Raw genomic sequence first — 135,539 nt, 5'->3', positions numbered from 1 at the left:
TTATAACCAACTTTTAAACAACTTTTAACTTGTGATAAATTTAAAATCTGTTAAACCTGTTTCTAAACAGCACCTCTTTTGCACGATCTTCTTTTACTACCGCATTTTTAAAAACTCACACTGAAAAAAAATTATTTAAAAAAAAAAAGAATTCCCTGGCTGCCCAGTGGTTCGGACTCTGAGCTTTTGTTGCCTGCGCAGGATTCCATCCCTGGTGGGGGAACTAAGATCCAGCAAGCCGAAAGCCGTAAGGCGCGGCCAAAATATATATATATATTAAATAAAAAAAAAAAAACTTAGACTGTACTAGGCAAATCTATCCAGGCAGAAAGCACAGTTACCTGCTGCTAGGTGTGGAAGCCAGGGGGTTGAATGCAATGGACTTGAGGGAATTTTCGGAGGTGATAGAAATGTTCTAAAACTGAATTGTGGTATACACCGGCACATAATATTGTACATCAACTGTAGTGAATTAAAATAAATAAATAGGGCTTCCCTGGTGGTGCAGTGGTTAAGAATCCGCCTGCCAATGCAGGGAACACGGGTTCGAGCCCTGGTCCGGGAAGATCCCACATGCCATGGAACAACTAAACCTGTGCACCACAACTACTGAGCCTGATCTCTAGAGCCTGTGAGCCACAACTACTGAGCCCTCGTGCCACAACTACTGAAGCCCGTGCACCTAGAGCCCGTGCTCCGCAACAAGAGAAGCGACCGCAATGAGAAGCCTGCGCACCACAATGAAGAGTAGCCCCTGCTCGCTGCAACTAGAGAAAGCCCACGCACAGCAACAAAGACCCAACGCAGCCAAAAAATAAATAAATAAAATATTTAAAAAAATAATAAGTGAAAATGAAACTAGATTGTGGTGATGGTTGCACAACTGTATAAATTTACTAAAAAGTCCTTGAAGCATACACTTCCAATGGATGAATTTTTTTAAATTTTATTGACGTATAGTTGATTTACAATGTTGTGTTAGTTTCTGCTGTAGAGCAAAGTGACTCAGTTATACATATATATGTTCTTTTTAAAAAGATATTTATTGACTTATTTAATTATTTGCGCCCGGTTTTAGTTGCGGCATGCGGGATCTTCGTTGCCTCATGCGGGATCTTCATTACCGCATGCAGGATCTAGTTTCCTGGCCAGGGATCCAACTTGGGCCACCTGCATTGGGAGCACTGTCTTAACCACTGGACCACCAGGGAAGTCCCTGTATGTTCTTTTTCATATTCTTTTCCATTATGGTTTATCACAGGATATTAAATATAGTTCCCAGGGCTATACTGTAGGACCGTGTTGTTTATTTTATACATAGTAGTGTGTATATGTGAATCCCAAACTCCTAATTTATCCCTCTCCCCCCCTTCCCCTTTGGCAACCATAAGTTTGTTTTCTAAGTCTGTGAGTCTGTTTCTGTTTTGGGGGTTTTTTTTGCCGTACGCGGGCCTCTCACTGCTGTCGCCTCTCCCGTTGCGGAGCACAGGCTCCGGACGCGCAGGCTCAGCGGCCATGGCTCACGGGCCCAGCCGCTCCGCGGCATGTGGGATCTTCCCGGACCGGGGCACGAACCCGTGTCCCCTGCATCGGCAGGCGGACTCTCAACCACCACCTGCCATCCATTTACTTAATCATCATTTCCAGTATACATGTATAGTGGTTATAGTATTGTTAACCCATACACCCATGGAAAACAACTTTATCAGTTAGAGTACACAACTTATACACAGGTCTTTTGCCTTTAGTCATATAGATTATTTCCAGACTTACTTAGGTCAGCACCCTTTTCCCCCACCCACTTCAAAGAGGTTGTTTCATACAGTTATATTCTTTTGCCACCATCTGCATTCTATATGAAATCCCCTGACTTCCTAAATGATTTTTTCAAATTATATACATTAAGGTTCATTCTTTTGAATGTAAAGTTCTGTGAGTTTTGGCAAATGCATAGTGTCATGCACTGCTGGAGTCCAGCTCCAGCGAGTCCAGGGATACCCGAGGGATGGATAGCGTCGGCGAAGGAAATAATTCTATTACTTCAGCATTGCATGTTTCTTTCTCTCATGTCTTTATTCTTGATTCTTCTTCTTCATTCTTCCTCTATTGTTTACAATCACAGGTTTATATATTGTAGTTGATTACATTACCAGGTACGTGGCCAAACAATCTTAGCACAATCAAACCTCAAAATATTCTATAAAGATTTTTTAAAACAAATATCCCCTAGTTTCTAGATATCCTATTAAAATATTTCCCCAAGTTCCCATTAATCACAGGTTGTTTCTTAGTAACCAAGTCAAGCAGTTATATGATTATTTCAATTGTAAAAGTTAAAGCTACTTGTTCCTATTTTTCTTCTTGCATGAGCAACCTTTTACAATGGTCCCATGAAAATATTTATAGTGTACCTGCATGCTCTTTCTCGTTGTTTCCTTCAACTGAGACAGTGTTTTCTCCCTATCCTGGCAACGAATTCTGCTCTAGTCATTTGTTTTTCTATAATTAATCTTCCTTTATAATAGAACCATAAATTTCCTATGTCGTCATCAGGAACTCCGGCCCATGGTCATAACTCCATACTAGAGGGTGTTTTTCATAAAAACATCCCCTTGGTTCCAGGCTCTTAATTCTTTACCTGTTTCCCTGGGGCTTTAGTGGGTACTTCACATTCTATGGTAGTTTCAGGAGGGGGAGTCCTAGAGGAATTTTTCTTTCACGTGGAGCAACATACCCCCAAAATTACCCCTGTATGTAAATTTATTATCATAAAACATAACAACGGAGCTGTAGTCCACCTTCCTGGCATGGCGCTGCCTTGCAGTTTCGCCTTCCGTTGTTCATGACTTTGTCTTGGTGCAATGGCTCCAGGATGGCTTCTGACAATGCACAGTATCACAGAGAATAGTTTCATCACCCTGAACAAATCCCCCATTCTTTACCTATTCAACCCTCCCCCACGCCTGCATCTTGCTGTTTTATTTAACAATATATCATGGACATCACTCCATAGCAGTATAAACATATAGTCCTCCTTCCTCTTTTCAGATGTATATTACTCCACTGTGCTGATGTACCATTTTTTATTGAACCAGTCCCTTATTGATATATGGTTGTGTTCTTTTCAGTCTTTCGCAATCACAAATAGCCCTGCAATGAATTAGTAGGTACTTTTCAGTACTTATTACAAAATTTTCATATATTATCTTACTTGATTCTCACACCATCCTGCATCCATTTACCTGTGAGGAACCTGAGACTACTGAGTTGCCCAAGGTCTCATTACCATGAGCTTCTTGAGGGTTATGTCTTGTTTTCCATTGCATTCCTGGTATTTTTACTGAATGAATGAATGAAACTCTATAGTAAATGGCAGCACAGGGAACTGAAGCCAGGGCTGGAGACCAGATCTTTCTAGCCCCAAAGTTGCATTCATTACTGTCTGGCAGTGGTCTCTAAGGTGGAATGGCCATATCCCAGGGAGTGCACAAGGTGGCCCATTTGCTTGTGGAAAGAATATATCAGGTTGTCTAATTAGGATTTTATCCTGTTCTTTTTAAAATGTCCAGTTTTGTGAATATTTTTTACTTACATAAAAGAACATAGAGAATATGTATAGACTTTTTATGAATAAATAAATATTCATATATCAGGCTGTATGCTCAGACTTTATTTTGATGCCAAGAGTGCATGATGAAAACAGTTTGGAGTTACTGCCTTCTAAGGTTTGGGGATTTTATTAACTCCACCTCCCCTGTATCTTCCCTTCCAACAGTGATTCCCAACCGGGGGTGATTTTTGAGCCCCAGAGGACATTTGGCAAAGTCGGGGGACATTTTTGATTGTCATGACAGGGACAGGTGTGCTACTGGCATTTAGTGAGTAAAAGCCAGGGATGTTGCAAAACATCCTACAAATCACAAGACAGGCCGCACAGCGAGAATTATCCAGTCCCAAATGTCAGTAGTGGTAAGGTTGAGAGATTTTGCTTTATACCCATCTCAAGAGGGAAGAATGGAGGCACAAGAAAGAGCAGGGTGCAGAAAAGGAAGTAGGTTGTTATCTATATCTGTAGATCTAACATTTGTCTCATTACATATGCCCAATTAATGTTAATTGAAAAGAGCCGAGGAATGTTAGAGTTGGCAAAGGAGAGGCTTGGGGAATGGGAAAGGAAAATGGCAAGCAGAAAAGGAAGCACAGGGCAGGAAGAAGAAAGGGAAAAGGAGAAGAACAATATGGGGAAAGTGCAGCAGATCGTTTTCCAAGATGATTGCAACAAGATCGCCCATGCCACATGCTCTCACAGTGTGACACTGACATTCCTCACATTGCAAGATGGCATCTGTATTTCCTTCCCTTGAACCTGGGTGGGTATATGACTCCAGCAGAAGTGATGCTATGACATAAAAGGTGATACAGCTTCCACATGGCTTTTCTGGGATACTCTTAGAGCCCAGTCAACCATGACGAAGTGGAGAGGTCACATGAAGAGGCCACATGTACATGTTCTGGTCAATAGTCTGAGGTCTCAAATAACATGGCAGACTTATGAATGAAGGTACCCCTAGAGGATACCAGCCTTTGAGTCATTCTGCTGAGGCCCCAGACATCGTGGAGTAGATCTAAACCATTCCTGCTGTGCCCCATTTGAGTTCCTTACCCATAGAGTTTGTGAGCATAATACAATGGTTATGTTAAGCCATTTGGTTTGGGGATGGTTTGTTACACAGCGATTAAGAAATGGAACAGGAAGGGTGTGTGTGGGGGGACACTTGGAGAGTTGTTGGTTGTCTGCTTTATATACTAGTTAGGGTAGTGCTAGCTGCTGTAACATACAAACACCAAATTTCAGTGGCTTAACACAATAGAAGTTTATTTCTTACTCACATAATTATTCAGAGCAGTGTTCCTGGTTGGTGGACAGCCTTCCATTAAGTCACTCAGGAACTCCGACTACTATCATTCTGTGGCTCCTCTATTCCCCAGGGCTTGGAGTCCTCTGCATCCAGAAAGCAAAACAGGGGATGAGAGAATGGAGAAGGCACACCTGCTTCTTAACTGTCTTGTCTCAAAAGTGATATATATTTTATTAGAGAGAACTAGTCACACGACACCACCTAGATCCAAGCAAGTTTGGGAAATGTAGTCCCCGGTTAATCAGCCAATTCCCAGAAACCATTGTATACTATGGAAAGGGAAGCATGGATTTTGGTAGATAGCTGTCTCTGCAGACTTTAGAACTGAAGTTAATGAATTAAAATGATGATCATGACAAAGCTTTCTCTTTCCCTCTCTCCCATTTCCTTTCTTTTTATCTCCCTGGAATAGAGGTGGCATAAGGGGATGGAGTACAAATGATCACATTTTGCTCACTCTGGTTTTTGTGGGACCAGCCCTTACTCAATTCAGTGGTAAACCAGAGGCTACTGCAGCATGGTAGTGAGGTGTGTGGAGTTGGAGCTAAGTTGTCTGGGTTCAAATCTGAGCTCTGCTACTTATGATATGAGATCATGAGCAAATTACTTGACCTCTCCAAGCCTGTTTCCCCATTTATAAGATAAGGGTAATGATAAGGATAGCATTTAACTTATAGGATTGTTGTGAAAATTGATTTGGTTAATTCCTGTAAGATAGTTATGCTTGGTACATGGTAAGTACCCAATAATTGCTAGCTACTGTTGACGAATGGAGTGTCAGCTTCTGCAGAAGCTACCTCCTGCAGGTATAAACTCTATCTCCCTATGCCTCTTCTATGCTTCCTTGTCCAGGCATGAAAACAAGATGTTTTCTTCTCTTTAAATTGGTGAAGTTATAAAGTAGAAATCCCTTCAATCAATTTTAAACTTTTATTACCCGTCTCCAAGCAAGATGGGTTTTTAAAATGTCTAAACGAGAGAGCTCTTTCTGTGAGCAAGGGTTGATTCAATCGGGGGCACATCTCTGCCAATTGATTTGAAGCATGGTTCCTCTTTGTGAGGTACAGTAAAGGTGAGGTGGGACTTTTTCATTGTGTTTTTTTGAAAGATAGAGCAGAGAAGAAAGGGGTCTTGATGTAGCATCTCAGGTGAGGTCCTGTGTTTCTCCTTAAGTACTCTCTAACCTTGAGATCACAGGCCAATTTTTCAATAGACTGCTACAATTGGGGGTGGGGTGGGCAGTGAGTGCACAGATGGGTCTCTTAGACTGGGAGGAATTCAGGGTAACTGAAGGGAGGTAAAATCCCAGAAGGGGTGATCCAGCCTTTGCGTCTGGGGGTGGGGGTCACAGGTGGAGAGTTGAGGCTGACGCTCCACATTCTTGTTCATTCTACCCTTTTTCTTACTCATTTATCCTCCCACCTTCTCTCCTCTGCCCATCTCCAAAATGGAAGACTCTATGCTGAAAGAATCAAGGAAAGATGTCTTTTATTTTTGAAAGAGAACTGTTTTAGAAAACAGGAAGTAGGTGAGGAGGAAAAAAGGGACCAACTGCTTTGAACAGCTTGTTTATTAAGTGCTATTTTATGTAAACATAGGGTTTCAAGTATAGAGTCGTAAGATATTTCTGATACCTTTAATTAAGTTTATTATATTTTGGAAGTACTTATAAGTCATCGAATTTATTATATTCTGGAGTATCTGTAGTCAGTAATTAAGGTGGATGGTTTGGAGGTACTTGAAATTAGTACTGTAGGAAGCTACCTTCTTCCTTTTTTGTTGGGGCCCTGGCTGTTTCTTTCTTTTTTTTTTTAAACATCTTTACTAGAGTATAATTGCTTTACAATGGTGTGTTAGTTTCTGCTTTATAACAAAGTGAATCAGTTATACATATACATATGTTCCCATATCTCTTCCCTCTTGCATCTCCCTCCCTCCCACCCTCCCTATCCCACCCCTCTAGGTGATAACAAACCACCGAGCTGATCTCCCTGTGCTATGCGGCTGCACCTGGCTGTTTCTTTAAGCATCTATATTCTTTAACTTGCCAAGGATCAGTATCCGGTTTAAATATTTATTACCCATCTGGTTTTATTAAAGGGGGTGCGGGGTGAGGAGGTAGGCAGGAGGGAGGGAAAGAAGACGGTGGGAATCAGGTATCAATAATTACTGCCTTGTTTTCCTCTCATTGCAGACTTGGCTTCAGACTGTTTATTTTACAAGTAATACATGGTATCAAGCACCTAATATAAAATCAGGCTTGGGGTGACTTACAGTTGAATCATATCACTCTGAATTGGCTACTTTGGGACTACAAAAATCACAAAGATCCCCAACTCAATTCACTTTCATCTGGGGTTGGGGAAAGGGGAGACAGTGGGGCTATTTCTCACTTGGAGAACCTTGAGTTCTACAATCCAAGGTAATAACGCAATTTTCATCACATTTTTTGACTCATAAATTCATTGCACTATCAGCTTTAGTATTTGTTATTCAGGACTTGTTGAAATGTGCTTACACTTATTACAGCTAGTAGAAGCCTTCTCTCTCTCATTTCCGTAATAATGTTTGGAGCTGTGTTTTTCAAACTCAGGTTAACGGTAATGAGCCTTGACCAGCATTTTTGAAAAATGGAATACAATAGAACAGGTCAGAGCCCATCACGCATAGGGAGGGTGGGCACTGTTTGTGAAACGTTGCTCATATTTGTGTGTGTGTCTGTACTGGGTCTCAGTGTAAAATGTGTTTTTTTTACTGTAGGTTGTGATCAAAACGTTTGAAGGGTTTTTGGTTCTGGACAAGATGAAATAAGCCCATTGCAGTCTCTCTGCCAACAGTTACAACTAAGTATTCTCAACAAAATACAACTACCTGAGAACTCTGCAAAGTAAACAAGCAGGTAAATTAGGGAGCTTGGAGAAGCTATCTGTATTGGGTAAGTTACTCAAATTTTTTCCTTTTTTTCCTCTCAGCTTTGACCGGAGAGTAGGCCCCAGTGGGGAGCTTCACAGTAGCAAAGTCAGCAAAAAACGAGAGAAACCTAAAAGAAAACAACTCTTGTTTCTTCTACTCTACTCACAACTCCACTTCTGACACCAAAAGTGTGTGGGTTTTTTCCACACCAACCAATTCTCTTAACTCTTCAGACACCAACCGTGTGTCCTACAGCTCAATTCTTCTTTTTTTTTTTTTTTTTTTTTTTGCGGTACGCGGGCCTCTCACTGCTGTGGCCTCTCCCGTTGCGGAGCACAGGCTCCGGACGCGCAGGCTCAGCGGCCATGGCTCACGGGCCCAGCCGCTCCGCGGTATGTGGGCTCTTCCCAGACCGGGACACGAACCCGTGTCCCCTGCATCGGCAGGCGGACTCTCAACCACTGCGCCACCAGGGAAGCCCCTACAGCTCAATTCTGACGTTAACTACCTGAAGTTAGTGCAGACCTCAGAGGTTAAGGGCAGGCTTCCCTGGTGGCGCAGTGGTTAAGAATCTGCCTGCTAATGCAGGGGACACAGGTTCAAGCCCTGGTCCACGAAGATCCCACATGCCGCAGAGCAACTCAGCCCGCGTGCCGCAACTACTGAAGCCCGTGCGCCTAGAGCCTGTGCTCTGCAACAAGAGAAGCCACCGCAATGAGAAGCCAGTGCACCGCAACGAAGAGTAACCGCCGATCTCCAAAACTAGAGAAAGCCCCGTGCACGGCAATGAAGAGCCAACGCAGCCAAAAATAAATACAATTTATTTAAAAAAAAAAGGTTAAGGGCTCAGTCCCGCAAGATTGCCCGTTTCAGATGCCAGTCACAAGTCCCAGGTTGTCACCTATATTCTGACCAACTAGCTACAAATTGGGGGTTCCCATAACCTACCTCTTCCTCAGGTTCAATAATTTGCGATATCAGCTCACAGAACTCAAGGAAACACTTACATTTACCGGTTTATTATAAAGGAAGATGAAGAGGTACATTAGGGGAGGTCTGGAAGGGTCCCTGTGAAGTTGGGGAGCACCACTCTCCTGGCACATGGATGTGTTCACCAACTGGACTCTCTCTGAATCTCTTTGGTAAGGGTTTTTTTATGAAGGCTTCATCATGTAGGCATAATTGATTATTAATTCAATCCCCAACCTTCCTCCCCTCCCCAGAAGATGGGAGGTGGGGCTGAAAATTCAAAGCTTCTAATCATGGCTTGGTCTTTCTGGTGACCAGCATCCCAATCCTGAAGCCACCCAGGAGCCCACCAAGAGTCACCTCATTAGAACAAAAGATGCTCCTACCACTCAGGAAATTCCAAGGGATTTAGGAGATCTATGTCAGAAACCGGGTTGGGGTGGGGGTGGCAAAGACCAAATGCTAGAAAAAAAGATACTCCTAACACCCCTATCCCTCAAAAAATTACAAGGGTTTTAGGAGCTCTGTGTCAGGAACTGGAGACAGAGACCAAATATATATATTTATTATGTCACAAACCCCATCTCTCTGACCAGAGGACTTGGGAAAAGGGTTCTTCCAAGTCAGAATTCTCATTAAAACTGTTTCTCGGGGCTTCCCTGGTGGCGCAGTGGTTGAGAGTCCGCCTGCCGATGCAGGGGACGCGGGTTCATGCCCCGGTTCGGGAAGATCCCACATGCCGCGGAGCGGCTGGGCCTGTGAGCCATGGCCACTGAGCCTGCGTGTCCAGAGCCTGTGCTCCGCAACGGGAGAGGCCACAGCAGTGAGAGGCCCGCGTACCGCAAAAAAATAAAAAAAAAAATTAAAAAAAATAAAAACTGTTTCTCTCTCTCCCAGACCTGTCCCAAGGGCGGCCCTCAATTGTGGGGCAGTGGTGGCAGCAGTATAGGCAGCTAAAATTTCAAGAGAAACACTGTCATTCTGGTTAATTGACTAGGAAATGAGCCCTGGTGAACCAGAGAGTACAGGGAGAATCCCAGAGAGGAGCCAGCTAGAAAGGGAATCCCATAATTCTGTGTATGAACTAGGACAAGTTTTACATGGTCAAAACAAACCCTAAGCAGCATAGCAAAGCCTCTGAAAAACTGAAATGACATCAGAACTACAGCTCATAGAAGATGGGACAGAACTTGCAGTTTGAACCTAACTGGATTGCCTGATAAAACAAAACAAAATCAACGTTCTCTACAGCAGGGGTCAGCAAGCTTTTTCCATAAGGGAACAGATATTACATAGTTTGGGCTTTGTGGGCCATACAGTCTATCACAACTATTCAACTTTGCTGTTGTAATGCCAAAGCAGCCATAGACAATATGTAAACAAACAGGCAGGGCTGTGTTCCAACAAAACTTTACTTATAAAAACAGGAGGGAATTCCCTGGCGGTCCAGTGGTTAGGACTCTGTGCTTTCACTGCCGAGGGCCTGGGTTCAATCCCTGATCAGGGAACTAAGATCCTGCAAGCCATGTAGCGTGGCTAAAACAAAACAAAACAAAACAACAGGAAGAGAGCTGGATTTCAATAAGTCCCAGAGTCTCACACACAGTATTCAAAATGTCCAGGATACAATCCAAAATTGCTCAACGTAGAAGACTTAGGAAACGTTAGAACCGAAAACCACAATATCCAAAATTAAAATTCACTGTATGGGTTTAATAGCAGAATGGAGATGACAGAAAAGGAGTCAATGAACTTGAAGATAGATTAAGATAGATCTGAAGAACAGAAAGGAGAAAAAAAGATTAAACAAACAAATGAACAAGAGTCTTAGAGACTGTGGGTCCAACATTCCTATAATCAGAGTCCCACAGGAGGAGTAAGAGATTGGTGCAGGAAAAAAAACAAATTTGAAGACATAGCTGAAAGATTCTCAATTTTGGTGAAAGACATAAAATTACAGATTCAAGAAATTCAGTGAACCCCAAACAGGATAAATGCCAAAACAAACCAACCTTCCAAAAACCAAAGAAACAAAACAACCTACACTCAGACGCATAAACTCAAAGAAAAAGAAAAAAAATCTTAAAAGCACTCTGAGAAACAATATGGTGGTTCCTCAGAAAATTAAAAATAGAATTACCATATGATCTGTCAATTCCACTTCTGGGTATATACCCCAAAGAACTGAAAGCAGGGTCTCAGAGAGATATTTATATACTCATGCTCATAGCGGAATGTTCACGATAGCCCAAAAATGGAAGCAAGCCAACTGACAGATGAATGGGAAAACAAAATATGGTATATACATACAATGGACTACTTAGCCTTAAAAAAGAAAATCTGACATATGCTACAACATAGATGAACCTTGAGGACATTATGCTAAGTGAAATAAGCCAGTCACAAAAAGACAAATACTGTGTGATTCCACTTATATGAGGTACCTAGAGTGGCAAATTCATAGAGACAGAAACTATAAGAGAATGGTGGTTGCTAGGGGCTGGGGGGAGGGGAAAATACGGAGCTATTAATGGGTATAGAATTTGTTTTGCAAGATGAAAAGAGTTCTCGAGATGGATGGTGGTGATGGCTGTACAACAATGTGAATGTATTTAACACTACTGGACTGTACTCCCAAAAACGATTAAGATGGCAAATTTTATATATAAAATTTGCAGCTTGCAGGATCTTAGTTCCCCGACCAGGGATTGAACCTGGGCCCTGGCAGTGAAAGCGCCAAGTCCTAACCATTAGACTTCCAGGTCATCCTTCCAAAAATGCTCAAGATGGCAAATTTTATATTATGTACATGTACATATTGTTACAATTTTTTTTTAAAAGCAGTCTGATAAAAATGATTAATTAGATATAGAACAATGATTTCAATGGCTGTGGATTTCTCATTAGAAACTGTGGAAGCAAGAAGACAGTGGGACATCTTTAAAGTGTTGAAAGAAAATAACTATATCCAGAGAGAATAAATTCAGGAATGAAGACAAAATGAAGACAATTCTCAGATGAAGGAAAACTAAGAGAATTAATTAGCATACTTGCTCTAAGAGAAGTGCTCAAGGAAGTTTTTCAGGCTGAAGGGAAATAAGAGCAGAGGGAAACTTGGAACTTAAGGAATTAAGGAAGAACATACATTGTAAGTATCTCCTCTTAAGTTCTTTAAATTATGTATAACTATTGAGAGCAAAAATTATAACAGTATATGGTAAGGTTTTCAATGTACCTTGACATAATTTATACAAGTACAGCATAACATAAAAGGGGGAGGGTAAAAGGATCTATATAGTTGTGAGGCATCTACATTTTACTTGAAGTGATAAAATATTAACTGTAAGTAGTTAGATATGTATATTATAATCCTGAGAGCAACCTCTTTAAAAGTATAGAGATATAACCAAAAGTCAATAGATATATTAAAATGAAATACTAAAAAATATTCAAATAATCCAAAAAGTGGCAGGAAAGGGGACAGGAACAGAAAACAAATAAAATCGTAGACCTAAATCCAACCACATCCATATCATTCGTAAAAAGTCTATTTTTTAATTTTTTTGGCCGCACCATGTGGCACGCAGGACCTTAGTTCCCCAACCAGGGATGGAACCTGTGCCCCCTGGAGTGGAAGTGCGGAGTCCTAACCACTGGACCGCCAGGGAATTCCCTGTAAATGGTCTAAATGCAAAAATCAAAAAAAAAGAGAAATTATCAGACTGGATTGGAGAATAAGACCCAACTATATCCTGTCTCTAAGAATCCTACATTAAATATAAAGACATAGGTTAAAGGGATGGAGAAAAATTTTGAAGACCAGTGGCTTGAAGAGAAGGTCTGGGTTTTCCTCTCTCAGTTAGCTGGGTGGGGTAGGACAGGTGTGTTTTGGTCACTACAGAGACAAGCATGGTATCCCAACAGCAAAAGCAGTGAGTCCCCCAAGTCTGGCTCCCAGACTCCCCACCTCAGCTATCAGTTCAAGCAGGGACTTTCACATTCATCACCCAGAAGCCACAGTTCACAAACCACCTGCTGAATCAAACTCAACAGGGATTCTCCTTGCTTCCAATAATTCTAATGCAGTCTTTGCCAAAATAAAGGCATGCTCTGATCGGCTGTAGCTGTGGCTATCCTGGCAAGCTGGCACAGGTTCCAAAGAGTCTGGTCTTGTACAATGTGCTTTATGTTCTCTGATCCTCTGTGAATCTCATCTTTTCCATCGTGAGTCTAATAAATCAAAACTGTCTCCAACTGGTAAGGGAATATTGGAAGTCCTGAGGAGACGAATGAAGAGCTCAGTTACTGGGCCTTAGGTTCTGACTCCAATCCTTGAAGCTTTACAAAGCTGTTTGACATGGAAAGTCCAATCCAAGACAAGCCAAAAGCTCAAAATGAGATTCATGCCTCTAGGAGCAAATGAGGTCACTATTCGAAGAATCTGTGCCGCTGTCCCCTCACAGATGAATAAAAACAGAGGTAAGGCCTACTTAAGTAGAACCGTAGAGGTTTTGATCGCAGAAAGAATAGATAAACTACAGGTCAAAGTACGCCAGGATTATTTTGAAAGTTTTCACCAATTTCCTAATTATGATCAAACATATTTCAGAAAATGATTAACTTCCTACATAAATGAAAAACAGAACTTTTGAATGAAGGCTAGTCCAGGTCAGTTATTTTCTCTACCAGCCTCAGGAACAATTAATGGTCTTGGTCCAAATAACACCAAGTAGAAATACTGTCCATGTTTTGTTTCGTTTTGTTAATTTTTATTTATTTATTTATTGGCTGTATTGGGTCTTCATTGCTGCGCACGGGCTTTCTCTAGTTGCGGCGAGCGGGGGCTACTCTTCATTGTGGTGCGTGGGCTTCTCATTGCTGTGGCTTCTCTTGTTGCAGAGCACGAGCTCTAGGAGCACAGGCTCAGTAGTCATGGCCCATGGGCTTAGCTGCTCTGTGGCATGTGGGATCTTCCCGGACCAGAGCTCAAACCCGTGTCCCCTGCATTGGCAGGCGGATTCTTAACCACTGTGCCACCCGGGAAGTCCCAACTGTCCATGTTTTATGAAAAAGGTTAAATTCTAAGGTTAATCGTGAACAATCACTTGAATTTCAGTCAGATCTACACCCCACTCCCATATGCTTATGGGAAAGTCTGGTCTCCATTTTCAACTTATTTTCGTAAGTTCTTATTGTACAGATTGCTACCTGAATCCTAGTATCTGTTCTCCCCTTCCTCCATGGTATAGAATCCTGATTCTGAGTCAGGCAAAAGGTGGCCTGGAATAGACTAATCCCCCAACCTCCCTTGCAACTAGGTGTGACCTACCATGGGACTAAGTCCTAGCCTGTGAGTTGTAAGAGGAGATATTATGGAGCAGCCTTCAGGAACCTTCTATAGAACACTGCTCACACATTTCCTGCACTCTTCTTTGTCTCCTTTATTTAATCCATCTAGTTGCTTGGAAAGTGGATGTAGTAGCTGGAGTGCTAGCTGCCACCTTGACCATGAAGACCTGGAGGAGTCCAGGTTCCTAAAGACTTTGTGAAACAGACTCATCACACCAGCCCTGGGTTGCCTACTTTTGGACTTTCATGGTAGGGAGAAGTAAATTCCCATGTTGTGTAAACCCTGCTGTTATTTTTGGTTTGTGTTACATGTAGCTGAATCTAATCCTAATATAGCTCCTAATGACTGAAACCAAGAAACACTCTCCAGGGATCCCCAGGAAGACGTTCTAGGTGGAGAAACCACCATTCCAATCTATTCTTTGTAGAAGAAAAGTGCAGTCAACTGCCTTTCTTGAGACATTTCACAGTAAGGTTACCAAGAGAAAAACCAACCAACCAACGAAACAAAACAAAACAAAACACAAACAAACAAAAACAACCAACAACCCCAAAACCAAAACCTTAATGAAAACCCTAAATGGAGGGCCAGTCTTTGAAAACATTTTAGTTCTGCATGATTTGGTGGGAAAAACACAGTGCAGGTAAGCTGGAAGGTCTGTCCTCTAGTTCTCATTCTGATGCTCCCTTCCTTGGCCTTGGGTTGGGTTTTCCTCTGCGAACAGTGAGGGTTGTTGAGCTAGATATCTCTAGGCTTTCATACAGCACTGAAATTCTAGTCCATTTTCTAACCTCCATTACATTATATACTCCTTTTTGGATAAATTAAATAATCCTCAAGTGTTTTTCACAGTGCTTGGCACACGGCAAGGCGCCCTATAAACATCAGCTAGGAGGGACCACGTTACTCATTGTTGTAGTTTCCACAGTGTCCTGCACAGAGGAGGTGCTCAGCAAGTGTTTGCCGCATCCTCCGAGGCTGCCTTATCTTCTGTTGGTCCCCTGCCTGCCCTACAGAAAGCTCTTCCCCCGTACTTACTGGCGTCAGCACGAAGAACCTGAGAAAAGGAGACGTTAGGTTCCAGGTTACACAAATCCATGGCAGAAAAATCAGCAGTGGAGGAGGAAATACACTGTTTATTTACAATTCTTTCACTTTATCCACAATTTCCCATACAAACATAAAAACTAAAAAAATAAAACCACCACTTGGGAACACAAGTGTCTTTCTTTAATTAGTCCATCGAGGGAGGGTCACAGCCCTCTCACTCTGTGAAGGAGACTATTGAGGCACACTGAAGGGGAAAAGGAAAGGGCTAGAAAGAATGCCTGAGAAACAGCTCCCGATGAGAAATGTAACATGCCAGCGTGGTGGGCTTCACTGGCAGACTCAGGGCCTTACCCACAGGGGAAAAACTGCCTGGCCTTCCAAGAGGGTGCCGGCTGCCTGCCACCTCTTCACTACCAAACACCCAACATCCAACACAGGTCACACATCTCATGAGCTGTGTGGGGTGTGATGGTGACAGTGGGGGACACCGAACACCTCTCTCTCTGGGAACAGCCCAAAACCCCAGGGACACACAGGAACCCCTCTCCTTGGCACTGACAGTCAGTCACAGCTTCTGTCTTGAATACAATGCTGACTTAAAAATGTAAAAACAAAAGCCCTCCCCAGCTTCCAGGGGAAAGGCAGGGGCTAAAACATGCAGAAGGGCTTCTGCCTCTGTAGTCCTCTCTCTGGGAGGCTGCTAGGGGAGAAGGATGGGGAGCTCTGACCGCTGAAGACGTGTAAGGGGCACGGCAGATGCTCCACAAAGGCCTGGGGCAGGGATTGAGGGGCGGGGGGTGGGGAGAGAAAATCTCTGAGACACTGATGCTTGGGTTGGCTGCCACCCGGTCTTCAAAGCAGCTCCATCTGCTTGACTGTGCTCACTCTAGCAGACTCCCATTCACTTCCCTCACAGGAGGGCACCCAGAAACCAACCTGGAGGTGCTGAAGCCACCTGCCTGGCAACTTCATTTGTGCTAGTGACCTAGATTGCTTTCACATGTTGATGCACATTATAAATATAAAATCATATCTGCTACAAAGAAGACATATATTTATACATCTTTACCCATATACATAGTAACACAATTTACACATAATATCTTGGAGTGGGTCATCATGGAAAAAGGGTCTGGAGAGGTAAAAAGCCCCTTCTCCCTCCCCTGCCCTGATCCTTCTCAAGGGATGCTTGTGTATGTGGTCACTGGGGCCCTTCCCAGCTGGTTGCAATGGGGATAGTCTGGACACAGACATTCAGACATGTAACTAAATGCTGATGGGTGTGTATACCCACATACACACACAGACGCAGGCACACATACAGATGGCTGGTGAGAAAAGGAAAAATGAAATTCCTAGCCCTTGGGTGTAGGCCTCTTCCCAGAGTTATAAGCATCAGTGCCTCCTCCATCTGAGAACAATGGTCTTAAAAAGCTGCCCGTCACTGGCTCAGACTTGGGCAGAAGGGGAAAGGCTAGGAATTGGGGGTAGAGGGGAGGGGCCAGGAGTCTTTTGAAAACATAAGGCGTTTTTGACCTGTGAGCAAATCAAACTATGTCACAAAAAAGCAACAGTATCAGTTGGAGCTGGGAGGCAAGAGACAGCCAGTCCAGGTAGGGCAATGTGACTGGAGACCCTGAGCCTTCCCCTTCCTCTGTCCAGTTTCTTTTAAAGGGGCAGACAACCCTGTACCTCCTTTTCTGTCCTCTCCCAGAGCTGGGCCCATCCACACGTCATGGAATACTGATAGTGGTCCAGGAGAGCCATCTGGAGACATGGAGTGGTGGACAGGCACGCCAAAAAGTTAAGACCTGGGTGGCGGATGTGAGCTTTTTACAGCAGGAGTGGTTCCTGGCCAGGGTCCACGGCTCGCACAGTGGCCACAGTGATCAGATTGCCATCAGAGATGGGGGCAGTCTGGGTCCCCGCGGGGAGACAGCACCTATCGGCGGTAGTGATTGGGGGCGTCGGCAAACATGTACTTGAGTCTATACGCCTCAGCGAGGAGCAGCCCAATCTCTTCGTTGCCCCAGTGTATCGTAGGTAGGTTTTGTAGCAGCATGAGGAGACCCTGGAATGCAAGAAAGGACTTTCATCATTTTGTCACTGACCAAGGGACCGGCAGGCCCTGGAATGGAGCCCCTTCTCCTGGGTCATGCATCCCAAGGGTCTGATCTCCCTCCTCCCAGGCGGCACACAGCTCTTGGCCCCTAGTTCACCTTCAGGAAGCCTTGAATAGCCTCTGCTGAGTCTCTGATCCACTAACACCTGCTTCTTTAATAATATTATAAATAGAGAATGACAACAATAAATAAGGATCTTTAAAAGAGAAAAATAAGCACTCATCATCCAAATATACCTCTCTTAATTTCAAAGTATTCCTTTTTAGTCTTTTTTCACACGCATATTTCTTTAAATAGTTGTAATAATAATTATGATTTTACATGTTTTTTTAAAAAAATTTTATTTATTTATTTTGGCTGTGTTGGGTCTTCGTTTCTGTGCGAGGGCTTTCTCCAGTTGTGGCAAGCAGGGGCCACTCTTCATCGCGGCGCGCGGGCCTCTCACTATCACGGCCTCTCTTGTTGCAGCACAGGCTCCAGACGCGCAGGCTCAGTAGTTGTGGCTCATGGGCCTAGTTGCTCCGCGGCATGTGGGATCCTCCCAGACCAGGGCTCGAACCCGCGTCCCCTGCATCAGCAGGCAGACTCTCAACCACTGCACCACCAGGGAAGCCCTACATGCTTTTTAACCATCCTTTTTTACTATAATTTTTGTGTTTTCCCATGCAGCCTTCAAAAATGATTATTCTCAATGTCAGTATTCTAGCATGTGGCTATACCTTAATTGACTCAACCCGTTTCCCTTTTTTCCTTTTTATTAGATATTTAATTTGTTTCCTTTAAGGAAACAAAACAAAACAAAACCTTTATTGATAAGGCTGCTATGTACCCTTTTGCATTTGACATCTTTCTCTGAATCCCAATGTTCACTTGTAATCACTTTATTTATCCTCTGCCCTGTTCTCCAAAGACTCTCCTCAACCAACCTGTCCAGCTGATTTCCCACTGTTCCCAACATATGAGCCTCATCCAGCCAGGTCCACTTCAGCCACATTTATCTGTGCCTCCAGGGTTTAATTTAGGTTGTTCCTTTCACTTGGAACACCTCCTCTTTTCTCCTTTCCCTATCTAAATCTTATGCAGTTTTCAAAGCCCAGGTCCCTCAAACAGCTCCATGGAGATAGCCTATTAAAGAAGATATTAGAGTAAAAGATGAATGTGAGGATTTCCTTGGTGGCACAGTGGTTAAGAATCCGCCTGCCAATGCAGGGGGCACGGGTTCGAACCCTGGTCCGGGAAGATCCCACATGCCGTGGAGCAACAAAGCCCATGAGTCACAGATACTGAGCCTGTGCTCTAGAGCCTGCAAGCCACAACTACTGAGCCCACGTGCCACAACTACTGAAGCCCGCACACCTAGAGCCCGTGCTCCGCCAACAAGAGAAGCCACCTCAATGAAAAACCCACCTGCCGCAACAAAGAGTAGCCCCCACTCGCCGCAACTAGAGACAGACCGCGCACAGCAATGAAGACCCAACGCAGGCAAAAATAAATAAATTAAATAAATAAATTTATAATAAATAAAGTAATTAAATAAATTTTAAAAAAATGAATGTGAGACTTTAGGTTATCTCTGTAATTTAGCTACCCATGCTTCTGCTGCTACTTTGTGTTCTTTCTCTGTCTTCTTTCTGAACTGGATATTCTTCTTATTTTTCTGATTATTAAAGAAATAGTAGCAAGACAAAACCCAGAGATAAAAAGAGACTGACAGATTTGATACAATTTTGAAACCTCAATATGTGGAGGCACAAAAACAAGGTTAAAATATAAGAAACTGACTGCAAGAAAATATAACACTTATAAAAGACAAAAGGTTAATAAATAACCACAATAAAAAAAAGGAGTACCTACAAATCAGCAAGAAAAAAAGGAAAACCACCAAATGGAAAAAACGGATGCGAATAGATATATACAAAATATCAACGGCCCACCAACATGCTAGAACCCTGCCTTTGGCTGATTTGCACCATCCAGCAATGCTTTGTAGTTTTCAGTGTAGAGGTCCTGCATATCTTTTATAAAATTTCTTCCTTTAGTAATAGAAATTTAGTGGGGCACAAAGCTGCCTCAGCACATCAAGGCTATGTATGGCCAGCATGATTAAGTTCTGGCCAATTTTGGAGACAGTGTAACTCCTGGGTTCTGCCCTAAGCTTACCCTTCTCTCCTTCCTAGAAAATGGCTATGAATGGAGGAGTGGAAGTGGTCATCTTAGACCGTAAGAATAAAGCTATGTGTTGAAGATGGCAGAGCAACATGAGAGAAGAAATCCGCATCCCTGCTACTCTGGAGCCCTGTTAGCCCTGGACTCTGACACTCAGACTGTTAGTTGAAGAGAAGTAAACAACTACCTTGTTTTATGCCACTATCATTCTCTGGTCTTGGTTTCAAGAGACAAGTTTATATCATCTTAACAAACACAGGCCACATCTATCAAAACCAGAAATGCAGGTAATTCCCTGGCGGTCCAGTGGTTAGGACTTGGAGCTTTCACTGCCGGGGCCCGGTTTCGATCCCTGGTCAGGGAACTAAGATCCCGCAAGTTGTGGCAGTGCGGCCAAAACAAACAAACAAACAAAAACAAAAACAAAACAAAAAACCAGAAATGCACATGGTCTCTGATCCAGCAACTCAACTTCTATGTACCTCTCCTCAGGAAATATTCGCACTCCTGTACAAGGGTCTACACTGCGTCACTGCTTCAAATAGTGGGGAAAAGGACACGAGGGAAGTGTCTTGTCAGTATGGGACACTTAGATAAACCAGTTATCCAAATCATGAAATACAAGGCATCACCTGTAAAATGAAGCAGGCCTACATATGCCAAGGTGCAAAGATATCAAAGACATTTTAGGGGGGCGGGGGAACAAGCAAGTTGCAGAAAAATACTCATAGTACGATCCCACTGAAGTAGAAGAAAAAACACAACTATATGGTTGTATATGTACATAGGTATATAAAATTTTTAGAAGGCTAGGTGGTAAACTGTTAACAGTGGTTACCTTTGGGGATGGGAGACTTTCACTTTTTCTCATCATACGTCCCCTTGTTTTCAATTATTACAATAAAGTCTTTGTATATTACCTACTTATAAAATTTTTTTTCGAGTAATACACATTCTCTGGAAGTTTAAAGTTTTGTTTACTTTGTAAAAAAGTAAAAAATCAAAAAATAAATTACCCTTAACTTTATAATCAAGAGGAAGCCACATTTAAACGTTTTGGCATATTTCCTTCTAGTCCTTTTTCTGCACATTTTACACAGTTGAAATACTTTCTCTAAATAATTTTGAATCTGTTTAGCATTTATCATAAGCATTTCCTCTAATATTAAAAACTCCTTTTAGACATTTTCAATGGCCAAAGAATTTTCCATGATGCAGATGTACCATAATTTACATCTTCCTGCTTTGAGCATTTAATCATTTCTAGTTTTTCACTATAATGAAATTATAATGAACAGCCTTGTGCAAAAAGCCATATTTTAGATGATTTCCTCAGGCTAAATTCCTAGGAATGCAATTACTGTATCAAAGGGCATGAACATTTTAAAGGTACTTAAAACTCATCCAGAAAAATGCTCATTTCCCTAGATCTCTACCAGCACTGAATACTCTCATTCAACAAACTTTGTTAATTGTAACTCCTGTCCCTGAGATTTCCAAGCCTGAGAACAGAACTCAAAGCCATAAGTCAAGGGAATTCCCTGGTGGTCCAGTGGTTAGGACTCTGCGCTTTCACTGCCACTTTCACTGCCAAGGGCCTGTGTGGCGCAGCGAAAAGAAAAAAGATAAATCTGTAAATTGGAAAACCCTGCACTCAAGTTATTATTTTAATGTTTTCACAGTTTTTGTACAAGCATGTACTCATGTAATGTGAAAAAAATACAAAAATGGGGGAAATCATATAGATCTATGCTTTCTGACATTATAGAACACCCACTATATTTTGTACAGTGATAAAAAGAGGTTACAAAAACAATGTATACAAAATGTTTCCATGAACAGTTATGTACATACAATATGTTTTTATTCATATGGATTTGCATGGCAAAATGTCTGGAAGGAGATATATCACTTTCGTGTGGTAAGATTTCAGGTAACTTTTTTTTTTTCTTTTTGCTTACTGGTATTTCTAATTTTTCTATAATGGTTACACACACTTGCATAATTGACAAGCAAAAATAACTAACAAAGGGGTGACCTCTCTAGAAGAGAATATTCTTTGATAGGAGAAGCTCTACCTGTAATTTCCAATTCTTCTAGTCTTGCTAGAAACCTCCCAGAAGCCTTGAAATATTTCTTCCCCTGACCAAAATCAACCTCCCACCTCTCCGAAGGGCAGGGAGGCTTAGGTGGAGGAACCATTCTGCCACCTGGTGGCCATGCCTAGGAACTGTACCGCCCACACAATGCTGTAACAATGGTAACCCTGCCCATGCATTAATAAATTAGGGATAAAGAAGTAGAAACCAAATTATCACGTGTGGGGAAAGAAGGTGTTAATCACAAATCAGGTGCTTTAATCAAGGGGTACAGAAGAGACACTGCTAGGGTGGGGAACAACTGAACATTTGTTACAAAGCCAGCTCATGGGAGCATTAAGCATAACATGCAGTCAGGTGAAACACTACAGTCGTGAGAAGACAGCTTGTGGGGCAAACAGCAGAGAGTGTTTCCACGTTGACAGAAGGGGGCAACGGCTTTCAGAAAAGAAAAGCTCAAAATGGCTGAAAAAGGTACCTTCTGAGAATCCACAGATTCCAAAGGAAACGGAATATTGCAGAGGAAGAATCTGAGCCATGTGTGAGGGGGTGGGGGGAAGACAACAATTAGACAAGGGGGCCAAAGGAGAAGGGATTGTAGGTAACAAGCAAAGAGGCCTTGGTAAGAAAAAAATGCAGGGGAAAGTCATTAGAGAATGTCCAACAGATGGAAGAACTGATGAGGAAGAGGGAGACCATGAAAGATAATAGTCTTCATAATGGTAATTATCACTTACTGAGCACTTACTACTCACCATATGGGGTTCTTCACACGTACTCTACTACCACATTTAATCCTCACATCAACTCTATGAGGCACTTATTATTACCTCCATCTTACCGATGAGGAGACTGGGGCACAGAAGTTAAGGAAGTTGCCTGGGGTCAGAGCATAATGCTAGGCTGGGATTTGAACCCAGGCAATCTGGTTCTAGAGCTTGTGCTCATAACCACTATACTATATGCTGCATGCCTGGAGTAAGAAAAGTGGGACATGATGGAGAAGGAATGAAAAGAAAAGAAGTCATAGAAGAGGCTGTTTGAAGGAAATCTGGAAGAGCTGATTAATTTTACTCGGTAATAAGGGCCAAGGACAACCAAAGAGGATGAGTAATAATTAACAGCAAAGAACTTACAGGTCACATTAAATATATACTATTAAATATGACACTGTGTACAGAATCACCTAGCAATACTAGAACATTCTTTGCAAACGTTAAGTGTATCCAGGCATGTAAAAATACTTTCCTAGTCAAATCAGTATTTTGAAACAAATCCCTCTTGTTTTGAGAACCAGTGAGGCAGCAAAACAATTCCCTTGGTCTCAATAAAAACTTTCAAAAACATGTCCTTGTATGTAAACTTTTTCAGTCAAGCGTATTCATAGGCTTCCCTGGTGTCAAAGCACCTAGCACAAGTTCCCCCACCAGAGAAAGCCGAGTCCCCCTCCAATGTTTGTTTTGTTTACATGTTGAGGAATCGTGCCCTTTCTCACACCAGCTTGTTCTTGGTGGAAGATCTTTAGGTCCCAGGGTTGTCTCTGAACCCTTCTTCTGGGCAGGATTCAAACTGGCAATTTACTGGATATCTGTGAAGATGGGGCCTGCATTTGGGCAATGTTTCACAATCCTACCCTTAAGTCCCTGCAGAAGTGGTGGGTGGATGCCATCTGGTTCAAGGGATTTATTTACATTTAGTTTGTTATTTAGGCCTGGAACATCCCACGGGCTTAGCACTATTTCATTTAATAACTCTGACCTATCTCCTACAGAAGTCACTTTCAGAGTGGGAATCTCTCCAAGGTTTTCTTCCATAAGATGAAAGCAAAGGATTCTAAGACCAGCTGCTACTCTGGTTTAGAGTCATCAGCTGGTCCCACAACTCCTCTGCCAGTTCCCTTTTTATGTATTTAAAGGAACTGTGGTTATTAGTCTTAGAGTTCCCTGCGTGGGGCTTCTCAACATCACTTCTGAGCCATCTGTGGGGTCCCATGCTCTCCTGGACTCTCAAAGATGCTGCTTTTCCCGAGGGGATGCTTTAGGCTGCAGGTGACCAGGCATTTGCTCAAGTGCCTGTTCTCTCTGACTTACATAAAATAATGTATCTAGGAAATTATTACCTCCATAATAATGGAGGAGGTGGAGGGGGACCACGTAAACCAAGCTCACGTGCCCCAGGAAGTGCCTGGCCAGGCCCTGAGGGAGAGGCATCAGAGCATAATCCATGCCTGGAGCACAGATTCCAGGTCTCTACACTTACTCCCTGGGTGATCTTGGCCTAGTCAATCTCTCTGTGACTCAGTTTCCCCATATGTGAAATGGGGGTAGTGATTACAACTTATCTTGTGGGACTGTTGCAATGAATTAACATAGAGAGACATTTAGGATAGTGCCTGGTACATTAAAAGTACTAAGAATTAGTTAGATTGAACCTTATTAAATTGCCAATACTTGATTGTTTTGACCTATAAAAATAATTTCATAAGATGCAACCTAACATTATCACCATTATTCTATTACGCCAGCCCAGGCTGAGGGCCAGAATTGCCGAGGCCCCCTCTACCATGAAAGAGCCTTGGTGCAGCTCTGCTGGAAGCTCTCATTTGAAGCAGCCTATGGCCCTGTCTGCCCCTACAGCACCTGTGCACGGACACGCCTGAGGTTCCCTTGCTCAGAGGTCTCAGGAAGGAAACTTCTTTTTTTTGTTGTTGCTGGCTGCGCTGCGATGTGGGATCCTAGTTCCCTGACTGGGGATCAAACCCGTACTCCCTGCAGTGGAAGTTTAGGGTCCCAACCACTGGACGACCAGGGAAGTCCCAGAAACCTCTTAAAGTGAGCCTCCTGTGTCAGTTTTTGGTCCCCTCCCAGGCAGACCCCAGACAATCGCCCAGCTAGGGAGAGGTAGATAGATGCCTTTCTTCTGGGCACTCTCAGCACAGCCGGGGCACCGCCCTTTGCCCCTGCACCCTCTGAACACCTCCTCTCCAGCCCCATTTGGTCATCCAGCTTGGTTTCACCCAGGATTAGCCTAGCACAGTTTACTCAGGTAAGTTTAAAACCACTTAGAGACTTGGGTTTCTAAAGCTGTCTTCACTTCACTGCTCCCCGGACTCAGAGAGTACATTGCAGGAAGTAATATTAGTGATAATAAGCTCACTGTTTTGAGGGTCATATGCAAAGTACACCAACAGCTTCACATGTAGTGATTTGTATAATACTCATAATACTCTCATCCCCATTTTACAGGTAAGAAAACTGAGGCATAGAGGGCCAATTTACTTGCTAAAGGTTGCACACCTAGAAAAATGGCAGAGCTAGGATTTGACCCCAGGCAGACCGGCCCCAGGGACCGTGGCTTAACCACTGTACTATTCTGCATAGTCCCCAACTTTAGAAGGAGGGTTGCTGCTTCACCCTATACCCTCAGCTGGCTCCCCTTCTCTGCTCTTTAAGGGTGATACATCGCCAGTCTGCTGAAACTGCCACAACTCTAACTTTTATATCTGCAGCTACTTCACCTGATTTCTCTTCGAGTCACTCAGCTTTTAGCCCTAAAAACTTCTCTCCCCCAGACTAGGCCTGTCTGGCTCTCTGGGATACCTGTATTCACTGACAGAGCTTCCTCTGCAGTGATTTCATTGCAGGCAGCCCTTTAGCAATTAGGATGTATGGGCCTTCTTTCTCTACAGAGGTCACAGAACAGCATCTCACAACCCCACACAACGCTCTTCTGCCCTTGTTCCTCACACCCGTGCCATGCTTCTGTCTCCTAAGGGACACCGCTCGTCTATCCTAACATAGCTAGGCGCAGTTTTTCTTTTATTATTCATAGAATTATAGAACTATGGAGTTAGAAGGAACTTTAATCACCCATTCTGTTTTGTCTAAAGGAAAGAGGGGAGACTCCTCTATGAGTAGGACTAGCTTAGGTGCTAATAAGCTGACAAAAAGTCCACTGTCATTCTGTGGGTTAGTGCAGAAAGACCTCAGGTCCATCAGATAATCGAATATGCTACCCAGCATAGAATACCTCCACGTCTACCAGAGTTTTAAAGTCACAGACTATTGTCCTGTACTCTATCGATATTGTGAATGGCTAAAAGCCATTCCAGGAATCACGTCCACCTCCCTGAGCTAATCTCAGAAGCGCTTTTATCACATATGACAAGGCCCTCTGAGCCTGGCTCATGATAACCAAACTAGACTTTGTGCTCTCGATATCCTGCTCCACCTCAACCACATTAACAAAACTGACAGCTCGCCCAGCACGTGGCCAGTCCAGGCCCTTGTTCTCATTTATCCTAGGGCGTCACACATGCTGCTGGTCGGCAGAAGCTGTGGAAGCTGTGGCTCTTTATCCACTGCCTGCAGCCTCGGCCCCATGGCTACCACCTACTCACAGAAGCCCGCTCTTTCCTTTTTTCTTCCAAAGCCCTTCCTTGGGCAAATTGGGTCCTGTCTTTCCATTTATCTGCTGAACAGGCTTCTGTGCTTTAACCACCTAACACCAATTATAGAGTGGGACTTCCCTGGGGGTCACTTGGAGATGCTGCTGTCCTTGAGAAGGCCTATGGTATCAGTTAGAACTTAGGAAAACATTCAACCTCCTCTGGCTTTTCCCCTCCTTTTTTTTTTTTTTTTTTTTTTTTCTTTTCGGTACGCGGGCCTCTCACTGCTGTGGCCTCTCCTGTTGCGGAGCACAGGCTCCGGACGCGCAGGCTCAGCGGCCATGGCTCACGGGCCCAGCCGCTCCGTGGCATGTGGGATCCTCCCAGACCGGGGCACGAACCCGCGTCCCCTGCATCGGCAGGCGGACTCTCAACCACTGCGCCACCAGGGAAGCCCCATTCCCCTCCCATTTTTAAAAGGAATATCTACCCATTAAAACAAAAGCAACCCCCAAACCCCTCAGTTCAGCAACAGACAAAGCAGAAAAACAAAAGCCCACTGCCACCCCCAGAGATTACGACCATGAACTGCCTTCAGGCCTCTCTCTCTGCAGATGGCAGAGCCTGGCAACCTGTCTCCTCAATCCCCACTCCCCGTCCCCCTGTCCTGGGTCCCCTGCAGCAGCTGCCTGGCTTCCACCACCTCTTCAGGCTTCTTCACATCCCCGCCTCGGGTTCCAGGATGCTGGGCTCCCACTGGTCACCCCCCTGCCTCCTTGCCTGTCTGCCTCGCCTCCCTGACCTCTTGCGTAGGAGGGTGCAGGGCTCAGGCCTGGCCTTCTTCTCTCCTCTGTCCACTCCCACCTCCTTTGGATCTCATGCAAGGCGCTGGCTTTAAAGACCATCTAGCCAAAGGCTCCTAAACATACATGTCCAGTCCAGATTGCTCTCTCTTTCGACTCCAGACCCCTAAGATTTATCTACCTTTTCTACCTCTCCATTCAGATGTCTAATGGCATTTAGAATTCAACATGCCCAAAGCTGAACTCCTGATCTTCCTCCATAAACGTGCTCCTCCTACAGCTTCTCACAAACTGTAAAGCCACCCTGACTCATCCCTTGTCACACTCGACACACAATTCCTCAGGAATTCCTGTTGGCTCTATATCCAAGCTCAGGCCGCTTGTCACACCTCCACTCCACCATCCAGGTCCAAGCCACTCTCGTGTGTTACCTGGAGGACTTACACTAGCCTCCTGGGTGGTGTCCCTGCTTCCAGCCTTGCCCACACCTGCAGTCCACACCAGAGTGAACCTCTGAAACCGTAAGTCAGATCATGTCCCTCCTCTGCTCAAGACCCTCTTCCACTCAGAGTAAAAGCCAAAGTTCTTACTCTGGCTACGAAGTCCTCCATGATCTGGGTCTCTTGTGACTTCTCTGGCCTCACTTCTTCCTACTCTTCCCTTGGGCCACTCTGCTCCAGGCCACACTGGCCACCATCATGGTTCCACCAACAGCCCAGGCATATTGCGACCCCATGGCCTCTGCAAGCCTGTTCCTCCTGCCTGGACGCTCTCCCCGCAGATCCCCAGATGTCCACATGGCTCGCCTCCTCACCTTCTCCCAGCCTTTGCTCAAATGTCACCTTCTCAGTGAGCCTATCCTGACTACTTTGAAATTGCAACCTGTCCCTCCCCTACCACCTAATAATCCCTTTATCCTGCTCTACCTTTAAAAAAATTATATTTCTTATCTCCTTCTAACATTCATTTTAATTTACTATTTACTAGGCTTTTGTTTACTTTAAGTCTCTCCCCAACTAGTATGTAAGCTCTACAAGAGCAGAGTTCTCTGTTCTACTTTCTGTATGTCCTAGTCCCTCAATGGTGCCTAGTATGTCGCAGGCATTCAACCAGTGCTGGTCAGCGAATGACTGAAAGGTCCCTTGGACCCGCCCAGCTGCTCTGCAGCCTTTCTGGCACTAAGACCCTTTCACACTGAAGAACTCTGGGCCCCAGTGCCTTCCTGCCAACTGGGAAGGGCACCCTCTTATGAGCATCCTTTCTCCTTTGCTCTTTCCAGCCAGGTACCTGCTGTGGTAGCTTCTATGCGCACAGCCCCACTAGAGGGATGACTCCCATTCCGACACTCATCCCCCATGCAGGCGGAGCTCCAGGTCACTCACCTGAAAGTCCTCCTCATCCAAGATCTCTTTCCTCCACTTGATCAAGAAGGCTGCACACACGTAGAGATGAAAGTGGGAGAACCCTTCTGGTTCAGACTGGGGAGGGAAAAAACCGTTAGGTCTCCGAGCCCTCTCAGAGCCAATCCTTCTGCAAGGTGGGAAAGTAGAACAGCACCCTTTTAATGGCTGGGTGAGCAGAGGCCTGAAAAGATTTAGCAGAGGCCCTGCCCATGAGGCTAAGGCAGACAGAGGTAGAAAGGAGGTGGTGGGAACTTCCGAGCAGCTATACTGCACACCCGGCAGGGAGCTGGGTGCCTCAGGGACAGGATGGCATGGAGCGGGCAGGGGTCTCCTCATACCTGGTATGTGTCCCACAGGCGGATGGTGCAGCGAAGGGGAAGCTCCCGCATAAGCAGGTTGTTCATCCAACGAAAGGCAAACTGTAGGTATTCGACCTCGTACCTCCTGAAGTGATTATGTACCTGCTCTGAAACAGGAAGTATCATTGGCCCCCTGAGAGTAACCTAGGGGACTGGACCCTGAAAGAGTCACATGAGCCAAAAAGGTGGTTTCCATTTCTTTTCAGCCACTCTCCCTGGAGAAGCCAGACACAGAGGGGCCAAACGGGCATCTGACCATCCTTTACGTTTGATTCCACCACCTCACAGCAACACTGCATGGTTACTACTCAGCCCTGCATGTAGTAGAACTATTTGAACACCCCATAGTGATATTCTAGGGACCTTTCTTCCTTCACACAGCTGCTCAAGCCATAGAGCAGGAGACATAAGGCTCACTTGGCTGCTTGACCTTGGTACTCATCAGAGAAGAACCCAGAATGGAAAAGAACGGTGCGGGTCACCTTGGCCATCCTCCCACCAGTGAGGATTCCTCTTCAGCATCCCTGACAGATGGCAGCCAGCAGGGACTTAAACCGCCAGTGAAAGAGGTTCACCGACTCCACTCAAGGGCAGCCTCACCCACTGATGATTAAGTGATTCACCAGAAAGTGCCTTGTCGACACTAGCAGACACTAGCTCCCTCCCCCTCCCACCCCTTGGTATTGGTGCAGTATTCTGGAGCAACCCAAACAAACCTGAGCCCTGTTCTACATGACAGCCCATCAAATACTGCTTGACAGGATTAAAAAAGAAATCACGATCCGCCTCAGTTTCCTAATCTATAAATGGAGATAATCGTCCATACCTCAAAGTTTGGGGGAGAATAAAGTGAGAAAATAAAAGTGCTTACAAGAGCACCTGCACGGGGCAAATACTTAATACAATTTTTGAAAAAGTAACTATCAATGATGGTTATTTCTGGGGAGTAGAATTTAAGGAAGGGGGAGGATTTTTACTTTTTATTCTGTGTTTTTCTCGAGTGTCTAAATTTTTGTAATGAGTAAGTATTACTTCTATAATTCAAAGCATAAAGATATATACATTTAAAAATCCACCATCCTAAAGTACTGTGCCTGTATTTTTCAGGTATTTTTGAGGGCTGGAAAAAGGAAAGAAAAAAAAAAAAAAAAGGACAGGCCAGGCAGTGGCAAAAACCACAGCTCAGACCCTCTGGAACCTGGCCCTTGTCAGACAGCTTAGCACAGGCCCTGTACCAGGATCCAAGTGAGGGATGCAAGAGAGTTGGATGTGGGCCCCATCAAGGAGCTAACAGCTGGGCCAGGGTAATAATGCAAAGAGGCTAAAAGTATCCCACATACGATGCACAGGATAAAAATAGTAAATAATCCAACATGCTGGGAAGACTGAAATCCTAAGTCATAAAAGGAAGCTGGGGGCTTCCCTGGTGGCGCAGTGGTTGAGAGTCCGCCTGCCTATGCAGGGGACACGAGTTCGTGCCCCGGCCCGGGAAGATCCCACATGACATGGGGCGGCTAGGCCCGTGAGCCATGGCCGCTGAGCCTGTGCGTCCGGAGCCTGTGCTCCGCAACGGGAGAGGCCACAACAGTGAGAGGCCCACATACCGCAAAAAAAAAAAAAAAAGGAAGCTGGAGTGAGTGGAACAAATCAGAGAAGGTTTTCATGGAAAGAGAACCTGGGAAAGGAGAAAGATACACAGTCTCTACACTGGGGAAGGGAATACTTTGGTGAAGCAGAAAAATCCATGATAGAAAACCAGACAATGGGACTTAACAGTTGTGTAGTAATTGGTGGAATTAATTGGTGCTAGAGATTCCTCTTAACAGAAGGCCTCGCTGTCAGACCTCTACGTGACACTAATTCTGACTTCTCTCCCTGGGCCTCAGTTTCCTCATCAGTCAACAGCAGGGCTTCCTGAGTTGCCTTCAGTTCTAACACTCCATGATTCCGTACCAGAGCCAAGGACTTACTGTAGGGCTCCTGTTCCTCAAAGACATTCTGCTTCAGGAAGCCACGACTCATATTCCCCACCCAGACAGGTCACAGGGAGCTATGGGACGTCCTGCTGGGGTATCAGCCAGACCCGGGGACCCGGCATGGAGCCCAGGAGTCCTGAGTCACATCACAGCATGAAGGACAAGGTCAGACTACAGACTTGATGCTAAAAGCAATGGAGAGCACAGGAGGTTTCAGAGCAAAAGAGGGACATGACCAGAACAGTGCTTTGGAAAGATGCAGGTGTGTGATAGATGGTGTGGAAGAGCAAAGAGTATGGAGAAGGCAAGTCCTTCTAGGAGGAAGTTGCAAAAATCCAAGCAAGGCTGGACCAGAGCTGTGACTATGGACATCGAGAAGAAAGAGTGAATTTGAGGAGAGATGCTGAAGGAGGACTGCCAGACCTCAGTGGCAGAAAACTAAGGAGAGAAAAGAACTTAACATAACAGCAGAGTTCTCACCTCACCTTCCAGTTGAGATGTGGAAGGATGCCAGTGCTGCCAACAGCATAGAGTGAATTGAAAAGGGTCGTGGCTAGGAAGGGGGCTGAGTTATGCCCACAAGCATAACTGGCTTGTGTCAGAATCACACTATGCTATTGCTAGAGAATTCTTCCTCTGAACCTACCATCAATCCGACTGACAAGCTCTTCTAGTGCCTTGACCTTCTTCTGGATCCCTGGTTGTGCAAAGGTGTAGTTATCCTGCAAACAACATAGGACTCAGGATGAACCAAACAGTCGTGCCACCATCCCTCATATTCACTGAAATACATTTATAAAACACAAGCTGTTTTTCCGAAGCTGGTGCCAGTGTTTTGGGGAACAAAGGAATCTCACAGAACAGCAGAGTGTGAGGAAAGCCTAAAAGAGCCCTGGGCTGTGGAGGCAAACCGCATGGCCCGGGAGCACAGAAGAAAGGAGGGGTATAGTCTGATGACAAAGGCAGGGCAACAATGGAAACCTCCTTAGGCTCCAGGGGACACTAGACCATTGCCTTTTGAAAGCTGTAAAGCTAATGAACGAGGTAAAGATGGATGGACCAAAAAGGGGGGGAGCCATGCTGGGTGGGGGGCCCTGTATGATACAGAAGAGCAACAAGGAACCCAAAGGGCTGCAGGGAGCCCCAACCCAGGTGTCCCACAAGGGCAGAACCACTCACCTGTATCCCATCCAGCAGTTTGCTCATGCACCAAAAGCTGTCGGCTTCTATGCTTCGCAGCATGTCCTGAGACAAATTGGTCACGTCAAAGTTCTCCACATCCTCTTCTGTAAAACAAAAGGTGAAGAAAGTCCGGAGGTCTTCTCCAAAAAATGGAGAGAGAAAGACAGAGTCTAGTATCTTCAACGGGGTCCTTAAGGCCAGGAGAGAGCCAGGCTAACGCGATGCCAAGGAACAGGGGCCTGCCCTCCCCGTCCCCTTGTCAGATGGGCAAATGTGTCCCAGGAAGGCTCTTGAGGATCTCCTTACAATGCTGAACAGGCCATTTCTCACACCAGTTTTGCTGGGTCCAACACATCTTCCTCTTCCACTGCATTTGTTCATTTAGTTTGAGGAAAAAAAATACTTCGGGCCTCCTGTTCATAGAGCTATATCCAGGGGCTTCCCTGGTGGCACAGTGGTTAAGAATCTGCCTGCTAACGCAGGGGACATGGGTTCGAGCCCTGGTCCGGGAAGATCCCACATGCCGTGGAGCAACTAAGCCCATGAGCCACAACTACTGAGCCTGTGCTCTAGAGCCCGTGAGCCACAACTACTGAGCCCGCGTGCCACAACTACTGAAGCCCGTGCACCTAGAGCCTGTGCTCCGCAACAAGAGAAGCCACTGCAATGAGAAGCCCGCGCACTGCAACGAAGAGTAGCCCCCGCTCGCCGCAACCAGAGAAAAGGCCACGCGCAGCAACAAAGACCCAACGCAGCCAAAAATAAAATAAATAAAATAAAAATAAATGAATTTTTAAAAAGAGCTATATCCAGCTCCCTGGAGATGGTCTGGAAAAATTCTTTGATTTCAGAAATTCACTGAACTGTCTAGCACACTCACACTTACAGGTAGTGAGAAAAGGTGGGATCAGGTAGCCCCAATAGTTCATTTTAAAGATGGGATCCCCCAGTTCTGACAAGGCAGACCCATGGCCTCACCGCTCAGAAGTGAAGATGAGTGTGTGAAGGAAGATGGCCCAAACCCGTGAAAGCTCCCAGGATTTAATCTCACCAATCTGGTAGTTATCAAGATGGGTTCTGCAAAACCTCAATCCTATAGGATACTCAAGAAAAAAGGTTCCACAGACAAATATGGTTGAGAAATGCTGCATTATATATCCTCGTCTTGGAGATTCACGAAGATCATAGCACACAAAAGGATTTGAGAAGTTATTAGACATTCTGCATTAAGTAAATCTCCTTAACCTTGCTTACCCAGCATTTCCCCAGCTTCTTTAGCCATGGGACCTCTTTTAAAGAGGATCGCCTATTAGCTTCTCATGGAAATCCCAGACTAAATGACAAGAGTGAGAGGTTGTCTATCTGGTCTGAGATACAAGCGGGGAGAATATAAGAGTCTTCTAGAAGAAGGAAGAGGTCATGTGATGTTTCCTTCCTGCCAGAGAGAGGTGGACAAGATGGGCCACCTCAACCTACAGGTCCCTGCATGCCTGTCAGAGACCACACATGGAAATGTTCAGGCCCTTGAGTTCTGTGCCAAACGCAGCTTATCTCCTTGGAGGCCTGTTTTGAAAACAGGGTGTTCACTGCAGTCCCTGGTGCTGCAGAGAGACACAGGCATGTGATGAAATGTATTCTCTTTCATTTATGAGAATTATTACTCTATTTAGACCTACATCTGAACCTTCTTGGGGAAATGTGTAAGAACTCTCAGATTCTCATCCTGTATAAACAGTGTTTTTCTAATGGACATCAAGGGCTGTAAAAACCCTTTTGGGGAGGGCGGGGTGCTTTGTCAGAAAAGCTATGACCCTGGGAATAGTGTAAAAGTCCATAGTTAATACAAGTAAAGTGTCAACAACAGTGCCTGGCACACAGTAGGCACAATATAGTTTATTTTAGATGAAGTTTACTAGGAATTTGTAATGAAATGGGAAAGCATGTCACAGCATTGAGGGAAAGGAATAAAGTACAAAATGATTTACGGTTTACTCTCAACTACTGCACATACAATATTTATGTGTTTATATAATCACAGAGGAAAGACAAAATATATCACAAAGGTTTACAGTGCTTATTCCCAAGGTGGTAGGGATAAAGAATTTTTATTTTATTTAAGCCTTACTATTCAAAAATTCTACAATAAGCATAATTTTTATAGTCAGGAAAAAATGCACATGATTTTAGAAAAAAGGGGCTACCACTGACTACATCTGCCTTTCACCACCAAAAAAGAACAAACAAGATTTTGTAAAACAACACTAAGCCTGAAGAAATGAAGACTTAAGATAATATATAAAGGTCTGTCTGAGAAACCACGCAAAAAAAAAATCCTTCCAAAAAATACCATCTTTGGGGGCTTCCCTGGTGGCGCAGTGGTTGAGAGTCCACCTGCCGATGCAGGGGACACGGGTTCGTGCCCCGGTCCGGGAGGATCCCACGTGCCACGGAGCGGCTGGGCCCGTGAGCCATGGCCGCTGGGCCTGCGCGTCCGGAGCCTGTGCTCTGCAACGGGGGAGGCCACAACAGTGAGAGGCCCACGTACTGGAAAAAAAAAAAAATCTTTCTATTTTTCTAACTTAAACACTTATTGTATAGTGGGGGCTTGTGTGTGGGGGGAGTGGCCATATATATACTATTAAGTTAATTAAGTGATACTGGGCTCTAAGACCCAGCTCATAAAATTTCCTTTTTCTTGTTGCTTCATCTTACATTTCTAAGATCCTTCCGTGTTGCTGTACAGACCTCTAGTTCACTGCCCCACACAGAGCACCACCCCTTTACATATCCGTTCCCCCCATGGATGGATATCCAGGTGCCTCCAACTCCCGCTACCATGAACAATAGCCAGAGGAACCATATGAGAACCACTCTGGGCCACAGGTTCAAGTGACCTAACCTCAGGTACCACCAGACCACTCTCCAGGACCAGACCCCCAGCAGTGTGCTAGGGAAGCGTGTGTTCTCCTTTTTAGTGAGCAAGACTGATCACACCAACCTTCCAAGGCAGTAGTTCCCTCTTTATGAAAATAGGGTTGTGGAACTTCCCTGGTGGTGCAGTGCTTAAGAATCCGCCTGCCAATGCAGGGGTCAGGGTCCGATCCTTGGTCTGGGAAGATTCCACATGCTGTGGAGCAACTAAGCCCATGCACCACAACTACTGAGCCTGCGCTCTAGAGCCTGTGAGCCACAACTACTGAGCCCATGAGCCACAACTACTGAGCCCGCATGCCACAACTACTGAAGCCCACGCGCCTAGAGCCCGTGCTCCACAACAAGAGAAGCCACTGCAATGAGAAGCCCGCGCACCGCCACGAAGAGTAGCCCCCGCTCGCCACAACTAGAGAAAGCCCGCATGTAGCAATGAAGACCCAACACAGCCAAAAATAAAAAAATAATAAATTTATTAAAGAAAAAGAAAATAGGGTTGTAAGAAAAAAATGAAAGCCACAAGGAAGGCTCAAGACAAAACCACTCCCACTATTCATACACGTTTCCCAAAAGAAAATCCAGAGTGCCACAATAATTTGAAGGGTCTTTTCCTACCTGGGCATTCTACCATTCCAGAACATTGCAGCGGGAATGTCACTGGGAATGGAAACCACACACAGCAGAGTAACAAGGGAGAAAGAGCCTGGGTCCCCAAGTAGACTGGGGAGCACAGCTGCCACATCAGCCCTGGTGACCTGTGGCTTTTCTGTCAGACAGAAGAGCACGTGGCTAACAGCACAGACTGGAGCCAGACTGTGTGGCTCAAATCCTGGCTCTGTCACTCACGAGCTATGTGGCTTTAGGCAAGTGACTTTACCTTCCGTGCCTCAACACCTCATCTGTTAAGGTGGTAATATCCTACCAGTGTCAATGCACACTGTAAGGATTAAACAAGTCAATACATGAAAAGTGCTAACAGTGCCTGTCATAAGCATTATGCAAATGTCAGCTAGTATTATTGCTATTATATGAGGAACAAATAAACTTCTACCTTGTTTAAGCCACTGTTATTTTAGATCTCTGTTATTCGCAGCCAAACCTAACCTAATTCCAAACGTACCTAAAGAATAAAAGTCAATTTTCAAAGCTTTCCATTTCCACCTTCTGGTCTCAAGGAAGAAAACTGAACATGAGGTTTAAGTGGTAAGATACAGCTCTCAGTAACTGTGCCTGTTCCAAATCTTTAGCTGTCCAGGGGGGAAAGGGACCAGACACGATGCTGAACCCTCTCTTGGGGACTCGAGTTGGGGGTTGTTGTTTCCCCAAGTTCTGCCCTTACGCCTGGCCTGCCCGTTAGCCCATGGCTTTCATGGTCAGTGGGAGAGCTCACCAGCATTTCAGAGAGTGGGAGGAGAGTTTAGTTTTAGTGTTCTGGCTGCTGGGAGGATAAAATTCACACATTCAGTCAAAAACTGTGAGCTGAGTGCACCACCAAAAAGCAGCAGAGAAAGGGAGGCCCAAATGCTCTCTGAAGGGCTTCATTCAGCATAAACAGTCTGTTCAGAAGGATCATTAAACGTCCCACTTGAGAGAAAATTCAACATATAATTGAAGCTGGAACGGGAAACCATGCCAGCAACACAGTCTCCAATGAGGGCAGCGTCTCTGGTTGTCATTATGCAGCGTTCAGCAGCCAGGACTCAGAATGGAGGGAATGAGATTTTAAGGGATATTTTATGGCTGTTTTAAGAGGCAAAGCATCCAAAAAGAGGAAACCCAAAAGCTCTTTATAAAAATCAAATCGCCCATTCCGGGCTTGACAAGAACATGCTGTCAAGCCCGGCATTATTAGCTGATAAAATGTACCACCTGGGTGGTAACCCCAGTCAAGTATTTATTTTTCTGAGAACTCCAGATCTCGGGCCTAAAATCAGCCTCACCTATGCCTCAAACACTCCCCTACAGCTTCGGGAAGAACGGCTTTTGCTTAAACTGACAAGAGTTAACTTGTCCACTAACTGCTTTAGGCATGTCCCAGGAACCATCTGTGATCGCAGGGCAATTTCTAGATTTTGTGATCTGTTGGGTCAGAATTAATCAGCCTGACTGGCAGGCATGAGAGGATTCAAGGCATCAGACTACAGACAGCCCTTCTATTTTCCAAAGCCTCTGGCTTACCTGATTCCTGTCTTTTTTTTTTTTTTTAACTGGACTCAAAAGAATACCTTACATAATATTTTCTGATCACAAAAATAAACTGATTGAGAAAAGAAAAAAAAATCTTTTCAGCTATACATCTAAAGAACTTCATAAAATAAGAGTTAAATATTTCATCCAGAAAAACACAGTTTTGGGCTTCCTTGGTGGTGCAGTGGTTAAGAATCTGCCTGCCAATGCATGGGACATGGGTTCGAGCCCTGGTCCGGGAAGATCCCACATGCCGCGGAGCAATTAAGCCCGTGCATCACAGCTACTGAGCCTGCGTTCTAGAGCCCGTGAGCCACAACTACTGAGCCTGCACACCACAACTACTGAAGCCTGTGCGCCTAGAGCCCGTGCTCTGCAACAGGAGAAGCCACTGCAATGAGAAGCCCGTGCACCGCCACGAAAAGTAGCCCCCACTCACCGCAACTAGAAGAAAGCTTGTGCAGCAGCGAAGACCCAACGCAGCCAAAAATAAAAAGTTAAAAATATATATATATTAAAAAAAAGAAAAAGAAACACAGTTTTAAGAAAAGTGTCAAGGAATTCGTCTGATCATCTGTATGTAATAATTTTTAAGTGGTTCAAGTGCTATAGAAACTTATTGTTGGGTGTTATTCATCTGGTATTTTCAGGCAAGTATTTGATAGCAGCAGCTGAGACAAGGCCACCACAGCTGAGCATGGACAAAGTAGAGGGGCCCCGGGACTTCCCTGGTGGTGCAGTGGTTAAGAATCCGCATGCCAATGCAGGGGATGTGGGTTCGATCGCTGGTCCAGGAAGATCCCACATGCCGTGGAGCAACTAAGCCCATGCGCCACAATTACTGAGCCTGCACTCTAGAGCCTGCAAGCCACAACTACTGAGCCCACGTGCCACAACTACTGAGCCCACGTGCCACAACTACTGAGGCCCACATGCCCAGAGCCCGTGCTCTGCAACAAGAGAAGCCACAGTAATGAGAAGCCCGCGCACCGCAAAGAAGAGTAGCCCCCCGCTCGCCGCCAACTAGAGAAAGCCCGTGCAGCAGTGAAGACCCAACGCAGCCAAATAAATAAATAAATATTAAAAAAAAAAAAAAAAGTAGAGGGAACCCTCGGCTAAACCCAGAAAAGTCAAACCACCTGACAAAGAAAAGGCAGCGAGGACAGGGAGGAGATTAGAGGAAAGACTTCTTCTGAGGCTCCTAAAGAGCGGAGACCCATGCGGGGCCTTTCTTCTTCATGAGGACCATGTTCCAGACTGAGTGAGAGGAGACGTGCTGTTTCCAAGACACAGAGAAGCAGCTGACCATGGAGCCCTTCCCGACGCCGTGCCTGTCAATCAGGGCAGTGACTAAAAGGTAAATATTAACTCAGAATGATCTCTGGCTGTCTACTACTCAGCGTGGGGCAGCCTGGCTAAAATTAATTTTAAAAACCAACATATCACTAAACCATCTCTACTTTCCTGAGGTTCCTGGATTACTTTTACTTTTATTTAACAAACACAAGTGGCTGCTGGCTATGACCTCAGATTACATGAACCTGAACTATATGAGTATTCAGGTTATGAGGCAAGGGAGGGGCCAGGTCCAGCACACACTTCACCTTCTAGGACCTGCCCAAAGACTACCCACAGAGCCAGGCAGCATGTCACCAAGACACTGTGTATGTGAACAGGCTCTAGGGAGTCCAAGGTCCCCAGTGCCAATGTCAGCTGCCCAGAGGCTCCTCATCTAGGCTCAAACATCTTGACTATGTTGGCTACCTCAAGTTCTCCTCTAATTTCTCATTTTTGGGGGGGTCAGATGAGAGAGACAGCAAGGGAGCATGCATGTGTCACTTGGTTTACCACCAGGGAAAGAGCAGGCTGGGTCCTACAGTGCCGGAGATGACAAGCTACAACTCGCCCTTGGAGAGCTTACCTCCTACAGGGGAGAAAATCCAGCACTGGACATCCCACCAAATGCTCACACTGCTCTCAACTGTCTGCTGAAAGCAGCTCAGCTCAGCTCAGCTCAGCACTCTGACTGGGCGTCTCCACATACATGTCTGCTGCTGCTGGAAAGAGTCTCATATGTCTCAACTATCACATATGAGGCTGCTGCATCTATGAAGACGGGGCCAGGAGGCACCTTGAAGAAAGGGGTAAAGTCCCAAACAGGGTGAGCGCTAAAAATTCAGCATCGGTCTCACTCCCAGTTCCCTCCAAACCAGTAGCATGAAAATGCAAAGTGGAATACCCTTACTCTATGATTCAAGTTATATAAAGTTTAGAGACAGGCAAAACAAATCGAGGTGTTAGAAGTCAGTAAAATAGTTACCCTTGTGGGGGTGAGAGGAGGGGCTAGAAGGGGACACAAGGGAACTTCTGCAGTGCTGGAAACGTTCCCCTTGGGCGCTGGTTATTTAGCGGAAATTATTGAGCTGTGCATGTCATGACATATGTACTTTAAAAAGTGTATGTTAGGGCTTTCCCTGGTGGCGCAGTGGTTGGGAGTCCGCCTGCCAATGCAGGGGACACGGGTTCGTGCCCCGGTCCGGGAGGATCCCACATGCAGCGGAGTGGCTGGGCCCGTGGGCCATGGCCGCTGGGCCTGCGTGTCCGGAGCCTGTGCTCCGCAACGGGAGAGGCCACAGCAGTGAGAGGCCCGCGTACCGCAAAAAAAAAAAAAAAAAAAAAAAAAAAAAAAAAAAAAAAAGTGTATGTTATACTTCAATACGAAGTTTACATTTTAAAAGGAAAAAAAGGAACGTCCTCTTAAGACAATGAAAGACTACGGAAGCCTGTCCAGTTTCATCTTTGGCCTCCACACCTTGCCAGGTGGGGAGGAAGAGGATCGGCAGGGCAGAGTTGGGCGTGAGATGGACAATGAAGCCTCCCAGGATCTAAGAGCATGGAGCTGGAGTATAATCCAAAGCAGCCCAGGAGCAAGACACAGCAACAGGGGCCATGGTACCTGGGCATGTGGGGAGTTATTAACAACTCCTTTCCTCTGAAAATCTGAGTGTTAACTACCAAAACTTAACTGCATGGCTCACTCCCTCGCCTCTTTCAGGACTCTGCTCAAACATGGTCTTCTCAGTGTGACCCCGGCCACTACCCTGATTAAAACCTGCTCCTGTTCCCACTCTTGCCAACAGGGCACAACTGTGCCCTTCTTTCCTCCTCTGTTCTCCTGCATAGCACTTATCACAGTCAAGGTAACAAATACCTTACTTACTTTTCTATTTATTGTCAGTTTCTGCTCATCAGAATTTACGTTCAGTGGAAGGGATTTCGTTTTACATATAATTTACATACATTAGACTACACATAAGCGCACGGTTCTGTTTTGACACATGTATACATCGTGTAATAAAGTGCCCCAGTCCAAATAGAGAACATTTCCATCACCCTATAAAGTCTCTCCTTGCCTCTTCCTAATCAATCTCCCACCAAGAGTCGACCACCATTCTGATTTCTATCACTGTAGATTATTTATGAACTCCATTTAAATGGAATCATACATACAATGTGTACTTTTCTGGTATCTGGCTTCTTTTGTTCAACATAATGGTTTTTGAGATGATTTCTTCCATGTTCTTGCTTTTATCAGTAGTTCATTCTTTTTTATGGCTGAGTACTATTCCGTTGTGTGACTACCCATTCTCCTATCAACAGATATTTGGGTTGTTTCCAATTTTTGTCTATATTAATACAGTTGTTATGAATATTCCGACGCAGGCTTTGGGGGACTATATGTTTTCATTTTCCTTGTATAAATACCTAGAAGTGAAAGGCAGGGATTTTCGTCCACTTTGTTTATGGTCGTATCCCCAGTGCCTAGAGCAGTGCCTGGCACGGTGTAGTTCCTCAATAAGTATTTGCTGAATGAGTGATGGAACTCCATCTCCATCCCTTACAAGAGAGAGAACTTTTGACTATCTCAGCACAGTAGCAGAATACTGTAATTCACTGCCCTCCAGTGGCCAAGCCCAGCAAAGCTGCACTATTTCCTGAATATCTAGCAACGTTATGAAATTTTCATTCTTTCATTCATCTAGACAAGTATGGAATGCCTATTTTGGACACCAAAATAAAAGCACTGGGAATATAAAGATGTTTAAAATAGTCTCTGGCCTCAAAGAATCATACAGTCTGGTGGGAGAGGGTAGGAGGGAAACACACAATAATTGGTGTGGTAAAGTCCTACAAAGGGGAAATGCACAGGGTTATGGAAAGAGTACCACTGGGGTGGTGGGGGTAGGGAATAAGTCTCAGGGCAGGCTTCCAGGAAGGAGGGGTGTCTTAAAGGATGCACAAGGATTAGCCCAGGGGATAAAGAGGTGGTACAGGACAAGGCTTTAGATTAAAACTGTCAATTTTGGATTTCTGAGTTTAAGAGGTGAGGCAGGAAGTAGAGCACACAGGGCCTTGCACAGGCCAGAGAATCTGGACTTTTTTTTTTTTTTTTGGCTGTGCTGTGTGGCTTGCAGGATCTCAGTTCCCCAACCAGGGACTGAACCCGGGCCATGGCAGTGAAAGCCCAGAATCCTAACCACTAGGGCACCAGGGAACTCCTGAGAATGTGGACATTTTAACTGTAGGTGATGGGATGCTAGTGAAGGGTTTTAAGCAAAGGAGCTGCACCGACAAGTCTGTGTTTAAATGGTGTGAAAGATGGGAAGAAGGGGACAAAAACCAGAGATGGGAAAACACACTTGGCCATTTCAGCAATCCAGGGCTAAGCTAGGGTAGTCATAGGAGGAATAGAGAGGGAAGCAGATTCAAGAAATATTTAGGACATGAAATCATCAGAGCTCTGTAACTGATTGGATATGCAAGAATGAGAAAAAAGAATTATGAACAAGTCTTAGCATTTCTGACTTAAGTGACAGGAAATGCTGGCAACTGAGAGAAAAGTGTGGCTGGGTATGGAGAGGAGTTAGTCAAACACTGAGTCTGAGGAGCCTAGGGATAGCAAAGATTGTCACTATGCATAAATAACTATAACCCACTCTTCCTTGGTGAAAGGACCCATAAGGGTACTGGCCACCTGGGATACAGACTGTGTTTTCCAGGCTCACTTGCAGATGGGAATGGCCATAAGACTAAGTTCAGACAAGAGAGATTCAAAACCAAGTGTCATGTACTTGGGAAGTGTCCTTCAACAGAAGGAGTATGCCTTTCTTCCTTTCCCCCTCCATACTGGCTGGAATATAGATGTGATGGCTAGAGCACAAGCGGCTATCTTGGATCATGAGTACAAAAACACATGCTGAGAATGGCAGGACAACAAAAGACAGAGGAAGCTGGATCCCTGATACCATGGAGCCCCAGACTACTTACCTCCTGACTTTTAATGTGAGAGAAGTAAGCTTTTCTCTCTTGCTTAAGGTATTGGTTCCCTGTCAGTGCAGACAAGCTAATCCTAACTGGTCATTTATGACATATCTGAGTGTAAATGTCAGGCAGGGAACATGAGTCAGAGGTATGGGAAAGACTTCCCTTCTGGGAGTTCTACTGCTGTCATGCTTCTAAGTAAAACCTGAAATGAAAATCCTGCTGTACTACTTCATGCAGAGGAGAAGGGGGAGAGTTATTTGACAGTGTTTCATTTTGTAATGAAAGAAATAACCAGGCACCACTCTTCTTCTGAAAACAGGACATGTCATGAGCCCCACTTTTCTATACGATTTCCTCATTTGCATCACTTAAACAGTTACTGTTACGCAGCTTAATTTGGTGATGGCCACATCATCAATTACATTTGACCTTAATATGTTCCAAGCTAGATCAATAATGTCATCTAAGTCCAAAAGGTTTTGGAGATGAGAGGCTAAAGGCATTCTACCATCTCAGGGGTCACAGTCCAGAGACAGTATCTCCCCAGGGGTGACCCTCCAGCATTGTCACCTCTGGACCCAGACATAGCTGGCTTATCCACAGAGGACCCACTTCTATGTGAGCAGCTGGTTTCAGCAGATAAAGAGGCTACTGGGGGGCTAAGCCAGCTACAGAAAAATCCTCTAGCAACTCAGAGGAGAGTCACTGGTTCTCCCCGTTTTCAACTATTTTACAACAAACATGACACAAAGCATGAAGCCAGCTCAGGTACCAATTTATAAAAGTAATAAAGAACAGATAGGGGAGGAGGTAGGAGAGAGGCCAAACAATGTCCTGGTGGCATGTGGATCCCACAGCTCTACTAGGACACGTCCTCCACGCTACAACTCAGTAAGATGGGGCGGTGGGCTAAGGCTGCCTGATGATACCTGCCTGGGATGACGAGGGCAACTGCCTGGCCTGTTCCATGGGTGAAGGATACCTGAGGCCTCCTGTGGTAGGGAGAGTCATATCAGAGAGGTCATAACAACACACCTCTCACAGTAGCTGCCTTACTAGGATATGGCACTGTTAGAGAAGGGAAGAAAAGCAGCATTATTACTCAGACAAGAGAACTATTCTTGAAGGCCACAAACAATGTTGAATCTATGTTCAGGAAAGGCCTTGAGGCTGGAGGGAAGTCTGTATGCCTTGTTTCTTTGAAGCTTAATTTATACCCAGCAACTGATGAACAGACAAATAAAATGTCGTATATTCATACAATGGAGTATTTATTTGACCGTGAAAAGGAATGACCATTTTTATGAAATGTCCAGAAAAGGCAAATCCATAGAGACAGAGAGTAGATTAATGGTTGCCTAGGAACAGAGGGGGTGCGGGGGCTTGGGAGTGATGGCTAAGGGGTACAGGATTTCTTTTTGGGCTGATGAAAATATTCTAAAATTGACTGTGCTGATGGTTACACAACTCTATAAATATACTAAAAACCATTGAACTGTACACTTTAAATGGGTGAATTGTATGGTATATGAATGCCATCTCAACGAAGCTGCTATCAAAAAAAGAAAAAAATACCCCACCAAACTAATTTGTAAATTTACTGCACCTCCAATAAAAATTCAGAAGGGTTCCCTACATCCTGAATTTGGCAAGTTGATTCTAAAGTTCACCTGGAAGAAGAGCCAAGACAATTTTTACAAAAGGATGATGAAAGAGACTGGCCCTGAAATAATAATAAAACACACTGCAAAGGTCAAAAATCCAAGCTGTTGGTACATGCATAGAAATGGAGATAAATGGGACAGAAATAAGTAAACCATATAAATAAAGAAATTTATATTATATTATGAAAAGGGATTTCACATGAGTGAAGAAAGGGTGTACTATTTATAAATCGTGTTGAAAAAATGAACTATCCAGTTGGAACAATAACTTTAAATCTCAGCCCCCACTGTACAGGAAAATAAATTACTAATGGAATTTAAAAAGCTAAATGTAAAATCAAAACCACAGCATATTAGAAGAAAACATGGAAGAATATTCTTATAATATTGTGGTCGGGAAAGACTTCCTAAGCAATATACCGAATCTAAAAACCATAAAGGAGGAGGTATTTCCTTCATGTCCTTCTCACACTTTGCAATGACTTGTTTAATTTTTTGTGAGCCCCTTAACCCCTGCACTAGATGGGAGGCTCCATAAGGGCAGGGCCCACATCTGTTATCTTAGTCACTCTATCCTCTGGCACATAGGAGGAGCTCAATAAATACCTGTCGAATGGACAGATTTGACCACATAAAAATTAGGAAGTGCTACATAAGGAGACACAATAAAAAAAGTTGAAAAGACAAGTGATGGTCTGGGAGAAAAAAAAAGAATTAGCTTGAACTATATAAAATTCCCATGGAGGGATGTGTCAAAATTGGTTGAATATTAGCAATTTCATGTGGTTTGACCTAATATTTTTAACACATAGCAGATGAAAAATGAATATATCTAATCCACATAAAGCTCTTACAAAACAAGACCAACAGTCCAATAGAAAAAACTAGATAGGACTTCCCTGGTGGCACAATGGTTAAAACTCCGCCTGCCAATGCAGGGGACATGGGTTTGATCCCTGGTCTGGGAAGACCCCACATGCCACAGAGCGACTAAGTCCGTGCACCACAACTACTGAGCCTGCACTCTAGAGCCCACGAGCCACAATTACTGAGCCCACGTGCCACAACTACTGAAGCCCACACGCCCTAGAGTCCAGGAGTGGGAACTGCTGAGCCCGTGTGCTGCAACTACTGAAGCCTGCGCACCTAGAACCCATGCTCCTCAACAAGAGAAGCCACCGCAATGAGAAGCCCGCACACCGCAACGAAGAGAAAGCCTGCATGCAGCAACAAAGACCCAACGAAGCCAAAAATAAATAAATAAATAAAGTTATTTAAAAAAAACGAAAAACCTGGATAAAAGAATTTTTTTTCTTTTAAGCCTACAGCACCCGGTATTCCCAGGTGGTCTCCCATCCAGGTACTAACCAGGCCCAACCCTGCTTAGCTTCCGAGATCAGACAAGATCGGACGCATTCAGGGTGGTATGGCCATAGACTGGATAAAAGATTTGAACAAGCAGATGACAAAAGAAACAAATGCTAACACACAAAAGAAAAGATAAACCACCTCACTGATGAGCAAGTGGAAATAAAAATTGAAACACAAACCATGGTTTATTTGCCGAATTGGTGAAACACAGTTAGACTAAAATACCCAGTTTTGCTAAGGATGTGAAGAGTGCACCCAAACATTAGTGGAGTATAAACTGCTGTAAACCTTTTTGCAGTGTAATTTTGGAGTGGTACCTATTTGGCATGCTTTTAGGACTAGTAATTTCCATTCTATGGGCTCTCTTTCAGGGAAACATGTATTTTAACACGAATGCATAAGAAAATATGTACAAGGATATTCACTGAAGTGTTCTTTATAATAGCTAAAAATTGTAGATTATTTAAATGTCCTATTATAAAAGAATTGTTTACTATAGTAAAATTTGATGAAAGTAAATATAATTGCTGAAAATGATGAGGTAGATTCATATGTCCAAACTTGGAAAGCTGACCAGATATTTGTGAATGAAAACAAGCAAGATAGAGAAAAGTATGGATAAGTTTGATCCCAGTTTTCTGTATACAACAGAGAAAAATAATATATGCAGCTCTATCTGCACACAGGAAAAGAACTGGAAAAATACACACCAAGAGGTCAATAGTAGTTATCTCTGGTGATGGCGGGGGTAGAGGTGAGGTAATAACAATTCTATATTGTTTTTATTTTTTTAATAAATTTACTTCTTTATTTGTTTATTTTTGGCTGCACTGGGTCTTCGTTGCTGTGCGCAGGCTTTCTCTAGTTGCGGCAAGCAAGGGCTGCCCTTTGTTGTGGTGTGCGGGCTTCTCACTGCAGTGGCTTCTCTTTGTTGCGGAGCATAGGCTCTAGGCACACGGGTTTCAGTAATTGTGGCTCACAGGTTCAGTAGTTGTGGCTCACAGGCTCTAGAGCGCAGGCTCAGTAGTTGTGGCACACAGGCTTAGTTGCTCCACAGCATGTGGGATCTTCCCAGACCAGGGCTCGAACCCGTGTCCCCTGCATTGGCAGGTGGATTCTTAACCACTGTGCCACTGGGGAAGTCCTTGATTTTTCAAAATGAGTATGTACCTCTACTGTATTTTTTTTTTTTTTTAAGAAAAGGAGCAATAAGAAATGTGCTGCCTGCTTTGGAGCAGGGAATGGAGAAGAGGGAGACACTAGATAGATCTAAGTTGAGATACCACCAATTCTTATAAAGAGCACAGGTATTTAGGTCAAAAGACGTAGGTTTGAGTTTGGGAAGCTCATTTAAAATAGGTTGATACATCTACCTTAAAGAGAGACTGGGGGCTACTAAATGAAATCAGCAATGGTTTCACTGGCCAGCAGGTGAGACTGACAAACCAAACACCCAGATCAGAATGCAGTCATAGCAAAAGACCTAGGTTTGAGTTTGGAAAGCTCATTTAAAATAGGTTGATATGGGCTTCCCTGGTGGCACAGTGGTTGAGAGTCTGCCTGCTGATGCAGGGGACACGGGTTCGTGCCCCGGTCCGGGAAGATCCCACATGCCACAGAGCGGCTGGGCCCGTGAGCCATGGTCGCTGAGCCTGTGCGTCCGGAGCCTGTGCTCCGGCAACGGGAGAGGCCACAACAGTGAGAGGCCCTCACACCACAACAAAGAGCAGCCCTCGCTCGCCGCAACTAGAGAAAGCCAAAAAAATCCCCCAAAAAACCAACTAGAGAAAGACCAAAAAAAAAAAAAAAAAGGTTGATACATCTACCTTAAAGAGATATTGGGGGCTACTAAATGAAATCAGGTAAGTCAAAGTACTTTGCAAACGGTAAAGTGCTTTAAAAAATCAGGGTTATATTACTGGTTGGCCTGGCAAGTTTTACTTTGAAAACTGGAAAAATAAGGGCTAAAGGTACAAACTCCTAAGGAAAAGAGACATGGATGGGAACTGATAGATTAAGAGAGACTTAAGAGACATATCAACCAATTAGTAGAATGTGTGGACCTGATTTGAACCCTGATTCAAACAAACTGTTAAATGTAATTACGGGAATCAAGAAAATTTGAATAGTGTTATATATTAGATTATATTAAGGACCTATTATAACTTTTTAGATGTTAATAATTGCATTACAGCTGTGAGTGTCCTTAATCATTATCTTTGAAAGGTACATATGGAAATATTTATGGATGAAATTATATGGTGCTTGACATTGAAATTTGCTTACTCACAAAGATGAGTGGGTGAAGAATGGACAGAGTTATGAAGTTGGGTGGCAGGTATATAAGGATTTATGGTATTATTTTTTCTACTTGTACATATGCTTGAAACTGAAAAGTTTTTGTAAAAAAGAATGGGCCCCGCCTTCCTAGTTCTAGGAGGAGGTACCAAACACCCATCTGAAGTCTGCTGCAGAGGTGAAACTGAGTACAGCCTTGCCAAGAAAGGCTTCCTTGCTGAGGAGGGGCAGAGAAGCCCACACTTCACTGTGTAAACACTGTGGATCAGCAGTGGTTTCACTGGTCAGCAGGTGAGACTGACAAACCAAACACCCAGATCAGAATGCAGTCATATCTATCAAAGAAAGGCAGAGTGGACTTCCCTGGTGGCGCAGTGGTTAAGAATCTGCCTGCCAATTCAGCAGACACAGGTTCGAGCCCTGGTCTGGGAAGATCCCACACGTCGCAGAGCAACTAAGCCCATGCGCCACAACTACTGAGCCTGTGCTCTAGCGCCCTCGAGCCACGACTACTAAGCCCGTAAGCCACAACTACTGAAGCCCATACACCTAGAGCCCGTGCTCCGCAACGAGAAGCCACCACAATGAGAAGCCCGTGCACCACAACGAAAAGTAGCCCCTGCTCATTGCAACTAGAAAAAGCCCGTGCACAGCAACGAAGACCCAATGCAGCCAAAAATAAATAAATAAATAAATTTATTTAAAAACAAAAAAGAAAGGCACAGTGCTTGGTGGGGCTGATGGTAGCAATGGGATGGGCGCCTATAGAAGGCAAAGGAAAATTTGGTACAAAATATAAATGACAGCTAACAACATAGTTAATATCCAATTAGAACTGCAGCTGCTGAGGATTTCCCTTAATGGGCATAAAAACTGGCAATGCCAGCGTTCAGACCTCAAATGTAGATTAACGAATGGATTAATACCTTCCTAGGCTCATCCTTGAATACCATCTCAGAAAAGTACTACTGCAAGAATCAACCCCCAAATCCCAACAGACCAGCTGCACCGCTCTTTAATAAAGTTAAACCACACAGAATTAAGGTGCCTCTGAAAACTGACCTATTAATGTGAGGGGTAAATGAAAGTTCTCTAGCAAAAGCTTTATTTATATGCTTTTGCTTAGGGTCACTGGACAGAGTGGACAAGAGTGTGACCTTCCACCCTTACTCCCAGTTCTGCCCTGGCTGCTGTCACTTAAGGGGAACAAGGAATGGCATCATTAGGTTGCCTTACGTTTTGAGTAATGAAAAATAAAAAAGGCTGCCTCATGAAAGACCAAAACACCATGCCTTTGAGTCCCACCAGAAAACCGGAATGGGAAGGATCAAGTGAGACATTTCTTATGCCCTCCCCCTCCAAGGGGCTCCACTCCAGTCCCCTTCTCATTACCATCCTACCCCCTGCAATGGCTTTCTACAAAAAGAATAACCCACCACCCTCAGAGTCTGAAGAAGAGGGTTCTGATCTTAGCCCTGCCACTAATAAGGAGGCTAGGAATCTCACAATCCATCTGTGAAATGAGGGGAGTAGACGGATAGTTTTCTAAAATCCTTTTCAATGTTCTTGTTCCCACATGAACTTCTCTTTGACTAAGAGAACAAAGCATCAGGCCATGACAGATAGGTTTTCCTATGAGTCTTGAAGCACAAGTGACTGAGGAAACCAAAAAAGTGGAGCATCCTCAATGCCTTTTAAGACTCTGCCTGATTTAGGCCTGGCTGGAGCAGGTGGCTGGAGCTGTAAGAAAACCTAACTGCTGCCGTGACAGCGAATCACTCTGTTCGAAATGACAAGAACCCAGTGGGGTAAGAGGTGAAGAAAGAGGAGGAGAAACCAAGGTCCCAGAGCTCTCCTTGGCCCATTCCATTACCTAGATTCCGGCACCTTTCCTGCTCTATACGTCCACATCCTGCTCCTAAGATACAGCATGTGAACTGAAGTGTGAAGGCCTAATGTATAATCTAAAATTCCAGCTTTCACAGATGAGGGCCTGCAGTTGAGGTGAGTTCAAAATAATCCAAAAGGAACCTCAGTCAAACCATCAAACCATCTGTTTATGGCAGAACATAAATATATCAATTTGGTCATTCTTTGGCAAAGGTCTTCTTAGGAGAGATCTGTGACCATCTCGAGAGAGAAATTCCAGGCTGCTGCTGCAGCTGCTGTTAAAACAGGTTTAGTTGTGTATTCTAAAGCCACTATCTTTTTTCAGCAAGATGTGCCCACTGGCTGCACTCTTGGGAAAAACAAACAGACCACAGATAAGAAAGAGCAATAGCTTTTTCAACTTGGTACTCATGCTTCTTACCGACATATTCTGAGAGGAAGACAACAAAGAACGGAGTGACCAGGTCATTAATTCCTTGGACATACCCACTGGCAGGGTGTCGGATGGCCCAAATAAATAGAATTCTTTCGAAGATCTAGGAAAATGAGAAAAAAAGACGACATGATGTTAAATCACGGGGATACTCTCCCTCCCTCCATTTACCTACCTCACAATTTAACTCAGCGTTGCTACAGAATTTGTAGAAAAAATTTTAAAATATTGTGGACAAAGGCAGTCTACAAATATAAAAAGTTTCTAAGACACTAACTGTTTTTAAACGGGGGTAGGTGCTCCTTGCCCTTTCTCTTTTCAGTATCTAGCCAACGTGATATAAAATTGGGAAACGCAAAGGAGAGTGACACAAATGGCTTAGAAAAAGGTTTGCTGTGGATGTCATTAATTCAGGCCACCATGCTCATTTGTAGATGCTGTTTCTCTATTTCCAGGAGCAAGATATCAGAATATCCAAGTTCTGATACATTTTCTAAATCTCTTTCGGTCATTACAGGATTTAAAGAGGAAATGCCTTCTTTACCACACTCCCCTTTCTCCTTGCTGAGACGGAAGGAGATCTAGATCTGGAGTTAGTTCTAACCCAGCTTGACTAGGAACCAGTGACAGACTCTAAATGCAGGAAGTCATTTCACATATCAGGATGCAACCCAGACATTTACTGGGGACAGGAAGTCAAATAAACCAAATCCTATGGACTCCTACAGACAGGAACTTGAGAACAGAGAAGTCAGCCAGGGCCTCCATGGGGAAAGCCTCTGGGGTTAAGTACATTAGCCACAAGAGGCCAGAGGACTGGGGAGAAAGAAAAAATCTTTTTTTTTGGCCGCACTGCACAGCACGCAGGATCTTAATTCCCCAACCAGGGATCGAATCCGTGCCCCCTGAAGTGGAAGCACGGAGTCCTAACCACTGGACCACCAGGGATGTCCCTGAAAAGATCTTTATGGTCCTTTTACAGAGTCCAGCCCTGTCGCATCCTGTTACACTCCTCTCTGTTTTCACTATGCCCTTGGAGCGTTTCCCCTGTCTTCTCTCAGCTTGCTGATACTCATCCCCTGGCTTCATCCTGCTGACCACAACTCCTGGGCCCAATACATTCCTTAGACAGGCTTTGACTGGGCTGCCTCAGGTCTCTGAACCACACCAGAGGGATGACAGAGGTGGAAATGACTACATGCGGAGGGACAGGAGATTAGGGGCCTCCACAGCACCTGGCTCTGCAGAGCCCAGAGTCAGTCAGCTCTGCGGGCAGATTGAAGAGGCCCTCTCGGAGGTCAGGTGCAAGGGAGAAAAAAACCTCCCATGGGGAAAAGTAAAAAAGAAGTGGTCGTATGGTTTTGGAGTTGGTTAGCCAGTGTAGGAGAGATGTAGAGAATCCAGACACAATAAAGGATGTTTCCCAGCCCTTGTGTTGAGTCTGCCTTCCAGCTGGCAGAGAGAGACAAGAAACACTCCCACCGTCAACACCCCTGCCCTCGCAGGCAGTAAGAGCAAAGCCCAGCCTGGAATGAGCTGGCCTCTGCCTCCACTAGATGGGCCCACTTGCTCCCCGGGGCTGAGGGAAGGGTGTGGCGTCCTCATTTGTGTTAGGCCCAACACTCCAATGGGACCCCTCTTACATTCTTTGCTGCTAAATACCGTCCTCCCTCCCTTGAAACTGTGGCTCAAGCTAGACCCACCACGTTCAGGAAGATCTCAAGAGTTCCCTGCTCCACTCTGTCTCCTCACACCTCCTGTGGCCTGTGTCTGTCTGGATGTCTCTGTTAAAAGCTCTTCCGGACCAATCCTTCTGAAGGACTTATCAGGGCTTCTACTTCACACTATCAGCTCCTTGTGAATACACAAATCCCTGGTGACTGGCTTAAACAATGGCCAAGCGCATGGAAGCTAACCATTCAGAATCAGGAGACCTGCAATAATCCCTCTCTAGTAAGGATGGGACAGTGCAGACACACTCACACTGTGCAAGTGAAAACGCCAAAGAGAGAGAAATAGATGAGCACCAAGCCTGGTTACCAGGGGAGACCATGGAATCTTCCTTACAGAAAAAGCCTGGGACAATCTTGTCTACCTCTGAGACACCTCTTCTACTAGTGTGGGTAATTCTCACTTACTATAGTCAATTCTCAAGTATCTTTAGGTTTATAAAACAAGTCTTTCAATATTCAATGTTACTTAATTTTCTGCTCCTTGGTTGGCAATTTATTCTGTTTATGATAACTACAGTCTGCTAGATGGAAAGGTGATTCAAGAAAAATTGGAAAGACTACAGTTTGAATTTCTTTCTCTGTAGGCAGGTTCCACTACTAGGAGAAGCCTTTTAAATAAACTACTTTCCCTGTCTCCAAATTTAAAGTAACCATGCATAGGTAAGAGAGAAGAATCTGAACATCTTCAAGTTAAAATGAGGAATAAGCAGGGCTGAGCCATGGGAAGCTGAACGGGAGACACAAAGGGATCCTGGGCGGCTTTTAGCTTCCTTTGAGCTGACTCTTACAGGTAAAATAATGGTGTCACCCTCAAAACCTTCTTGATGCTAGTGGTAAGTTATGAGCGATCCCATTAGTAGACACATCTATATTTAGACAGAATTATGAGTATAATCTAAAGTCAAACAGAAATTATTTTGAGCATTTTTTATCACATTTTCTCTATTATGAGGATGAGTGAAAATATAATTCAAAGAGCATTTACAACCGGTATCCTAGCTACTATGAAGCTGCAAAGGAAATCCCTAATCTTGAGGAGTTTATATCAATACTTACTGCTTGGTCAAAAGAAGAACAGTCCCACTGAAACCTTTCATGTGCTTTGCCAACTTGTTAGGTCTCAACATATCACTACTAATTTGACTTCTGGGTAGGTATCCAAAAGAATTTAAAACAGGGCCTCAGATATTTGTATATCCATGTTCAGAGCAGCATTACTCACAATACCCCAAAGGTGGAAGCAACTCAAGTGTCCACTGACAGATGGCAGATCAACAATATGTCTTATACAAATATAATGGAATATCATTCAGTCTTAAAAAGGAAGGAAGGGGACTTCCCTGGCGGTCCAGTGGTTAAGACTCTGTGCTTCCGATGCAGGAGGCGCAGGTTCGATCCCTGGTCGGGGAACTAGGATCCCGCGTGCCGCGCAGTGCGGCCAAGAAAATAAATAAATAGGGCTTCCCTGGTGGCGCAGTGGTTGAGAGTCCGCCTGCCGATGCAGGGGACGTGCGTTCGTGCCCCGGTCTGGGAAGATCCCACATGCCGCGGAGCGGCTGGGCCCGTAAGCCATGGCCGCTGAGCCTGCGCGTCCGGAGCCTGTGCTCCGCAACAGGAGACGCCACAACAGTGAGAGGCCCACGTACAGCAACAAAATAAATAAATAAATAAATAAATAAATAAATAAATAAATAAATAAATAAATAAATAAAAATAAAAAGGAAGGAAATTCTGACACATGCTACAACATGGATGAACCTTGAAGATATTATGCTAAGTGAAACAAGCCAATCACAAAAGGAAAATACTGTATGATCCCACTTATTTGAGGTACCTGGAATAGTCAAATTCATAGACACAGAAAGTAGAATGGCAGTTGCTGGGGGATGGAAAATTATTGTTTCATGTGTACAGAGCTTCAGTTTGGGAAGATGAAAAAAAGTTGTAGAGATGGCTTGTGGTAATGGTTGAACAACAATATGAATGTACTTAATGTTACTGAACTGTACACTTAAAAGTGGTTAAAATGGTAAATTTTGTTACATATGTTTACTACACACACACACACACACACACACACACACCACTACCAGCTAGATAAAGCAGAGCAAACACAGGACTAGGAATTCTAGGGTGTAGTTTCTGTCTTCATTCTGTCACCAGGTAGACTCAAGATGCTAGGCAAGTCCCTTAGCCTCTCAAAGTGCTACTCAGCCCACAGGTTTGTTATGAGGATCCAATGAGAATGCATAAGAAAGTGCTCTGAAAGGACCAAAGCTCCATAGGTGAACACACTATCACGATTAGCCTTAAACCTGCCCATGCCTGGAGGGAGGGCTAAGCACACATCCACACAGATGGTGCCACAGAAAGATGGGGGGAGGAGGACTGAGAATATTGAGCACTTCCCTCACCTCCTGTACAAGTGGTTGCTGGAACAATGGAATGAGAGGATTCGTCCTTGGAATGTCGATGTGAATCTGAAAAAGAGAAGCCGTATCCAAAAACACAAATGCCAGTTTGTTCTTTTCAGAAGTTATTTTCTTAGGAACCAGAAATCAAGGGAGTAAGAGTGAGAGCACAATTTATCTTTAGAAAGAATTGACTGACATACAAAAATAGTCTAGTTAAACCTACCTACCTGTGCATCTGGAACACATTCCCATGATAGCAATAGCTTTTTGAACAGTGAGGAAACCTTCCCAAATAAACCACAGTTCCCAAGAAGTAAAAGAGCTCTGAAAGCTGCAAAAACATGCCAGGATAGAGAACTAGAGGGAGCTGGCCTTTAATACCTGGCACTGAAAGTTCTGACTTCTGTTACCAAAGAAGTCATGATGATTGGCTTTGGCTTCGGGATTTCCCAATGTCTAACAACCCTAAGGACTGTGTCAATAGCCGCAGAGGCTACTTCAATTCTTGGAGCTTGCTGTAGACAGTTGCCTCCCCCAGTATTTTCCCCTCTGCAACCACGAGACTCCCCTTCACACCCTCCACCTTTCCGCAGGCTGTGGGGACCACTATGCGCAATGATAGAACACTCCCTGCTAAGGCTGCTGATGGCTACGGCTCCTGCAGACAGACAAACATGGTTGCTGAAGAGGCACTGCAGCTGCCAGAAGGACACACTGATGTCACAGTCCAGAGGGATGGACCACAGAGTGAACTCATCTTTCAGCTTGTGTCCCATAACCCTTACTACTCTCTGTGTGGTCTGTGGACCAGCAGCAGGTGGCGTCACCTGGGAGCTCATTAGAACTGAAGGTCTCACCCCAGACCTCCTGAATTAGAATGTGCATTTTACCATAATCCCTAGTTGGGATTTTATCATAATCCTAAGTGATGTGTATGTACATTAAAGTCAGAGAAGCACTGCCACTGACCAGGACCCCCCAGAATCTATCTATTTAAAATGGTTAAGATAAGAGCTACTGAATTAGAAAGAGGGGAAGTAGTTCTGGGAATAAATTTAATTCCTAACCAGCACACTGTAGCCTGAAGACTTGGAAAACTCGCACCCCCAGAGCACTTCCAGGAGCCACACCTTAAGATTATGACTAGTGAGCAAAAGGGCAGCAGGCGATGACTGTACCTGTCGGTAGGTATCCTGGTGATGTTCCTCATTTCGAGAGTCATAATACTGTTCAATGAAGCCAAAATACTCCTCCCGCTTCCGCTGCAAGGTCAACTTCCTCCTCTCAGTGTTTGCTGGGAGATAGCCCTGTAGACAAGACTGCTAGTCAGATGGGGACAGGCACTGGTTGGATGAATCCTTAATTTTTATTTTAGCCTGAGCAGTGGCTTGGAAACTATCACAGGAACTGAAAGAAAGCTGCCAAGACACAAGCGTAAATCCCATCTTGGTTCTGGCCACCCAGTGTTTGCCCTCTCCTCATTCAAAGAGATGCACATGTGGGCAGATGAAGCACGGCCAACCAGGGTTATTTACCCCTGCACCCCCTGCACTGCGCTAGGAGCGGGTACTGCTGGAGCACCACGGAGCTCCGGAGCTGGCACAGTAGAGAAGCGAATGTAGGTCAGTAGGAGGGAACTGGACCCAAGTCAGGACCTCCTGGGGCTGCATGTGCATGAGACAAGCCTTCCCAGGGTCACGGGAAGGTGGCCGCCTCTGTGGCATATCTCAGTGGTGTGCCACATGAGTCGGTGCCGGTTACACGTTCTTTTCTATGGTAACATTCAGAACTACCAGCTTAGGAACCTGAATGGAATCTGCGACACAGCAGCTGCAACATTCAGACACAGAACTGCTGGCAGCAGCTCCCCTCCTGGCCCCAGCTCCAGGCCAACTTGCATTCTTATCCCTGGTCTAGATCCCACTCTCAATTCTTACATCTCCTGTTCCCCTTCCATTCTCACCACATCTACTTCTAATAGCATTTAAACTTAGAAGAAGCAGGGGCAACGATTACACGGCTGCAAGACTGGGGGTGGGGGCAGTCAGGAGAGAGCCGTCCCCTTGCAGGCAGCTAAGGGATACATTCCATAGCGAGCGAGCAAGCAAGCGCCTGGAGAGCAGGGGCTGTGCTGTTTTCACTTCCCTATATCCTCACAGCACCTGGCACCATGACTGGCAAACAGCAGGCCCTCAATAAATCCTTATAGGATTTATTGAACGAATGAATGAATTTTACAGGCTCAGGAAATCAAAGTGTTCCTATCACAGTGACAGGCACAGTGCTCCGTTACTTAGTGAACGTGGGACTAGTGCAGGTTTCTGAGGGAGGCCCGTTTATCAACTCTTCACAGTTGCAAAGTGGGTTTCAACCACCTTGGTTATTCCTACTGAAAAAGGAGGGAAGCCCAGGGAATGTGGGAGCCTGTTCAAACAAGTGCTGGCTCACCCAGCCTCACCGTATTCTTCCTCCTCGGTGCTGAGAAGGCGAGATCAGGACTATAGGCACAAAGGTGTGCTCTTCTACATGTGTGGGAATAAACTCTCAAGAATGTGTTTCTTTATGCAAAGAAATAGGACTACGGTCCCACAGGTCTGCCACATCCGGTAGGACTAGAGAAGTCTACGGAGCAAGACTTATGTGACCAGACTAACCTCAGCAGGTAAGAAGGACTGTGTGAGGCTCATACTTCTCTACACAGTGGGTAGAACTCACCGACAGGAGTCTCCAGGTTACAGGCCGAACCTCCCTGGGAACCCCTGGCCAGCTACACTTCCTCAGTTCATCTGCAAATAGATAAAGGCTTTGTTGGATTTAGCCCTTCCCACAGATGCCCTAAGACAAGCCTCAGCCAGCACTGCCTGGTGCCTCCCACCGTTCCAGTAGGACGATTGCCATCGCCACCACCACCACTGCCGCTGCCACCACCACCACCAGCTACCGACAAGCACAGGGAAAAAGCCCAAAACACAGCCCTGAGCAGCAAAGTGCCAAGGCCACGGCTCTGCAGCAGTGATCCAGTCAGCTCAGAGATTAGAGTTAGAGGGGAAGAGAAAGGCCAGTAGGTGTGGATTTCAGTAAGAATCACCTGGAGGTAGTGGAGACCAAAGCCAGAACAGCTACAGGCCACAGAATCCAGTCCCACCTAATTTGGTCCCTAATTCCTAGTAACGTATTTCTGACTTAATACCTGCATGTCACTTCAATGGGCACCAGATCAGGAGATGCTGGAAAAGTAAAAGAAGGAAGAATAAAGAGCAATAGCTTCCAGGTCTCTGAGAATTCCAGTCACCAAGAGGTCCTAGCTTTTGCCCAGGGCTCACGGGGACTCACCTAAGTCGGTGTTGTGGCTGGAGAGAAGCTGACGGAATTTTTCTAGGCGGGTTTTCTCCCGGACGGTCATCGGGGGTGCCCCAGAAGCGTTCTGGTCTGAGATCCGGGCAACAAGGGGGATGATGGGTCGGAGAGGGAGTGACTGCTGTTTGTGGAGTGTGTTCCTCAGGCATGTATCACCTGAGATAATTTGAAAGAGAAAGAGAACAAGTTGTGTGACGAGCACAGATTCTGAGAAACCTTAAACCTGACTGTTGAGCACTGGTCTCCTCCACCAGAGCTGCGGCTTCATGGTTTGTGTGCTGCCTGAAGGTGCTCGGTGTGGAGCAGCCAGGGGATGGAAACCCAGCTGCGCTCCATTCAACCGCCCAGGGGAAGGGCTGCGTTTTTATCATACATACCAAGGCACCTTATGTGCAGAGACTCCGGCTGAGGTAGCAAATTTGAAAACTTTTTTTGTGACTTCAGAGGAAAATCAATTGTTTTCTTTCTACCCCAGCCTGGAACTTTTCTTGGGGTCTAATAGCAAATTTGGGGGCAACGCAGTCAAAGGCAGTGTTTGCCTTCCTTTTCCACAGAGGTGGCTGCTCTCTCAAAGCCCCAGCCCTAGCCAGCTGCCCCAAGGGCTGAGAGGGTCAGTACCTCTGGCACAACTCTCACCTGTTCTTGGCCCACTAGTTGTGCTCTGCACACAGGTGAGAGGCTCTGGCCTAAGGCAGGTTCCTCTGTGCTCCCATATTTCTCACCAGCCAATCACATTTCTCTAATTGAAATAACAGGAACACAGACTCAAGCTGAACTCTGTGTCCAGTTCTAGACACTTCTAAACTAGATGGTAGGTAGGAGAAATGAGCAGTATAGGACTAACATTTATTGAATGCTTATTAAGGCACTGTGCTGGTCACAGTTACATATGACCTCTCATTTGATGCTTCCAACATACGGTAGGAATTTATCACTATTTTAGAGATTAGGAAACTGTAGCTCAGAGAGGTTAAGTAATTTGCAAGAGAGAGCTGAGATACCACCTTAGGTCTGCCTGACTCCAAAAGCCTTATTTATTTTACCATCCCAAATGAAACTCAGTTTTAAATTCTGACTGTCCTTTCATGACTGTTTCATATTCTTTACATATTAGGGCCTTAAAAAGTAGTACTTACAACAAGAATAAAACAGTGAATACTCATCAACCAGCATGACAAGGTTTACAGAAACAACTGCCACGGAGTACTTGGTTTGGATGCCTAGTGTAACACGGGGCCTAGAAAACGCAGACCACACGCTGCAGAGCTCAGACCAGTGTGCACTTTAGGAATCAGTGACTGACAGACAGATGCTCCCAGGAGGGAACCTCATAACAGGAATGCTCTGGGCAGTCCTGGCTGCACAAGGGCAGCTCATTAGGGATTGTCGTGGGGCCTTCCCTCACACCGGGACCCTGTGGAGACCCTCAATCACGTGTGAAGACGCTTTCCACAGCCTGTAGCTGTGGCCACCCGGTCAATGGACACTGAATGCCTGTCCTGGGCACGTCATTGAAGGTTCGAGCTGGGGCCCGAATCAGCAACGGAAAGTGACTATGGAATGATTTTAAAGGCCTTTCAGCCTAATTTCCTGACCACAACCTTAGTCTGAAACTGTAAAAGAAGTTCTCTTAGAACATGAGCCAAGACACGCGCCAGGGCTCTGACATTCTACTTTCTTTTCATCCTTTACCAGTCAGCTGTTTTAACTTTCACTAGCTTGAGGGCACTTCCCCCTCCAGCTCAGAATAACTGGCTTCCATAAAACCCTTGAGGGCAACATTAAATACAGCAATGGATACTTAAAAGAGCACACCGAGCATCCCCAAACATCTGATAAAACCACCATCATCTCAACCAGTTACTGCTGCCAGTTTCCTGAAAAGAAAGGGTATCTCCTCCCGCCCCACCCAACCTGGTGGGCAGGGAGCCGTGACACAGGGACTCCGTTGCTCAGGAACAGGAAAAAGACAACTTATGCTAGTGGCTGTTCCCCACAGCTGAGGAGGTCAACCAACAGTGCCAAACATTTGTGAAATTCAGCCACTAACAACTGTAACTACATATAGTCAATAGTCTTCAACCTGACCAGGCCTAAAGCAATGTGAAGCAACCAAACCACACAAGTTTTGGACCCCACCACAGGTAAAGGAAGAAGAGAATGGCAGGCGACACTCGGGTGTCAGGAAGTGAAACCCCGGGTCCCAGGGCCAGGCAGCCATCCAGGTGGGAGGAGTAAGTACAGCTCAGGACCAGTTAGGCTCACTGATGTCCCTCAGGCTTGAGCTCGCCTATTTATCATCCAGTGGGAGATCTGAGGGAGGCCCTAAAAAAAACTGTTTTTATTTAAAATGCACTCTGCTGAAGAGGCTGAGCCTAAGGATGGGAGCTGGACAGACTTACTGGAATTTCTGGACAGCTGGGCGTCACTGCTGGACTTTATGACCTTGTAGCTGGCAGGAACATCGGATGTCGTTGACTGGGACCGTTCTGGTTTCACCCTCAGCTTGCTATGGTTTTCTAGCACTTGGGCAGCAGTTGCCAAAGCAACTTTTGAGTTCAGAGTTTGGAAAGAAGGGGAGGAAAAGTCCTCTTCCTCATCATCGCCAATGTCCCAAGCATCACTGGTGTTCCGGGCAAACTCATGAAAACTGGAGGCCTTCTTATTCTTCAGAGGAACCGTGCTGACTTTTGACCGCTCTTTAATGAAGCTTTAAGAAAGGAGACACCGTTACGAAGGAATGGTCTGACACATCTGACCATCTTCACTTGCTTAATATAATATTAATAGTATTATAAACTATCCCATGCACAATCATTACCTTCTTCAAACAAAAAAATATCCATTTCCATTCCTCATCTGATGCATCCAGACCACCTCTATGCTGCAGAGCCAGACAAAACAAGGACAGCAACGCTCTCCAAATATTCCATGTGCTCCTCTATACTTTCCAGCCCCCCTGCACTTAGGTGACGCTATATGACTAGTTCTGGCCAATGGGCTAAGGAGAGAAGTGAGGCAGTCCCTTCGGAGCCAGAGTATAAAAGAACAGGTGTGAGTTCTCTGTAAGCTTTCTTCTATCATGACAACTCCAGATGGTGGCGCCTCCCTCAGCCTGGATAACAGAGTGACCACGTGGAGCAGAGCCTGCCTTCCACACCCACCTGCCTCTACTCTGGACAGGTGGTGTGAGTGAGAAATAAGCCTTTGTTGTGTCAATCCACTGAGATTTCAGAGTTAATCTGTTATTACAACATAACCTAAACTATTTTTTAAAGCAAGACATCAACTACTGGTAGAACAAGAGACAATTTTAAGTAGCCCTCATGTATTAGGAAACACTGAGTTCCAAAATGAACAAGTTGTTCCCTTTTTATTCTGTTAAAGTCCTGCTGCCCTTGAGGAGAGATCTGAGTTTGCTGCCACCCTGTCTTTACGACTATTTTTTAACAAAGTGAGGGCAGTCTCAGGATCAACATTTTGTAAGAAGAGAATCTGGCTTAGAAGTTAATTAATACGATTGTTTTGTGTTTCACTGTATTTATTTTTAAGGTTACTTTCTATTTTTGGCAAATGATACTGGTTTTCCACTTAGGGAACTAATAAGGTTTATTTTAAAAATAAATTAACTGAGTATATACGAGTTTAGTTTTTCAAATGTATTTAATAAATAATAGCGTAGAATACAGCAAAAAAATCGTGGAGACAGTACATGACTGAATAGAAATAAAGTGCACAATAAATGTAATGCACTTGAATCATCCCGGAACCATCTCCCCACGCCACCCCCCAGTCCATGGAAAAACTGTCTTCCATGAAACCAGTCCCTGGCGCCAAAAAGGTTGGGGACCGCTGATGTAGACCTTTCCTACTTTCCTGCACTTTTCCTCTTCTTTTTTTTTTTTTTTGGCTGCACCATGCGGATTGCAGGATCTTAGTTCCCTGACCAGGGATCGAGCCCGTGCCCCCTGCAGTGGAAGTGTGGAGTCTTAACCACTGTACTGCCAGGGAAATCCCCCTGAACTTTTCCTCTCTGTGAACCCCTTAAGGTCTGGGGGCCCTTTTTCTGGTTCCAGGGGACTAGGTAGTTGGGACATTTCTAATTCAGTCTTAATTAGCATCCATGAGGACTGGAATGCGAGGGGTAAAAACATCATTAAAATGCCTCACTGTTTCCCTCAGCAAGGCAGGGCAACTCTAGACTAAAAACAAGGCTCTTCTGGAAGAGCTGAAGTTCCCCCATTTCCGAGAGATGTTTCACCCCTTTGGGTAGAGGTGGGTGGTCTAATACCCATCCCATCTCCCTAGATACGTCCAACAATTATTCTGAAAGATAATTGTTCCTAACATTGATAAATACAGACTCGTAACTCATACAGCTCATCAGAGAGTCCCTATTATTAACACCAAAAAAGATATCCCTGAGGCATATTTTCAAACACTAGTCTCGCACAGAGTAAAGGAAAATATATCATTCTATCACTCAGGATGCAGGAGATAACATAAGATTACAAGAAGTAACAGTTCAAACGTGAAGGAGGGCTTCCCTGGTGGCACAGTGGTTGAGAGTCCGCCTGCCGATGCAGGGGACACGGGTTCGTGCCCCAGTCCGGGAAGATCCCACACGCCATGGAGCAGCTAGGCCCATGAGCCAAGGCCACTGAGCCTGCGCGTCCGGAGCCTGTGCTCCGCAACGGGAGAGGCCACAACAGTGAGAGGCCCGCGTACCGCATAAACAAAAACAAACAAAATCCATGAGCCAGTAAAGCAATTATACCCCAATAAAGATTTTTTTTAAAGCATCTGGAAATATTAAAAAAAAAAAAAAAAATCCATGAGCCAGAGGCAAATTACTTCTCTGCAGACCTCTTGAGGCTGTATGTTCTGTATTCATCACTATGCTTCTCCTCTGTGAAAGGGGATCCAGGATCCACAACCTGCAGTACTCACCTCAGTGGGTTCACTGTCAAGAACAAATAGGCGGATGTGTAAGAAAGATCTGCCATCAAAAAAATGCTGCATAGGAGTATGTGGCTATTGTTATTGTTTTCCTCCTTAGAGACCATGTGTACCTCAAGATTGCACAGGACGATTCCAATGGAGTGATAAAGAGTACTTTGGATGCCAAGGTTATTTTTTTTTTCCTTGGTTGATGTTTCTTAAATACCCTCTTGATGTCTTAAGAATTCTTTAAATAAACCATGAATCAAGAAGCTGAATTTTAACTCAGGTCAAAGAATTGACTAGATGCTATTAGTCTAACATTGGGTGAAGCATATGCACACCCTGGAGTGGATCAAAACACTGCACCAGGGACTTCCCTGGTGGCACAGTGGTTAAGGATCTGCCTGCCAGTGCAGGGGACATGGGTTCAAGCCCTGGTCCAAGAAGATCCCACACGCCGCAGAGCAACTAAGCCAGCAAGCCACAACTACTGAGCCTGCGCTCTAGAGTCCATGCTCCGCAGCAAGAGAAGCCACGGCAATGAGAAGCCCATGCACCGCAACGAGGAGTAGCCCCCCTCGCTGCAACTGGAGAAAGTCCGCACGCAGCAACGAAGACCCAATGCAGCCGAAAATAATAATAAATAAGTTTTAAAAACAAACAAACAACAAAAAAAATAACACACCAAGAGATGGGCCATGGTGAGTGTCAGTAAAATATTAATTCAGGTAATTCTAACTGGGGGTGCCTCTGGCTTACAGGCTGCCTAATTTTAACATGGTCCAAACTAATCTATAACTAACCTGAGGCACAATAATGCCACAGTGTGGCTTGAAGTTTAACCAAAATTACTTAAACAGAACTATATCAAAGTTACAACCAACCTGGCCTCGCACAGACACCTTCACCATACCTCCTTACATCTGTATGCCAAATTATAGTTTGTTTGTTATATGGGTTAGGAAACAAAAGATCAATCATTCTGTGATTTGATTAATACTATGTTGTTTTACTGAGACGGCTGTTCACTTAATAGAAATACAACACAAATTTATTTAGAAAAATAACGTTTGACACTGGTAAAGGGGTGTGAAGCAAGTGGGGAATTTGCTAAATCCAGTCATATCAATGACTAGTGTGGCTTCACATGAACTAGATTTATAACTCAGAACTAGGATATCAATTCAGAAAACAATAAATTTAGAAGTTTATCATACCATCAAGTGGCCAATGGGGCCGCTCTGCAGTAAGACTAGTTTTATCTGAGCTATAAAAATTATTGCAGGCAATATTATCACTAATGGTAATAATTTGGCAAATGGAAGTCAATATACACAGACGGGTAATGACTTGCTGTGCTCGTGCAGTTTAGATGATTGAAGACCCAATGTAAAGGCTTCTGCTGTGATGAGGATTAACCACACAGTAATTAATGGTAGCCTGAAGTGGAACGGTAATCAGGTAGCGGAGAAAGTAATAAAAATGTCCCAAACAAAGGTACTCAAATAAGGGCAATAAATGTTTTATCGTAACAATCTGGAATTGTAAAATGGTCCAGTGCAGACCTAGATGTTGTCCCAGATTGTAGAGTGGTAATACCAAACCACCACATGCACAAAAAAGGGATGCAATTTATTCAGTGACAATTATATTCCTCCCAAATTGCAGACTAAATAACTACTTCTACTGAAAGTATGAATACAACTCTGCTGAATGACCAGTGGAAACATTCATGGTTTTATATCATTAATAGGTGGGAAAAAGGGACTTCCCCGGTGGTCCAGTGGTTAAGACTCCGTACTTCCACTGCAGGGGGCGCAGGTTTGATCCCTGGTCGGGGAACTAATATCCCGCATGCTGCGGCGCAGCCAAAAAATGAACATAAAAATAAATTTAAAATAGGTGGGAAAAACAAGAGTATATAAAGTTTGCCTTGGCAGTTTGGGATATGGTGATATTCCTCAAGACCTGCCCTAAATACAGAATCAGGGAAAACTCAGTTGATGACAGATGCAGAGAAGGTATGGTGACTCTGACCCAAACATAAAATAGGATAGTATATCCCAATGCCTTATATACAGGTGGATGGCAGATTTTACATTAGCCATGTGTTTATCAAAGGCCATTATAAATTATGCTGTAATGGATCTATTACCAATCAACAAATCCTGGCTGCGAACAGAACTGGCTACAAGGAACAGAATACTCAACTATGACGCTTAAGTTGTAAAGACCATGATGTCAGGGCACTGAGCTGGTGTCTCTGCAATTCTCTTGTCTTTCCCTCAGGGTACAAGTTAACTGTTACAGTTCTTCGCATCTCACTTTCTTTCTTTTTTAAAAAATTTATTTATTTGTTTATTTTTGTCTGCGTTTGGCTTTCGTTGCTGTGCGTGGGCCTTCTCTAGTTGTGGCAAGCAGGGGCTACTCTTTGTTGCAGCGTGCGGGCTTCTGATTGTGGTGGCTTCTCTTGTTGAGGAGCACGGGCTCTAGGCGCATGGGCTTCAGTAGTTGTGGCATGCAGGTTCAGCAGTGTGGCTCGTGGGCTCTAGAGCGCAGGCTCAGTAGTTGTGGCGCACGGGCTTAGTTGCTCCGCGGCATGTGGGATCTTCCCAGACCAGGGCTCGAACCTGTGTCCCCTGCATTGGCAGGCGGATTCTTAATCACTGCACCACCAGGGAAGTCCCTCGCATCTCATTTTCACACTAACGCGTTGAAAAGCAGGAAATGTGAGTGGAGGCAAAATGCAGCTTTCTTCACAAAATGATCTCTCTCTGGTCAAAAAAAGAAAATCCTTCCAAGAACCCTCCTTCAGGAGACTTTCTTTTACATCTCATTGGCCAGAACCCATGAGATGAGCCCATCATAGACCAGTCACTGGTATTACCAAGGAATTATTATAAAAGGCTTAAACTAAACCAGATACCTACTCTAAGTACACTGTCACCTGCTTAGGAACTGAATAGAACTGTGGTTCCTGAGCAAGGAAGAAGCAGGTGCAGGGAAGACTGTTGGGAAGGTAATTAACAGTGCCTGTTACACTGGCCAACAGACCAGAGAGTCCACGGATGGTAAAAACGAGGAAATAAAATTCATTATACTTAATGAAAATATCACAAAAATACCACAGAAAACATGTTTCCCTTTAAGAAGATCTAATACAAGGTACATACTAAGAAACGTTAAAGAAAAACCCATTGTCTAAGTAAATGCAGGGACTTCATTCCTTCATTCCCTAAATATTTACTCAGTGCCTATTATATGCAACCTGCTGGTCTAGGTGCTAAGGGTACAGTGGTGAACAGAGAGCTTACACTCTAGCGGTTCCTGATATAAAACTTCTGCATTTTACAGAAATGAACAGCAGTCATGCCTCTATAGTAATTCAGAAGACTGTACCTTCTACACATTGGCCAAATTGCAAAAAGAATGACTTGGTAGAATTATAGAAAGTTCACCACACATTAAGTTATTAAGAGAATATTAAAATATTGATGATGCATATTTGATAAGGTATTTTTCTAGGTATTCAAAATATTTTAATGTACATTATCTTTACTTCCCCGTTGACTATGAAGAAAGAAAGGGTAGATATTATCACACAGGCACCTGAAGGATGAGAACCTAGGTCTCCTGTACCTCTCAAATCATTCAGCTTTCACTACAAGCAACAACTTTCCTAGAAATAAGTCTCTAAGATTAAGCCTGCTCAAAGATAGAGGCAAAAGTTCTTAGAACATGCGAGAAGATGACCCATCTCCTCATTTAAATTTATTGTGGCTGAATGATGGCCTATGAGAGAAAGATGTGATAAAGCGATAATTGGGGGTACAAATACACACCCACACATCTTGGATTTAACTAGGGTCTCTGTTGTGTTAGAAAATAATTTACTAGAATTTTACTAGAAGAAATAGCCTTCAGGACAGGGGGTGGGGTGGGGTGGGGTGGGATTAAAAAAAAAAAGAAAAAAAGAAATAGTCTCCAGGGAGCTTTTAACTCCATTGTCTGGCTGGGTTTCCTTGAGTGTGTCAAAGAGAAAGAGGACCTGAAAACTGCCAGCCCCACAGTTCTGTTTATTTTTGTTTTGTTTATTTCTATTTGCCTCAATTCTCAGAGAACAAGGAAGAGGGCAGACCTATATATATATTCAGAAGCAATGGGCCCCAGAAACCAGAAGAAGGTCATCAATCATTCAATTTCAGGACAATATTTAATCAATAAAGACCTTCTCACAGAACAGAGAATCCAACACTAAACTCCTACATATACCAGCTTCCAATATAAGAAAAAAATCTTTGATATAAGTTAATTTTCCACTTAGTAATGGACTGCTTAGAGGTAAGAAGATTGCTCATCTTCTGATCCAAAATAAAGCAGAGGAGATGCTAGAAAAGGTCCAAGTGGAAACTGTCATTTCAACAAAGTAGGGGAGGGTTCCGGGGTTTTAGGAGAAGTACATGCATGAAAGGAAAAATATCTTGACTTACTTTTTGGTGAGCCGAGGGTCCAAAGGAGGGTGCTGTGCTCCATACACGGGCTGGATGCTAAAAGCAAGGAAAAAAGGAAGAAGCAAGTTGTCAGGAAAGTAAATATGTTGGGTGAGTACCACCTGAATCACAACATTGGAAGGGACTTTGAGACCCAGGTTGCCTCCGAGAACAACTATACCCAAGCCAAAGGATAGCACCCTACTCTTTAAAAAAAATGTTCATCTTCCGTGGTGAGGTTTCAGCACCCTACGTAACTGATTGTCAGGAAGTTCTATCTGTAAAGAAGGCAGCATGGAAAGGCTTTAGAGTTGGAGAGAACAGAGTTCAAATGCCAGTTGTGGCATCTACTACCTCTATAAACTTGCATTAAATTACCTGACCACTTTGAATATGCTTTCTCATCTATAAAATTGGAATATCACCTACCCCAAAGGACCACTTGGACTACAAGACAGTGAAGCAACACCACAAATCAAGAGTAGAGTGACCCACGGGACTCTCACACACTGCTGGTAGGGGTATAAAGAGCTACGACCACTTCAAAAAAGTTTGGCTGTGTCTAGGAAGAACAAAATATGCATACCCTAAGACCCAGTATTTTCACTCCCAAATATATATCTTTAGAGAAATATATAGATATGTGTATCAAGAGATACATATAAAAGTGTCCATAGCATTATGGATCCTTTTAGCCCCGAACTAGAAATAACCCAAGTGTCTATCAACAGAGAAATAAACTGTCATGTGTTCACATAATAGAATACTTTACAGCAATGTAAATAAATGGAGTAAGGCTGAAAGTAACGTGAATGGATCTTACAAATGTCGTGTTGAGCAAAAAAGCAAAGAATAAAAGAGTAGATACTGTATAATTCTATATATATACACTTCAGAAACTGACAAAAATGATTTCTGTTGTTTAGGGATGCATCCATAGTAGTAACACTATAAAGAAAGCAAGGAGTGATTAACATAAAAGGACGTGGTTATCACTGAGGGGAAGGAAGGAGGTGTGAGAGAGAACAGACACAGGGGGATTCTGGGGTGTTCACTTTGAGATTATTTATCAAGTATTATACCAAACAATTGTTTCATGTACTTTTCTGTAGGAGTTCACAGTTTAAAAAAAAAAAAGAAAAAAAGAGTGACCTGAAAATAATTGTTTATCAAGCCAAACTGTTAAGTACAATGGTGACAGAAAAACATGTTTCAATATGTAAGAACTCAGGGAATATGGTCTCCCTGACTCCTTCCTGAAGAAACTACGAGAGGAAAAACTTCTGTTAATAATGAAATAAATGGAGAAACTATGGCAAAAGGACTGATGGAAAGCATTTAATTGATTTTACCTTAAGCCTGAGTCTTAAATTTGAGGCTTTATGGTTGCAGAAGAGAATGTAAAAATAATGTAATTGGCAAATGTTAAAGTGGGATGGAGGAAAAAGTAGATTGAAATAAGTAGACTGATTTCCTCATCTTTTACTGACAAGGCTCAAAAGATATTTAAAGCTGATAGCTCAAGTAATATAGGTATAAGTATGTTTCAAGATATAAAACTAAGAAAAATAATATAATCAACTAAAAGCAAGTGAGGAGGAGGCAGGAAATATAACTACTAATTTCATCATTACTCATGGCAGGGAGTCAATAGATACTGTCTGAAGAAATATGGTAAAAAGTTATACGCAATCACTAGAATAAAAAGATAAACCTTTCAAATCATCAGAATATACACACGCACACCCACCTCCCAAAGCAAGTACTGTCCTGATAGTGAAAGATTTTTTTAAAGAAAATATTAAAAATAGAACTAAAACCAAATATATCAGTCTTTCCAATAAATATAAACGGGCTGAACTTGCCTATTAAAAGAAAAAGGAGTATTATCAATGGGGCTGGTTAAATAAATTACAGTACATCTGTTAAAAAGAATTAGGCAGTTCTATATCCACTGACATGAAACATTTGTTGAAAAAAGATGCAGAGGGCTCTTCCCTGGTGGTGCAGTGGTTGAGAATCCGCCTGCCAATGCAGGGGACGTGGGTCGGAACCCTGGTCCGGGAAGATCCCACATGCCGCGAAGCAACTAAGCCTGTGCGCCACAACTACTGAGCCTGTGCTCTAGAGCCTGTGAGCCACAACTACTGAGCCCATGTGCCACAACTACTGAAGCTCGTGCACCCTAGAGCCCGTGCTCCACAACAAGAGAAGCCACTGCAATGAGAAGCCCGCGCACCACAATGAAGAGTAGCCCTCGCTCTCCGCAGCTACAGAAAGCCTGCATGCAGCAACGAAGACTCAATACAGCCAAAAATAAATAAATAAATTTATTTTAAAGAAAAAAGATGCAGAATTATATGCATAATACCTCCATTTTTGTAAAAATCTTTAAAATAAAATATATCCACATAATTATATATGATTATGTCTATGTATTTATAGAGTATCTCTGAAAGAACACGTAAGACACCAGTAGCAGTGGTATGGAAGTGGAAATGATGACTGGAGGGCCCTGTGACAGAGACTTAGTTTTCAGTGCAAACCTTTTTGTACCTTTCTGAATTAGTATTGTGTACATTATCACCTTTTAAAGAAATAAATTAAGCAATCTTAAGAGGGTTGGGAGGTTTAAACGGGATAATGTGTAAAAAGCCCTTCAGCACAATTTCTGCAGGTAGTAACACTAGCAAGTAGTGAGGTGAACGCTGCCTGGCACACACTCAGTGCTTAAGAAATGTTGGTTTTCTTCCTCCTTCCAATTTTTGTAATTTATTCCTCACCTAACATTTAGAAAATAGAACAAGTTTACCAAGTACCTACTTTGACATAACAGATGTGATCCTAAAGTTGCTTTTAAATAAAAATGTAGCCAATTCACATTGATTTCTACTAAGATTCCAAAGGGAATATTCTTTTTTTTTTTTAAACATCTTCATTGGAGTATAACTGCTTTACAATGGTGTGTTAGTTTCTGCTGTATAACAAAGTGAATCAGCTATACATATACATATAACCCCATATCTCCTCCCTCTTGTGTCTCCCTCCCACTCTCCCGTCCCACCCCTCTAGTGGTCACACAGCATGGAGCTGATCTCCCTGTGCTATGTGGCTGCTTCCCACTAGCTATCTATTTTACATTTGGTAGTATGTATAAATCCACGCCACTCTCTCACTTCCTCCCAGCTTACCCTTCCCCCTCCCCACGTCCTCAAGTCCATTCCCTACATCTGTGTCTGTATTGTGTTAGCACGTGGTATTTGTTTTTCTCTTTCTGACTAACTTCACTCTGTACGACAGACTCTAGGTCCATCCACCTCAGTACAAATAACTCAATTTTGTTTCCTTTTATGGCTTAGTAATATTCCATTGTATATATGTGCAACATCTTTTTTATCCATTCATCTGTCGATGGACACTTAGGTTGCTTCCATGTCCTGGCTATTGTAAATAGAGCCGCAATGAACATTGTGGTACACGACTCTCTTTGAATTATGGTTTTCTCAGAGTATATGCCCAGTAGTGGGATTGCTGGGTTGTATAGTAGTTCTATTTTTAGTTTTTTAAGGAACCTCCATACTGTTCTCCACAGTGGCTGTATCAATTTACATTCCCACCAACAGTGCAAGAGGTTCCCCAAAGGGAATATTCTTGTGTACAATCTTTAGTTATGACTATGTCCCTGACCTTTTTAGTTGTAAGAATCCCTACTCCCTAAACTTCTCTGGAAGGTTAAGTAATTTGTAAATTAACCATCACATGTAGGACCACAGAAATACAAACAGTACTACTTGAATGTATTTATAGAGTTTCCTAGGCAGAGGAAAGGAAGAGAGAAAATACGAGGGATTAAAGAATACAGGAAAGTTTGGCTTAGAGAGAGAAAGCTTAGACAAAACAAAAAGCACAAACAAACTAGAAAACCCAAAGGGCCACTGATTTCTACTTTAATGTTTGCAAATACTCTGAGTACACCTGAACTCTCCAAGTCCATAAGCTTCTATATTAGTAAAATATAAAGATCAGAGAATAAACTTTGCAGGAAGATCTCAATGGGTAAGTTGGGTTGGGTGACTGAGTACAAAAATATGAGAGAATCCTTAGGTTCTCTCCACAAATGAGTATTACCACCTGCCAGTCATCCATGGAGAAAAAAAACAATCCTAATTGTGCAGGTTTAAAGACCAAAGGCCATCAATTACCATCCAGGAAAGGGATCTTAAAATCATGGTAGGCTATTTTTTAAAGATGTCAGCTGGCACAGCCAGAAAGGCCAAGATAAATGATGCACTTCTTCAGCAAAGGTATCAGAGCATAAATTGAACTTGTTAACATATTCTTGAACTAAACCATGATGTATCTGTACCAGGAACACTTTGTATAATTTATCAGTTTACTGAATCTCAAAAAGGAGAAGCAAGAAGTTAGAAAAGGAAGAGAAGCCCAGATGATCCCAGAGACTAAATGAAGACAGACGGAAAGAGCCTGGTGATTAAGGTGCTCAATCTCCTGGCATGTATAATTCACCTATCAACCTGTACCATCCACTCCTCCCAAACCCAAACTCAACTCTAGAGCAGGCTGGTCTCCACTCCACCTTCCAAAAACACCTTAAGTACTAAACTGGGCTCTTCTGCTTACTTCATTTTCAAAATCTTATCCATCCTAAAAAATTCCTTCAAATTCTACACCCACTGCCCCATGAGACCTTCTCTGAGCATCCACTAACCCATTCCTTCTCTGATTCCCTAAAATGCAGACATCAGGGCTTATATTGCTTTAAAAAAAATAAGCTATTTTTAAAAATAAACTAGATTTAGATCATAATATAGGGTACACCCAGGTAGGTGCTTAACACCTACATAAGAAATAAGACATTATTGGACTTCCCTGGAGGTTCAGTGGTTAAGACTCTGCGCTTCCAATGCAGGGGATGTGGGTTTGATCCCTGGTCAGGGAACTAAGATCCCACATGCTGCATGGCACAGCCAAAAAAAAGAAAAGAAATAAGACATTATGGAGTTGAAACCCCAGCACAACCCTTCCTCCCTTCCCCGGAAACCATTTTATTGAATCTGGTATTTTTCACCCTCATTTTTGTTTTTACATTTTCTATGTATGTATCCCTAAACAATATATAGTGTTGCTTTGCATGTTTTAAAGACTTTATATAAATGACATCATACTGTATTTATGACTTACTTTGACGCTAAATCATAAATGCTACTTTAAATACTACTTAATTTCATGGCTGGCTGGCTGATTTCTCCAACACAAATTTAAAAAACATTTGCTCTACCACAAATGTAAAGGGCATTTAATTCACATTTTCAAACACAAAGAAAAGTACAGAGAAAGATATAACATCCATGAACCCATCACTGTGACTTAACAAATATTAACACTTTTCACATTTCTGTTTTTAAGAAACTAAAGCGTTAGAGAGACTTCTGAAGTCCTAATTGCAGTCCCCAGCCGCATTACCCTGCCTCCCCAAGAGATAACCACTATCCTGAAGTGGGTACAAAATCCTTCCCATCTGCTTTTGTACTTTTACATATATTCATGTATCCATACACAACATATAATATCTTTTTTATGTTTTAAAACTTTACATAAAAGACTGCATGTACATATCGGTCTACATCTTGCTTTTCTCACTCAACAATGTGTTCTTACCCAGCTCTGCTTTTAAGTTTTTCTGATTACAAAAGTAACATATGTTCAGTGGAAAAATTGGAAAGGCAGTAATATGCAGCATCCTCACCAGGGGAAGCTGTGCTGCCAAGGAGTTTTTCAGCTTCTACTGAGCAGTGGTGGCACCATGTCTTTTTCTGTAGTCCCCTCACCACCTGGCAGAGCATGACACACACCAGCAGGCACTTAACAATCCTTAGTGAGTCAAGGCTGGGACTATACGAAACCCAGGCCTCTGTTTAAGCTGACTCCTGTTTAGTTAGACCTAAAAACAAGAGGCAATCACACTGCCTCTCAGAGAAATCACACTGCACACACAGAGAAAAGAATGCCATGGGCTGTGCTACAACGAAGACAAAATGAAGCAAAAATCTCGGTCAACCTCCATTGTTCTCTTCAATAAACCAATGCCAAAGGATGTATTGGCATAGCTGGTTCACGTAGTCGGAACGGTACAAAAAGCTTGGCAGGAAAAAATCAACAGGTGTTTGTTCAGCACTGACAGAGGAGCTAAAGCAAACATGGGAACAGAGCTATCCAATTTAAAGCCAAACATGCTGGCAATCAATGCAGGGTCACACACTCACTTGATGGAAGTCTTCCAGAACTGGCTGTTTCAGGGATAATTCAGTATCTTCTAGTCACTGACTTTATCAATAAAGCATTTCCAAGCTAAGAATAGGTTGTAATGTACCTGCCCAGATAGGCTGGGACCATTACGCCGAGTCTACGATCAGATTCATTAGTGTTATGAAAAATGACCAAATGACAGAGACAGTTTCAGTTAAAAATCCATGGGCTCCTAAGTAATTAAAGTGATTAGACACTTTTCTCAACTTCACTGAATGTTAAAAGAGCTCCTTGACTTTCACAATAAACACTTTTGCTTAAAAAGAGGGAGAAGCCCGGGTCTCCCTGGTGGCGCAGTGGTTGAGAGTCCGCCTGCCGATGCAGGGGATACGGGTTCGTGCCCCGGTCCGGGAGGATCCCATATGCCGCGGAGCGGCTGGGCCCGTGAGCCATGGCCGCTGAGCCTGCGCATCCGGAGCCTGTGCTCCGCAACGGGAGAGGCCACAACAGTGAGAGGCCCGCATACCGCAAAAAAAAAAAAAAAAAAAAAGAGGGAGAAGCCCGTCCCAGAAGGATTGGAAATAAGAACGTGGGAAATGAGCCAGGCTTTGGCTCACATTTGTCTCTCCTACTCCAAGTCTCATCCGCATCTTTTCAATGGCAGCGTCCACACCCTTGGACTGGATGAGGTGCTTGGACAGACGGTGTCTAAATCTTAGCAGGGATTGAGGGAAGGGGGAAGCAGTAGCAGAGTGTGGACCAGGAGTCAAGAAATTGACAGTGTAGGGCTTCCCTGGTGGCGCAGTGGTTGAGAGTCCGCCTGCCGATGCAGGGGACGCGGGTTCGTGCCCCGGTCCGGGAAGATCCCACATGCCACGGAGCGGCTGGGCCCGTGAGCCATGGCCGCTGAGCCTGCGCGTCCGGAGCCTGTGCTCCACAATAGCAGGGGCCACAACAGTGAGAGGCCCGCGTACCGCAAAAAAAAAAAAAAAAAAAATTGACAGTGTCCTTTGGGGCAAGTCACTTTCCCTCTCTGGCCTCAGTTTCCTCACTGGCAGTGCTCTTAGGGTGGAATTCTAACATTCTACAATTTCGTGACACTCAGATGTTCAGTGGGGCCAGTGATTCACTGCTTTCAAAAGCACAAGATAGAAAAACCCACTTTTGGCGCCCCCCCCCAAATCTACTCTTACCTATCAATCATGCTTTTGTGAGTGACAGAGCAAAAGAGAAATATCCAGTGACACGAGTTGGAGTTGGCAAGTTTAACATTCAACGTCAGAACTGCTAAGAGCCTCAGAGCTCACTTAATCCAGACTTCTCATTTCATAGATAAGAAAACTGAGCATGGAGTAGTTAGTATGTTGTCCAAAAATGTGGCTTTTTCTGAGGATAGGACACCACAATCTTACCTGACCACCCAAGCCAGAAACCTGAAGGTGACATCTCTTTGGCACCTCCTTCTCCCTTACTCCCCAAATCCAATGATTTACCAAATCCTGTAGATATTCCCAAACTTGTCCTTTATGGCCATTGCCCTAGTCCAAGCCCTCTTAACCTCTCCCTCTACTAACTGCAGTAGCCTCCTAACTACATCTGACTTGAACAACGGGGATTAGGGGCACCGACTCCACTCACAGCAGGGAGACCAGTTAGGAAGGTATAGCAGTGGTCCAGGCAAGAGAGGACTCAGTCTGATCCTGGTAGTAGAGGGAGAAGTGGTGAGAACAGCTCATATTCAGGATATATTTTGACAAGCCAACACAGGACTTGCTAATGAATTGGATGTGGCAGGAAGATAAAGAGAAGGATGAAAGACATTAGGATTTTTGGTCTGAGGAACTTGGTCAATGGGCCATTAAGTGAGATGGACAGAATAGCTTTGCAGGAGTGGGCAGATGTGGAAATCAAGAGTTCTGCTTGGATGTGTTACATGAGAGATGCTATTAGACAGCAAAACAGAGATGCATTAATTGTTCAGTATCCAGGGACTTCCCTGGCAGTCCAGTGGTTAAGACTCCGCACTTCTACAGCAGGGGGCACAGGTTCGATCCCTGGTTGGGGAACTAAGATTCCACATGCCTCTTGGTGTGGCCAAAAAAAAAAAAAAAAAAATTGTTCAGTATCCATACGGCAAAAGCATCCAGCACTAGGAATCAGCTTTCTTTCCATCTAATTCAGGGCTCTTTATCTCAGTGGTTCTCAAAGTGCAGCTCCCAGATTAGCAGTAGCAGTATCCTTTGGGAACTTCTTAGAAGCTCAACTTCTCAGGTTCCACCTCAGACCTACTGAATTAGAAACTCTGGAAGTGGGCTTCCCTGGTGGCGCAGTGGTTAAGAATCTGTCTGCCAGTGCAGGAGACATGGGTTCAAGGACTGGTCTGGGAAGATCCCTACATGCCGCGGAGCAACTAAGCCCGTGAGCCACAGCTACTGAGCCTGTGCTCTAGAGCCTTTGAGCCACAGCTACTGAAGCCCGCATCCCTAGAGCCTGTGCTCCGCAACAAGAGAAGCCACTGCAATGAGAAGCCTGCGCACCACAATGAACAAACACGCAATGCAGCCAAAAATTAATTAATTAATTAATTTTTTAAAAAAGAAACTCTGGAAGTGGGGCCTGGCAATCTGTGTTTTAACAAGCCTTCCAGGTGACTCATTAAAGTGTGAGAACCACTGCTCAAAATCATACTCTTCATCGCTAACAAACACCTGACAGCCAGAGACCCTGCATTAGGCTTCTTTGTGCCTCCGTAAATCCTCTGCCTAATTAACAATAGGTGGTATTTTTTTCCACCCAGGATTCACTGGGGGCTCCAGACACACCACTGATCAAAGTTTTTCAATTCCAGTTTCAGAAACTAGAGCAACTAGGAGAAACAAATAAAAATAGGAGCTACTGTAATCACAACTATCATTTTCATAATGGCTAATATTAGTGAGTACCTTCTATGTACTTTCTATGCATTATCTCATTTAATCCTCATAACAGCTTTATAAGGTAGACAGTCTGTCCCCATTTTACAGATGAGGAAACTAAGGCACAAAGAGGTTAAGTAACTGCCCAAGGTCACATAGTTAGAAAGTGGCAGAGCTGGGAATTGAAACCAGGCAGTCAGGTTCCAGAGCTTGCATTCTTTTTTGTTTTTTCTCCTTTTTTGGAGATATAATTGACATATAACATTGTGTAAGTTTAAGATGTACATTCTGTTGGTTCAGTACACTTACAGTCGCCCTCCGAAGTTTGATCCACGGTTGATTGAATCTGCGGATGGATGTGGAACCCACGGATATTGAGGGCCAACCATACTGCCATTTCATATAAAGGACTTGAGTATCTGCAGATTTTGGTATCTGAGTGGGTCCTGGAACCAATCCCCCCCAGACACTGAGGGCTGACTGTACTGCAATATGATTACCACTGTCGCATTGGCTAACACCTCTATCATGTCACATAATTATCATTTCTTCTTTGTGGTTAGAACAATTAACATCTAGTCTCTTAGCTACTTTGAAGTTTATAATACAGTGTTGTTGACTATAATCACTACGCTGTCCATTAACTCTCCAGAACTTATTTATCTACTAGTTTCAAGTTTCCAGAGCCTGTATTCTTAACCACATGGTACATACTACGTCCTGTCTTCCTAGGCATCCACACAAGGACCATTTGATGTATTAAGTACATGGGGCTCTTATGAATTACTGAAAGAACTTAAAAATGATGTTTAATTCCATCAAATTACCATATGACCCAGCAATTCCACTCCTACATATACTCAAAAGAATAGAAAACATACTTTCACACAAAAACCTGCACATGAATTTCATAGCATTATTCATAATAGCCAAAAAGTGGAAACAACCCTAATGTCCATCAACTAATGAATGGATAAACAAAATGAGGTACTTCCATACAAGGAATATTATTTAGCCATTAAAGGAATGAAATACTGATACATGCCACAACATGAATGAGCCTTGAAAACACTACACTTAATAAAAGAAACCAGGCACAAAAGGCCTCATATCACATTATTCCATTTATATGAAATGTTCAGAATAGGTAAATCCATAGAAACAGAAAGATTAGTGGTTGCCAGGGGCCAGAGGGAGGAAGGGATGGGGAGTGACTACTAATGGCTATGAGTTTTCTTTGCGGGGTGATGAAAATGTTCTGAAATTAGTGGTGACGGCTGCACAAAACCATTTATACTCTAGATGAATATACTGAATACCACTGAATTATACACTTTAAAAGGGTGAATTTTTATGATATGTGAATTATCTCAATAAAGCTGTTATTTTACAAAAGGATGTTTAATTCATTTTGAACTTGAGGCTATTTTACTACATAAAATTCCTATTTGTTGTAATTAAGGTTGCTGGATCATGATCAAAGAAACTGAAAGTAATCTGCCCTCTCTGAATTTTTACCTTTCAACTTGTAAAGAGTAAACTACTTTCACTTCTAGGTTGCCATGGACCTAGACACAGTTATCTGTGTCATTTCCCCAACCAGAGAAAGTTTTTCTTCAGTATGACTGAAAGAATACAAATGCAAAAGTTCTGTTCTTGAGAAAATATCCTAATATTTTCCTTAAATCAAAGCACTTTCTATCTAAAAGAACTTTAGTTTTCTCCCATAACCAGGGGCTCCTGGGGCTTCCCTGCTAAAAGCACACAGCTGAACAATGTTTCTCTTCAACAAGCAAGGTACTATTATGAATTCTGGCAACACTTTAATGCCTTAAGATAAACAATGAAAATAAATACCTAGCACTGGAGTAAGGATCAGAGAAACATTCTTTTAAATGTTTACTTTCTCTAATAATAACAGTAATACTAATAACTAGTATTTATCGAGCAACTATAATGCACTAAATAAACACTGTCCTAGGTTCTTTACAAATATGGTGTTTAATTCAATCCTCACAGGAACCTTTAAGAAAGTATTTTTATCCTCATTTCACAGATAAGGAAACTGAGGCCTAAAAAGATTAAGTAAACCATTTGCCCTTGATCACGCAGATAACAGTCCCATAATAATCCAAGTCTTTCAGAACTCAAATGTTCTCTCTTCTATTCCTGTATATTCCTCTTCAAAATGAAAAAGGAAGCCAGAAACTTGAAGAAGCTGAAAAGACTGCTCTTCCTATCTCACAAAAGTAGTGCTTTGCAAAAAAGATGACTGTTTCTACAATCCAAAAGAGGAAATATGAAAACAAAAATTGTTAATAACGACCAGCAGTCAGTAGGCACAAAATACTTTGCCATGTCCCACATCTCAAACACTGCTTCCTGATTTAACAGTTTTCCCATAGGTTCTGATTATAACCTTCAGATGTCAAAATTTAATGATCGCACCATGGAAATCCCCAGAGAACAGCAGTTAGCGAGACCGGAGAGCTCCCTAGACCAGGAAGGAAAAAGAATCAGTTGGCAGGAAGTGGTGCCTATCTAAAAACATAGAAGTCTTTAGCATTAATATTAACACTGGGATTCCACAGCACTTTAACCTGAAGCTATTTCTGCATTCCCTTGTATTACTTAAAGCTGATCCCCAGATGTCTAACAGGATCCTAAATAAAATAAGACTGCTGTATAGCAACCACTGACCCTCATTTCTCTCTTGCTATTAAAAAAAAAAAAAAAAACCACAGGTTTAAAGGATTATCCCTGAATTAATCAATAAGGAAGGGTAGCACGTGGGGCACAACCAAACATGAATTTCATTATCAAGTAGACTGTGGCTGTCAGAAATCTTAAATTTAAGACTGTAATATACACTCCTTTTACTCCTCAGGACTACGCCCAAACAAATTTAAACTATAAACCAACAGTAGACTGACGAATGTACAACTGCTAAGAGACTCAACATATACCAAAAAGGGGGTGATGGTGGGAGTGGAGAGTAACTTAGGAAGTCTGTTCTCCTACTAAACAATTTAATTCAAGAAGTACATTACCAGGCAGAGGGGAAGAGGTTACTTGGGGTTGAACAAATCCTTAGGAAACGCTAAAGAAATATTCGCAATTCTAGGTCACCCTGTAATAATTCCTAACGGGAAAGGGCCAACTCAAGATAAAGTAAGGTCGAGCTTAAGAATTTTCCTCACTTTTCTTGTCCCCCCGCAGACGCTCCCACCAAAACTTTTTTGGGAGTCCAGGAGAAAAATTCGTACGTGCAGAGCTGGGGGAGCAACGGAAGGGGCCATCCTCGTGCAAACAACCACCTGTGCGCGGTGGAGACCCCCCCCTGCCCCCCACGAAGGAGTTCCGTTTAAAGTGAAAAGCAGCTCTGGGGATGGCCTTCCAAACCCAGGACCGACACTGATTATTCACCCAATTCCACTGTCCCCTATGCCCGAACTCCGGCCACCTCCCGGCCGAGGGCAGCCCCTCCAGAGCCCTACGCCCCCAGTCCCGGGTCTGCTCCCACACCCAGCCACCTCCAAAGCTCGGTGCCCGCTCCTTTGCCTGACAGCTGTCCTCCCGCCACCAGGCAGCCCCAGCTCCCCCCGCCCAGGTCCCCAAACCAGGCTTCTTGGGTCGCTGACGCCCCAGGCCCGCGGGATTTAGGGTTTAGGATCTGGAAGGGTTTGGTCCAATCCCCTCTTCTCAGCGTCCTAGGCTCACCTCCCCGGTAGCTTGGCGCTCCTCTTCCAAAACTGCTTGCTGTTCTCGGCGGCCATTGCTCCGGCCCGGGGAAGGCCCTGTAGGCTGGCCAGGGGGGTACCCAGCGAGATGCCCCTAGGACCCCGCAATCGCAGGGCCAGCCCAGGCCGCTTCCCCGCTGCCGGTCACCCTCTCCCAGCTCCCGGGGGCGCCATCTTGGATGTGGGCACCCTCCCACCCAGCGCCGCTGCCATTGGTGGGCTGCGCAGGCTGTGGTCAGACAGACCAATCGGGAGCTGGAATCCTGCAGGCCGCTGAAGCCGAACGGTAACGTCAGGGGCTGGGCACACAGGTGAACCGGGCAGGCGGAGCTTGGACGAGCCGGGAGGCGGGGCTGAAAGTTCCTTAACCCAGGCAGGAGAAGAAGCAGGTAAAGAAAGGGACCTATGGGAAGGAGGAGAGGGTGCTGTTTTCTTTGGGGGTAATGAGGTTCCTGAGTCTAATATTTTTTGGAAAGGGAGAGCATATATATTTATATACATAAATCTTTGACCTAAAAATAAAGGCCCATGTGTTGGTTGCAGCCCATTTTTAACATCTCCCAACTCAACGACACTCTAGTTATTACCTTCTCCCCTCCCCCGTTCCGTTCGGCCCCTGATATATTTTAATCTGTGGAGGAAGATCGTTACTGACCCGATGGCCCAGAGTTGCTAACTGTTCAACACGTGAGTAACGGTTGGTTCACAAGAGCCTCGCTCTCCTCAGGTAATTGATCACTATTAAAGGACTTGTGCTGTAGGTGAAATTCAAATGATCAAATCTCTGTTTCAACCAATAACTGTCACTTTCTGACTATGAGAACCCAGATGCTGGCAAACTGTTTAGGAAATATTCTTTTTTTTTTTTTTTTTTTTTTTTTTGCGGTACGCGGGCCTCTCACTGTTGTGGTCTCTCCCGTTGCCGAGCACAGGCTCCGGACGCGCAAGCTCAGCGGCCATGGCTCACGGGCCCAGCCGCTCCGCGGCATGTGGGATCTTCCCGGACCGGGGCACGAACCCGTGTCCCCTGCATCGGCAGGCGGACTCTCAACCACTGCGCCACCAAGGAAGCCCGAAATATTCTTATTTTATCTATCCAGTTCAGACTACAAAGCAACATTTCTTGAGAGGACATATCGCATCTCCAAGGCATGAATCACAAAGATTAAGGACGTACCCTCAAACATCCTTAATGTCCCTTATTAATCAATTATAAATCCTTGACCCTTGAATTTATTTTCAACCTAGTTTTGACTCAGAATGAGATTTAATATTAGCATTTTGAATCTTTTGAATGTCTTGTCGGTGTTTTTTGCTCTTTTTGAGTTTCTGTGGTTGTATACCACAGTGACAGAGGTGGGGCTGGGGGGGGTGGGGTGCAGGGAGCACACCCTAGTCCAGAGTAGTTTTTGTCTCAACGAAGGACTGTTGAGATAGGCTGATCGTTCCCCACCCCCACTCCTGGTTACTGCTAGCACAGTCCGTCCACATATTGGAAGGTCTAAAGGACCTTCTTTATATGCCCTCTGATGGCCCCTTTCTACACAGAAATGCCTCCATTTTCAAGCTTCTTTTGTCCCCTGATTTTACAATCATGAGATTGTATGAAAAGGGCTATTTTAATTTTCTCTGAATTTCTCATCTTTTTATAGACTTTCATCTTATCCTGTCTCAGATAGTCACCTTTATGGGCATTTGCTCCATCAAACAAAAGCTGCTCTATCCTTTTAATCCTTTAAGCTGCCTTTCTTTGACTCTTTTTCTTAGGATGCGGTGGCTAGCACTGCATACTGAGATCCAAAAGGGATTTCCTGAGGTTTTTGTTGAAACTGATGTTTTGTCTTTACTCTGGACCACCAGAGCTTTTACTGGCATTTTGGATTTTACAAGAGCTGATGTCTTGAAGGGCTAATCTACAGCAACTTCTGATCCCTTTCTTCGGTGGCACCTGGCAGTTCAGAGTTCATTATCTTAAAGATGTCACCTGAATTGTCTCCCCCTATGTGAGCTGCCTTACACTTGTCCACCTGGCAAGTGACCTGCCACTTTCCAGCCAATTCACATAGCTTTAGAAATGTTCCAGGAGATGCCCCCTGTTGACTTGACATTTTCCTATGTGGAAAGCAGAGTATAATTTGTGTACCTAGAAATGTCTCAAAGTATTCCTTTTTCTTAATCATTTATGAAATGTTAAATAACACTGATTCCCGGGGGATGCCTTAACATTGTTCAACCCAGAGAAGCCCTTAATATTCTTACTCTTTATTTTTTACATCTAAGCCATTTTCCCATCCAAGATAAAAAAAAAAGTTTACTTGTCTAGCGATAACTTTAAAAATACTCTTTGTTAGGGAAGTTGAGATTGTTGGGCCTTTTTTCACCCCCACCATAACCACCCAAATCGAAACCACCCACATCTTTACAGCAGCCTGCTATTAGGCCTCTTGCTTCCACTCTTGCCCCCTTAGAGTCTGTTCCCCACACAGCAGAGAGAGAGCCTTTTAGAATGTCAGATTATGTCACTCCTCTGATCAATATCTTGCAATGGCTCCATCACCCTTGGCATAAAATTCAAGCTCCTTAAAGACCCTATATGATTTGGTTCCACTCTCTTCCTTGCTTAATCTGCTCCAACCACATTTATTGCCTTTTTGCTATTCCTTAAACACTCCAAGCATGTTCCTACCTCAAGGTCTTTATATTAGCCATTTCCTCTGCTTGGAATTCTCTTCCCCCAAATATCTGGATGGCTTGCTCCACATTCTATATTCCCAAGTGTCTTCACCTTGGGGATACCCTCCCCTACCACCCACCTTAAATAGCGGGCTCCACCACTCTATTTTTCTTTAAAGCACTCTCCCTACCTTCCATACTATATACCTGTTTCTTGTCCATCTCCACCCCCTAGAATGTAAATTCCACTAAGGCAAGGATTTTGTCTGCTTTGTTCTCTGCTCTTCTCTGCTATTCTCACCTAGAACAGTGCTTGGCACACAGTAGGTGCTTAATATTTACTGAATGAGAGAATGAAGAGTATAAACTATTCTTGTCTTTTGGTTCTATGTTGTTCACACACATTTTTTGTTGGAAAAGATGATAGGAACCATTTTTCTCACCCCTAGCAGGATGTGTCCACTTTACCAAAGAGTCTATAAGCTTACCTATGCTCTTGGTTGAAGAACAGTCTTCCTTTCTTGGGAAAGATTGTCCTCTTCAAACCCTTTTGCATCTTCAGAGGGATAAACCTGTACCTAAAATGATGAAGGAGGGTGGCCACACACTTAGCCACCTGTCCATCAAAGGGTGATAGCTGTGACAGCAAGATCACCATCACACCAAACTTTGCCCAACCAAAGGTGAAAATCATTGGTTTGAGGTTCCCAAGGGGTCCTTGGAGTACTTTTGATGGAGACTCTTAGGGATAGGCACTCACTGGTCCACTATACTGGTGCTTCTTATACGTTAATGTACATGTGAATCACCTGGGGATCATGTTAAATGTCTAGATTCTGCTTTAGTAGGCCTGGGGTGGAGCTTACAGTTCTGCATTTCTAACAAGCTCCCAGGTGACACTGATGCTGCCGATTTGTGGACCTCACTTTGTAGATCTTCTGTTACTTGGCACAATATGGCCTATGATCCTTAAATTTATCACAAAGGTTTGATTATTTTGAAATTCTAAGTAGAAGACTCTCAATATTGTCTGCCTGCAAGCTCTTTGGAGCAAAGGGAATGAGCTATGTCTGGGTTGAATGCACACTCAAAAGAGTGGGCGTATCCCAATCCTTAGAGAAAGTTCTATGGAAGAGATAAACTGTGCATGGAGACACATGCAGGCAAAGAAAGAGAAAGACCTGAAGGGCCTTTCAGAGTAGCAGCTCCAGGGGGAGATAAAAATCAAGAAAAAAGCCTTTGGACTAAGTTACAAAGAGATCACTGGCTGACTTTAACCTCAGTGTAGGAGTGGAGTGGACCCTGTGCTAAGAGGAAGGGTTAAGAAATGAGATCAAGAAGCAGCCCTCACAATGTACTGCAAAATGTTGGACCACCAAAGGGACAGTGAGGTCAAGCTGGGATCTAAAAGCAAGAGAGTTTTTGTGGTACCTAAACAACCACTAGACAGAGCCAACTGAGAGAGATCAATTATGTTAGGGAAGGCAAAGAGCTAAGCAAAAAGACTGAAGAAGCAAGGTTATAGGAGTAAAGAAAGGAAGAGAGAGTAGTTAGAGTTTGAAGGAGTGGAGGGAAGGTTAAGAATTTCTTTCCTAGGAACTTATTCTAAGAAAGTAAGTCAAAAGGAGGGGGGAAAAAGCTCTGTGTACAAAGGTATTCTTTGCCTAGTAACCAATAATAAACGGGACAAATCAAAAGAATATAAAGGTTTAAACATGAGAAGGCAGTTACACAAATTACAGCGTGTGATTTGTAAACTTGAAGCATGCTAGGTCATTAAATCGTGCAAATTTGAATGCTACATTGTGCGTCAAAAAGGTTTATGAAGTGAGGTACAGCAGGGAAAAAGCAGAATGCAAAATGTCTTTGCCCGATTTCAATAAAAATATATGGGTTTTGTCAGAGTAGAAGAAAACATGGAGAAATTTAGAAAATTTTGTTAGATAGTAGAATTATACATCATTTTATTTCCAGAATTCTTCTCTAATGCTGCCGTATTTTTATTATTATGAAATATATGTCACATAATAAATTAGGGGGTGGCAAACATTTTTCTATGAAGGTCCAGGCTGTAAATAATTTTCGGCTTTGCAAAACTATCAAGGCTGTGTTCCAATAAAACTTCATTTGTAGCTACAAAAATTGGGATTCTATATGATTTTCACATCACAAATTATTCTTTCAGTTTTTTTCCCAAATATTAAAATATGTAAAAACCATTCTTAGTTCACAGACCATACAAAAACAGTGCACCAGATTTGGCTCACGGGTAGTAGTTTGCCAACCCTGCAGTGAAGACTAAAGAACAGGGAATTCCCTGGCTGTCCAATGGTTTGGACTCCACACTTTCACTGCCGAGGGCCCAGGTCCAGTCCCGGGTTGCGGACTAAGATCCTGCAAGCCGCGGGACTTCCCTAGTGGTGCAGTGGTTAAGAATCCGCCTGCCAATGCAGGGGACATGGGTTCAATCCCTGGTCCGGGAAGATCCCACATGCAGCAGAGCAACTAAGCCCGAACGCCACAACTACTGAGCCTGCGTGCCACAACTACTGAAGCCCACTCTCCTAGAGCTTGTGCTCTGCAACAAGAGAAGCCACTGCAATGAGAAGCCCGCACACCGCAACGAAGAGTAGCCCCTGCTCGCCTCAACTAGAGAAAGCCTGCGTGCAGCAACAGACCCAACGCAACCAAAAAAAAAAAAAGATCCTGCAAGCCAAGTGACCAAAAAAAAGAATAAAGAATAAATAACAAGATGAAGAAACAAAAAACCTATAAGTCCCCATTTTACCCCTCCTTGATCCCATTCCCCTCCCTCTCCAGTGGAAACCAGGATCCACTCTCATCCATACTGTCCAGTTTTACTATATATGTGCGAATCTATAAACATGTTTTTCATGTTTTGAAACTTTATAAATAGCAACACACTGTACATATGCTTCAGCAACTGGGTTTTTTCACGCTGCATTCTGTTGACACAAGGAGCTCTAGTTTGTTCAACTTAACTGCCCTATTGTGTTCCACTATGTAAATATTCCTCAATTGTCATCGCCAGTTATTTTTATTTTGAACAGTGCTCAATTAACATTCTTTTACACATTTACCATGTGCAAAATTTTCTCTACTGTGGTGTTTTTCAAAGTACAGTTTGTCAACTATTAGTGAGTTGACATTAAAGGTTGCGACCTTTAATGAAATCAAATAGACAGGAACATTTATATCTTAAAGTTACATAATGTGTCAATTATATCTCAATTTTAAAAAAAGAATAGACAGGATTAGAAAAGATCAGACCGTGTTACATGTAATAGGAAAAGGCATTGTTTTGCAAAATTTTTATTTCAACTTTATATGCACTTATACATACATGTGTTTGTGTGCATTTATGTGTACTTGATTGTAATGTAAAATGTATTTCTTAGTAAGCGGTTGTCACAAAGTTTGAAAAACCCATTGCTTTAAGGCGCCTAGGGACACCCAAGAAAAATATTGCAGGATCACAGAATATGCACAGTTTCCACTTAACTAGACTCTGCAAAATGCTCTCTGAAATGGTTTTTCCAATTTATATTGGTCCTCACAGCAATGAGTGAGTTTCCATTGCTTCACATCCTCACCTGTAGTAGGTTTTTCTCATGGGATGTTAAATATACCACATACACGAAAGAATGTATAAAACTAATGTGTACCCGCCTGCCAATGCAGGGGACACATGTTTGAGCCCTGGTATGGGAAGATCCCACATGCTGCAGAGCAACTAAGCCCGCGAGCCACAACTACTGAGCCTGCATACCACAACTGCTGAAGCCTGCGTGCCTAGAGCCCGTGCTCCATAACAAGAGAAGCCACTGCAGTGAGAAGTCTGCACACCACAACGAAGAGTAGCCCTCGCTTGCCACAACCAGAGAAAGCCCGCGCAGCAACGAAGACCCAACGCAGCCAAAAATAAAATTAATTAATTTTTAAAAAAATTAATATGTATAGTTTGATAAATAATAATAGCATTTGCCTGCATGTACCCACTCTCCACACGATGCAACAACAGGACATCACCAGTACCTTAGATGCCTCTTGGAGGTCCCTTGCTCTGGGCATTCCCCTTTCTCCCCCCTTCAGGTGTAACCACTGTGCAGAATTTTGTATTAATCATCCTCTGTGTATTTATATTTTTCAACCTACGTTTGTAACCTTAAGTAAAGTATTGTTTATATTAATGATATTGTATGGTATCCATTCTCCTGTTGCTTGATTCTTTAGACAACAGGATGATTTTGAGATTTACCCTCATTTTCCACTGCTGTATAACATTCCATTTTATAAATAGCACAGTTTATCTGTGTTACTACTGGTGAGTATTTAGTTGTTTCAGGCTGATCTGCAGCCTGAAGCAAGAGTGAGAAAAATAGATGCTTGTGGTTGTAAACCACTGGGTTTTGCATTGTTAGTGTGACCATAATTGATTATTATAGAAGTGGAATGGAAGAAAAGTAGAAGAGAAAAGTCAGCTAGGTGTACTCTTTCAAGAAGCTTAGCTGTAGGGGAATTCCCTGGCAGTCCAGTGGTTAGGACTCTGCACTTTCACTACCAAGGGCGTGGGTTCAATCCCTGGTTGGGGAACTAAGATCCCACAAGACACGTGGTGCAGCCTAAAAAAAAAGAGAGAGAGAGAGAGAGAGAAAGAAGAAGCTTAGCTGTGAAGAGAGGCTAGTTTCCTCCTCTTCCTCCCCCTCATCACTGTTGTTCTGTTTTAGTTCTTTAGTTGCCTGTAATATAAACCCCTTTCCCATGTACGGAGAATTTTTCACTCTATGAAACTTTGTGAGAAGCAGAGCTCACCTACCAGTATTGCAGCTAAAAGTGGCAGCTACTTAGTTTTCCATCCTTCCTTATGAACTAAGTCATATGCACATGTCATAGGCTCTGCTAATAAAATTTTCCCAAACTAGACTTTGAATCAGGAGGAGCTTATGAGGCAAAGAAAAAAGAGAACAAGAAAATTCATTCTTGGTGGGCAGTGCCAGCTGTGACAGCAACACCCAGTTTGGGGGAATAGCTCTGGCAACAGCAACATCTAGAGTCTGGTGCTAGAAGGCCTCTCTCTCAGTGTAACTATGATATCAAATGCTCATTGCTGGCAGCAGCAGTGTCTTCAGCAGCCCAGCCCTGTGGTGTGATATTGGCTACCATCCTGTAAGCAAAACCTCTGAATGTGGTGTGGTAGACTGATGGCATTCATGCCCCAATTCTTCACCTCTCCCTGCATCCGTATTATCTTGTGGGACCTTCTCATTCTTTTTTTTCTTTTTTTTAAAATATTTATTTATTTATTTGGCTGCACTTGGTCTTAGTTGCAGCATGCGGGATTTAGTTCCCTGACCAGGGATCGAACCTAGGCCCCCTGCATTGGGGGGAGCACAGAGTCTTAACCACTGGACCACCAGGGAAGTCCCATGGGACCTTCTCATTCTGACTCTGGACTGACTATTGTGATTTGCTGTGATCAATGGATGTTCACAAACATTACACAAGCAGAAGCTTGAAAAGCACTTGGGTGGCTGCACTTGTTCTCTGTCTTAGTCTATTTGTGATTCTATAATCAAATACTACAGACTGAGTGGCTTGTAAACAACAGAAATTTATTTCTCACAGTTCTGGAGGCTGGAAGTCCAAGATCAGGGTGCCAGCATGGCCAGATTCTGGCAACGGCTCTATTTTGAGTTGCAGACTGCCAACTTCTTGCCATGTCCTCCCGTAGTGGAAGGAGCAAGGGATTTCTCTGGGATCTCTTCATTCAGGAGGGCTCCACCATCATGACCTAAGCACCTCCCAAAGGCCCTTCCTTCTAATACCATCCCATTGGGCATTAGATTTTCAATGTATGAATTTGGGGAGGACAAAAGCATTCAATCTGTAGCACTCTCACTGTTGTCCTCTGCCATTGCCATTACAACATGTCTAGGCTAGCCTGTTGGATGATGAGAAACATGTGGCCCTAGGCCAAGTCTCCCTGAGTTATCCCAGCTGAGGCCATCCTAGATCAGCCAACAGCCAGTTGACCCTCAGGCATATGAATGAGCTCAGCCAAAATCAACAAAACTGTCTAGCCAACCAACAGTTGACCCCAGGCACTCAAGTGAGTCCAGCTGAAATGAGCCCAGCTCAGCCCAATCCCAGATAAGCTGAACCCCACAGACTTGTGAACTAAGTACTGTTCATTGTTACATGCCACTGAGGTTTTGTGGTTGTTTATGTAGCATCATTGTGGCAATAGATAACTGGTCCTTTCCACACATCTATGAGCTATGCCTTTTCTGCTTAAATCAGCCAAGAGCCAGTACCTGTTGCTTGCCCTAACGCAAAGCCTGAATGTAAATCAGAGAGAGACACAGGGTCAAAGGAGAGATTGTTTGAGCTGGGAAAGACTTTGGCATGCTTACAGGCAGAGGATTGGAGGCAATTGTGTTTATTAGGATATAAGTTTGGCTGCAAAATAACAGTGCTTTAAACATGATAGGAGTTTATAGTTTCCCTCTCTCATGTAAGAGCCTAAGTAAGTGGGCAGCTCTGCTCTGGGAACCTTCAGAAGCACAGATCCTTCTCTCTGTGTTTATCATGTCCTTGCCCAGTTGGTCTGAGATGACTCCCTACTCCATCCACATTTTAGCCATTGGGAAGAGGGAAAGGGAAGACATGACTTTCTCCTGAACACCTAGTGGTTACATTCATTTCTCCCCCTTCCAACCCATTCTCAGAGATTGGTCACACAGTTACACCCAACTGCAAGGGAGGCCAGGAAAGGCAAACCTTATTCTGGCCAATCATGTGTGTATCTAAAAATCCTGCTTCTGTGGACGAAGGGGCAAACAGATAGTAAGAGTTCTTGCCACGTCATTGGGGAAGAAGGGATAATTAATGGAACAGGATCTCTGTGGTAGACTTTATTAGCCATTTCCTTCCTTCTTCCCTGTTAAGGGGACTCATCTTTTGGAGAGGTGAGGCAACTGTGTTCCCAGTCTGGGCATAACTCATGATATGTCTAAACTAATGATGGCAATTCTACTCAGCTTTGTCAGGAACTGGTTTCCCCAACCTCCCCTGCAGCTGTGGGTGACCATGTGACCCAGTTCTGGCCAGTGAGCCATGAAGGGAAGGCTGCTGGGGGAGTTATGGGAAGTGGTTTCCTTCCCATGGAAGAGACAAATGCAGAGGAGAGCTTACTGTCGCACTCCTGTTTGTGATACTGGTGTGAGGCTTATAACCATAAAAGAAAGGCCAAGAGAATTACAAATGCCAAACTAGAGCCCTGGCACCTTCTTGAGGATTCCAGTGACCTTGAGGGATGAGTACGAGTGAGCCAGGTGGAGACAGGAAGAAAAGATATTTGAGAAAGTCAGAGTATTATAAACATGAGAAGGAGTGCTCAGAGATGCTCCTGGAAAGTTGGACTGGAGTCAAATCGTGAGGACTTTGTATGCAGCAGTGTGATTTATTGTCAGAATTGCCTCATTCAGAGTTGGGGCTGGTTTCCTGCTTGTTGGTTGATACACCACCAAAGCGTGACAGGCATTTTTCCTTTGTAGGTTTAAGATGACTGAGCATCTCTTCCCCCATTGGAGAGTTAAAATACTTCTGTTTTGGAAAATCTAGGCTCTCAAAGGCAGAAATCTAGATGATGTGGGTGGGTAGTGGGTGTAGATTTGAAAAGATGAGGGAGAAGGGACTCATTCCCAACCCCTACAGCAAGTGGGATTTCCCTACCCTTGGGGAATGGAGAGGTGCCTGGCTCTGACCACTTTGGGGCCTGTGTTTGACTCCCTCACAGACCCCAGAGTGACAGGATGTCTGTGTAGACCCCAGGCTGGGGACTGAGCTGTGAGCCACAACCTTCGGGGCTGTGGACAGTGGGACCACTGAGGCTAGGACATCAAGCCTCTCACAGTGAGCAGCCGCACCAGCTTGAAGTCTAGAGCCCTTCCCTGAGTTTCCAGGATTGGATGAACTTGGGAGTTCTATGTGACTCCAGCAAGGAGAGAGGGGAGTGAAAACAAACAATAACAAAAAAACTGATTGAGATAGAATTTCTCCCTAACTCCTTGAGGAAGACAACTGAGTCCGATTTGATATTATTTTTAAAAAATAAAGGGAATTCCTCCCTGGCGGTCAAGTGGTTAGGACTTGTGCTTCCACTGCAGGGGTTACAGTTTCAATCCCTGTCTGGGGAACTAAGATCCCACAAGACATGCGGAAATATAAAATAAAAGAAAATAAAATAAAATGAAATACTGCTTTCTTGCATTAGAGTGTCCAATTATGGTACGAACTGATTCTGTGGTATACAAAGCCAAAGGAAAGGGAGTAAGAAGAGGTCATAAATTATCTCAGTAGCTTTTTTTTTTAAGTCGATAGATTTTTTTACAAGAGTGTAGAAGATGTGTCTCTAAGAACTCAAGCTGGTATATATGCAAAGTATTCATTTTCTTTTTTTTAAAAATAAATTTATTTATCTTGTCCTGCATTGGGTCTTCGTTGCTGCATGCAGGCTTTCTCTAGTTGTGGCGAGCGGGGGCTACTCTTTGTTGCGGTGCGTGGGCTTCTCGTTGTGGTGGCTTCTCTCGTTGCGGAGCACAGGCTCTAGGCACGCAGGCTTCAGTAGTTGTGGCTCACGGGCTCTAGAGCGCAGGCTCAGGACTTGTGGCGCACGGGCTTAGTTGCTCCACTGCATGTGGGATCTTCCCGGACCAGGGCTCGAACCCCTGTCCCCTGCATTGGCAGGCAGATTCTTAACCACTGCACCACCAGGGAAGCCCCTCATTTTTATTTTTAAAAATCAAATTAAATTGGCTGGACACTGCCAGGCTAGAAGGAAATCCAATCTCCATTATTACCAGGGCTCCTCTGCCTCTCAGGGATGCCTCAGAATCCAGAAGTAGAACCTGGCGCCAGAAGAAGGCCAGCCTCGTACCCGTGACCATCATGGGGCCTGCTGACAGCTGCCTCGTGCAAGCCCACGGAATGGAGCCTTGAAGCCCACCAGCACCTGCTTCAGGCCCCACATAAGGTATAGGCATTTTTACTGAGGTGTTAAAGAAAAAAAATTATTCATGAAGGAATTCCCTAGCGGTTCAGTGGTTAGGACTCTGCGCTTTCACTGCCGAGGGTGCGGGTTCAATCCCTGGTCGGGGAACTAAGATCCCACAAGCCACGTGGCACAGCCAAAAAAAAAAAAAAAAGTATATATATATATATATATATATATATATATTCATGACACTTGTTAAAGATTCTAAGGACAATTTTCTTCAAAAGGGACTATTGCAATGGCAGTTTTGTGGTAGGGGATAGAGGGGGCCCAACTCTGGATACAAGGACAATTAGAGATTTATAGCTAAGTAGCATGGTGGGAAGCAGTACATGGAAAATGACCGAGAGGAAACAACAAGGCTGGAGGATTCTTACTGAAGGCAGGCCAGGGTGATCAGATACCAAGGGTAGGGGATTTTTTTTTTCTTTGTTGGCCGCACCTCGCATCATGCAGGATCTTAGTTCCCCAACCAGGGATTGAAAAAAAAAATCAGTAACATCCTAATACATGAATGTATCAGGTAAAGGATATAAACAGTGTAAAAAGGGCAGTAAAACTAGTTAACAAATACTTTTAAAATATTCAGCCTTAAGAGTACTAATCAATAAGATGAAAAAATTAAAAAACGATTTTTTACTTACTACATAGGTTAAATGGAAAGAGTAAGTCAAGATGGAAAATAATTTTAAAACAATAATACCAAATTTTAACATATATGTCCCAAAACAGGTATGTACATTTACTTTTGGTGGAAGAGTGAATTAGTAACAGCCATTTGGTGTTTTGCTTATATCTAGTGTTTTTATAATTGTTTATTTTCTTGTTTTAAATCAACTATGCTTTTACTATATATATATATATATATATATATTTTTTTTTTAAACACATAGTTTGGGGCTTCCCTGGTGGCACAGTGGTTAAGAATCCACCTGCCAATGCAGGGGACACATGTTCGAGCCCTGGTCCAGGAAGATCCCACATGCCGCAGAGCAACTAAACACGTGCGCCACAACTACTGACCCTGCGCTCTGGAGCCCGCAAGCCAAAACTACTGAGCCTGCATGTCACAACTACTGAAGCCTGTGCGCCTAGAGCCTGTGCTCTGCAACAAAGAGAAGCCACTGCAATGAGAAGCCAGTGCACCGCAACAAAGGGTAGCCCCCGCTCGCCACAACTAGAGAAAGCCCGCATGCAGCAACAAAGACCCAATGCAGCCAAAAATAAATTAATTAATTTAATTAATCTATAAAACAAACAAATAAACAAACAAAACACATAGTTGTGGTAGGCATTCCAAGCTGGCCATCAATAATCCTTGCCTCCTGGTGTTTATACCTTTGTGCAGGTATAAATACCTCATAGGCCCCTCCAGAGTTGCTTTGTGTGAACAGTTGAATGCAGCTGGAATGACAGATGTCACTCTTGAGATTAGGTTATAAAAGGTACTGCAGCTTCCATTTTGGTCTACCTCCTCACTTGCTCTGGAGGAAGCCAGCTGCCATGTTGTGAGAACACTCAGGCAGCCTATAGAAAGACTCACGAGGTGAAGAATTGAGGTTTCTAGCCAAAAACCAGCAAGAAACTACGGCTTCCTGTCAACAGCCACGTGGGTGGGCTTGGATGAGGATCTCCTCCCCACAGTAGTGCCTTCAGATGACCACAGCTGAGCCAACAGCTGGACTGAACCGCATGAGAGACCCTGAGCCGGAACTACCCAGCTAAGCCACACCCAGATTCCTGACACACAGAAATGATCAGATAATAAATGTTTGTTATCGTGAGCTTCTAAGGTTTGAGGTAATTCGTTACAGGGCAATAGATATCTAATATAATAGTTCGGAGGGGGATAGTAAAACACACTTAAAGAGTTTTAAAAAAAAGTTTTTTATCCTACCTTTCATTATCCACACAGACATGCCCCTCAGAGGCCAATGTCCAAAGGCTGGACTGCCACTGCTAGACTTTTTGTTATAAGAAGAAAATTAATCTCTCTTTTTTTAAAAACTACTATTGTTCGAGTCTGTTCTCCACAGCCAAATGTACTCTTAACTGATATAGGTGCCTTAGGCTCTTATAATGTGCTCATTGACGTTGGTATTTTCCCCCCTCAACCCAATAATGCAAAGAGATCCAGCTGAGGAGAGCTGGCTGCAACATTCTCTGCTGGGATCACAAGTCAAATTGTGAAAGGAACAGAAAATGTAAAGTTCTTACCATAACTGCGTAAATCTAAGATATTATCAAATGCAAGTTGCACTAATATTCCAGGTATCACTGAAAGAAAAATACTATTAATTAAATTATGCCTTAATGCTTTCTCATCACTTTGTATTTTTATTTTCTACTTATCAAAATGATTTTCTAGACTTATTTAAACATAGATTTTTAAATCACATATCAATACTTATAAGAATATTCAACTTCAGGACTTCCCTTGAGGTCCAGTGGTTAAGACTCCAGGCTTCCACTGAAGGGGGTGCACGCGGTTCCACCCCTGGTCAGGGAACTAAGATTCCACATGCTGCATGGTGCGGCCAAAAAAATAAAAATAATATTCAACTTCAGAAGTAATCCATAAAATGCAAAAAGACTTTCTTTTTCAATGTTGACATCCTTGGCATATTTGCTTTTGTCTTCATGCCTGTTGCCTCATAGTAACAAATGACTGTTGAGGATCTAGGCAACATAGTATATTCAAGCTAAGAAGAAAGAAGATGTAGAGATAGTGTTACCCAAAAACTGGGTTTGCCTCTTGGTGGATGTTGAGCCAATAGACACAACCAAGCCAACAGACACATCCAAGCCAAAGAAGGAAGGATTTATTAACACTTGCAGCAAGTAAGGAGAACACTAGGGGTCTTTCCCAAAGCAGTGCTTCCCCGAAACAGCAAAATTGGGGAAGTTTTAAGCTAAGGGTACATGCATATTCATGAGAGGACTTAAGCAGAGGAGAATTCAGCATAGAATTGGGGCAAAGGTTGACAGAGTCCAAGCTTTAGTTGATGTAAAGTCAGGAGGGTCAACATCACCATCCTATCCTCCACCTGGGTGGGGGCCTTAGTTCCTGCAAAACTCAAAAGATTTTGTTATGCAAATGCTGGAGAGGATGTGGAGAAAAGGGAACCCTCCTACACTGTTGGTGGGAATGTAAGTTGGTACAGCCACTATGGAAAACAGTATGAAGGTTCCTTAAAAAACTAAAAATAGAGCTACCCTATGACGTAGTCCTACTCCTGGGCATATATCCAGAGAAAACCATACTTCGAAAAGATACATGTACCCCAATATTCACTGCAGCACTATTTACAATAGCCAAGACATGGAAGCAACCTAAATGCCCATGGACAGATGAATGGATAAAGAAGATATGGTACATATATATAATGGAATACTACTCAGCCATAAAAAAGAATGAAATAATGCATTTGCAGCAACATGGATGGACCTAGAGATTATCATACTAAGTGAAGCAAGTCAGAAAGAGAAAGACAAATACCATATGCTATCACTTATATGTGGAATCTAAATATGGTACAAATGAACCTCTCTATGAAACAGAAACAGACTCACAGAGAGAGAACAGACTTGTGGCTGCCAAGGGGGTGTGGAATGGGGGAGGGATGGAGTGGGAGGTCGGGGTTAGCAGATGTAAACTATTATATAGAGAATGGATAAACAATAATGTCTTACTGTATAGCACAGAGAACTCTATTGAATATTCTGTGATAAACCATAATGGAAAAGAATATTTTTAAAAGGTATATATATGTATAACTGAATCACTTTGCTGTACAGCAGAAATTAACATTGTAAATCAACTATACTTCAATAAAAATTTTTTTAAAAAGATTTTATGTATATTGTTATATATATCCCTTGAGGAACCAGGGCCCTGCCCCAAGGCTGCACTATTGTTTCTTGACTGCTCCTCCCTTGTTTCTGCATTCCCTCCCTTAAGATCATTAATTACTGAGACCTGTTCAAGGGCAAGCACTGTGGCCAGGCTTAGATCACAAAATGGCTTAGGCCAAAATGCGTTCTCTTATGTCAAGAAAGCCATTCCTGGTTCTCTTTCTCTGGGGAACCCTAACCTATCTGTTTACAATAGTGCCAGCCACATCATCCTCTTTTATCAGGAAAAGCAAACGTCATCCCAGCAGATTTCTGCTTATATGTCATTTGCCAGAACTATGTCCAATGGACACTCCTGATACAAGCAAATATCTAGAAAAGCAAATATTTAGCCTGTGTCCTAAGTTCACTGCCATTCCAGACAAAAGAAGACTTCTGTTGGCAAAGAGGAAATGAGTATTAGGGGGGAAGCTGATGGTGTCTGTTGCAATGCAGCTTAATAAATAGTAGTTTCATTTTTTTTTTTTTTCTGGCCACGCCTCTCGGCATATGGGATCTCAGTTCCCCAACCAGGGGTGGAACCCATGCCCCCTGCAGTGGAAGCATGTAATCCTAGCTGAAACCATTAGCTGAAACCATGTAACTCAGATTGGGACTTGAATCCACGTGGCCAGGACTCAAACCCGGCCAAAACCCATGGTTTGTTTTTATTTATTTGTTTGTTTGTTTGTTTGTTTATGGCTGTGCTGGGTCTTCGTTGCTGCACACGGGCTTCCTGTGGTTGTGGCGAGCAGGGGCTACTCTTCATTGTGGTGTGCGGGCTTCTCACTGCTGTGGCTTGTCTTGTTGAGGAGCACAGGCTCTAGGCACGCAGGCTTCAGTAGTTGTGGCACGCGGGCTCAGTAGTTGTGGCGCACAGGCTTAGTTGCTCCATGGCATGTGGGATCTTCCCAGACTGGGGCTTGAACCCGTGTCCCCCCCTGCACTGGCAGGCAGATTCTTTTTTTTTTTTTTTTTTTTTTGTGGTACGAGGGCCTCTCACTGTTGTGGCCTCTCCCGTTGCGGAGCACAGGCTCCAGACGCGCAGGCTCAGCGGCTATGGCTCACGGGCCTAGCCGCTCCACGGCATGTGGGATCTTCCCAGACTGGGGCACGAACCCGTGTCCCCTGCATCGGCAGGCGGACTCTCAACCACTGCGCCACCAGGGAAGCCCTGGCAGGCAGATTCTTAACCACTGCGCCACCAGGGAAGCCCTCCACAGTCTTCTGAGATCACACACCTGGTTTTAGGACTTAATGAAATTCAGGTTCTTGATGTCTCATCGCCGAAAGAATTCAGTGAGGGACAAAGTGACAGGTTAGAAGTGGAGTTACTTGAGAGAAACACACTCCACAGACAGAGTGTGGGCCATCTCAGAAGGTGAAAGCGGACCCAGGATATGGGGTTGTCAGTTTTTATAGGGGTGGGTAATATCATAGGCTAATGAGTGGGAGGGGTATTCCAGCTATTTGGGAGAAGAGGTGGGGATTTCCATAAATTGGGTCACTGCCCACTTTTTGACCTTTATGGTTGGCCTTGGAACTGTCATGGCACCTGTGAGTGTGTCATTTATCTTGCTGATGTGTTACAATGAGCGTATATGGAGGCTCAAGGTCTAGTGGAATTCAACTTGTTATATTGGACCTATTTGGTTCTAATTAGTTTACGTCGTGCCCTTGGGCTATGTCATTCTTTTAAAGGTTATGCCCTGCCCCCTTCCCTCCTGTTTCATAACTACTGGACTGCCAAGGAATTCCCAATAGTAGTTTTACATGCATAATAGTGGTTACCCCTTGGCATAAAGCAAAAATGATGATAGCAAAAACTCCTACATAGTACAGTGCTTACCATGTTCCAAGCATTGTTCTGAGTGTTTTAAATATATTAACTTGTTTAATCCTCACAGCAACTTTACAAGGTAAATGCTGTTATTATCCTTGTTTTGTTTTAGTATTTTTTATTGTTCTTCATATGCTCACAATTAGACATCATAATCCTCGGTGCATGACATATTCCTCACTGATCCATGCATAGCTCTTTTAATTACTTTTAAAATACTAGTTATTTTTAATAAAGTAATATGTACCCTCAGATCCTCTACCCAAAATAAAATTAGGATCTTGTCAGTAATTCAGATCTGAGTATATGATCTGCCCAGCCCATTTCACTTCCTTCCCCTGGCCCAAGGTGATCGTAATTTAGAGTCCTAAGTTCATCATTCCTTTGCTTTCCTTATATAGTTTTATTGCTTCTATATATACAGTCCAAAAATTGTGTGTGTGTGTATAATATATATCTATAGTTGTTTTTAACTGTATATCTTCTTTTGGTACTTTTTTTACTTACTATTACATTACTAAGATTCATTCCAATTGTTGTGTGTTGCTACAGTCATTCATTTTGATTACCGTTTAACATCCCATTGTGTGAATATGTAGCAGTTTATTCATCCTCAAACCATTCTTTACTGAAGTACCTATTATATTCTCAGTGTAAAAGTACCTATTACATTTTTCTTTTCTGGTTATTAACTGGACTAACTCTGTCACATCCAGGTTTGCTAATAGCTTCATGTGATTTGAAGCTGTTCTTAATATTGATGCCTCCCTTACATTGTCTACAATCTATTTCTTCCCTTGCCTTTTCAGGATACGGGTGGATGGCTCAGAACATGACTAATTAACTCACTCCCCCAGGGTTGAACCTCCCTACCCCTGAGGCTGAACCCGGTAGGGCAGAGCTTCCAAAAAAACAAAACAGGGAATTCCCTGACAGTCCAGTGGTTAGGACTCTGCGCTTTCACTGCTGAGGGGCTGGGTTCAATTCCTGGTCGGTGGGAAACTAAGATCTCGCAAGCCGCACAGCGTGGTCAAAGAAACAAAACAAAGGGCCTCCCTGGTGACACAGTGCTTGAGAGTCCGCCTGCCGATGCAGGGGACACGGGTTCGTGCCCCGGCCCAGGAAGATCCCACATGCTGCGGAGCGGCTGGGCCCGTGAGCCATGGCCGCTGAGCCTGCGCATCCGGAGCCTGTGCTCCGCAACGGAGAGGCCAGCATACCGAAAACAAAAAACAAAAAACAACAAAGACACATGACGATGCCCTAAATATAGCCCCACTCAGAAAGGACTAGACTGATCTGCGGATTGTCAAATGAGACCTGCTCAAGTAAGATAAAAGCTTAGTTCAGGGCCTAAGAAACAGAACTTTTTTTTTTCTGGCTGTTCTGGGCCTTCGTTGTGGGGCACTGGCTCTTCTTTGTTGCGGCGTGCAGGCTTCTCTAGTCGTGGCACATGGGCTCCAGAGTGCGTGGGCTCAGTAGTTGTGGCGTGCGGGCTGTCTAGTTGTGGTGCGCAGGCTCAGTAGTTGAGGCACCCGGGCTTAGCTGCCCCGCGGCATGTGGGTTCTTAGTTCCCTGACTATGGATTGAACCCGTGTCCCCTGCATTGGGAGGTGGATTCTTAACCACTGGACCACCAGGGAAGTCCCAAAAAACAGAATATTTAAAAATAAACATTACACACTTCTACTGAGTTCAAAAAGGATGATGTTAAAGTGAAGTGGAAGGATAAAAATCAACTCTTTCTTTTACAATATTCTGTTATTTTAAGTTTTTTATTTTTCTAGTATAGTTTATTTAAAAATCTACGTAGAGATATCTTTAACTTAAAAACCATTTAAAATGTTGTAACTATTCAAAGATGGAATCAGAATCTCTTCTAGTTGTGTAGTAGTTGAAATGATGTATCATTTTCAGAAAATTTCATAAATAAACAGAAAAGACAGACTTCCCTGGTGGTGCAGTGGTTAAGAATCTGCCTGCCAATGCAGGGGACATGGGCTCAATCCCTGGTCCAGGAAGATTCCACGTGCCTTAGAGCCCGTGTGCCACAACTACAGCGCCCACGTGCTGCAACTACTGAAGCCCGCGTGCCTAGAGCCCGTGCTCCGCAACAAGAGAAGCCACCGCAATGAGAAGCCTGCGTACTTCAACAAAGTGTAGCCCCCTCTTGCTGCAACTAGAGAAAGCTCACGCGCAGCAGCAAAGACCCAACACAGCCATAAATTAATTAATTAATTAATTAATTAATTAATTAATTAAATAAACAGAAAAGACTTTGCACTATCACCAACTACTTTCCATGGTAACATTTTTAGCTCTTGGTTCAGACTACAACAGAGTTATCCAGCAAACCGTGCTTCCATGAGGCCAGTAAACCATTTCTGGGGCTACGAACATATTGTATTAAAGTTACACCAGCCAAAAGGGAGCCAGTGGGATTTATTTAATGATCTGGATTTATTAGGAATTCATGGAACAACTATATTTTCATAAATTTATTTTTATTAAAATTATATAAGTGTAGTAATAATTTTATTTTATTTTTTTTTTTTTTGCGGTACGCAGGCCTCTCACTGTTGTGGCCTCTCCTGTTGCGGAGCACAGGCTCCGGACGCGCAGGTTCAGCGGCCGTGGCTCACGGGCCCAGCCGCTCTGCGGCATGCGGGATCTTCCCAGACCGGGGCACGAACCCACGTCCCCTGCATCGGCAGGCGGACTCTCAACCACTGCGCCACCAGGGAAGCCCCGTGTAGTAATAATACTTAAAGGCTTATAATAAAAACTTCAGTCCTCTGTACTCCCCTCACCCCTAGTCATACTTCCCACAGGCAACCACATCAATTCTTCTATTTCCCCTCCTATGTACCTCTTTTTCTCTAAATTACATACTTACACTGCTATTTCTTGATTAATCATTTTTAGACATTCTCTATTGACTTCCCATCATGATAGTGAGGACTTCTTATCCCATACACACATAAGCACTGCCTTTCCTCCCAAACTCCCAACATGGCTGGGTCACCATGCATGATTATATCAAGACTACAACTGCATAAGTAGTGTTAATCACAGAGGAGACATGGTGGTGATTGGACTATGGTGGTGGCAGTGGAGATGGGAAAAACAATGACTGATTCGAGAGATACGTGGGAGGAAGGGTAGATGGAACATAGTGTTTTTGAATGTAGGGGAGGAGAGAAAGGCAGGTACATGGGGAAATGGGCAGGTGGACGCTGATATTTACTGAAATATCAGCAGGTCGTAGCAGCAGGTGAGGGTGGGGTGGGAGAAATTGTAAGCTCAGTTTGGAACATATTGAGCTTGAGCAGTCCAAAGAGAGTTCCCAAATGGAGGCAGAAGAGTTTAGTGTGCAGGTTTGGATCTCCAAGTAGAAGACTGGACTGGATTTGGGAGTCATCAGTGTGTAGATGGCAACTGAACCACGGGAATAAATGATGTTACCTAGGAAGAGAGTATAAAGTAAGAAGAATGTCTTGGTTTGTGCACTGAGGAAGACTAACATTTAAGAATAAGCAGAAGGAGGGACTTCCCTGGTGGAGCAGTGGTTGGGAATCCGGCTGCAAACGCAGGGGACATGGGTTCAAGCCCTGGTCCGGGAAGATCCCACATGCCGCGGAGCAACTAGGCCCGTGTGCCACAACTGCTGAGCCTGTGCTCTAGAGCCCACGAGCCACAACTATTGAGCCTGTGTGCCACAGCTACTGAAGCCCGTGCACCTAGAGCCCGTGCTCTGCAACAAGAGAAGCCACCGTAATGAGAAGCCTGCGCACTGCAACGAAGAGCAGCCCCCGCTCACCGCAACTAGAGAAAGCCTGCATGCAGCGACAAAGATCCAATGCAGCCAAATATATAAATAAATATTAAAAAAAAAAGAATAAGCAGAAGGAAGCTAGTAAAGGGTCTGCCCTAATCAAGGCTCTTTTCTAGGCAAGGCCCTTTGTTAGGAGCTGTGGGATAAATAGAGTCTCTGAGCTCTCTGAGCTCACAAATCTCTGAGGCAGATAAGGCACAAGTGGGTTGAGTGTTAAGACTGGTTTTAGAGCCAGGCAGGTGTGAGTTCAAATCCTGATTTTGCTACTGACCAGATGTACAGCTTTAGGCAAAATAAATTAACTTCTCTAATTCTAATGTCCTCACTGTTAGCCACTAGGATGACTATTGTAAGTATAAAATATTTATACTTTAAAATGGTTAAGATGGTAGGTTTTATGTTATGTGTATTTTACCAAAATTAAAAATAAAATAAAAATTTTAAATAATTCAAAAAAAGTCCTAATCATAATTGTTTAATAATGTGGTGTTTTTGCAGTTCTGTTATTTCTGCTGGTTCTCTCAGTTCCTTGTTCCTTGTATGCTCAGTTATTTTTCACTATGTACTAGTCATTGTCCCTGAAAAATTACTGATGGTGATACTTTGAGGACCAGCACAAAGATGTATCCTTCCAGAGAGGGTCTGAGTTTGCTTCTGCCAGGCACTTAGAGACACTTCAGTTTAGGACTACTTTAAACTAGATTTATGACTTAAAAGTTTTTTTGAATACTTCATGTAATTTGGGCTACAAATCTATAAAAAGGTTAGCTATGGTTACAATGTCTCAAGGAGAGATTCCCCCCGCCCCCCCGCATATGTTCAGTGTAGTACTAAGTTCACTTTCCTTGGGGTCTCTTGGGACAAGATGTGGGGGCAGGTTTACTTCTGATTCCCCTTTACTCTAATCATAGACCTTTGGGGCCATGACTAATACAGGGAAGGCCTTCTAATAGACTCCCCACCAGGACTTCCCTGGTGGCTCAGTGGTTGGGAATCTGCCTGCCAATGCAGGGGACATGGGTTTGATCCCTGGTCCGGGAAGATCCCACATGCTGTGGAGCAACTAAGCCGGCAAGCCACAACTACTGAGCCTGCTCTCTAGAGCCTGTGCTCCGCAACAAGGGAAGCCACCACAATGAGAAGCCTGTGCACCACCACGAAGAGCGGCCCCCAGTCACCACAACTAGAGAAAGCCCACGCACGGCAATGAAGACACAGCACAGCCTAAATTAATTAATTAATTAATTTTTAAAAAATAGACTCCCCACCTTGGTGGACCCTGAGCTTTAATTTCATTCCTCCTTACCTTACAGAGTTCTCATAATGAAATTCAAGCTTGCCCAGATTGGCAAATACCCTCGGAGCAAATTTGACTTTCATGTTTGCTCACTGGTCCCAATTCCTGAATTCCAATAGTCTTTGGTCTCCTACCTCTTATCTTGTCAGCTCTTCTGTGCTTTCAAGAATATTTAAAAACTATTTTATACAGCAGTTTTTAGTTGTTGGGGGTTTTTTTTGCAGCAAGTTGGCCCCAATAACCTTAGCAATCAGAAGTCCCTCTGTTTTATCTTTTCTTCCTTTTTATTGATTTCTGTTCTTGTATTTATTTTCTCCCTCCTTTTTTTTTTTTTGTTCTTATCGTTGGTTGTTTTTTTTCCCCCTTACTTCTTGGGTTGAATGCTTAGTTCATTATTGCCTTTTCTTTTTCCATGATAAGGCTATTCTATTCTAAGTTTCTAAATTTCCCTTAAAGTACGCCTTTCATTGTATTCCTTAAGTTTTGGTATGTAGTGGAGGAGTGATTGCTCAAAGCCTAATTGTTTTCATCAACTCACCCCAGCAGGACCATTGCGCTACCCTGATTTTTTCCTGAGATACCTGCACTCAATGCCTGGATAATGCGGCCAATTTTCCCCATCAGGGGGCAGCAATGGTTGCCCAAAGCAATGCTGGAAGAGATGAGAGCATAATTTAAACTAACTTTTTCTGGGAATTCCCTGGCAGTCCAGTGGTTAAGACTCCACTCTCCCAATGCAGGGGGCCCAGGTCTGGGAACTAAGATCCCACATACTGTAACTAAGTCCACGTGCCTCAACTAGAGAAGCCTGCAGCCAAAAATAAATAAACAAAATTTAAAAATATGTAAACTAACTTTTTCTATTCAGTGTTTTTCAATACTGCCTACATATGAAAATCACAGGGAGGTTTTTAAAAATACTGATACCTGGGTCCTACCCAGAGAATGTTCTAATTGGTGTGGGGTGCTGACTTTCAGTGACTGTAATGTGGAGCCGGCATTGAGAGCAACTTCTCCGATTTATCTGCTCACTGCCACCAAGGCCCAGACTGCATCTCCCTCCTCCCCACTCACACTCCCAATTAATTTTAAACACTCTTCTGTCTTTCTCAAAGCTGTTATTGCCTGGTTTCCATATTTCTCTCTACTGTTTCTCCAAGTGACTTTGGGGAAGGAGGTAGAAACCCTGGTAATTTACCACATTGGCAGGAATCAGAATTCTCCCCCATATTATTTGTCTTCACAGGAGGTCTCAGCATGAGACGGCAGCACTGTTGTGGGATGACCGCCAAAACGGGCTCCGTGTTATCAGGGGTCTTTACCATCATGGCCATCGACTTGTACCTCATCTTCGAACAGAAGTACTTAAGGAGAAGCAATTGCACTGAGCTTACCCCACAGACCAAGAGTACAAGTATCCTGATAAAACAGTTCATGATCTGCTGGAGTTTGACTATCGTCTTCTTCCTATCATTCATCACCATCATCATCTGCTTCTTGCTCCTATACTCAGTATACGCCCATATGTACAAGGGCCTGGTGATCTACATCATCTGGATCTTTTTCTATGAAACTGTAAACATTGTAGTACAAACACTTACCAATGATGATTCTAACATTGGAGAAGTCAGAATCATGCGCTGGTTTGGTTTGGTGTCCCGTATATTGGTGCACTGTTTTTGGATGTACTTTGTCATCACCTATGCCTACATGATCTACAAAAATCAAAGCCAGGGCAATATCATGTCCTACAACAGACGTATTTCTAGAGGCCGTGGAGAATTCCCACGGCGGAAATCAAAGATAATACACTTTACCCACCGGCCACTATAGTCAATGACGTTGGCCCTTTTCCGTGATAGGCAGATCTCCCAGGTTCTCATGGTAGTTCAGTTTCCATCTCTTTCACTTTTCAGCAAGCAGAGACTCTACTGCCACACTTTTGGGGGGATACGGAGAGAAAAGTGATTATAGTCACAACTGGAACACGCTGCTCATTAAGGATGTTTAATTAAAGGACATTTTATTATCAATCACTCTTTGAGTTCCTCTTCCCTTGTCTTGTCATTACCTCCTTATTGGTCAAAACGAAGAGGGTGAGGAATGAAATCAAACTGAATTGCAGTCTGGCAATCCTTTCATCTTGGTATATCTTCATCAGGCTTCAACCCACAGCTCTCTGATGTAACCCAGCGACAGGCAAACCTGTATTTATATCTGAGTGTTATAGCACAAAGAATAGTGTTGGGGCCTTGAGGTCGCTTTGTGTTATGGTTTTTCTCCCTACGTCCTCTATACTATATTCCAGATAAGTAAAAGAATAAAAATAGAGAAAAATCATACTTCATTTTCTGTCTTGACTCCCCGCCCCCCAAATTTTCAAGGAGCACAAAAGACACTTGTGGTAAATCAAAAGGTATTTGTTAAACTTTTCTGTCGGTCACTGTGCTGGACACTGCAGGAGGATACAGAAAAGTATAAGATATGAGGCCTGACCTTGAGGATTTTTCAGTTTAGTGGGAGAAACTAAATCATGTTTATGAATCAATTAGCCAACCACATAAGACAGTACAAGATTACACACTATCACATAACAACAAACTTCACTTTGAATTCAGGTTCAGAGATTGTCAGAAGCAGTTTAAGCCAGAATGGAAGACAAACCGAGCAAACCTCTACTTCAAACATTAGACATTATGTTAAGTGTTTGTTTACTTAATAGCTTTCTTGAGGTATAATTGACATACAGTAAACAGCACATGTTTAAAGAATATAATTTGGTGAGTTTTGACACTACTATATCCCAGTGAAACCATCACCGTAATTGAATTGATGAACACATGTATCACCCCCAAAAGTTTCCTCCTAATCCCTGCCCCTTCTTGCACCACACACCCCCGCCATCACAAGGTACTGATTTGCTGTCCCTATATATTAGTTTGCATTTTGTAGAATTTTACATAAATGGCATCATACAGTACATAATCTTTATTTTTCGTTGCCTGGCTTCTTTTGCTCAGCCTAAGACCTTAAAGATTCACCCATGTCATTATGTATATTGATAGTTCATTCTTTATTGCTGAGTAGTATGCCATGGCATGAATGTACCACAGATTGTTTATCCATTTGCCCACTGAAAGACATAGAGTGGTTTGTAGTTTGGGGCAATTATGAATAAGAACACTATAAGCAATTGTGTACAAGGCTTTGTGTGGATTTATGATTTCATTTATCTTGAGTAAATACCATTTTTACTTTTTAAGAAATTAGCAAACTTTTTTCCAGAGGGGATGTACCATTTTATACTCCCAGTGTATGAGAATTCCAATTCCTTCACATCCTTGCCAGTACTTCGTATAGACAATACGTTTTTCATTTTAGCCATTCTAATATATATATATATATAGAGAGAGAGAGAGAGAGAGAGAGAGAGAAAGAGAGAGAGAGAGAGAGAGAGAGAGAGAGAGAGAAGAGAGAGTGAGTATATAGTGGCATCTCATTGTGGTTTTAACTTTCATTTCTTTAATAACAAATGATGTTGAGCATCTTTTCATGTGCTTATTTAGCATTCTTATATCTTTTTTGGTAAGGTGTCTGTTCAAATCTTTTGCCCATTTTTTTGTTTTATTCACTAGTTTGTCTTATTTTTTAGATTCCATATATAAGTGAAAACATACAGTATTTGTCTTTCTCTGTCTGACTGATTTCACTAAGCATAATACCCTCCAGTTCCACCCATGTTGCTGCAAATGACAAAATTTCATTATTTTTTATGGCCGAGTAGTATTCCATTATATATATATGAATATGTATATTATATATAATATATATATTGGAATATATATATTATATATAATATATATATTCCATTCATCTGTTGGTGGACATTCAGGTTGCTTCTACCTTTTGGGTATTGTGAATAATGCTGCTGTGACTATGGTTGTCCTCAAGTTTCATCCGTGTTGTAACATGGGTCAGAATTTTCTTCCTTTTTAAGGCTGGGTAATATTCCATTATATGAATACACCACATTTTATTTATCCATTCATTCATTGATGGGCATTTGGGTAGTTTCCAACTTTTGGCTATTGTGACTAGTGCTGCTGTGAATGTTGGTGTACAAGTATCTGTTCAAATCTCTGCTTTCAATTCTTTTGGTGGGTATATACTCAGAAGTGGAGTTGCTGGATAATATGATAATTCTATTTTTAACTTTTAGAGGAACTGTCATACTGTTTTTCTCCACAGAGGTACTATTTTACATTCCACCAACAGTGCACAAAGATTCTAATTTCTCCACATCTTCCCCAGCACTTATTATTTTGGTTTTTTGATAGTAACCATTCTAAAGGGTATGAGGTGGTATCTCACTCTGTTTTTAATTTACATTTCCCTAATGTTTCGTGATGTTGAGAATCTTTTCATGTGCTAATTGGTCCTTGTATATCTTCTTTGGAGAAATGTCCACTGAAGTCCTTTGCCCATTTTTAATCAGGTTATTTGTGTTGCTATTGTTGGGTTATAGAAGTTCTTTATACATTCTTATTTATCACATATCTGATTAGCAAATAATTTCTCCTGTTCTACGGGTTGCCTTTCCACTCTATTGATGTGTCCTTTTTTACAATTTATTTATTTATTTATTTATTTATTTATTTAGGCTGCAAAGGGTCTTAGATGCAGGATGCCGGATCTTCATTGCAACATGCGGGATCTTTGGTTGGAGCATGTGGGCTCTTAGTTGCGGCATGCGGGCTTCTTAGTTGTGGCATGTGAACTCTTAGTTGCAGCACGCATGCGAGATCTAGTTCCCTGACCAGGCATCGAACCCAGGCTCCCTGCATTAGGAGCGCAGAGTCTTACCCACTAGACCACCAGGGAAGTCCCTTGATGTGTCCTTTTATGCATGGAAGTTTTTCATTTTTGTGTGGTCCAATTTATATATTTTTTCTTTTTTTTCCCCTATGCTTTTGGTGTCATATTCAAGATATCATTGCCAAATCTAATGTCATGAAGCTTTCCCCTTAGTTTCATAGTTTTAACTGTTAGATTTAGGCCTTTGACTCATTTGAAGTTAATTTTTGTATATGGTATAAGGTAAGGGTCTAACTTCCTTCTTTTGTGTGTGGATATCCAGTTTTCCCAATACCATTTGTTGGAAGGACTGTCCTTTTCCCCGTTGAATGGTCTAGTCACCCTGCTGAAAATCATTTGACCATATGTATTAGTCTGCTCAAGCTACCATAACAAAATACCATGGACTGGGTGGCTTAAAAAACAGACTTTTATTTTCTCACAGTTCTAGAGGCTAGAAATACATAATCAAGGTGCCAGCAAATTCAGTTTCTGGTGAGAGTTCTCTTCCTGGCTTAAAGATATCCACCTTCTCTCTGGTCATTGTATGGTCTTTCTTCTGTACACAGGTTGGGAGACAGAGTGAGCTCTCTGGTATCTCTTCATTTTTTTATAAGGATACCAATCCTACTGGGTTAGAACCCCACCCTTATGACTACATTTAAGTTTTATGACCTCCCTAAAGGCCCTCTCATCAGTCACATTGGGGGTTAGGGCTTCGACATATCGATGTTGGGGTAGGGGACACAATTTTGTCCATAATGCAAGAGTTTATTTATGGGCTCTCTATTCTATTCTATTGGTCTGTATGTCTGTCTTTATGCCAGACGTTCACACTGTTTGATTAATATAGCTTTGTAATACATTTTGAAACCAGGAAGTGTGAGACCCTCAACTTTGTTCATCTTTTTTGAGATTGTTTTGGTCATTGGGGGTCCCTTGAGATCTTATATGAATTTGAGGATGGATTTTTCTATTTCTTAAAAAAAATCCTGTTGGGACTTTTTTTTTTTTTTTTTCTTTTTGCGGTACGCGGGCCTCTCACTGCTGTGGCCTCTCCCGTTGCGGAGCATAGGCTCTGGACGCGCAGGCCCAGTGGCCGTGGCTCACGGGCCCAGCCACTCTGCGGCATGTGGGATCCTCCCGGACCGGGGCACGAACCCGTGTCCCCTGCATCGGCAGGCAGACTCTCAACCATTGCACCACCAGGGAAGCCCCTGTTGGGACTTTGATAGGGATTACATTGAATCTGTAGATCACTTTAGGTAGTATTGTCATCTTTTTTTTTTTTAAATAAATGTATTTATTTTATTTTATTTATTTTTGGCCGCATTCGGTCTTCGTTGCTTCGCACAGGCTTTCTCTAGTTGCGGCGAGAGGGGGCTACTCTTCGTTGTGGTGTGCGGGTTTCTCATTGCGGTGGCTTCTCTTGCTGCAGAGCATGGGCTTTAGTTGCGTGGGCTTCAGTAGTTGTGGCTCACGGGCTCTAGAGCGCAGGCTCAGTAGTTGTGGCACACGGGCCTAGTTGCTCCGCAGCATGTGGGATCTTCCTGCACCAGGGATCGAACCAGTGTCCCCTGCACTGAAAGGCGGATTCGTAACCACTGTGCCACCAGGGAAGCCCACTATTGTCATATTTTTTTTTAATATATAAATCTATATATTTTATTTTATTTATTTATTTTTGGCTGTGTTGGGTCTTCATTGCTGTGCACGGGCTTTGTCTAATTGCAGTGAGCAGGGGCTACTCTTTGTTGTGGTGGGTGGGCTTCCCATTGCAGTGGCTTCTCTTGTTGCGGAGCTCTAGGTGCACAGGCTTCAGTAGTTGTGGCACATGGGCTCAGTATTTGTGGCTCACGGGCTCTAGAGCGCAGGCTCAGTAGTTGTGGCGCATGGGCTTAGTTGCTCCGAAGCATGTGGGATCTTCATGGACCAGGGCTCGAACCAATGTCCCCTGCATTAGCAGGTGGTTTCTTAACCACTGCTCCACTAGGGAAGTCCCTGAACTTCATTAAGTCTTGAGACCAGGTGTGATCTCAGTTAAAAGACCATGGGTTCAAGTCCCAATCTGCGTTATGGTTGGATTCAAGTCCCAATCTGAGTTACACGGTTTCAAAACCACTTCTTTCTGCCCCTCTCCCAGCTCAGCCAGGTAGAAACTCTACTCCAGACTGGTGCAGCCAAGAACACAGGGCTCCCTTTCCCTTATCCCCCAGTCAGGGTTTTCTTCCCAGGAGGAGCCAGACATTGGCATTTCTCACCTTGTGTCCCAGGTACCTGTTGCTGAGGCTAAGAGGTGCGGCTCCCTTCTGATGCCTAGTCTCTACTCATGGGATGGAGGCATTACCTTAGGTGTGGCACCACTGAGAATACTGGGGCTCCAATTGCCCTTGCCCCAGGTTGTAAGGTAGTGGTTCCAATGACAGGAGAGGCAAGCCAGGATGACCCCAGACTACTGTCTTCCCTTTCCCACAGAGCACTCAGCTCCTAAAGCAGGAGTATCACTAAGACAGAAGCATACAGTTGTCCCCTCCCCCAATGCCAGAGCCGTGGACCAGAGGTTTTGGCTGAGGCAGAGGAGAAGTAAGCCATAAAATAGATATTTGCAATCTCTCCCCCAAAGGAACTGGTTTTCTTTACATAACAGAACAAGAATTTCAAGCCTAAAGGTGCTCTAAATAGTGACAGTTGTGGCAAAAAGCAATTGAGAGGAGATGTGTAGATCACACATGAAGATTCAGGCTAAACTGTAGGCTAGCTAGTTTTCAGGAGAGTAGTGGGGAAAGAAACGATTGGAAGAAGCCCTCCTGGGGTCAGAACGAACATCAAACACTGACTTCTGGAAATATTACTTCAAAGGAGACTGAATTTGATCGGATGGTCTATAGAGCAATTTATGCCCCATGTCAGTACTGAAAACAAAAGGGCAATCAGCCAGCTATTAGTAGGCCTTAACAGCTGGGTGTGGTCAGAGAAAGAGGGAGAAGAGTTCTGGCAAAACCACTGTTATCCTAGAATCACTGTGGGCATATCCTAAGCTGCACCTCTATGAGAAGCAACATCAGAGGCTTCACATGTGGGTGTTGGGTGGTGAGGGGGTGGGGGGGCTGGAGAATATAATTTACTAAAAAAATCCAGCCAGTGACACTGAGCTGGGCCCTGCGGGGTTTCTCGGCACAAAGCCTTTCTGTGTCCCTCATTTCTTTGATTACTGGAAATAGCCTTCATTCAGCCTCCATTACCTTCCCCAACTTCCAATGGACAGATTCAAGCAGTTGTTATTTAGGGAAGGGAGGGGATGCCAGACAAGGGAGAAACAAACAGTCAAGAGAAACAATAGTGCAGCCTTGAGATAAGGTCACACAAAGATATCTTTGAGCTGTTTTTCAGATACTGAAACCCCCTCCAGGTGGGAGAAGGTAACTATTAATGATGGTATGCTACCCACAAGCATGTGGACCCCAGAGGAGTTGGAACCTTAAGGTTGATGATGCTGACTCCTACTTACCTCACCATCAACCCATCAGAAGAATGCAAGCCCATCACTGCCTTGATCCTTATCACCTACCTCCCACCACAAGCCCTGTCTATAAGACCTCTCCCTATTCCCCAGGGAAGGGGCACAGTTTTTGAGGCCTAGCCTACTGTGTTCCCTCTTTGCCTGGCAAAGAAATAAAGCTACTCTTTCTCTTTCCTCTGAAATTCTGTCTCTTTCTTTGCCCCCTTTCTGACCCATGGCCCCCACAGGAGCAAGAAAGATTTTTCTTAAATGCTCTGGAAGCTGCTCTGTGAGTAGGGACGAGGTTTAGTTGATGCAGACAGGGAAGTATCGGTGCAGCTATCCACCGGCCAGCACACTGCCTCTCCCACCCCACATGGGACCCTTCAGGGCCTGGGGTGCAGTGAGAGGTCTGTGTCTCAAGGACTGAACTGTGGAGTCACAGTTGGGAGGTTAGTGGGGTATAAGGTGTAAAAATATTTGGGCTGAACCTTGAAAATACTATGCTGGGGGGGAAAGGATAAACTGGGAGATTGGGATTGACATATACATGCTATTATACATAAAACAGATAACTAATAAGGACCTACTGTATAGCACAGGGAACTCTACTCAATACTCTGTAATGACCTATATGGGAATAGAATCTAAAAAAGAGTGGATATATGTCTAACTGATGTACTTTTCTGTACAGCAGAAACTAACACAACATTGTAAGTCAACTATACTCCAATAAAAAAATTTTTTTAAACCTAAAAAAAGAAAAGAAAATATTATTCTGTGAAGTAAGCCAGACACAAAAGGACAAATACTCTATGATTCAATTTATATGGGGTACTTAGAGGTAGTCAGATTTATAGAGACAGAAAGTAGAATTAACAGAGGCTGGCGGGAGACGAGGGAGGAAGAATTAGTGTGTGATGAGTACAGAGTTTTTTCTTGGAGAATATGAAAAAGTTGAGGTGGGGGGTGGTGATGCTTGCACAACAGTATGAATGTACTTAACGTCATTGAATGGTACGCTGAAAGAGGGTTAAAATGGTAAGATTTATGTTATGTATATTTTACCATAGCAATAAAACAATTGCTACTGCCAAAAAAAAAAAAAAAGAATATTTGGGATTGATAGAGTGAGCGAGGAGAAGGCTGGAGGGAGGCAGATGGCAGCCTGTCTGTGCTCTGACAGGACTGAAGAGGAGCCCTGTCCAGTGACCTTAGAAGGAAACCATACCGAACTTCCAACTGGTTGTCCCTCATCGGAAACACATCAACCAGAGGCCTGCACGTGTTCCCCTCGTGTGTGACTGTTCCCCCTCTCTCTGCCCTCACAGTGGTAGCTGGCCAGTGTGGGGAATGAAGAGGAGGCAGCTTTGCTCTGGAGTTCTCCGAACCGGGAGCCAGTAAGAAGGCGATATGATCTGGGAGGGACGATTGCTCCAGGGCCCGCCCTACCACAGCCTTGGGCCCTCCGCCATAAATACCTTCAACAGGTCTTCGAGGGAGCTAGGCAACTCCACCCTGGCTGGAGCCAGCCTCTAGAGTTCAGGTCTAACCTAGGTTGCACCTGGGGGTCTGCCTGCTGGATTGTCGCCTGAACGACCTGGCGACCTGGCTTATTGTTGTGGCACCTTCACCCTGGGCAAACGAGATAGTCAGCCTTGGATCCGTAAACCTTGCCCCATTCCATTCACTGCTGGCTGAATCCTGTGACTTGGGACAATTCTGGGTCAGACCCAGGGAGTAACTCAGGGAAATTACATTTTTAAGGGCTTGGAAGGAAAGAAAAGGGGGCCGAGGGGAAGGTCAGGGATAATTCTAGGCCCTTGAGGAGCCATGCTAGTTTTCTGAGAAAATGTGTTTCTTCGGAGACACGAATATCCCAGTAGGAGCCCAGAACTGACTCTACCATTATTCCAGATACAGGAACTTCCTGATTCCCACAAGCCTGACACCAACAGGAGTACCCTTTGTGCCACCTTAAAGCATGGCTGCCACTGGAAGAGCAGAGCTACCTGAAGATTATTCCAGGCCAGTGATGCCCTCACTTCCCAGTGATGTGCTCACCTGTAGCTAGTGAGGCCAGAGCAGGGTCAGAGCCCGTGTCCCTTGACTTGCAGCCTATTGTCTGTCTATATACCCTTATTACTCTTAGCTCTTCCATTTACATCTAGTGGCTTGAGGATTTGTCCTGGGCTAGCACTGACCTCTTGTCAGGTATCTCCACAATTTTTTTTTTTCCTGCAGCCGATGCTCTGGTAAAACAAGTATAAAATGAATGACAAGAAGTTCTCCTTCATGATGGGCATCTTCTGTATCCTCAACACCATCCAGTTCCTCATCTTTGAAGTGAACGAGGTTGCATACATCGGCTACGAGGACAACTTCAGCATCTACAAGGAGACAAAGTCTGAGCTAGTCTCTTGGGTCACGACCTACAAGAAGCACATCAACATCTGCCTATCCACCATCACCCTCATGGTCAGCTCCTTGTTCCTCTATTGCATCCACATCAGCAACTACGCAGGGCTGCTGTGCTACACCATGTGGATCATCACCTATGAGCTCCTCAGCTTCTCCGTGGTCCTGCTCACCAATGGGACCATCAAAGAGCAGTTCAAGGAGCTGAGGTACTTGCACTTGATTTTCCAGGTCTCCCGAATGATCCTGCACTTTTTCTGTCTGCCCTTCGTCACCAAGTATGCGTACTCCCTTTACAAGGACCTCAAGACTTTAAGCAAGATAGGCCGCTGCAAACACTCCTCTGTTGGTACAGTTGTCTCGTGGCCACCTGTCGGGCTGGGAACCTTGCACCGCAAGTTAAACTAAACTGTGCCAGGAAGAAGGGAGAGAGAGGGACAGCGCTCCCCAGCGGTGGCTTGCCCTTCCCTGCCTGCCTTCTGCTGATTCTCCTTGCCTTTTCTGGGTTCTCGAGTTTTATGCGCTTAAGAATGACCCTTGGGGGAGGGAGGGTTGCGTGGATCAGTTATTATACATGTGTATTTGTGACTTGTTTTGGCATTTAATTATAGACCGCCCTTGTGCTTACTTAACCATCTCATTGGTGTATCCTGTTGTCTCTCATTGTACCCTCCTCTCTGCACATCCTTAGTTTCTAACTTTTCTCTTGTGGATTGCCCCACTGATGCCTGGTTCTGCTGAATCCTTTATGAGCAGTGCTATTTGATAGAAATTTCTGTGCTGATGGAACAGATCTACATCTGTGCTGTCTACTAGCCACATGTGGCTACTGAGCACTTGGGACATGGTTATTACAATCGAGGAATCAAATTTAAAATTTTATTTGGTTTTAATTACTTTCAGTTTCAATAGCCACGTGTGGCTGGCTTGTGGCTACCATGTTGCAGAGCACAGTAATCTGGAGCCTCATTTTACTCCTGCGTGTAACTGTAGACCCCCTTTCCAACTTCATGCATCACTCTGCTTTCCTCATAATGTTCAGAAAGCAGTTCCTCATGTTGGTTCATAACACAGCAAGAAGAATCCCCATTTAAGAAAGTTCTAGGCTTCCCTGGTGGCACAGCGGTTAAGAATCCGCCTGACAATGCAGGGGACACGGGTTCGAGCCCTGGTCTGGGAAGATCCCACATGCCGCGGAGCAACTAAGCCTGTGCTCCGCAACTACTGAGCCTGTGCTCTACAACCCGCGAGCCACAACTACTGAGCCTGCACGCCTAGAGCCCATGCTCTGCAACAGGAGAAGCCACCACAATGAGAAGCCTGTGCACAACAATGAAGAGCGGCCCCCGCTCGCCGCAACTAGAGAAAGCCCGCGCCCAGCAACGAAGACCCAGAGCAGCCAAAAATAAATAAATAAAATAAATAAGGGCTTCCCTGGTGGCGCAGTGGTTGAGAGTCCGCCTGCCAATGCAGGGGACATGGGTTCGTGCCCCAGTCCGGGAAGATCCCACATGCCGCGGAGCAGCTAGGCCCGTGAGCCATGGCTGCTGAGCCTGCGCGTCCGGAGCCTGTGCTCTGCAACGGGAGAGGCCACAACAGTGAGAGGCCCGTGTACTGCAAAAAAAAAATAATAATAAATAAATAAATAAATAAATAAATAATAAATTTTTAAAAAAGAAAAAGTTCCAAGATTTCTCAACTCAAGCACTATTGACATTTTGGACTGGATAATTCCGTCTCATAGGGGTCTGTCCAGTGCATTGTAGGAGGTCTAGCAGCATCCCTGGCCTCTACCCACTAGATGTCAGTAGCATCCCTCAGCCTCTTTTTTTTTTTTTTTTTAGCATCCCCCAGCCTTGTGACAAACAAAAATATCACTATGCATTGCCAGTTGTTCTCTGGGGGGCAAAATTACCCCCAGTTGAGAACCACGATTTTTTTTTTTTTTTTTTTTTTTTTTGCGGTATGCGGGCCTCTCACTGTTGTGGCCTCTCCCGTTGCGGAGCACAGGCTCCGGACGCGCAGGCTCAGCGGCCATGGCTCACGCGCCCAGCCGCTCCACGGCATGTGGGATCTTCCTGGACCGGGGCACCAACCCGTGTCCCCTGCATCGGCAGGCGGACTCTCAACCACTGCGCCACCAGGGAAGCCCGAGAACCACTATTTTAAAGCAACACACCCCCAGTGCTTAGAGCTGGTATGCCACTACTATTAACTAATGGAGAGTACCTTTAATAAGAGCTCTTTACATTTACCACCTTGTATAGTTTTTGTTTTGTTTTTTTTGTTCATTCGTTTTGTTTTGCTTTTGGCTGCTCACGGGCTTTCTCTAGTTGCAGCGAGCAGGGGCTACTCTTCGTTGCGGTGCATGGGCTTCTCATTGCGATGGCTTCTCTCGTTGCGGAGCATGGGCTCTAGGCGTGCGGGCTTCAATAGTTGCAGCATGCAGCCTCAGTAGTTTTGGCGCGCGGGCTTAGTTGCTCTGCGGCATGTGGGATCTTCCTGAACCAGTGATCAAACCCGTGATCCCTGCATTGGCAGGCAGATTCTTAACCACTGAGCCACCAGGGAAGTCTCACCTTGTATAGTTTTTAATTCTAATGTTCCCATTTTATGGTTTGATGAAACTTGAGACTCAGGCCACTTAAGTGATATGATCAAGGTCCCATAGTATCAAAATCAGGATTTGGATCTAGATCATCTAACTTCTTTTTTTTTTTTTTTTAATTAATTTATTTTTGGTTGCGCTGGTTCTTCATTGCTGAGCGCAGGCTTTCTCTAGTTGTAGTGAGCGGGGCTCCTCTTCATTGCAGTGCACGGGCTTCTCATTGTGGTGGCTTCTCTTGTTGCGGAGCATGGTCTCTAGGCGCATGGGCTTCAGTAGTTGTGGCACTCAGGCTCAGTAGTTGTGGCTTGTGGGCTCTAGAGCACAGGCTCAGTAGTTGTGGTGCATGGGCTTAGTTGCTCCGTGGCATGTGGGATCTTCCTGGACCCGGTCTCGAACCCATGTCCCCTGCGTTGGCAGGTGGATTCTTAACCACTGCACCACCAGGGAAGTCCCTAGATCATCTAACTTCTTATATGACTGTCCTACTTGGTTCCCTGAAGCACTCTTACTTTTACCAAGATAAGAAGAGGGACCTCCTTTTAGAATAATTCCTTTTCCTTCAAAAAATGTTGGGAGTGAAGTCAGGGCCACTGTTTTGACCATGCTCCTCCAAACCATGAGCACAGACAGCAGCCCAGTTTTACTGAACACAATTTGTGCCAGGTAGTATTCTAACAATTCCCTCAATTCTTTCCACCACCCCGTGAGGGACAGATTTAGATCCAGGCCAGGTCCCAAAATGACCACCAGATGGCAGTCAGCAATAAGCTTTTGCTTAGTGCTGTTTGCCTTCTAAACCAGATCCTATAGGGGTGTCTGATTTTGGGATTTAGGGAACCTCAAGCTGATGACTGAGGATTAATAGCATGTGTCTCCACCCTAGTCTCATAATGTGTAACTTGGTACCAGAAACAAAAAACGAAATAGGCCAACTTCAGGGTTTTAATCCCCTGTCCCAGCTGGGGTAGCAGTGGGAAGGTCATGTGTGTGGGTGCAGGTGTGGGTGTGTGTGGGTGTGGGTGTGGGTGTGTGTGTGGGTGTGTAGAAGGGGTGGAGAGAGAAACAGAGTTCCAAGAATTAGCTCAGCTAAGAGTTACCTGCTGCCCTCAGATACAAGGCTGTGAGCGCCTCGACACCAAGAGTCCTTGGAAAGTGCTGTGTCCACCTCCACTTCCCAGCCTCCCATTCTCTCTGCAACTCCTTCCACTCCACTGAGACAGCTCTTGTTAAGCTGATATCCACGCTGCCCAATCCTGAGCTCAGCCTTCCCTTGCCAGACCTCTCCATGGCTTTTGACCAGCTGATCCCTCCCTGTCCTGCAAACAGGTTTCTCTTTTGGCCTATGGGACACCAGGGCCACCACTCTCCATTCACCACCTACATCACTGGCCCTCCTCCATCTCCTTTGCTGGTCCCTCTGCATCTCCCTGACCTCCAAACATTGACGAGCTCCCAGGCTCAGTCCTTGGTGCCCTTCTCTTCTCTGTCTGGGTCACTCCCAGCTCTCCTGGCTCAGGCCCGTCATGGGTAACCCCCATATGGACAGCTCCTGTCTGGACCTCTCCCTGAAATCTGTACTTGTTGGTCCAATCGCCTCCTTGCTGTGGCAGGTGCCTCTATATGGTTCCCAAAGGTCCCTGCCAATTGATATTCACACTCGTCACCTCCCCTTGAGTGCAGGCTGGGCTAGCAACCCTCTTCTAATAAATAAAACACAGCAGAAGTGATAGGATGTCATCTCTAAGATTAGGTTACAAAACCACGATGACCTCAGGGTTGCTCGCTCTCTCCACGGGAGGCCAGCTGCCACACTGGGAGCATCTCAATGGAGAGGCTGGCATGGTCAGGAAGGACGTTGCTAACCAACAGCCCCCAAGGACTTAAGTCCTACCAACAGCCTCCTAAGTGAGCTTGGAAGCAGATCCTCCCCAAGTCGAGTCTTGAGAGGGGCCCCAGCCCCAGCTGGACACCTCCACTGCAGGTGAGAGCCCCTGAGTCAGAGGACCTGTGCCAGCTGCACCGGGGTTTCTGACCCACAGAAACTGTGACATAGATGCGTGTTCTCTTAAGCTGCTATGTTTGGGGGTAATTTGTTACAAAGCAATTGATAAGTAATACATGTGCCCAGTAGCTATCTCAAAACCTGTTGCGATCCATACTTGTGGTGGTTTTCTCCCATAAAGCTGCCCTAACGCCCAGTCTTTCCCTCCTCCACCCTTCCAGTTGCTCAGGTCAAGGACCCAGGAATCATCCTTGGGTTCTCTCTCTCTCGCAGCCTTTACCCAACTCCTCAGAAAACCCTATCAGCTCCACCTTAGAGGGATCCTGCTGAAACCTAAGTCAGATCATGTTTCTCCCTCTACTCTGCTATTCACATCCTGCCAGGGCTCCCCACTACACTCAGAGGACAAATCCCGAGTCCTCATCATAGAATGTTGGGTGCTAAGTGATCCAGTTCCCTGCCATCCCTCCAATCTCCTTCCTAACCATTCTGTCCTTCCTCCCTCTGCTCCAGCTGCCCTGGCTGCCTTGCAGTTCCTCTTACACACCCAGCACACTCCAGCCTCAGGGCCTTTGCACCTGTCTCTTCAGCCTGGGATGTTCTTACTCCAGGGGTCCACTGGCTTCCTCTCATTTCTTTCAGGGGTCTGCTCAAAAGCCATCACAGAGCTCTTCCCGACCAACCTATGTGAAGCAGCTCCTCCCCCCACCCCTCTGTAACCCACTTACCCTGCTTTACCTTTTCCATAACACATATTATCACCTGACTTACTATATACAGTTATCTCCCCCCAAAATATAAGCACCATATTATCTTCACTGCTATTTTCCCAGCACCGAGAACAACACATAACAGGTGCTCGATAAATATTTGTGGAATGAATGGGCCTGAACCCTCAGCAGAATACAATGGCCTGTTCCTTGTTTTCGAAATGATGCTTCCAGTAGCTGGGCTGATGATGGGCAAATTACTACTCTGCTCTTTTGGCCTCCTCTTCCTACTCCTTTTTTTCTCTCACTCACTTCTGGAGACTCTGGTGAAGACTGTAGACAGTTACATGTGGGAAAATACCCACAAAGGATACAAGAGTATCAGCTTCCTTGTCCCTTTCCTCCTTCCCTAATCCTTTTCCCTGCACCAGCTGCTGACACTAGAAACACCACCTCGTCTCCCAGCGCCACCTTACCAAGCCTAAAACAAGCGTTTCAAACAATGCAGGAGTCCCTGGGAAGGGCAATACTCTGAGAGCTGTCACCCACACCTGTGAAGATCTCTGGCCTTCCATCCTCCATTTCTTCACTAGGTTTGCTGAGTATCTACTGCATAGCAGGCCCTGAGCTAGGAACAGGGGGATACCCTGAAAAGTAAGACAGCCCACATTTCAAGGGGCTCCCAACCTAGTGAGGGGTGGGGGTCATTCAGGGTAAGCATATCTACGCATACCGCAAAAAAATTTAAAAAAATTAAAAAAGGTTAGCAGGGCTTACTTTCAGGAGAGCTGGAGGGATGTAGGAAACAGAGACTCTGATCTTTTTTTTTTTTAATAATTTTATTTTTTATTGGCCGCACAGCTTACAGGATCTTAGTTCCCTGACCAGGGATTGAACCCTGGTCCCCAACAGTGGAAGCACAGAGTCCCAACCACTGGACCACCAGGGAATTCCCCAGAGACTGTGCTCTTCAAGGGCGCGTGCGAAATCTCACACACCCTGAGTTCCAGTGCACAGGCAGTAATATGAAAGGAGCTTGGGTCAGACCCACCTGCTGACCTTGAGAGCCTCTCAGAGAGGCAGGAGGCAACTGGGACTCCCCCTGGGGACATAGACACTGGCGGAAGTCATTTTAGGGAGATTGTTCTACCACAAGGACACTGGTGCTTGGCAAGCACCATCTTGGAGTCCTCTCTCTAGTCTATTAGCACTGGGGATGGGGGGAGGGAAGTACCAGCCCTGAGAACCGCCCCAGGCCATGCAGCCAGTTGCCCCGGGACCCACCCCTCCTCAACCGGGAGGCCAGCAGTCACAGCATGAGGCAGGGCCTGGCAACCAACAAGGCCAGGGGCCAGCCCCACCTACCAGCATGCCCACAGTGCTCAGCCCCACCACAACAGAAGGACCCATGCAACCCACACAAGGGGCACCCCCAGAGCATATAGCTTTGGTGACCAGAGGGGAGTGTGCTGCTGGGGCCTATAGGACATCTCTAACATAAGGCAACTTCTTCAAGATTAGGAAATGTAACTGACCTAACACATAGAAATAAACACAGATTTTTTTAAAAAAGAAAGAAAAATAAAATAAATAAATACAGAGAATTAGGCAAAATAAGGAGACAGAGGAATATGTTTAAACAGACAAAAACCTCAGAAAAAGAACTAAACAAAGTAAAGATAAGCAAGCTACATGATCAAGGGTTCAAAGTAATGATCATAAAGATGCAGAGTGAACTCAAGAGAAGAATGGATGAACACAGTGAAAATTTTAACAAAGAATTAGAAATATAAAGAAGGACCAAAGAGAGCTGAAGAATACAATGAGTGAAATTTAAAAAAAAAAAAACACTGGAATGAATCAACAGTAGCTTAGATGATACGGAGGAATGGATCAGCAAACTGGAAGACAGAGAAGTGGAAATCACCCAAGATGAACAGAAAAAGAGAATTTAAAAAATAAAGATAGCTGGGCTTCCCTGGTGGCGCAGTGGTTGAGAGTCTGCCTGCCAATGCTGGGGACACGGGTTCGTGCCCCGGTCTGGGAAGATCCCACATGCCGCAGAGCGGCTGGACCCGTGAGCCATGGCTGCTGAGCCTGTGTGTCTGGAGCCCGTGCTCCGCAAGGGGAGAGGCCACAACAGTGAGAGCTCCGCGTAACGCAAAAAAATAAAAATAAAAAAAATAATAAAGATAGCTTAAGAGACTTCTGAGACAACACCAAGCATACTAACATTTGAATTATAGGGATCCCAGAAGGAGAAGAGAGAGAGAAATGGGCTCAAAACTTATTTGAAGAGATAATAGCTAAAAACTGTCCTAACCTGGGGAAAGAAACAGGCATCCAGGTCTAGGAAACATAGAGAGTCCTAAGCAAGATGAACCCAAAGAGGTCCATGCCAAAACATGTTGTAATTAATATGGCAAAAAATTAAAGATAAGAGAGAATCTTAAAAGCAGCAAGAAAAAACAATTAGTTACATACAATGGAACTCCCATAAGACTATCAGCTGGCTTTTCAGAAGAAACTTTGCAGGCCAGAAAGGAGAGGTACAATATATTCAAAGTGATGAGAGGAAAAAACCTACAACAAGAATACTTTAGGGCTTCCCTGGTGGCGCAGTGGTTGAGAGTCCGCCTGCCGATGCAGGGGACACGGGTTTGTGCCCCGGTCCAGGAAGATCCCACATGCCGCGGAGCGGCTGGGCCCGTGAGCCATGGCCGCTGAGCCTGCGCGTCCGGAGACTGTGCTCCGCAACAGGAGAGGCCACAACAGTGAGAGGCCCGCGTACCGCAAAAAAAAAAAAAAAAAAGAATACTTTACCCGGCAAGGTGATCATTTGGATTTGAAGGAAAGATAAAGTTTTACAGATAAACTAAAAGAGTTCAGCACCACTAAACTGACTTTATAAAAAATGTTAAAGGGACTTCTGTAAGCAGAAAAGAAAAGACCACAACAAGAAATCTGAAAATTATGATAAGAAAAGTTTCATTGGTAAAGGCAAACATAAAGGTAGTAGATCAACCACTGATGAAGATAGTAGAAAGGTTAAATGACAAAAGGAATCAAATCATCTTTATTCACAGTAAGTAGTTAAGGGACACACAAAACAAAATGATGTAAAATATGAGGTGAAAAAAATTTTAAAGTGAGTAAGGAGGAATAAAAATGCAGCATTGTTAGAATGCATTTGAACTTAAGAGATCATCAACTTTAAATAATCATATATAAATGTTGTTGTATACAAACCTCGTGGTAACCACAAACCAAAATAGATACACACACAAAAAAACAGAAAGGGAACCAAAAGTAACACTAAAGATAGTCATCAGATCACAACGGAAGAGAGGAAAAGAAGAAGAAAGGAACCAAAAAGAGTTACAAAAACAACCAGAAAACACAAAACGACCATAAGTACATACCTATCAATAATTACTTTAAAGGTAAATGGACTAAATGCTCCAATCAAAAAACATAGAGTGGGGCTTCCCTAGTGGCGCAGTGGTTGAGAGTCCGCCTGCCGATGCAGGGGACATGGGTTCGTGCCCCGGTCTGGGAAGATCCCACATGCCACGGAGCAGCTGGGCCCATGAGCCATGGCTGTTGAGCCTGTGCGTCTGGAGCCTGTGCATCCGAAGCCTGTGCTCCGCAACGGGAGAGGCCACAACAGTGAGAGGTCCGCGTACCACAAAAAAAAAAAAAAAAAAAAAAGACATAGAGTGGTTGAATGGACTAAAAGAAAAAGACCCATATATATGCTGCCTACAAGAGACTCACTTCAGATCTAATGACACACAAAGACTAAAAGTGAGAGTATGAAAAAAGGTATTCCATGCAAAAGGAAATGAAGAGAAAGCTGCAGTAGCAATACTTATATCAGACAAAATAGACTTTAGAACAAAGACTGTAGCAAGAGACAGAGAAAGACATTACATAATGATAAAGAGATCAATCCAACAAGAAGATATAACAATTATAAATATACATGAACCCAACATAGGAGCCCCTAAATACATAAAGCAAATATTAACAAAAATAAAGGGAGAGGGATTCCTTGGTGATTCAGTGGTTAAGAATCCACCTGCCGATGCAGGGGACAGGGGTTCAAGCCCTGGTCCAGGAAGATCCCACATGCTGCGGAGCAGCTAAGCCCATGCCCCACAACTACTGAGCCTGTGTGCCACAACTACTGAAGCCTGTGCACCTAGAGCTCCACAACAAGGGAAGCCACTGCAGTGAGAAGACCGCACACCACAACGAAGAGTAGCCCCTGCTTGCTGCAACTAGAGAAAGACCGCACACAGCAATGAAGACCCAATACAGCTAAAAATAAATAAATAAATGAAAGGGGAGAAATTGACAGTAACACAATAATTGTAGGGGACTTTAGCACCCCACTTACATCAATAGATATATCATCTATACAAAAAAATCAATGAGGAAACACAGGCCTTAACTGACACATTAGATTAGATGGACTTTATATATATATATAGAGAGAGAGAGAGAGAGGGGTGGGGGGGAACATTCCACCCAAAAGCAGCAGAATACACATTCTTTTCCAGTGCACATGGAACATTCTCCAGGATAAAACACACACTGGGCCACGAAAAAAGTCTCAATAAATGTATAAAGATTGAACTCATATCAAGCACCTTTTCCAACCACAGAGGTATGAGACTAGAAATCAACTACAAGAAAAGAATTGTGGAAAACACAAACGTGGAGGCTAACAATATGCTACTAAACAACCAATGGGTGACTGAAGAAATCAAAGAGGACATCGAAAAATACCTGGAGACAAATGAAAATGGAAACACAATGATCCAAAATCTATGGGATGCAGCAAAGGCAGTTCTAAGAAGGAAGTTTATAGTGATACAAGTCCACCTCAGGAAACAAGAAAAATCTCAAAACAAACAAACAAAGCAATCTAACTTCACACCTAAAGGAACTAGAAAAAGAGGAGCAAACAAAACACAAAGTTAGTAGACAGAAAGGAATAATAATGATCAGAGCAGGCCAAAAACCTGCCATAAGACCCTGCCTCGGTGGATTTCTCTCTTCTAGAGGTCCTCAAAATATCAAGATTCCTGCACCTGCCAGAAGAGTCTTTCCCATTCACTTAATAAGGCTGCTCAGAACCCAAGAGTCTCCAATTTCTGGGGGGACCAGGCAGAGAGAAAACAAAAATATCTCAATTCTACCCACAGGTGTAGTTTACCAAATTGCTGTAAATCATAACTAACTTAAGGAAAAGGCTTCCCTGTATCTGGAAAACACAGATCAAAACCAGTAATATTCCAGGGCTTCCCTGGTGGCGCAGTGGTGGAGAGTCTGCCTGCCGATGCAGGGTGCGTGGGTTCGTGCTCCTGTCCGGGAAGATCCCACATGCCGCGGAGCAGCTGGGCCCGTGATCCATGGCCGCTGAGTCTGCGCGTCCGGAGCTTGTGCTCCGCAACGGGAGAGGCCACAACAGTGAGAGGCCCGCGTATCGCAAAAAAAAAAAAAAAACCCAGTAATATTGCAGACAAAAACCACAAAAATTATAACCATATTCACCAGTTTACTCAGTAACCAATCCTTTTGTTAACTTTTTATGAAGCCATCAGGTCTTCCATTAGGATTCTTTAATTTCTTACCCAGTTCAGCCAAATGATCTAAAATTTATCAGAGACCTGTACTGGTCAAAAGGTCTTTCCTACAAATCTTCTTAAAGATGAAGCACTTTTCAAATGAAAACTACAATGAGGCACCAACTCACACCCGTCAGAAGGCCATCATTAAAAACACTACAAATAACAAATGCCAGAGAGGATGTGGAGAAAAGGGAATCCTCCTATACTGTTGGTGGGAATGTAAATTGATACAGCCACTATGGAAAACAGTATGGAGGTTCCTCAGAAAACTAAAAATATAGTTACCATATGATTCAGGCAATCCCATTCATTCCTGTGCATATAGTCAGACAAAACTCTAATCCAAAAAGATACACGCACTCCTATGTTCATAGCAGCACTATCCACAATAGCCAAAACATGGAAACAACCAAATGTCCATCAACAGATGAACAGGTAAAGAAGATGTGGTACATATATACAATGGAATACTACTCAGCCATAAAAAAGAACAAAATAATGCCATTCACAGCAACATGGATGCAACTAGAGATTATCATATTAAGTGAAGTGAGTCAGAAAGAGAAAGACAAATACCATATGATAACAATTATACATGGAATCTAAAATATGACACAAATGAACCTATCTACAAAACGGAAACAGACTCACGGACATAGAGAACAGACTGGTGGTTGCCAAGGGGGAGGGGATTGGGGAAGGGATGGAGTGGGAGGTTGGGGTTAGCAGATGTAAGCTTTTATATATAGAATGAATAAACAACAAGGTCCTACTGTAAATCACAGAGAACTATATTCAATATCCTATGATAAACCATAATGGAAAAGAATATTTAAAAAAAAGAATGTAGGGACTTCCCTGGCGGTCCAGTGGTTATGACTCCACACTTCCACTGCAGGGGCAACAGGTTCAATCCCTGGCTGGGGAGCTAAGATCCCACATGCCACAGCGCGGCCAAAAAAAAAAAGGTATATATATGTATAACTGAATCACTTTGCTGAACAGTAGAAATTAACACAACATTGTAAATCAACTATACTTCAATGAAAAAAATTAAATTAAAAAAGATGAAGCACTTTGCAATAGCATCAGAGTACAATAACTGTCTATAAATGACAAAAGACTTAAAAAGGACAGTTCAACAACTGATTACTATGTAATCAATGAAAAAACTTGGCTACAATAACTAGAATTATGACTGATTATAATCAACCTTTAAAAACCTTAATCTCTAGCAAAAACCAAGAAGCAAGTAATTGTGAACTCTGTCATACCAGCATTTCCTGACTGGAAAACTTATGCTTTAGTTTTCCTCTTGTAAGAAGGCAAAGACCCGACAGCAATTAACGTTCCAATATTTTATCCTATTTGAAATGACCCAGAGAGCTCAGTTTTCCTGCTAGAGTTTAAAAAGGCCTTTTTTTTTTTTTTCTTCACTCTTAGAGATCACATATGATTAGATTAAAGTTCCTGAGAGCCCAGGTAGGTCATTTACATCTCAAAGGCACAGGAAGAGAAATATCTATTCCTTCTAGAATGCTAAATTTCTCTAATGGCATATGCAAAAACCAGTTTTAGAACAGCAAATGATTCCCATTTTGGCCATTTTCAGGGATTTTTTTTTTTCAGTTTCTAAATAGCCAATTCAGTTTAAACAAATAACAGTAATAGACAATAATACATATTCACTCACATTCGCATGCCTCACTTTCAGAGGAACACGAATCAGCACTCAAGTCAACCTTCACTTCAGCTGTTAGCTCAGCACCTGTGGCCTTTCTTAACACAAAAAGCAATGGCCAGCCCACAGCTGTGGCCACTGCCTTATTGTCTAACTCTTTTTTCCCACTGTAATGGCAGCCAATATCTCCACAACAGCCTTAGGGGTGTCTTATGAGTTCCTTGTGCTCTCTTGGGGGCCCCCATTCATCAAGGACAGCCACCCCAGAAGTTCCCCCGCAACTTTGGGGATCACTCCTGCAACTTTCAACCCCACATGTTAGTGGACGGCCCCCGCAAATTTCCATTCCCCATCCTTATTTCCCAACATCTCGGTGCTCACAGGAGTTTCCTTGGTCTCCTGGCTGCTCTACCAATTGCTGGGCTGCACCCCACAGATCCGCAAAGCCTGTACTTGCCCAGATTCAAGACTGAAGAAAGAGCCCAGAGTCAGCGACAGAGCCATCAATGGCTTAATGCAGGGATCCCTAGCCCCTGGGCTGCAGACCGGTACGGTCTGCGGCCTGTTAGGAACAGGGCTGCACAGCAGGAGGTGAGCGTCAGGCGAGCGAGCGTAGCTTCATCTGCGGCTCCCCATCGCTCCCCATGGCTGGCATTACCGCCTGAACCCTCCACCCACCCACCCAGAACGTGGAAAAATTGTCTTCCACGAAACCGGTCCCTGGTGCCAAAAAGGTTGGGGACCGCTGGTTTAGTGGATGGGAGAGCTTACACATCTGAAGCAAGGTCCTGGAGTAACTCCCCACCATGTGCAGCAGACGGCGGTGGGGGGCAGGACATGGCGGCAGTCTTTGCTCCCCTGGAGAGGGGGAGGTTACCAGGTGTAGGGGAAATTGACATCATGTTGGCTCATCAGTTACCAGGGAAACTCGCAGAGGAGCACGCCCCTCACCGCCCCTTTGACAAGCTACCATGGTGGAGATGCTCTGATCTAAAGGTTAGAACAATGACTAGCTGGGGTAGGGGCAAGTATATAGGAAGGTCAGTCATGTGAGTAGGGCGTCATATATATATATATATATATATATATATATATATAAAATGGAATATTGCTTAGCCATAAAAAGAGAATTAATGGGCTTCCCTGGTGGCGCAGTGGTTGAGAGTCCGCCTGCCGATGCACGGGACACGGGTTCGTGCCCCGGTCTGGGAAGATCCCACATGCCGCGGAGCGGCTGGGCCCGTGAGCCATGGCCGCTGAGCCTGCGCATCCGGAGCCTGTGCTCCGCAACAGGAGAGGCCACAACAGTGAGAGGCCCGCGTACCGCAAAAAAAAAAAAAAAAAAAAAAAAAAGAGAATTATTGTCATTTGCAACAACATGGATGAATCTAGAGGGTATCATACTAAGTGAAATAAGTCAGAGTAAAACAAACACTACTGATACTTGATCTCACTTATATGTGGATTTTAAAAAACAAAGCAAACCCTTAGATGCAGAGAACAAATGGGTGGTTGTCAGAAAGGAGAGAGGTAGAGGTGTGGGTGAAATAGGTGGAGATTAAGATGTATAAATCTCCAGTTATATAACTACTAAGTCATAGGGATATAATATACAACATAGGGAATGTGGTCGATACTATTGTAATAACTTTGGGGGCAGATGGTAACTAGACTAATTGTGGTGATCATTTCATAATGTATGCAAATGTCAAATCATTATGTAGTACATCTGAAACTATCATAATATTGTATGTCAACTATATTTCAATCAAAAAAAAAGAAAAAGAAAAAGAAAGCTATTAGAACTACTTACTCCTACCTCCTACGAGTCGTAGTGCAGATAAGTAACGCAGCTGTCCATTAGCATACCTGAAATCCCACACCAATGTGGCTTTCCATGTGCAGGGTGAGAAAACTAGAAGCCCACAATTAACTTCTTATAAGTGAATATCTATGTCCCTTTTTAAAGTGTAATTTTCCTAATATCATAATAAAATCCCCCCAAAAAAAGAACATTAATTACAATATGGGATAATAAGGAGTTCAGAGATATCACGGAGGGGTGGATCAACTCTGCAGGTGACTAATGGATAAGAAAAGACTTCTTGGGACTTCCCTGGTGGTTAAGACTCTGTGCTTCCACTTCAGGGGCCACGGGTTCGATCCCTGGTCAGGGAACTAAGATCCAGCATGACTCGCAGTGCTGCCAAAAGAAAAGGACTTCACACAAGTTAGGCTTTGAACAATAAAGATGATTTGCCATGCTGATAGTTTGGAGGGGGGGTGAGGGAGGCGAGGGTGGGCAGAAGGCATCTCAAGACAAGGAGGTGGGGGAAACAATGGTGTGTCCAAGGAGATGGGAGCTCAGCTGGATTGCCAGAGCCCTGGTGGGCAGCAGCCAGAAAGGAGGCTGCAGAGTGATCAGCAGTCATGTCTTGAAGAGGCCACCATACTGTGCCCAGGAGTTTGCACTTTGCTCTGGGGATATGTTTTTCAAAATGAGGGTTGTAATTCATTCAAGTACGGTGAAGTGAATTTAGTAGGACAAGACCAGTATTTTTAAAAATAAAAAGGAAATTAAATGGAATAGACTAGAATAAAATAGAGAAGTATGATACTCTCTGTATTAAGAGCAAGTACCAGAAATTTCCTGGCGATCCAGTGGCTATGTCTCCGCGCTCTCACTGCCAGGGGCCCTGGTTCAATCACTGGTCAGGGAACTAAGATCCTGCAAGCCGCGCAGTGGGGCCAAAAAAAAAAGTAAGCACCATTTTGTGAAAATGGTGTTCGAGTTTTATATATTATGGCAGATACTACAAGTTTTCCATCAATCCATGCTCCTCTTCTTCATTTTAATATTCAGATCCCCAAGTGTTTGGCACATGGCCACCCAGCAGGAGTCTACCTTGTCCAGCCTCTTTTGCCGTCAGATGTGACCATGTGCCTAAGTTCTGGCCAGTGCAGTGTGAGCAGCCATGGTGTGTGCCACTTCTGGGTTCTGCTCCTGAAGGAATGGTATGCAATCCTTTGTGTCTTTCCCTTTTCCACTAGCTGGGATACAGACTTGATGGTAGGAACTAGAACAGTCACTTTGGGCCCAGAGCTGAAAGCTGTGGTTTGAGTGTTAAAGCCTTGAAAAGCAGACTATAAAAGAGAAGTTAAGTTATGTAAAATATAATTTCTATCTTAGTTAAGGGACACTTACATTTCTGTCACAGTGTCTCAAACCAATCCCTAATACACAGATGTATGTGTATGTATATATGTACATGAGTGTTCATATACGGATATGTGTTTACACACACACACATACACACACACACATCAGGCCATATATAAATTATATAAGGATTGTGGTTTAAAAAAATAGAGAAACTGGGGCTTCCCTGGTGGCGCAGTTGTTGAGAGTCCACCTGCCGATGCAGGGGACACGGGTTCGTGCCCCAGTCCGGGAAGATCCCACATGCCACAGAGTGGCTGGGCCTGTGAGCCATGGCCGCTGAGCCTGCGCGTCCGGAGCCTGTGCTCCGCAACGGGAGAGGCCACAACAGTGAGAGGCCCGCGTACCACAAAAAAAAAAAAAAAAAAAAAAAAAAAAGAGAAACTGCCTGCCCTTAAAATATGTTTGAAGCAAGTGGGCAATTTGATCAGATTTGTGTTCCCAAGCTGAAAGGAATCTTACGGATCACTTAGGCCAGTTAGTCCTTCTTCTTATGGATGGGAAACTGAGATCCATACAGGTTAGGTAACTGACTCAGGGTCCCAAGTAGCAAGAGCTGGTCCTTGACCCCTGACCTCTGATTCAGGACTGGGCCCTTTCTGTGTCACCTGGTGACAAAGATTTATCTTGCTCTCTAAATCCTCAAACGCTGTTCTGTGTCATATTGTTCCCCTAGATTTCTAATTAATTCGATTCAATTCAGCAAATATTTATTGTAAACCTAGTACATACTAAGTTGCAAAGAAAGACATAGGAAGGACCTTCATAAAAAGTTCCTTAACTGGTATCATAAATAGATACGTAAATAGATCTGCATTTAGGCACGGATCAGTATCTGTACATACATTTCCTAACTCTGGGCCCTGAGATGGCATAGAAGCAATGACACCCCAGGAGCAATTGAGCACATCTAGAACTCAGATTTGGTTTTTAAATACCATTCTTCCATAAAAGGAACCAAGGGGGCTTCCCTCGTGGCTCAGTGGTTGAGAGTCCGCCTGCCAATGCAGGGGACACGGGTTCATGCCCCGGTCCGGGAAGATCCCACATGCTACGGAGCGGCTGGGCCCGTGAGCCATGGTCTGTGGGCCTGCGCATCCGGAGCCTGTGCTCCGCAACGGGAGAGGCCACAACAGTGAGAGGCCCGCGTACCGCAAAAAAAAAAAAAGGGACCAAGGTTCCTTAGAGAAGTGGTTGATCCTGGGCTGGGGAGGCAAAACACAAGATGAGCCTAGGGCATCTTGTTGTGACAGGAAGTAGGAGAGCGCTCAGAGAAGGATGGGAGCTCTTCAAAAGGACACAGGAACCAACCTGAAAGCGCTCCCAATGGCCAAAGCTGGAACAGTTTGAGCAAGACAATAAGTAACCATAGTTCTGGATTTTCTAACCCATAGAATAAAATAAATAACCATGACTCCATACTGATATAAATAACTCATTGCATAAAAAAAGACTTCTTTAGGTCTTCCCTCGTGGTGCAGTGGTTAAGTATCCTCCTGCCAACGTAGTGGACACAGGTTCGATCCCTGGTCTGGGAAGATCCCACATGCTGTGGAGCAACTAAGCCCATGCGCCACAACTACTGAGCCTGTGCTCTAGAGCCCACAAGCCACAACCACTGAGCCCCTGAGCCACAACTACTGAAGCCCACGTGCCTAGAGCCCGTGCTCTGCAACAAGAGAAGCCACTGCAATGAGAAGACCGTGCACCGCAACAAAGAGTAGCCCCCGCTCACCGCAACGAGAGAAAAGCCCACACACAGCAACGAAGATCCAATGCAGCCAAAAAAAAATAAATATAATTAATTAATTAATTTAAAAAAAAAGACTTCGTTAACTGAATATCTAGATGACTAGAAATTTGAAGATGTCAAAACTGAGTGGCAGTTGAGTAGGCTTGAATAATTACATTTTGTGGTAACTGAAACTAAAACCCGCTTGGAGTGGACAGACAGAAGGTTAAAGACTTAGTTCTCATCTTGTCTCTGCCACTCAACATCTATAAAATGAGGATAAGATCATCTACCTTGCTGACCTCATGATTCTCCAAAGAAATAAAGTATATGAAAGAAAAGTTAAATGCAAAAATAAATAAATAAACAAATAAAAACAAAAACTCCTTAATCACCAAGGACTTCAACCATCCATATCATGATAAAATTAATCTTTATTATTCGTGGATTCTGTATTTGTCAATTTGCCTTCTCGCTAAAACTTATTTGTGATCCCCAGATCAATAGTCACAGTGCTTTCATGGTAATTTTAGATGTATGCAAATTGTCAAAAAATTTGTCACCCACCATGCATGATTTGCCCAACACTGCCAGGTAAGGTGGAGTAAGGTGATACTGCCTTCTTGTTTTGGCTATCATACTGTAAACAAGTGTTCTTTTGTGGTAAATTTAGTGCCATGCTTTTGGCATTTTTGTGCTTATTGTTGGTGACTCTGCTGTTTAAAACTGCCCCCATGTGCTAGATAAGCTTCCCTCAAGCATGAATTATAGGACTGTTGGCCATGAGTTTAATGTGAATGGATCAATAATATATATTAAATAACACAAAGCACACCTGAAATGTTTGTGCCCAAAGGCTCACAGGAACCTAACCCTGTATTTCCCCTAAGAGTAGTGATTCACTGTTCACTAATTCAGTGTTTGCAGCAACTTTATAGAACACAGCTACTGTGAATGACAAAAACTGACAGTATTTAGTAGCACCTTCTATGTACCTGGCCCACCCTATACTTCCTTTTTTTAAAAAATAATTAATTAATTAATTTTATTTATTTTTTGGCTGTGTTGGGTTGTTGCGGCGAGCGAGGCTACTCTTCATTGCGGTGCGCGGTCTTCTCACTGTCGTGGCTTCTCTTGTTGCGGAGTACGGGCTCTAGGCAGGCGGGCTTCAGTAATTGTGGCACATGGGCTCAGTATTGTGGTTCACGGACTTAGTTGCTCCGCGGCATGTGGGATCTTCCCAAACCAGGGATCGAACCCATGTCCCCTGCATTGGCAGGTGGATTCTTAACCACTGCGCCATCAGGGAAGTCCCGCCACCCTATACTTTCTTTGACATAATCTCAAATATTCCTGACAACATCCTAGAAAAAAGGTTTTTGTTTTAGGCTTCTGCCAGTCATCCAAGTGCTAAAGTTGGCTGGCTCTTCTGTCATTTTCTTACCCCTGACAGATGTCTGATTAGCTGGGTACTTTGTAGTCACATTTTTTTTTTTCAAGTAGGCCAGTAATCTTTCTTGATTACTATATTCAGTCCTTGCCAATTTGAGAGAGAAAATATTTACTGAGGTGACAAACACTTGAATTTATTTTTTCAAAAGTTTCCTGCAACTTCTTATTAAGAAAGACTTCAAACCGAAAGAAAGGTTGAAAAAAATAGTAAAATGAATACCCATAAACCCTTTGAAGATTTGTTAAATGGGAAAGTGATCAGTTCCATGTAGAGTTAGAGAGTGGAACTAGGACAAAGGAAGGGAAGGTAGCATAAGACAAACTTCAGCTTGAAACAAGGAAGAATTTTCTCTCTTGCAAGGAGGATGGACTCAGCTAAGGTAGAATGAATGCCTACAGACAGGGGTATGGTGGAGCTGAACGCTGTACTGGGTAGGAGGGAGTTCTAGACAGCAGGTCAAGCTGTCTATGAGTCCACAATCCACTGCTCTGTCTGAGTTCTAGGATTGCCACAGTATTGTTTTCATAGTGGTTGTATAGTATTTCAGCCACCTCATGTGTTAACTCAGCATTTGAGGGCAGATCTGAGAGACCAGCCTCCATTTGTAATGTGGTTTCTCTGAAAAGATGTGTTGAATTTCAAACAAGTGATAAACAAGCTTTTGAAACATGACCCTATAGAAGCTGGAGAATTGTTGTTCTTCTTTTGACTTGTCCTTAAACTCCTTGAAGCATCCCAACTGCCCTTCTAACGCTACTGTTCTGGGATTTGGGGACTCTGTGTTTGCCTTATTAAATTATAATTTCCTAAACTTCAGATTCCAACATGGATTTGACCAGACAGGAAGGAAGAAGACCTGAGATCTGGCCCTGCTGAGTCAGATTCTCCTGGCTCAGCTCCATGATTTTGTCTGCAGTATATGCCTAGGGTGGCAGATAATCTTGCCCCACTAAGAACCTGCCATGACATCTTCAGCCAACATTCTCTTCTTAGGCCTTATGTGGCTATTTGTATATGTACAAAGTAGACAACATATTTTTGGTGTGTATTTTATTGTGTAACCACAATATATTTTGACATTTTATTATGTATCTTCTTGTCTGTTCTCCAGTTGTTCTGTGTGCCTTACTCTCACCTTTTCATAAGATTGTAAACTTTGACCTTACATCTGCCCCTAATATATTCATCTTTTAGGGTCTCTGTAAAACCAAGGGCAGCAGCAGTGTGGTGTGTAAGGTGGGACCATAAACTTGGAGTCAGATAAACTTAGGATTCTACTCTGCCATTTACAGTCAGCCTCCGTATCCACGGGTTTCACATCCGAGGATTCAACCAAATGCAGATCGAAAATATTCGGGAAGAAAATAAATTCCATAAAGTTCCAAAAAGCAAAACTTGAATTTGCTGCACTGGTAACTATTTATATAGCATTTACATTGTATTTACAACTATTTACACAGCATTTGCATCATATTAAGTGTTAAAAGTAATCTAGAGATGATTTAAAGTATATGGGAGGATATGTGTAGGTTACGTGCAAATACCATGCTGTTTTCTATAAGGGACTTGAGCATCTGACTATACTAGCCATGTGACCTTGGTAAATTATTTAACTTCTAAGCCTTGGTTTTCTTATCTCTAAAAGGGAAATGATTATACACTTGTAAAGTGTCTGTCACATGCTAGGCACCCAATAAATGGTTCTTCTCAAAAATGACATGCTGTATGACACCATTTAAATGAAATTCTAGAACAGGCAAAACTAATCTATAGTGACAGAAACTAGATCAGTGGTTGCCTGGGGCTGGTGGCGGTGGGTTGGGTAATCAAGGGAAAAGGCCAAGGGAACTTTTGCCGGGGTGGAAATATTCTATCTTGATTGTGGTAGTGTTTATATGGGCGTGTACGTTTGTCAAAACACATGAAACAGTGCACTTAAAATAGTATATGTAAATGATCCCTCGATAAAGTTGGTTTTAAAAAGAATGTTCATTCCCTTCCTCTCTCCATCAATGAAAATGTGTTAGATTAAGGCACACATTCCAGGGCCAAATATACATTTTATCTTTTATTTTAGATTATTCATATTACCGTATAATTTCCCCCATGAATCAGTATAAGTAAATGAGACTTGGCTTGATATCAAATTTCACTTTTTAACTGACTTGTATTATAAAATTGGAGAGATGTGTCATGAGGGGCGTGAGAAGGCAGACACTGGTCTCCAAGATACAATGAAATATACTTAAAGACACGATACATTTACAAAAAACCACTCACTTAAGGGGAAAATATTTTTCTGGTGAAATAGTAAAAGCTTGCCATAAAATAAAATGATAGTGATGAGGGCTTGGATGAATGGAGTGGCCTGAGGGAGCTTTTTACTTTTGCTTACTCTGCATGTATCCCCTCCCCACAACCACATGACCCTCTTCCCATAATAGCTCCTCCTTCCATCCAAAGGGGAAGGGTGCATACCAGATGTCTCTTAAGGGATTTCCTTGGAATCTGCTCCTAAACACTTTTGCTTCCTTTTCACTGGGCAGAACTTTGTCATGTGTCCACAGCTAGCTGCAAGGGAATCTGAGGGAGTTAGTCTTTATTCTTAAGAAAGGCCATATGACTAGCTAAAAAATCAGAGGTTCTATGACCAAGGAAAGAAAAGAATAATAGATGTTGACATAGGCAACAATTCATCTTTGCCCAAAACTGTATCAGGTAACAGAATATTTCATATATAATGGCAGAAAATTACAAACTACCAAAATTAATAACGTACACTCATATGGTAGCCATATCTAAATGATTATGTTTGTCCATAGTTCTTGAAGTGGAAGCATTTCAATAGTACATTGTTAAGTGGGGGGAAAACAGGTTACCAAAAATATGAGCTCTGTTCTATAAAGTTATATAGAGATAATGTGTGTGTACATATAAATATATATATATATTTAAATATAAATATGGATGTGCTAAAAGTATTTCTCTCTGGAGTGGTAGAATTACATCATATAACTTTAATTCACTTCATACCATTATTTTTACTAAAAAGCTTATATCATTTTTATAAGCAAAAAAAATTATTTTCACTTAGAATATATGTGGGCATCTGTGTCTCTAAGGAACTTCATGAGTGGAGCTGAGAGGTGAGCAGTGGCAGGGTGGAATTCAGGGGTTGGGAAGGTCTCCATCATTTTCCTGCAGGCACTCAAGTGATATTCAGTTCCTGGGTTCCTGGGAGCCCCTGGGCAGTGATATCTAGGAGGCTATTGATCCCCAGGCCTGAACTCAGGAGAGAGGTCTATGCAGGAGTTGTGGCAATCACCATGAAGAAGATGGTCCGTGAAGCCAGGGGAGGAAGCACAATACAGCGGCGACCATGCTGGGCGTCTTCCCTTGGCCTCCAGATCTATTCCCCACCCTTCTCCAGCTTGCTCTGTGCCTGGAAAG

General features: G+C 43.9%; 3 protein-coding genes across 7 annotated transcripts; 2 read left to right on the top strand and 1 right to left on the bottom strand.

Moving 5' to 3' along the window:
- Window positions 1-17,143: 17,143 nt before the first annotated feature.
- On the bottom strand, window positions 17,144-79,694 carry TBC1D22B (TBC1 domain family member 22B; the record flags this gene model as incomplete). 5 transcript variants are annotated; one of them, XM_079712721.1, is made up of 14 exons in its annotated part: window positions 17,199-17,272; window positions 17,421-17,475; window positions 28,162-28,257; window positions 28,521-28,648; window positions 31,164-31,239; window positions 31,697-31,803; window positions 49,787-49,901; window positions 53,946-54,011; window positions 55,124-55,252; window positions 56,661-56,731; window positions 57,279-57,458; window positions 59,705-60,012; window positions 66,737-66,793; window positions 79,639-79,694. In XM_079712721.1, 14 exons carry the CDS (start codon window positions 79,692-79,694, stop codon window positions 17,199-17,201), a joined length of 1,518 nt encoding a protein of 505 aa, XP_079568847.1. The 5 variants fall into 5 exon arrangements, with proteins under 5 accessions (XP_079568845.1, XP_079568846.1, XP_079568848.1 ...); XM_079712719.1 differs by lacking the exon at window positions 17,421-17,475 and having other exon boundaries at window positions 17,144-17,272; window positions 57,279-57,509; XM_079712720.1 differs by lacking the exon at window positions 17,421-17,475 and having other exon boundaries at window positions 17,144-17,272.
- Window positions 79,695-103,530: 23,836 nt separating this feature from the next.
- TMEM217 (transmembrane protein 217) lies at window positions 103,531-104,106 on the top strand (the record flags this gene model as incomplete). Its single annotated transcript, XM_079712638.1, has 1 exon — window positions 103,531-104,106. One exon carries the CDS (start codon window positions 103,531-103,533, stop codon window positions 104,104-104,106), a length of 576 nt encoding a protein of 191 aa, XP_079568764.1.
- Window positions 104,107-112,897: 8,791 nt separating this feature from the next.
- Window positions 112,898-113,452, top strand: TMEM217B (transmembrane protein 217B; the record flags this gene model as incomplete). Its single annotated transcript, XM_079712080.1, has 1 exon — window positions 112,898-113,452. The coding sequence occupies one exon, from the start codon at window positions 112,898-112,900 to the stop codon at window positions 113,450-113,452; it is 555 nt and encodes a 184-aa protein (XP_079568206.1).
- Window positions 113,453-135,539: the final 22,087 nt, after the last annotated feature.

This window comes from Hyperoodon ampullatus (genome assembly GCF_949752795.1).
Source record: "Hyperoodon ampullatus genome assembly, chromosome: 10".
In the NCBI taxonomy this organism is placed as follows: Eukaryota; Metazoa; Chordata; class Mammalia; order Artiodactyla; family Ziphiidae; genus Hyperoodon; species Hyperoodon ampullatus.
The sequence above is the reverse complement of the archived record's forward strand: the minus strand, read 5'-3'. Positions and strand labels throughout refer to the sequence as shown.